At 41.5% G+C, this 140898-nt stretch overlaps 5 protein-coding genes across 6 annotated transcripts; 2 read left to right on the top strand and 3 right to left on the bottom strand.

Annotated features, from left to right (window-relative positions):
• The first annotated feature begins 43834 nt into the window (after positions 1-43834).
• marcksl1b (MARCKS-like 1b) lies at positions 43835-46520 on the top strand. Its single transcript, XM_083925106.1, has 2 exons — positions 43835-44107; positions 45084-46520. The coding sequence occupies exons 1-2, from the start codon at positions 44021-44023 to the stop codon at positions 45654-45656; spliced, it is 660 nt and encodes a 219-aa protein (XP_083781232.1). The 5' UTR covers positions 43835-44020; the 3' UTR covers positions 45657-46520.
• Positions 46521-50085: 3565 nt separating this feature from the next.
• LOC310956128 (putative histone deacetylase 1-B) lies at positions 50086-57373 on the top strand. Of its 2 annotated transcripts, XM_083926265.1 has the most exons (12): positions 50086-50213; positions 51012-51124; positions 52107-52224; positions 52314-52388; positions 52578-52716; positions 53635-53776; positions 53867-53959; positions 54118-54226; positions 54320-54700; positions 54845-55000; positions 55076-55121; positions 56652-57373. In XM_083926265.1, the coding sequence occupies exons 1-12, from the start codon at positions 50165-50167 to the stop codon at positions 56677-56679; spliced, it is 1449 nt and encodes a 482-aa protein (XP_083782391.1). In that variant the 5' UTR covers positions 50086-50164; the 3' UTR covers positions 56680-57373. The 2 variants fall into 2 exon arrangements, with proteins under 2 accessions (XP_083782391.1, XP_083782390.1); XM_083926264.1 differs by having other exon boundaries at positions 53635-53959.
• A 260-nt stretch (positions 57374-57633) lies between these two features.
• Positions 57634-64617, bottom strand: eif3i (eukaryotic translation initiation factor 3, subunit I). Its single transcript, XM_083926079.1, has 11 exons — positions 64503-64617; positions 64090-64182; positions 63915-64002; positions 63712-63777; positions 63398-63547; positions 62085-62212; positions 61709-61819; positions 59775-59864; positions 59570-59643; positions 58184-58276; positions 57634-58085 (listed from the first exon to the last, which is right to left on the bottom strand). Exons 1-11 carry the CDS (start codon positions 64503-64505, stop codon positions 58004-58006), a joined length of 978 nt encoding a protein of 325 aa, XP_083782205.1. The 5' UTR covers positions 64506-64617; the 3' UTR covers positions 57634-58003.
• An 887-nt stretch (positions 64618-65504) lies between these two features.
• On the bottom strand, positions 65505-77426 carry txlna (taxilin alpha). Its single transcript, XM_083925177.1, has 11 exons — positions 77376-77426; positions 76318-76588; positions 74263-74523; positions 73949-74040; positions 71810-71980; positions 71020-71214; positions 70771-70890; positions 70594-70668; positions 70402-70494; positions 70201-70296; positions 65505-68667 (listed from the first exon to the last, which is right to left on the bottom strand). The coding sequence occupies exons 2-11, from the start codon at positions 76577-76579 to the stop codon at positions 68338-68340; spliced, it is 1695 nt and encodes a 564-aa protein (XP_083781303.1). The 5' UTR covers positions 76580-76588; positions 77376-77426; the 3' UTR covers positions 65505-68337.
• A 1471-nt stretch (positions 77427-78897) lies between these two features.
• kpna6 (karyopherin alpha 6 (importin alpha 7)) lies at positions 78898-94927 on the bottom strand. Its single transcript, XM_083925628.1, has 14 exons — positions 94827-94927; positions 92325-92458; positions 90714-90806; positions 90444-90543; positions 90246-90340; positions 89810-89941; positions 89619-89707; positions 89400-89499; positions 87957-88120; positions 87790-87868; positions 87228-87353; positions 86346-86473; positions 85481-85665; positions 78898-84777 (listed from the first exon to the last, which is right to left on the bottom strand). The coding sequence occupies exons 1-14, from the start codon at positions 94828-94830 to the stop codon at positions 84590-84592; spliced, it is 1617 nt and encodes a 538-aa protein (XP_083781754.1). The 5' UTR covers positions 94831-94927; the 3' UTR covers positions 78898-84589.
• Positions 94928-140898: the final 45971 nt, after the last annotated feature.

Below are 140898 nucleotides of genomic sequence, written 5' to 3'. Positions count from 1 at the left end.
GGAAGTGCACATTTTTACATTAGTTATTACATTAATTAGCAAAATAGTCAACCAGTCAATCAATCAATCAATGTATTTGTCACGTACATTCATATAAACTATAATGTTAGTGAAATGTAATCATGTCAGTTCCTTCAATTTATGCAATCTATGTGTATTTTGCTGTTTTCCCCAATTTCCCTGAGTCAGAAACTAATAAATGTGTTTTTACAGTACGTATTTGATGTAGTGTGAAGTCATGTCAAACAAAAATACTCACCTTGGCTCAGTTGTTTAGTGTCTATGGGATCAAATAATATAATCCTGATCTCATCCAGGAATTAAGGGTGAGGGACGTCATTTTCCAAGCTTTATCAGAGAGGAGGTGCACAGTCTCAGACTTGGAAAAACCCTGAACTAGATGAATAAAGTTATAATCTACAAGATATAAATGCTATCAAACCCCATTCTAGATACTATTTATGTCCGCATTTGTATCGTGTAGTTGTGTCACTAGGAAATTACAGATAATGATGAAAAAGACAAAGGCCAGTGCACACATCACATAACACTGGTTACAATGTTTGATTATCAGTTTGGTTTTACCAATAGTTGGTTTACAGGATGTAGAGTGTGGGGATAAGACATGACGTGCTGACATGTCCGGCATCCTCCTGCCCTTCTGCTTTCTCCCATATGTGGAATCCGAGGCTTTAGCAACACCCAAGACAATTTTTTCATTGATTCATTCATCTTCAACCGCTTGTCCCTGTCGGGGTCGCGGGGGGCTGGAGCCGATCCCAGCTGACATCGGGCGTGAGGCGTTTAAAAATAATACAAATAAGCCAGAGAGTATTTCCCCCTTACACCATAAAATTAACCAGAGCCCACACATTTCTGTGAGATAGGTCAGGCAATAACCATGGTCGGGTACACGGACATGTTTCTTAAGGCATGTTTTCTGCCCCTGTGATTGATGCGCATCACTTTGAATAAATAGAATACATTTTTGGACATGTATTATTACAACCCTATCAACAGACAAGAAAGTAAAAATTGAACAATTCTGTAAAAGCCTTGATAACATTGAGTGGCCAGGTATTTTGGTTAATAGTTTTAAAAATGTGTGCTTTTTGTGCATGACTATGGTTAAAATCAGGGATTGAATTATGCCAAATATGCTATGGTTAAAGTATTGGTAAGTTTCCATTAGTTAATGTTAGAGAAAAGTAGTGGTTATAGCCAATTCAAAGTTGAAATTGTGGCACCAGTAACCACAGTGCGGTTCCCAAAGGCATCAAAATCTTAAGTATTATAACTCCTCAGCTTCTTGTCCTTTAATGCCCTGGCTAATTCTTTAAAGATGTCTGCTTTTTTTGTCACAAATTCAGTGTGACAATTCCCACAGAAGCCTGCAGTTGAGCAGTTTTGTATCCTTTTTTTATATCCCCGGCTCCCCGGGCCTTGAACCAAAGGACACAAACATGTTTGGCCCTGTGGTTTTTATCACTGTCACAAATAAACAGGCTGCTGACTTACTGCCACATGCTTGTCAGAGCTGGTTCATAAACACATAAACAGCATCGCTCACACCTCATGGCAACGCTTGACTCATCCAACATCTTAAGTCTTGATTAACATTTCCATCAGCCAGCCAGAGTCAGAGGGCCGACTCAATCAGGACAAAGCTCAGTGACACATTGTAAGGCATATTTCTAGAGAGCCTGTTTTTGTCGAGAACTTGATTGACATGGGATCAACTGAGAGTGATGAGTCATATCAAAGAGAGGTTTTTCTTCTCCAAAGGTTACCCATGAAAGGCATACATGCACAATAACTGCCAATTCCCCCTACCTGGTTAAAGGTTTCAAAGTTCCTTCTTCTCTTATTGAATATTAATATAATACCAAAACAAGCAAAAATACTGTAAAGCATGCCCCAATACTTTCCCCATGTATTCTCCTCACTTTATAAATATTCTACACTTAAAGCTATGGTCTAAGATTTGGAATATTGGTAATTATTATTATTACAGAGGTTAAACTGATTGTCAGAATGTAGACCATAGCTTTAAGGCCAAGAAATAGTCTGACTAGCTTTACCCTATTTGAATGCTAAGCTACTTGAACAGGTTGTAGCCTTTTTTTTAACCTGACATGAAAGAGATCTTTCTTGGCAAGTATATTTCCCAAAAGTGTGTAACCTATGTCTGTCTTCATAGCCCTTCTCTGGACATGAATGGTCTGATCAACAGGAGCATTTATTATCTGACAGTTGCATGTTTGGAAAGTGTATTCACATTGATTTATCAGATAAAATCAACTATTTAAATGACACAACCATTTCTTTTTCTTCCTCTTTTTGTATTTTCAGGAGAATTCTTGACATTTTTCCAATAGTTTGTTCACCAACAGTGGCCAGAGGTGGCTATAAAAAAATCTGTCCTGTCTCTCACTCCCTCTAACCTTCCATCAAACACACACACACACACACACACACACACACACACACACACACACCAGTGGCTGTCCTGCAGCAGTAGTGTGTTGTAGGTTTTGCAGCAGAAACCACTGGACAGACAGTGTTTTTGTTTGTTTTTGTGGAATCTCGCTGCATTTTTTTTGTGTGTCTCTTGGTAGGAAGTCGTGGGCTGAGGAAAAAAAACAACATAATTTACATTCTTTCTCTCTGAAAATTAAACTATCTTTGTAGTAAAGAAGACAGGCGTTTTTTTGTTTTTTTAACCACTGTGACCTGCAAAGAAATGAGATCACAGTCAGATACCAAAGGAGGACACTGAGCTGCAGCTCAGCTCTGCTCAGCTATGGTAAAAATGCTATTACTGGAGTAATTGCAGAGCGTTTTTAATAGTGCTGACATTTACACATAATCTGTCCTTAAATGCTACCCGTATCACTCTGTGTAGTTATATGACACCATTCCAGAGACGTCTTTATCCAATAAGCATGCAAATAGTTAATGTGAACATCTATCTTGTTAGTGCTTAACCTGTATTCGCATTTAAGGGTTGTCTCAGAAGGGTTCTTCCAAAGACAAAAGTTCAAAAATACACGGAAAAACAAAAAGACACACTCCTCAGGCATCTTTCCTCTCACAGATGGTACACAGGACCTCTGGCTATCTTTTGCCTAAGGTCTATTCCATCGTTCCTCTGCCCTTTCCTCCATTTTCCTCCACTCATTACTCAGAATAACACCACTGATCCCAATTAATTGATTAATGGCAGTGTATGATTCACATATGAACTGTATACAAGCCTGCTCTTACCTTTCGCCTGCTGCACAGCAGTTGTTCGCCCTTTAAAATCAAAGAGGCTGTAAATCGAAATGCCTTTGTCACCTGGCAAACACAGTTAATGTCAAACACTGTAAATGGCAATGATGGAAAGAGCGGAGGACGCTGCAAAGGTATACACAGGGCTACCTGATAAATAAAGAAAGCACAAACAAAAGTAGAGGTGTGCATGTGTGTACAGTAATACTTAGTTTGTTGCAGATGTGTGATACAACAGCTGTGGTTCACCATGTTTTTGGCTTTTGACCCCATAAAATAAAGCAGTTTCTACTTGCAACCCAACTTCTGAGTTGTGCTCAGTTTAACCAGGTTTTTTTTGCCCTAACCAACTAGTAGCAAATGATATATCCGTCCTGCTGGCATCCTTTTCTGGATGGCACAGAGTGACAGTATGGTTTAAATCAGCTATTTTTTTCACAAGGATCAGAGAAATACATCGATTTCTGAGTTGTAATTTCTGTAAAATAACTTACAACAACTTGTACAGCAGCATTAATCACATCTACAGCGCTCAGTGGAAAGAGGATTTCCACGTTTTTAATCCCAACTGTTTCTCTAACTAGTAGAAAAAGCCATCAGTGGGCACCTGGGGCCACATGCATAAAACACAACTAAAACTGTGTACACACAAAGAAGTATATATGCATTCTTTTGCTCCGATTTATAAATCCATACTCCCGATTCTGTGGTATACATATTTCTGCTCCACAATTTGCCATTAATAGATATTGAAACCTTTAACAACCGTTTGCATATTGATCATTCTCATCTCATTAGACCTGTCAGTAAGAAATATGGCAAAAAAGAAGTGCAGTTTCATCAACCGTGTCGCATTAGTGAGGTTCTCCAAGCTGTCATTACCACTATTTCATCATGTTCCTGCAAACATCCATCAGGGTAAAATCTCAATCATCGTTATTATGAAACGTCAGAAGGAGGATCAATGTTTCATTCATAGCGCTCATGTTGACACTGACTTTACAAAGGGCTTTACAAATCAGGATTTAAAAAAAAAAGGTCGTTAGCAGGGAGGCAAGGCTCAAATGTAAAGGAAAAAAATGATACAATTCATCACTCATATATCATCTGAGGTGTATAAATGCGCCTTTGACATGTCACAGAACGCTGTGTGGCCTGTGACAATAATAACACAATCAGTGAAATTGTTTTCCCGTCTCTCAACTTACTTTCGTCTTTATCCTATTACTCATCTTGTGACCCACTGGAGGGATCCCTGGCCTGTGGGTCACCGACCTGGAGAACAGCATCTGGAAAGAAGTAGAGACCACAGGTGAGAAGAGGACTACAGATCAAGTGAGGGATAAAGGGCAGAGATTAATAAGAATAGTCCAAATGACACAGCAAAACCCTGTGGAAAAGTGTCTGTTCAGATTTAATCAGATGATTAGTTGGCAAGTCCAGTGTTATAGCTTTTGCTCAGCGGGTTGATTTCTTTTTTCTTGCAGCACATAACCTAGAAAAATTAGCTGGGATGGCAACTTTCAAGTATCGCCTTGAAATCTGTTCATCCAGCCTTTGGCACTATTAGTGGTGCCAATCCTGTGCACTGATCCCAGATCCTTGATTTGACACTCACCAGGCTCTCTAAGAGCTCTAAAAACAACAATAGAAGCTTTTTGTGCACAGCAGCACAGGAAACAAACAAGTAAAGAGGATCACGAACAGCAAGATATGCCACTGACCTTTTGCATACACATCTACAGATGTCTATCGCTTACATTAGTGCAGGCTCTGTTTTGCACATACATGCATGTAAGAGCGTAACTTTGAGTTTAACATGGGGGATTTCCTGCCTACATATATACAACTATGGCATATTCTTGGTCTCCTTGTGTAAGAATAGTTTTTAGACCTCAGCCCCGTGAAGAAAAATCATTTTACATTTCTTTTTCAGAAAAAATATATATACATAATATTCATGCTGTGGCCGTGGTGGTATCATATGAATACAGAAAAAGTCATATGACCAGGTATGGAAAGGAAAATAAAAAACAGAACATTTATTTCATACATATTTATGGAAAGAAAGGCGGAAAATGCACTTGCCTGGTGTGTGGTTGTGTGTGTGTGTGTGTGTGCGGGGGGGGGGGGTAGAGCGGGAGGGGGTGCATACAGACGTCACTATTTTGAGTGAAATTACGCCTCTGCATGCATGTGAGTACATACGTGCAAGTCTGGGTCAAGCAAATTATTTACAAATGACTAAATGTGCTTGACCACATTCCACAATGAGACACATTCATAAAATAACTCCTTCAACATTATTGCATTTTTGTATTGATCATATTCTGGACCAATTTTCCCTTTGATCTGATAATCATATTAAATATGCACATAAGGGGAAAACGATATTTTAGATATAAGATACAATATTGTGGCTAAAATTTTGTGGTAGCAGTATATGTTTTTCTCTTTCCTCTTTTGACCTTACAATGCTCCAGTGCACAAAGCAAGACCCAATTTTGTGTGGAAGAACTTGAGCCCTGAACTCAACCACCATCTAACACCTTTGGGATCAACTGGAACACCAGAGTCTTATTGCTCAACACCCGTGCCAGACCTCGGTATTACTCCCTGCAGCCAGGCTCCAAAATCTTGTGGAAAGCCTGAAACCAGTGGTTTCAAGATTAAATGTTCATCATATTTGGGTGTAAAGTTTGGAAATTTTTGCCCATGTGTTATCTGTTAGCTGCCAGCCATTGGTCCACTTTTCCTCCAGAATGTGGCCTGAAGATTTGGGTGTTTGTTGGTAAATGTTTTTGTATAAAGGGACACATTTACACTAACCTACTGCACTGCAAAATATGAGCTTAAATGTCAAGCATAAGGGCACTGAGGGTGTGTGTGAGGGTGTGTGTGTGTGTGTGTGTGTGTGTGTGTGTGTGTGTGTGTGTGTGTGTGTGTGTGTGTGTGTGTGTGTGTGTGTGTGTGTGTGTGTGTGTGTGTGTGTGTGTGTGTGTCTGTGTGTCTGTGTGTGTCACTTTCTCTACTTTGTCCAAACTTCCTCAGCCTTGACTGACGCTTGCAGGGTATATTCCCTCCAGCTTTGAAAAACACATTCCATTTTAATGTAGCAGCCGCTCACAAGGTCATTTGTCACTTGATAATGACAAAGCAAACCCAAAGGCATTTCACTGTCAAGTATGTGTATGTGCGTGAAGGAAGTCTAGGAGGTGAGCTCGGTGGCGGCGTCCTTGTGAGCTCATAGACTTGTTTGAAGTTTGAAGACGTGATTAGATACTCCTGTCACTGAGCGTGGAAGGAGTGAAGGAGAGGAAGAAGTACTGGTATTTTACCACAAAGAAAATGCATACACATTCATTTTCCAAGCACATGCCTATTAGTCTCTACACATATAAATCCAGAGGTGCATCCGATATATGACTAGATATACGTGGACAGCCCTGTCTCGTAAAAATGATGTTGTCATACGACTTAACTGTAGTCTCAATTCCGTTTCGAGGGAAATTTATTTGTCACGGATTCCGTTTGTTTTTGAAACTTCACAAATACGTCTTTTTAATCAAATCACCCCGGAAACTGCTGTTTGTGTCCCTTGTTTCACTTAAATGATGTCACATATTATGTGATCTTTTCCCCAACCTAACCAAGTGACCTAAACATTACCATTCGCATGGCGTCAAATACTGCTCTTTTGTTACGGCCTTCTGCGTTACCAACGCAGATGAACTGGGTCTGCATGTACACGGTAGGCTTTCATCTGTAAATCCATACGTAGCAATATGCTCGGAGCATAATGTGAAAGTGACGCGTATGGAGCAGGACTTTGACCTAGAATGCCATGGTCTGTCTCGTGTGTCACTTTAGTTAGATTAAAATAATCCTTTTTTGAATCCAGCCCACGATCTGATCTTTTCCTAACCCTAACCCTAAGTACTTCTGTTAGAACTCACAACCACTTGTTTCCCTTGTTTGAAATTTAAGTCATATAACAACGCGAGCGCCGGCAATACAATCACAATGTTTTTCTAGTGGAATGTCCTAAATGGCCATGAGCGGCTTGTCATTTTGAGCTGAACGTTTTTTGTTCGCCCCTTATCTATTCATTCCCGTTGGGCGTTGAAAGTGCCACAATACATGAAGAACAGCTGATTGAAAAACTTGAGTTATCTTTACGAGACCTCCTCATTTTAGTAGACAAACATGTTGTTGGATCTATGCGTCTTGGAGGAAATGAGTGTCACTGCATGTGAGTATGATTGTTTGTTTGTGCGTATGTGTGTGTGGCAGGACAGAGCTCTGAGTAACGCAGCTGGCTCCTGCTCATGGAGGAATTGTTGGGTCTCTGTAAATCATAAATAAATCATAGAATGTGGCCTAGCACACTACAATATGGAAAGTGTCCTGAGAATACTTTTGTTATACTGTAATTTGATACTATAAATATAATAAAATTGAATTAAAACAGCAGCATTAGTGGGGCATCACAGTTTGACAAGCAAGGCTACACAGTGCGTTGACAAGCGATGCCAAGCATCCGTTAGATGCGAGTTGGGATGAGAACGGGTTGTTTTGTTTCAATTCACAATTCCACATTATTAACCACGTTTCCTCAGGTCAGAGTCAACGACATGCTCCCGTCACTGGAACAAGGAGAATATATGTTTCCCTCAAAATGTTATTGATAATGCAGTTGTATTGGAATGTGATCTGTTAGGAGACAGAATTGGTGTGGAGAGCATCTGACTTCTACCCATGAAGGTATTTTATCAACTCCTAATTTGTATGCGTTACGAAAATCATGGTGCTAACAAGTGTTGAATATGACATCCACCACCCCTAGGCTTACTGCTCATGAAACTGCCCTTCAAGACTGAAAAACTGAGAGCATATCCATCTCATCATTTCTTGACAACTTACATAACAATGCTAAGAGAGAGATGTGTCTATTTAAAGAGTGAGGCCTCCAACCTTCTAACTGTATCCTCTAATTCCTTGGGTAAAACAATGTGTGAATTTGTGTGGGAGGGTGTTTGTGTATGATCATGAGTGAGCATGTGAAAAACGGCATGCATAAAGTCTTGGTGTATTAGTGCAGATATTATTTGGTGTGTTTGTGTTAATCCTTGCCAGACCTATTTGCTGGCCTTGCTGGTAAGAGGGGCATGGGGATGGCGCGGCACACACAAAGCGCCCTGGTTGGCAGGACTGGCACACAGAAAGATTACAGTAAAGCAGCACAGTCATCAGACAGCCTGAGCTGCTCTGAATATGGCTGCTGTGTATGGAGACTCATGGAGTCTTTACTGGTCAGTAGTGATCTCAAGTCTGTGCTGCTCTTTACTGATCTGGTCTGGTTTGGTTTGGTTTGGTTTGATCTCTTTTATTCTGGGCAACTTTCCCCTGATTAGTCTGACTATTAGCTGCTCAGATTTGGTTTTAATCGGTTCGGCTGACGCAATTGTAACATCCGCCTCCATGGTCTGTGAGGTGTTTCTGATGGGCTTCTTTTACGATGCTTTAAAAAAAATGCATAATTGAAAGATTGAACACAAAAGGCTCTAGTATGCGTCCATCAAGGCTGAATCATACAAGAAATTGCATTGCCACATCAGAAGAGCATTGTTTTCAGCGCTTCTGAATGACTAAACAAGAGGCCGTCATTCAAAGATGAGGGCAAGACAACATTTTCTCATCAGCAGGAGGTTAAGATATCGTAAGAAAAGTCATTTGTATGATATCTTACAATATATGACCTATTTAATGCCAGAAACAGCGTCCCGAGGTTGATTGCAGCAATTATGTTTCATTAGGTTTAGGAAACAAAAGATGCCGATTAGGGTTATGCGTCAAAATGACTTGGTTAGAATTAGAAAATAGGTTGTGGCTTAGTACTACCAAGGAACACTGGTCCCCCCGGGTGAAAGTCCTGTGTTTTTGGGACCCATCCACCACCTCACTCTTCCTCCTTACACACTCCTTGCAGATCAGGGTCTTATACAACAGATACGCATTTTAAGAATTTGATCCGTAGAATAGACATGAATTGCAGCGCGTTCACTTCTGTTCATACAGTACATACATGGAATACACACAAATTAGTGTGCATTATTTTTTGTACAATATATGAACCAGAATAAAAGGTATCATAGGAATTACATTCATATTGGACAATTCTGCACAAATCTATGTATTTCAGTGTTTATGTGCAGCACCAATAGAGTGTTGAAGAGATGACAATCTCTTTTTGTCGGCCGACTTAGTTAGAAGTTAGCATCCCCCTGGTTCCTGCGACAAAAAGCCAATATTGGCAAATGTTTTGGTTCCTGGTTCGCGCCCCGACTGGGGCCTCTCTGTGTGGAGTTTGCATGTTCTCCCAGTGTCTGCGTGGGTTTTCTCTGGGTTCTCCGGTTTCCTCCCAAAGTCCAAAGACATGCACGTGTTAGGTTAATTGATGACTCTAAAATTGCCCGTAGGTGTGAATGGTTGTCTGTCTCTGTTTGTCTCTATGTGCCCTGTGATAGACTGGCGTCATGTCCAGGGTGTACCCCGCCTCACGCCCGATGTCAGCTGGGATCGGCTCCAGCCCCCCGCGACCCCGACAGGGACAAGCGGTTGAAGATGAAAGACCACAGTCACACCACCACAGCTAGCTTCCAACTGATTTGCTTTGATTTGGTAGTGATGACGTGGGGTGGAAAACGTGGCCGTTTGTTAGCAACCACCTTTTTCAAGACAAGTAAATTCATGAGTGGGGTATTTACTGATGTATTTTAGGCCAATCTCCTCGCCACCAGCTTAAACAGTCCTTAGTTTTTAGACCTTTTAGAGTAATACTCTGAAGCCTAGGGACCTAACCCTATTGAAACCGAGAGCTGGACCAGTACCTCCTTTACAGGGGTAACCAGGATCTAACAATGTCAAAGCATCTCTTAAGCCTCGGTTAACTACAGACCTTATTTCATGTACGAACCCTGTTTAAAAATCCCATTGACTTCCAGACAAGTTAACCAGAAGTTCAAAAATGTTAACATATTTCAGAGTTTCAGGAATCATTCCTGCAGCTCCTTATGCAGGAAGTAGTGTGCCCTTTACATAGTGAGGATAAAGGAAAGATGTGGAGGTCAGGGTGGTGGCTGTGTGTGTAGCAAGTCCGACTTTCATGCAGGAGAACGGAGTTGCATCTTCTCAGCAACATTGGCTCTATGTGGCTAATCTCAATAGCCAAACTTAACACTTTCTGCAGCTGTTTAACGTTGAAATCCTTGCAGCAGCACTGACTTGCAACATCGTATTATGTGCGAGCTTTTACCGTGAAGAAATGTTTGATGAAAACAGAAAATTACCAGATTGGAAAACAACACAGGTTCTCTCTGTAGAACATTTGTAACAACATGAAGGTAGAAGTATAAAAAAGATGTCAGAATACTGCTTTTACGATTAGAAGTTATGAACACCACTTTCTTTGAATCATAAAAAGCCTTAAGCACATCTTGAAATGGTAAATTAACACCCTACTGTGTTTCCCAGAGGAGCCATGGCACTTTTTTTACTTTAAGATACTGCTATTTGATTTTAGATAAGATCTAATTCAGTGTAATGTCTTTTTCATGAGGGTTGTATTTGTCACATTAATGTGCTAATTTGAGATGTAAATGAGTGTGAATAATTAGAGGTCCCATATTGTAAAAAGTGAGATTTCATGTCTTTTTTTTTTAATTATAAAGCAGGGCTAGGTGCTTTATACTGTGACAGTATCAAAACGCTCAATCCACGGAGAAAACGCACAAAGCCTGTATTCAGAAACTGTGTCTTTAAACGAGCAGTCAGGACTTCTGTACAGTTGTGATGTCACAACTATACTATATATAGGTAAAAACCAAGAGCGCAGATGCTGTATACTCAGAAACACTGACCAATCAGAGCAGACAGTATGAGAAATATCATGTGCTTGTTGAGCATTAAAGCCTGTAAATATGTTCTAGTAGAAAGACAGAATACAAGCATGAACCTGAAAATGAACAGAATATGGGACCTCAAAGTTGAGTTTAAAACTGGTGTGGTGGACCGCTGACACTGATTTTTGATCTTTCACGTCCATATGTGACAATATCGTATGACAATGTGACAAATACACATGAATGTGCTGGCACACACACACAAAAGCATACACATTTACACACAGTCTATGAAAAGAGGAAGAAAAATCTTAATCTATACCGAACCCCCTGAGAGTTTCATCCCCTAGATACATGAGCGCCATTTGAAGCGTTGCATCCACAAAGGCTTACATCCGCCTGGATACGTGAGTGCCATGTCGAATTCATGACGGTTGTCATGGCACCCACATAGCAACCGGCTATACATGTACCGGCTGCTGCCTCCGGTCGACTCTGCGATGGGGTGGAGAGAGGGAGGGGGTGATAAGAGGGGGGTGGGAGGTTGAGGGAAACAGAGAGCAGAGAGGGCTGGGAAATTGGGGGGTGTGCATGTCAATTTGTGTGTCTTTTTGTGTGTGTGTGTGTGTGTGTGTGTGTGTGTGTGTGTGTGTTTGTGTGTGAGTGAGTGTGTATTTGTGGGAGTAAGAAAGGAAGAGAGAGCGAGATCTAAAAGGCTGGCAGATGAAGAAAAGGGTATCAGCTGGTCTGTAAACCTTAGAAGATGGAGAGATGAGGCAAAGATGGAGGAGAAGAGAGTGAACTCACGGTTGACAGCTCTCTGAAAAGCCATGTGGGTCATGGAGAGACAGTAATAGACAAGTGCATTACTCACTGTAATGCTGTGTTTTATACAAACAACCGAGTAAAATGATTGAATACATGTGATTGTGTTCAGATGAAAAAAATGACTAAATGCATTATACATGTTTTCTTTGCAAAAATAATCATCATAGAAGACATTTAATCTAGTATACACTCTTAAAACGGCATTTTGGTTGAACGAAAAAGGAATGAACCAACAGATAATCACGTTTGAAATCATTCAACTGCTATTTTTAATGTGGGGCTAAAAAGCGGATTTTATAAGCTGAGTGCACTGCATATCATTATGGCGAATAAGAGAAACATGCTCTGCTAATTCCTCCTCCTCCTCCTCGGCAGGTCGTGTGAGCGCGTGCAGCGTAGTTCATGGGTAATTGATGTGCCGAGTCTTATTTTGGGAGCTAAATCAAACGACGGGGCTTTACGCATCACCTGGCAAAAAAACGCAGCAAACACACACACACACGCGCAAAAGTACATACATCAACATCTCTTCCCATGCAGCTGTCTACCTCGTACTACGGCCATGAATAGACACATACGTATGCAAAGACCAGGGAGGCGTACACGTGAAGTTGCTCTCACACAGGGACACAGGCACACATACATGAATATTTCAGTTTGCTTGAAAACGTGCAAACCAACCATCTCCCATCCCCCACCGCCGACCAACCAACCCTCAGCCAAAGCCTGGGTAGAAGCTCAGGAATAGGCCATAAATGATAGAGAAAGAGCAGGATGGAGGGAGGAGAAAGAGAAGGAGAGTGGAGATAGAGGGTCTGACAGACTGGAAATGTATCAGGCAGAATAAAGGGAGAGGGTGGGAGAAGACGTGGAGGAAAATATAGACATCAGGGTGGAGTGACAGCCCTGACAGCTCTCTGAGAGTAGTGTGTGTGTGTGTGAGTGTGTGTGTGTGTGGGGGGGGGTGACAGGCCCTGATTTACAATCTGCTGCCAACTAGTGAAGAAATACACCCATTTTGTCTTGTTGGTCAACTGAGCTTTTAAATGATGACGAGTCAAAACAGCTGATGTACAGAGGGTTTATTTCTGAACTGTTACAGGTGAGCGACCATGTGTTCGTCCACTGTACCGTGATTTAGCTGTTCCCATATGAACAAGCAACATTCACCTCCCGTGGAAACAGGAGCAAACCAGTCCCACAGTCCATTACTTGGGTCTGCCACCAGTGACATGCACCGCACAGACTGTACAGAAGGAGAATTCAACATTTCAACAGCAGGGGTCTAATTTTTTATAGCTTCAGCCCTTTATTTCTACAAGTTATGAGGACATCTATTCACCAAGGTAACAGCAAAGATCTGGGAACCTGCAAACAAAGTGCTTCACATTGAAAAGTAGTAATTTGATTGCTGTTATAATAATTATCTACAAAAACAGTTTAACATTCAGTGCGTTTACACGCACATCAGTAACCCAAAAATAGCCTTACCCGGGTTAAGGGAATAATCAGATTATTGAAGTTCCCCTCGTATACATGAAAGGGGGTTGAATGGGAAAATGAGGGAGTAACTAGAACTCCGGTACAATAGGTGGCTCTCCGCCAACATACAGCTGGACTTAATACGGCTTCTTTTCCTGTTCATCTTTGTCGTAATCAAAAAACGTCCGACTTCTGGACAGGAATATGACTGAAACTGGTCTTCTTGGTAGTGATGTTACTTTCCATGGCAAAGTCCTCCCTTGGTTTAAAGGTAACGCTCTATTGTTTTTTCACGTTGTTTTTGGCGCCATTGCTTCCTGGTTTAATTTATTTCCGGGTCAAAAGCCACTGCCTCAGGGTTGGGAGGGGGAGTTATAACCCACGGAGCATGCGCAGACGCGAAACCCGATAGTAATCAAGGAAGGGTGTTTACATGCATGAATAATCGGGGTATTGAAGGAGTTATCTCGGTCTGTTAACCCGGGTATGAGAACTCCGATTTTACCCGGGAAATGGTGTTTACATGGTGTTTGAGAAACCGGAATATTCCCTTAACCCCAATATAATTGTGTTTTTACACTGCAACATGGCCTAAATAATCACCAAATCAGTGCTTACTAGGCCAATCCAAGATCAGGTGCCCAACTCTGACCTGGACGCTGCCAACTGAAGCTGATCCTCAGTCCAAATTAGGCTTCAAGAGTTAATGGGCAAGTGGCTTAAAACATTTGTGGTGTGCTCTTGACTGAGCTGTAGTACAGTACGTCAGTGCCGTTGAAAAATGAGTTGATGTCCTCTTGCTTTGGGTCCTGTTCTGATGAATAAGCTGGTGGAAAAACTTCTGAGGGTTTTATATATCTCTTAAGGTGATTTTGTCAGCTAAGTCTTTAATGATGGAGATTGATGTTTTTTCTTTATTTTGTTTAATTTGTTTCGCCAATTATTTACCAGATTTATTGTTACGGTGAAGGTGAGTTTTCTTATTCATGATTTAATTTATTTGTAATTTGTATTTTCTTAATTCGTTCTGGGTTTCTGTTGTTGAGTTACTACCAATTCAGCATCACACTCTTTTTATTTATTTTTTTACAGGCAGAGAATTAAATAATTATACCTCTAAAGACTGCATCTTCTGTTCCCCGTAGAGGAGTAGGTGATGACTTTGGGGAATCATTTATTCCCAGTAAGGAGGCCCACTCTCTTTTAATGACTGTCAACATTTGTCGTTTCGTCAAACAGCTACGTTTCGACAAAAGCCAGATATTTTTATGCGTTTTTTTTTTTTGCCCAGTGGGATAGCTACACAACAACATGGGAAAATATGGTCCAGTTTTAAAAAATAATGAAGTCTCCCTTTGATCATCCAGTGCCAGAGCACAGCCATGTGTGACAACATTCAGCCACAATAGACCAAGTTCACAGCAGACAATTTGACGTGTCATAGCAGGAAAAGCACAGATGAGACAAATTGAATTAATAATGGCTCAGTTCCATCGGTAAGCTGTGCCAGTGAGCCAGTATGCACAAAACAAGGATCCTAGAACTGCTACAGTTAAATGCAACGCAGTCATTATAAATGTCCATAATACCCCCTGTGCTTTTCCTGTTATGACATGCCAATGTTCACAGGGTCTATTGGCCTGTTGCTTCAATTCCAGCATGAAAGTGTCCCATTAGGACACAAACATACAGTATTATTGAATAAAGGGTTGTTAAAATGGCCACGTTGACAGTCAGGGCAGATACATTTTACTAGATAGATAGATAGATAGATAGATGGATAGATAGATAGATAGATAGATAGATAGATAGATAGATAGATGGATGGATGGATGGATGGATGGATGGATGGATGGATGGATGGATGGATGGATGGATGGATGGATGGATGGATAGATAGATAGATAGATAGATAGATAGATAGATAGATAGATAGATAGATAGATAGATAGATAGATAGATAGATAGATAGATAGATAGATAACTTTATTTATCCCAGAGGGGAAATTAGGTCAAAAAATAAGATAAAATATAAAATACAAAATATGATCCACAGCGCAGGGTACAGATAATAAATAAAGAAATACGCTAAAAACTCAATAATAACTACAAAGTACCGGGAGCTGCTACGATAGGCTGCCACTAGCTTTGCGCCATCTTGGTTCCTAGGAATTCATGTGTGATTTAACAAGTAAGTGGACCCTTAAAAACCCTGTTGTGTTACTTTAAGACACTCACAGAGAGATATTTCATTTGGAGTGAGAGTGTAGGCCTACATGTGTGGGTGTTCATGATGCAAGCTTGTGAAAGCATGTGGCTGTAGGAGCTAAAGGATAAAAAGGGAGTGGGCGTCAGCATACACAGCTGTAGTGGCAATCAAATGACACGCTGTGGAGTCAAATGATTGTAAGTGAGCCGAATGACATGAATGGGACAACTTGTGATTCCCTCACCGCACGTGTTTTAACTCCCCTGAAATTCAGCTGGAGCCCACTGTCCAGAGAAAACAGAAAAATGTGTCCGGTTCATTTGGGAGGCAGGACACACCAATACACATCCACAGACGCTCATCCGCTCTCTGGGGAGGTCAGCGTGTCTTCCTGTGGGATGCTCAGCAGGCGGAAGAGGAGGTCAAAGTTCGAGGGAAAGCGGGGTTCTGTAAAAGACAGGACTCTCTCACACACACACACACACACACACACATACACACACACACACACACACACACACACACACACACACACACACACACACACACACACACACACACACACACACACACTCAAACACACACACACACACACACACACACATATACACACATACACACACCCATATATAATCCTTCTCATATCTCCTCTCCTTCTCCACAATCCTCCATACAGTAGATTCACGACCTCCTCCAACACATCTGACACTCACACATGTGCCAGTGAACCCACACCTCATTCCCTGTTGCGTCGGTGTTAATCTCTCGCTCCATTTGCACTCGTCAGGAGATAATGACATCATTAGCACACATTAACATGTCTTTGTTATCATTCCCCCAGTGTCCCCAAGTCCCTATGCGTACTGTACGTTTATGTGTGTGTGTGTGTGTGTGTGTGTGTGTGTGTGAGAAGGATCTGTGAACGGGGATGAAGCGTGAATATGGGTTTTTCCACGATTTGAGTTCTTCACAGCCTCTCACAGGGGTGCGTGTGTACATCAACACACACATTTACACGTCAGACAAGATATTCCACAGTAAAAAATCACTAATTACGGTCATTATCTATATGTTTGATGCAAGATGTTTGTTGTTGTATGGCAGCATTGGAGCTGGGAGAGATCACACCTTTAAGTAAAAACTAAAATGAACCACTAGTGGAGTGGAGTGATTTTTTTATTCACATTTCCCAACACCAAACAAAAGTCACACAGATTTGTTAATACTATGGACACTTTTCTACTAAACTAACAAGTGAAATGTAAAACTTCTTTAAAGTTAAAACAGTTGTAGAAGCAACTAGAATTACCAGGTTAGGGTTTATGCCTCACCCCACCACTCAAGTTGAAGTCTACACCCATGTATGTCCAGACTTACATGTTATAGCAATGTGTTCTCATGGACCATCAGGACCATACCAAATTCAATGAAAAGTTCTGCACAGAAATTCGTATGAAACAACATCAGGGAGCATGGCCAGAAATCATAAAGACGTAAAACCGAAAGTGCAACAACGCATAAAAAACAACGTTACGTGACTGACTTTAGCCAACCAAAGGTGGGAGTTAGGGTTAGGCATGAAAAACACTTGGTTAGGATTAGAAAAAAGGTCATGGATCAGTTTGAACCGCGCTCCCCTAGCTTAAAGTCCTGTGTTTAAAGACACGGCTACCACCTTATTAAAATCCAGGACCCTGGCAAAATAGCTCAAGTTGCAGGTTTCTTTTTATAAAATATTGAACATTTTGAATAAAAGACTTTAACTATTGTCAGAAAGAGAGATTTTGGACGAAAATATGTTTCCCAAACGTGTAGTTTTGTGTGTTATGTTAAGCTTCTTGTGTGATTTTTACAAATGAAAGTGGAACATTAGAAATCCCTTCAGTTAACCTTCACATTTTACTCTGTACCTTCTGCGCTTCAGAGCAGCGTGTTAACATTTCCAAAAATGGTTGGACCCACAGTGTTCTGCTGAAGGTCACCCGGAAAGACACACTGTCCATCATGTCATCCAGCAGAAGGACAATGTGCTCTCTCTCTGGACCATCCTGGTTCCAAAAAAAAAAAAAAGGTGATGAGGGTTAAATTCAGAATTATCCTCCTGCTGGAAGCTATTTTCACAGTCAGTCATATATTTTTACCACGCTTCATCCCCAGTGTCAGGATCCCTGTTCTCTCCTGGATGTTTAGGAATGCTCATAAATCAGATCCATCTGGGAGCTCTGAAGACGGGAATTGGATGCTGGCTATGTGTCTCTCCTGTATTATTCCCGGTGGACAGAAAGCCACCTATGTCAACAGCTGGTGTGCTGTACCTCAAACACACTCACATGCACCTGAAAGAGTCAATAAACACAGAGATGGAAGGGTTAAAATGTCATGGCTGTACTTCAAATGCATTGCAAATGGAAAACAGATGACCGTATCCTAGCGTCTAGAAATCTTTTACTTAAGCTTAGTTTATTTAATTCTCATTGCAGATTTTCTTTGTATAACTCAGTATAAGTAATAGTTTTTTTTTTTTATGTTTGTCTTAACATGATCACCTGCTTGGGGCAATGGATTATGCTGCTTCTTACTGAGTATTATGAGGTTTCCATCCACATATTTTTATAGACAATGTAATCCAACCACCAACCCTGGGTCCACCCTGGACAGATCACCAGTGTGACACATAAACAGACAACCATTTACAGCTATGTGCGGTTTAATGTTGCAAATATCGCAAATACTACATGTTTTCTTAAGACTGAGAGAGTGAGGTCTAACCCCAAACTGAGTCACCAGGAGGCAAATTCTGGATTCAAACCCACAATCATGTTGCATATTCATTTATAAATTATAACATGTCATAAAAGTAGATAGTTGGGGCACCTGCCACTCATAATTGTTCCTCCACTTCTACGGAAAGCAAATAAAAACAAATATAAAGAAATAAAAAGGTGGTATGCAAAACCAAAAATCCATCATTAATTCCAAAGAGGAATTACTTCAAAAAAAGGTTAGATAAGGAATTTCATTAAATAAACCAGAAGAGTGTTGCCTAAATCAGCATCCCTACTGGTTGAAGGAGATCAACACGTACTCGACCTCAAGCATAATGGTCGCAAACATGCGGTCAGCGCTTTGAACCAGTCACAATTTGGTTAGGTTAAGGCAAGACAACTACTTGGTTAGGTTTTGGAACAGATCATCGTTTGAGTCAAAATAAGTATGTTTGTTAAGTAACTTCAGTTAGATATGTTACTTAACTTGTAAGTTATTTAACATAAGTCTATAATCATCCACCATCGCCACCAAAAAAATGTAAATATGGGTCATAATAAGCTGCTTGTACGGAGGACCTGTAGGATCGTAGTTAGATGGATGGAAATCCCATCATGCGTTGGAGTTACTGGAGTTCAATGAAATGATGTCCTCTTGTCACACGCTGAGTTATTTGCATAAATTGAATTGATGAACCATGCACAAATTGGCATTTTATTGTGCAGAAATTTACTTCAAACTTTTGCAACATTAAACACAACTTTGGTATTTGCTACTTTACACTTCAGAAAGTACATGTCTGTTGACTGAAAGCGTAATTAAAAGGATTTCATGTTTCAGTTTGTGGACATTCTCTCTCTGAAGTACAGCAAGTTTGTTTTTTCTTCTAGTGGTGCACCAGTGGAGCATCGGTACACAGAGAGCCTGCAGAAACCAGGACTTCTGTGATGGCTGCATTTGTTCATCCCTCCTATCTCCTAATTCATCTCCCTCTCCATGACCCTTAAACGTTCCTCAAAAACCTCTAGCTGGACCTTTTGGTGCTCATCCCAAGCCCACAGGGGTGTATGTGTCCAAGCTAAAGCCGCCTCTCCCTGCTTGACCTCGCTCTGCCTGCCTTCCCCGGCCCTTAATCCTGATCAAGCATGTCTAGACCTCTCATTACCAGTACATAATCAGGGGGCAGGGGAAGGACGGGGAGATGGGGCCGCGGGGAGCATAGGATGGATGGTGGGAGGAGAGGATGCAGAGAAAGTGACCCTGACAGTGACCCACACATTCATTTCACTGTTTACTTTCTCGGTAAACAGACAGACTATAGAGGGAGTCAATACACAGGATGGAAGACGGATGGAGGGGCAGATATGAGGCGGGGAGCGAGAGAGACCAGATGTAAACAGAGGATTAGACAGAGAAAGGGTATCCTCAACAATATCTATCTTGAAAGTCTCAAAACTTAGAAAAAAAATGCTCCTAGGAATGGAGGAATGGGATCAGCTTTGATAACAACAACTTCTTTCATGATTTTCTTGATATTAAAGCAGGTTTGACATTTGCTTTCTTGCGATGAATTAAAAAGAAGACTAATACCACTCTCATTTCTGTCCTTTCAAGCTAGAAGCTAGAGACACTTAGCTTAGCATAGCAAAAAGGCTGAAAATGGGGACACAACTAGCCTTGCTCTGTTCAAAGGCAAGTGAGCTACGTTCACAATGCAGGTCTCAATGCATGATTCTGTTTTTTTTCAGATTCAATGCAGCTTGTGCTGTTGACAGTCAAAAGCAAAACAGATATGGGTCACATATGAGCGAAAAAATCAGATTCAGGTCATATGTGACGACCACAGCGTGAACGCAGCCACCCAAAAAAAAACACCAGCCCTCCTAAAGCCCTGTTATCGTCCGATTAATTTACACATTAATATACTTTTTCAAACTGTTGTTTTTGTCAAGAACACTTTCACACAGAATGGGAATATCATCTATCAATATAGTGACGTAATTGTTTTTTTGAAACAGGGTTGTTTTTTTTGAGACTTTGCACCACGAAATACAGGCATGAGGATTATAAAACAACAAACACAGAGACTCCATAGTCCCATTCAAGACCATGGCAAACTGTATTCCTTTCAACCTTGACAAAGGCAGCCTGTACCAAATCCACTCCTTCTGTTTTTACCTTTCACAATAAAAGTCCATAGACTATAACCGTTGAGCCGATCTGGCAGGCTGAGCACATCACCAGTATGAATATTTGCAGGTGAGCATTTCTATAGTTACATTTTATATCTTTATTTGTTTAGTCCATAAAGTGTTTTTTAAGAATGTAATAAAAAAACCTCACTATTTCTTAGCCAGGAGGAGTGACTTCCTGTTGTCTTGTCACAATGACATTGCCAGTAGAAGATACAGTATAATTATGTGTTTTTAGTGTGGTTTAAATGGTATTTTTTAATATTAAATAAACAAGATGTGACGTGTTAAAGTTAGCTTTAGAGGCTCTGGTAGAGGGATTTTTGTTACTGTTGGACAAGGCCAATCTAGCTTTATATTAGACAGATAAATCTAAGGTGGGTGTTGATCTTCTCACATAGCTTATAACCCTATTTCCCAGATGTCAAAAAGTGTAACTGACTCTGTAATTTCAATAGTAATAATGGAGCGATAAGTATTGATTTGAACTAAAACAGAAACAATTAATTAATCTAGCATCCAGTGGCTGATCATATCACATGGAAAATATTTTTCTTTTAAACCAAATAACATTTTTGCCAGTGAGAAAATAATGAAACCGAAAAGGTCGGCATTACTAGAAAATACCGTTGATGTGACCGGATTTACCATCATCTGCTCAATCCCATTACCACACATATACTCAGTCTCTGCTAAGCCACGGCTCCAGTCAAGCAGCTGAGTGTGACATGCTGAGATTACTGAACACGAGTGAATGTGATGAGGGGCTAAATGCATGAACTAATGACATGACAGGCGTCACTGGCCGACCACGGATAGAAACACCCTCACAAAACCATCAAATAATGTACTATGTGATTAAAGCAAATATAGTCTAAGACATGTGCAGTGTTCTCCAAGAATCAAGGGAAGGTGGATGATAGGTGTGTGTTTGTGTGTGTGTGTGTGTGTGTGTGTGCGTGTGTGTGTGTGTGTGTATCTCCAAGGTGTTAAGGGGTGTCGCATACATCGCGCTGTGCTGTTACGCGTCTTTCAAGTGATCAAGTGCGATACTGTGATCTCATAAGAAATTCACCACATGGCAAGGTTTTCATGAAGTCTCTGCAGCTGAACCATCCTCCCATACACACACACACACACACACACACACACACAAACAATCTTGTCTATATGATCAAAAGGAATGCCTTGAGTCTGCACCTGCATACAGTCCTCCACTCAAACATGCCCTATAAATACACAACGAGCTGTGTTAGTATGCAGAGTGACTGGAAGCCAGTTTCACTACGTCTTTGAAACATTCATGTAGGCCTGCATTTGGTCTCATCCCAGTGTCTCTCTCTCTTCATCTTCATCTTCTGCTCTGTTTCCACCCCCTCACCCTCTTGTCCTTTGCTTCGGTTCTTCTTTTTTAATCTCCAACCCCTCCCTTTATCACTCTGCTTTCTTCCCACTCTCACAATTTGGATTCCTCGCTTTTAAAACACACATATATTCCTCATCTAGTTCTGCTCTCCGCAGCTTCCTAATTACATCTGTGTTCACTTTTCAATTCTTCTGCCGGTACTTTTGCCATCTCCGAGAGCACTTGAGTGCATTTCTGCAAATTCCTATCCTCATTTACATACAGGGGGGGGCTTAACAGTGGTGCTGTAATTGGCTGTCTGGTCTGTATTCAGGGTGCTAATTGCTTGTCTGTGAAAGTGTCCACAGAAGGGTTGACTGACCCCCCATGGGAGGGGTTTATCGCCTTGGCTGTCAGTCACTGCAGCCCACCCAGAATGCCTCTGTAGAGGTCGCAGCACCTTTGTCAATAAAGATTCAAAACGAATAAACTGATTTGTAATCTGTTGACATTGTATTTCAAGCATGGGTGCAGGCATCTGTAAAAAGAAGTGGACGATTACCATCTGAACCAAAAGTGATTTAATATGTGACTCTCATCAGCAGACCGACAAGATTAAACATGACACGAGAAATTCATGATAAACTAATATTTCAAAACCAGTTAATCGCCTGAAGCATCGCTGATAATCAGGCTGTTTTAATGCATTTTGGACAAAAAGAAAGTAATGCACACGTATTGAAAGCAGGAGACGTAGTATAAGATGGCTAATCTCCACTTATCGAGGCAGGTTGGAGGGGTGGACAGGTCCCAAAACACAGGACTTTCATCCGGTTAGCAGGCTATGTTTCCCTTTGACGTTTACCAACCAAGTAGTTCTCAGCCCTAACCCTAACTGTCACCTTTTGTAGGATAAAACCAGTGAATTTTAATTTAGTGCCTTAACCTAACCAACACCAAAATCAACGATTCACGTCCACTTCCGGTATGTCGCCGTCTCGCGATCAACCAAAGTTCACTATTTCGTAAGATATCATAAGAATTTTTCATACAATACCCTACAAATCTGTTCATGAGAATACATTTTCATAATGCACACAGATTGCAAGCTCTCACCAGTAATTAGACCTAGCCCTAGGTTTGCACGTTTAGGCAGGTTTTTCAAAAACGGGAAAACCTGCGAAAAAGAGGCGATAGATAGGCATGCGCTCTCAAATGGCTGTTCACTCGTCCTTTTTCCATTACAAAAAAAGGCCCAAGAGGGATTTACGAGACTCCGGAGGTGACGTACCACTCTGAATGGGATTCCATCGCCGGCGATCAGCTGATCAGTGTTACAGCGCGCGCTGTGAACAATAAGGCAGAGACGCCACGATGGAAGGAGCAGAGCAAACCAACCTGGCCCGGACCTCTTCGTCGCTCCACCGATCGATAACTTTTGCTGTGTGAGTACTACCTCACACCCCGCTTTGCACGTCACATCCCGCTTAGCGTTATCCAATCAGCAATAGGGTATATCTCAGGGGACAGGGCCATTTTCTACTCGTCAAACAGCCTCCTGAACGATTCACATGCACGAGATAGACCCGCCTCATTCCGGGTAGTCGACCATAATGGAAACGCAGTTTCAGCTAGTCCTATAGAACGGCACGCCCTCTCAAATTGACATTCACTCGCCATGTTTCCATGACAAAAAAAGGCCCTAGAGGGATTTCCGAGACTCCGGGATGATGTTTCACTCTGAATGGTTTTAGATCGCCGGTGATCAGCTGATCAGTGATACAGCAGCGCACCACTCTACCTCTTAGTGAGAAATACAGAATAGTTGCAGTTTGATTTAAGGTGGCCCGTATGATTCACAATGTCAACTTATGTACAAGCAACTTGAAAGAAAAGACTCCACCTTAAATATTCGAAGTGCTGTAAGAGTGTCTGTCGACAGACAGGCCGTCAGTACTGTGTGTTTGTGTGTGTGCGTGTGTGTGTGTGTGTGTGTGTGTGTGTGCACGCGTGTGTGTGTAAATGGGAGAGAGAGAGAGAGAGAGAGAGAGAGAGAGAGGTATGGAACATGCAGCAACCACAGGTCAGAAATTCAATCCAGAATCTGTGCACAGAACCTTTCTGTGCTGCGTTCTTCTACACCACTGGATAAAAGTGTCTTCTCTACTTTGCCTTGTTGTGGTGGCGCCTGTGCTACCACACATCACATCCCACTGAGAGCTACATCCCATCAGCAATCGGGTATATCTCAGGGGACAAAAGAGGCCCTGCTCTCCGACAGGGCCCTTTTCTACCTGGTCAAACGGCCTCCTTAGCAACTCACATGCAAATTAGGGGCGTTTTTTGGCGAGTTAAAACCCGCCTCATTCAGGGTAGTCGACCATAGTGGAAACGCACCTAATGCCTTTCTGTTTTTTTTTCTGTGGTGTGTCACATCACAAGGGCTAGTAAACAGTAGAAAGCAGCTTACAGGCTAGTGTAGAAAGTGTGGAAGTTACGGTGGTAACTGACAGCGCTGCTTGGGTGGAGACAGCACGTGTCAGCACCTGGGTGCCATGTTTCCACCACTGCGGGTCGGAGCTTTATAGCTTATAGCTATACAGATTATACCTGTGACTGCTGCAGAGTCATTTGTTGCTGGAATGAATGCCGATTGAAACCTTCACTACTAAAGACAAAAGCCAGAAGTTTTCCAATGGGAAAGGGAAAAATATGGTGATGTTCAGTACCTTTGAAAAGAATGGATTTTAATGTAACAAACCCAAAATAAACTCCCTAATTATAAACATTTCAGGATTTGGACTGGCAGCTGATATGAAAAATTGATTGGAATAACATTTTTGAAGCTCTAAACCAGATGTTCCCTCTTAGATAATAATAGGTGACCTACTCCCAATAACTTATCACAATTACAAAATAATATCTTGCCATTCATGAGTCATCTTTCCACTTTGAGTTGAGTCTATTTCAGGTTTTGCAGATAAGGTTCTATTAAGGGACTAAACTGACTACAATAAAAGAAATATTTGATATATGAACTTTTACCTTTGTGCCCCTCCCTTATGTTAATCTAGAACCCCCTCCTCCGAGTGTTAACCGCGTTCTGTAAAAACTGCCAGTTGTTCCAGGAATGTTTATCACTGAATCCTGTAACAGTTACATTGTGTGCCGCGTGATAATGTGTCCAAATTAATGCTAGGAGGCATTCGAGCTGGTGTGCTTGTTTACCTTGCAGTCAAAAAAGCAAGTCATTAACATTCTCCTCATTGTTGTGCGCCGCTTGTCAGACGCTGAGCTGCATCTCAATGGGCTTTTCATTGAGACAGTCAGGGAGTCAATTAGCTTATCTGGCTATGAGCAATATCTGCCTTGATGAGGGACTGTCCACAAGAACTCACAACAGTGCCTTTACACGGAGTCACGTAAAGGCACGCCAGACACTGATAACACCAGGGGCCATCTTCAAAGAGACCTCACACACATATGCACACCCAAGTACGTGCATGCACACACACGCTGCCCTCCCTAGACGTTCCCCTGGGCTGTAATTGAGAGCAGGGAGGCCCCCAACAGATAAACAAGACCTATTGATTCAGTGTAATTTGACTCAGTGGGTGCCATAATGACATTATAGGATAGAGCCAGTGTTTGTGTGTGTGTGTGTTAGTGTTTGTGTGTTTGTGTGTGTGTGTGTGTGTGTGTGTGTGTGTTAGGTGTGTGTGTGTGTGTGTGTGTGTGTGTGTGTGTTTTTGTTTGCACAGTCGCTTGCTACAGTGAATGATGACACTTTTCAGCCGTGCCAGGGGAATTTAGCTGATTGGAAAGTGATATGGAAGAGGGCGATCGAGATAGAGAGACAGAAGGAGAGAGAGAGAGAGAGAGCGAGGGAGCAAAGTGCTAGCGTAGAGAGAGAGAGAGATAGAGAGTGTGTTATAGATGAGGAGGTACCAACGCGAAAGGAGAAGTAAATTATGCTGCTCTTGTGTGTGTTTTTCCACAGCCACACGGACATAAATACTGTCACTATCTGTGTAAAACTTGCAGGCGATCAATGAGCCATCAGAGGAAGAGGAAGAGAGAGACTGTTTAATGGTGTGTGCGAGCAGATACAGTCTCCAGCTGAATTCCAATCATTCCCTGTTTCATTCCAGAGTTTGACTACAGATTTGGAAATGCTTATCAGCCATCTGTTGATCGCCGGTAGCAGATCAAGGCCATTCCTTCACTTCTCCTGGATGCATTTCAAAAACAGTCACCCATTTAGAAAGCAAAAGCATTTGTTTGGTTTCACTTTATGACCCTTCGAACTACGGGCGCAGACACAAAATGCTGTGGTTTTACACTGATAACACCGATAATGATTCCAATAGTGTTGGATTAAAAGTGCCGATAGCAGATGTTTGGTGCCGATATACAGTATCATTTAACGCAACAAGTTTAATGACACACAATTACAGTTCATCAGGTTTTATTCATGGCACGATGAAAAGGCCTCTGCAGCATTATTAAGATAGTGTTGCTCTAAAGGCCAGCTTAACAACAGTAATAAAACATGCTTTTTGGAAGGTGGATATAAATCAACAGACCTAGATAACTCCTTTAGTAACCGAAGTAGAAACGCATGTATACACCTTTAGAGCAGGTTACGCTTCTTCACATGCTACGGTAAAACTCCCCCTCCCCACTCTGTTGCAGAGTTTTTTGGTCCAGAAAAAGAGTAGATCAGGAAGCATTGGTGCCAAAAACAACAGCAACAACACAAGCTTTAACTTTAACCAACTGAGGACTTTGCCATGGCAAGAAACGTTACTACCAAGAAAACCCCTTTCTGGATGCAAGAGGATGCTCTACGCTGAGGAGTTATTCATGCTCTTCCCGCTTTCAAATTTGTTGTGATTTTGACAAAGTTCAAACGGAAGAAAAAGCCTTATTCCGACCAGTTGTACGTTGGCAGAGCAAGACCTACTGTACCGGAGGTAGTTACTCCATTCATGCTTTCCATTATATATATATATATATATATATGTATACTAGACTTTTTGACAGAATTACGACATAAATGGGTCTTCTTCGTAGTAATGTTGCTTGCTATAGCTAAATGCGTTGCTTCCTGATCTATTTTATTTCTTGGTCAAAAACCACTGCCCGGGAGTGGGGAGGGGCAGGTATAACCTACGAAGACGCATAACCCGATGTTACTCCAGGTATGCTGTTTACATGCACAAATATTCTGGTTACTGAAGGAGTTATCCAGGTCTGTTAATCTGGGTATGAAAACTCCGGTGTTACCCAGGGTGTGATGTTAACATGGTGTTTGAGAGTACTGCCTCAAGCCAAATATAATCTGTTTTTTAAACTCCATGGAAACGGTACTGTCTTCTGTTATTCACTTAACCAGGGTAACACCATAACCTGGTTACTGCTGTGAGTGACACTGCATGAGACTGCTTCGACATCATCTTTAAAGTGACGCTGACTGAATCCTTTCATAGGCGACCAAACAGAGCTGCCATTTTTTTAAATCTGGGTCGAGGGGATAAAAAATTTGTGTATTGACTTCAGTTTGGTTATTAAAAAATGTTTTATTTTGCAGGATGTCCTGTGCGCTAGTAACAATTCTCTCTGACCAATTAGTGGTCTGCAGTGTTTTAACATCTAACTTCGGCTCAGTTCACCTCAAACCTCAAAAGAGGGAATACCAAAAAAGCACCAGGTACTATCTTCTACCTTTGCTAATGGAAAAGCAAAAAAATGCAGTGGCATTAGTTTAATGAGTAAGCATGCTAATATGTGCTAATTAGTGCTAAATTCACAGCTGAAGCTGAGGGGAATGACTTAAGTTTTGCTGGTATTCCATCAACTAGCTCAATGCAAGCTCTCTTTGAGCACTTCTGTCATCTTTCTTCCTGACAAAATGAAGCGTGCTAAGATTTACTTCTATTCTGAGACAAAGTAGCATCCACTACAGCAACTATTAGAAACTGAATCTTTTGTGATTTATCAGAGTTAAATGATCACCTTCTGAGCACACACTAAAACTAGATCCATATCCATAATTACAAACACTTTCTTCTAAAGTAATTGGCCTAATGATGGCAAAAGATGAGTCAGGGGATCAATTCAAAGTTTTTACAATTCATCCTGAGGGGAACATGGAGGTCTGTGCCAACATTATAGCAACCCCTTCAACAGTTTTTAGAGCAGTTTCCTTTAAAATCTCAAATGTCAACCTCAAGGCAAGGATTTATCTTCAGGGGACATTGAAATTCTATGACACCTAATAGATGTTGAGATATCTTAGTCTGGACCACAGTGGTGGACTGACAGACTTTGCCATCCCTATAGAGCCACACCGCCAGCTAAAAAGTCTATACAATTCTGCTGTACTGTATTGGTACACACACACACACACACACACACACACACACACACACACACACACACACACACACACTTCAGATTGGAGATGTGTATCCCTGCTACTGTGGGAGCCTCTAACCCCACAGTGGAGGGTAAGGAGACACTCAGCTGTCATCTTGACTTCCTCTGGCTTTGCTCTGCTCCAGCTGACAGGCTGAGACCGGGGTAATTGGTGCCATGTATGAGTCTGTCAGCTTCGAGGACAGGTAACAAGAGACACACAGAGAGAAGACAAAAGAGAGACAGATATTTATGGTGGATCCATTGTGGTTTGAAAAACCTCAATTCCCTCTTGTTTTGCTAGAATAAAAGTGGCCTCCACCACAGTATTGTGCGGAAAACCGTAAAAAGTCTGGATAAGTATCCACATTTTTGTACTTTCTGTTGCTCCCTGATTTATCCGCAGAACTGGACGAAACCCCTGCTACCCTTTGGTCGAGACTTCTCAAAATACCTTATATTCCTCAAATTCAAGAACCTAAACCCTAAATTCTGAATTTGTTGAAATAAATGGGTGAATTTGTGTTCAGCCTATTTTTCCCTATCAACATCTCTTCTCCCCCAACATCCTGATACACATTTAAAGCAGTATGGCCATTTTCTTTTTTTAAATACCATATCAGATAAACACATGCCATATATTACATATGTGTGCACAACCTCAACACATACACACACACAAGCTTGGCTCAACCCCAGTCTTCGGCATTACAATATAGGCTATAACACCAACAATTCTGTCTATCACACGAGCAGCCGTTTGCACAGAATTAGGTCAACACTTCTCCACACAGCACCCCTCCTTCTCTCTTTCTCTGTCTTTGCTCATTCCCAACTCATTTGCCTCGTCTAGCTTCCTGGTTATCAATTCTCTTTACTGTAATTTATATAATCATCAGTCTGTAGAGCTACACCCCTGCCCCCAATGAATGCTATGCAGTGCGCATATTGTGCCTGCGGTAACTCTTCAATTCTAGATGTCTTTTTTGAAGGTGCACAATGTGCCTTAAGACCTGAGAGCATTTCCAGTAAAAAACGATCCACCAGGAATCATTTTCAGGATTTTTCCCAATATGTGATGTGTTTCTCTTTGATAAGGAATTTTCAACGGTCAGTGATTGCTGATGGCGGAGATGCAGGTGTTCAGATCTCAGCAGAAGAATGATTCCGTGTGGTGCATTTAGTTGAACAGTCTGTATACAGTCTTTAATGTAACAGGAGAGTGAGAGAGAGGCGGGATGAGCAGCGCAGCCATCTTGCCATCCCCCGGCTCGCTCTCTCTTTTCAGTCTCATCCTTGGGCATGCAGCCTCCCTCCCCCCACCGCTCCATGTGCCAGCCTAGAGGGTGTGCTGGGAGGGCAAAGTCGATGTGTGTGTGTGTGTGTGTGTGTATGTGTGTGTGTGTGTGTGTGTGTGTGTGTGTGTGTGTGTGTGTGTGTTGATGCCATGGGCGGCCTTTGCTACTATAGCTTTTCAGGCTGCCAGTATGTCAGTGCCACTGCCCTTTTTCTTACAGGTCTACATTTCCCCTCCAACGCTGTCTTCCTCCATCACCCACACTTGACTTCATTACCTACAGTAGCTGTCACACAGACCACATGATAAACAAATTCACCGCGTACTGAGAATGATACAGATTCTCCACATTCTTTAGGAAACGATGTGACCTGCCGGCGGTCTCTCCAGCCCCGTGTTAGGTTAGACGGGGATGTGGTTTAATGTCTTGGGTTTACATAGTAAACCTTTATTCCCCCTGAGCAGCTGACTGCCTCATCTTATGTAAGCAGCACTGTAGGCTAAAGCCCCATATGGCCAGCAGAGAACCTGTCTCACCTCCCTCTTCTGTTTATTCACACCAAATGAAATGATGAAATGTTTTATCCCGCCGACAACAAGCAAAGAATCTACATTCACCGAGTCCTCACCACTGTCTGGCCTTTTTGTTTGGGAATGGACATGGCATCCCACTGGTGTGCGTTTTTTATGATGGAAGGTCTCTAATGGTGATATTAAAGAGGGCAGTGTCAAGCCACCCTGAAAGAGCACACATCCAGCCAGCCCTCTCGCACCGACCTGTCACTAGCTCTCAGTCACATCACATCCTAATACTGAGCACTCTGTGTGTTGATTCCTCTCCCTGGGGATATGTGTCATCATGTTTTTTCGGTGTGTGTGTTTGTGTCTAAAACATCGTTTCAGAGATGCATCCATCACTTGCTGCACTGATGGAAGGTGTTGAGCTTTTAATTAGATCTATAGCTCCTTCACATACAGTCTCTCAGACTGACTTCATTAGTTTACTATACAGTAATGACAAACTCACCAGTGTGAACAGCAGGATTTTGTTCCTTTATAGTAATAATTCCAATAAATGCAGATATTTTAGAGTTGGGCATAACATTGAAGTGTCCCCAGATGTTCTAAATTCAGAGGCTTTTCAAACCTAATAAGGAATATAGGCCTATTCAGCAGAAAATCGCTGGAGTCGGGGATTTTGATTGTAAAGACTATAGAACTATAGAATACTGGTATGTAAATCATTTTATTTTTTTTCATCCTCAAAGAGAGCTGTGGTCAGGGTATTCTGAAGAAGACAAGCAGACTTATATAGGCTGAGACATCTTTGGAGATGCTGTTTTCACCGTCAGAAGAGTGACTCCAGCTCTACTGTACACACTGCTGGAAGTTGCTTCTGATTGTCCACAGAGTGGAACCCAAGGTAGTTCCCACACTGGCCACATTGGAGAATGAGAAAAGTCCAAAGGATGAACCCAAAGACAGTCGTGCTGTTGTACTTGGACGTAAAAAGGAAGAGCAAACATCTGGAGCCTGAAACTGTTTCAATGGAACTGTAGGGGAAACACAAGAACAGTGAGTCTGAAAGTAAGAAAAGCAGCTTTAGCACTACCTCTTGTCTTTTTAGTGAAACGACTAAACATGCCATAAACACCGGCCTACATTTTGGCCCATTGCTAAAGGGTCCTTAAATGACTTGAAAATATGACATGATGATCATCCCCAGATGACTTGTTGCACACTTGAACTCAAACCACCTTCGCCCACACTGTCAAGACAAAAGGTAAAATACTCTGAAACATGTGAGGCGTTCCAACCCAAAAATACATTTGACAGATTTAGAAATCCAGTGGGGGCAAACGATGTGAAACGTGGTGTATGTTTCCTGTGCGGGCACTACTTCCTTCATTTCATGACCTTTAATAGCAGACAGTGAGAGATATTAGCAGAAGTGTGCCAATGTGGGGTTTCCATGCTTAATTCAGCAGTATGTACCCAAGTATGACAACAGGAAATGCACATGCTGCACAAGTGACCTTGGCTAAAAACCATTGTCCAAACAGGGGCTTGGTTATATGTAAAGGAGTTGTAAATTTAAAAAAAAAAAATTTTTTAAAGGGCATGTGCATGTCTCACTGTGTTTCACCAGGCCAGGCGAAGCCACTGGCAATGCATCTGCAACATTAGTGGGTCAGTGTGCCATCCACCCATTCATCAGCACTTCTCCCTCTCTTCTCTCTGCCTCCATGTCTCCTCTGACTCACCGCCCATCCATCCATCCCCCAATACTTACCTCTCACTCGCTCTCCTGCTCACTCAAGTTCGCGAAGAGTCCACATGCAGATTGTTTTCTGTTTCTGTATGAATTCCTTCAGCCTGATGATGCCAAATGAGGTGTGTAAATGAGGTCAGCTAACAAGGTGCATGCATGCAGTCAGCAGAAATGTTAACAGCTTTCCTGCCAGGATTCGGCAGATGGAAATATGCAGGTGGTGGCAAAGCTCAACATTTAAGGTTTTTTTTTGAATAACTAGTGTCAAAACAGCTTTGAAACCTTTTTACCTAAGATGTAATATTAAGATATAATGGGTCTGACTTTAAAGCTACGTCGTATCTACAAATAAGCTCCACCAATTTAGCATTGCAGCCTGGTAACATTGTCAAACTCACAATGGAAAGTTAATATAGTATTTCATATTGTATTATACTAACATATAAATATTTTCTTTATAATTCTACTCATTCTTTTTTGCCTACATTACCCACAATGCAACTTGACCATTTACAAAACATATATTTATCATAATAAACATACACTGTATGAATAACCTGTAAACCCAACTCTGTAAAGTCAGTGGACTTCCCCTTTAAGAGAAAGGTACTGGTGGCCAACACCAACCAACTACTTTCCTATCTACGACCTACTATCACTTCATTTAGATGAATTACATTATAGGGTTCCCACACATGGTCACCCACTCTGAACAACTGACCTTATTAAATCATCCAGATCCAAGCTTATATTGGGAAATGTTGAATACTGCATGTGAAACAGTGCTCTTTTAAGTGAATGATAGAAGGCTGACACCATCAGTTTTATTACAAATTCAGTGTGTGTGTGTGTGTGTGCGTGTGTGTGTGTGTGTGTGTGTGTGTGTGTGTGTGTGTGTGTGTGTGTGTGTGTGTGTGTGTGTGTGTGTGTGTGTGTGTGTGTGTGTGTGTGTGTGTGTGTGTGTGTGTGTTAGTTGGGGGGGTGAGGGTGGGGTGTGGTTACAAGAAGTATTTAGTCTGTTTGTTAAAGGGGGACTCCCGCAAACTAAAAACAAGAATGATGAAAATTTCAGCAGTTACGAAAAAAAGTATCTTTCATCTGAGTTGTGTCTTAAATCTTTGGAAACCTCCGTCCAGATCCACAAAAATCATTAACAATTGTTTTTACTCAGAATAGTGCTCCTTATTATGGGCAAACTGAAATTCATGTGTAAAATGGTTGGAGTTCCCCTTTAATATTAAATGAAGCTTCCATATTGAGTCCCCAGCTCTTCTTCTACTGTCTTTAAAGTTGTTATCTGTAATAATTGGGATGCGTTGTTTCTAGCGGTTTCTAATATGTAATTTTAGGCGAGCCTCCAGGACCTCGTCTCCCAGAGTTCCTGTTGAAACCAAACAGTGTCCACTGTATGGTGTCAGTAGATCGGCAGCTCTCACCTGCGTGATGGGACATGATGCCTTCACATGCTCCACACTGATAGGAGGTCCGAAGAGAGAAGGAGAACGACATAAAGAGCGCAGCAAACTGTGCAGTGCATTTGATTTTAGCGTGGGAATGTCACCACAGACACTCATATTGTATTTATGGCAAAACAGCAAATACAAGTGCTTTCATCAATGTGTCACATGCTCAATCACCATTATTCAAACTCGCTCTATGATAGATAGTAACTTAGTCTATAACCTAGATGAATATCTTAAGGACTGCAAATTTAAGTGCTGTATCTCCTTTATATTCCTACCTCACTCTCCCGTCCCTTGATGTTACCTTGCTACCATGCATTCACGAGATAAACACAAAAAAGAGGAACTGAGCCTCTCAAATTTTCTCTCTTTGCTTTTCTTTCCCATTCCCCTACTTTCCTCTGACATTGTCTCTCTCTCTCTCTCAGAATGGATGGAGGAAAGTGAAGGAGAGAGGAGGAGGCAGAAGAGGGAAAAGGAGGGGGTGGATGTGTTGTTCAGTTCTGCTGAATGTGCTCACATGTATGAAAGAAGAAGCATTTATTTTAGGACCCTCGCGTGGGTGTACACAGATTTGAAACACACACACACACACACACACACACACACACACACACACACACACACACACACACACACACACACACACACACACACACACACACACACAAACACACACACACACACACACACACTTACACACTGAAAGTGAGAGCTCACAAGCCCAGAGACAGGCCTGACCTACCTTTATATCAATCTTGTTTTGAGAGCTACTGGAAGGATGCTTTTCCTCTCTAGCTCAAAGACTTTCCCATATAGCTGAATCCTCCAAATGCACTGCACATTACCCAACACACACTCTCTCAATGAAACACAGAGAAATCAGGGGAAAAAAATACATCAAGCAAAAGAGGAGAGAGGGGGAGAGGAAAAAGACGAAAAGGAAAAAGAAAAAGCGAGCGGTTCGGCTCTCAGCAACACATCGCACAATAAGTGTCCACGTTGTTGTGTCAGATTGTGTCAGCATTGCCACAACGTTCTTATCCTGTAGAAACTGTTGTCATGGTAATAAGGTCACTGGCATGCTCATATGTCAAAAGGGATTTATACTGGGCTGACACCATTTCCAGTGCTGCATGTGCCAGGCGTGTGTGTGTGTGTGTGTTTGTGTATGCTCGTGTGTATACAGTATGTTAGACAAAGACACACTCGAAGGCTGAGTCGGGTAACTTCTTCACTGGTGAGCAACAGCAAGCTGAAATTCCACATTTAGGAGAAACTATGCTTCAGTTCCTGAAAATGTAGGCCTATTACAAATCAAGGCGTATAGTAGAAGTCTGTGTACATTTTAACATCGCTTTACAACATATTCTCTCTACTACAGTATTTACACTGTGACACATATGCATAAACACCTTCTCTTGGGAAATCCCCACAGGGATCTCCCCTCTCTGACCGTAAACTCAACAATCGATGGAGAAAGAAGAAGTGGGCTGAAAGTGAAAGTAAAATGTTGTGAGCACTCTTGGCAGGGTGATCCATTGGTCTAAATGGGTCAACAGTAGTATTTGATTTCTAAACGGAAAGTCCCTGACATCTGAAACTGTTTATTGGACTTTTTTATTGGACAGTTTCTCTGTCAAAATTTAAGCTTCTCAATCCCAGAAAATTGAGGAAAAGAAACCAGTGTAACAGTAAAGTCAAACTGCTTCTATGTTACTCCAGACAACATGTTAATGTGACCTACTTAGCTGGTATTTAATAAGACTGGTGTACACCTCCCCATTTCCTTGTACCATTGTTCTTTGCACCCTGACTCTGACCCCTGTGACCCCAGGCCACCCGGGCTCAAAGCTAGTGTCATGATTATTTTTTTCCTGTTCCTATTTGTCCAGCGTGGACATCTGTTGGCTCAAACGCTAAGCCATATGCTATTTATTGTCCCTTCACAAGGTCTGGGAATTACTGCTTATACGATTGAGCGAGCACTTGACTGAAACTATAGGCTGGTTTTGATTAAAATTGGGGATTTTAATCCAGGGCAGGGACTCTATGCTTTTAAGAAAATGACTTAATTGTCTACACATTAAATTGCTTGTTTGTTTATGATGTCATCGTCCAGAAATAGCATTAATTAGAAATAGCAACTTTCAGCACATTCTCTTCGGTGATCAGCTCAGTTTCTGCTGATTTAATACCCATAATCCTTTGTCCCCTTCGGCCTCTCAATCTCTTTCCTTTAGTGTCTTCACCCAGCCTTCTCTACCCCTCCAGCAGGACTTGTGATGCTCATCCATAGGGTGATGAAGCGCAGTACAATGGAGCCTTTGGGAGACATGGCTCACCCACAGCCCGACATCCAGGAATACATACACAAAGCTTCACTGACAGCAGCCAGACAGAAAGACAGTGAGGGGGTGGAGTTTGGGATCATACATAACTTAAAAGAAGAAGCTGACATGAAAATAATAACTGCCACGGGATCAAAGCTGCAGGGCTGGTAACATTGACCCAGAGATGAAGTAAGCATGTATGAAGAGCCCCAGGCAATGACCTCCAGCCATGTGATCAAAGAGGGGTGGAAGACTGGGTCAGAGGGCAGGGACAACACGGGGTATCCCATCAGGCTGAGCAGTATAGCAAGGTGTCACGTGACAGCACGCAATGGAGGAAGTTAAAGAGTATGGTTGGCTCAATTAGACTTCCGATGAGTTAACACGATCTTACTAGTCCTTTTCCGGCTGTTTGAGGTGGTTGGTGGTGAATGACTGGTTCAGGCCGAGAGACTAATTTGATATCTGCTTTTTAAAGCTTTAATGGAGTTCATGTCAAGTCATTATGAAGATTCATTTGAACCTTTGAATTTGAAGAGTACGATTTTCCCTTAATTTAAGCCTGGATGGTCCAATTGTAAATCATTCTTTGTTATGTGAAAGTCTTATTATGGAAAAGTATGTGGTTTTCTCATATGGATATGTATAATTTCAGAGGTTGCCCTTTCCTGCATGTAGCACACAACAGAAGATCCTCCGTGTCAGACTCATTCTCACTTACTGGAAAGACTCCCTTTGGTTTAGGCGAGGAGTGAGGCTGGGTAGATCGTGCAGGAGGCAGGACATGATGCGGGCTACACTGCGGTCAGTAGACCGTAGAGTCTCTTTCCGTTCCCTGAATTCATCTGACGATTTTGGCATCAGCAGTAACCAGAAGTTCCTGATTCTCGTCATCTCTCCAGATAGAGATTTTCTTCGGCCTCTGCATGTAAATTACCTTTCTTCTTCACACTAGGATGCTTGTTTTTTTGCGCAAGCTGCATGATAGAAACATCATCATGCACACTCACTCACTCACTGTGAATTCTTTAAACAATGACCTGCTCCATTAACACATGGGCTCAATCAGAGTTTGTTCTAGGGTGCTGGGTAACATCTGATTTCGGACAGTTGGGTTCTCACATACAGCTCATCTGTGTAATATCTAGATAATTTCAGGTTCACAGTGTGTGAAAGGGGCTTATATGATCTGTTTCATATTGTTGGGTGTTGACATATGACATCATACTTTCAGTTTCCTCACGTTCTTATTTACCATGACATCACTGTCTGATTGGAAAGCACCTTACGTCCCCCGGCACACCTTGACTGCACTGAAACACAGACGTGAGAGTTAGGTGATTTACTCAGGGGAAAGTTAAATATAACTTATTGTTTACCAAACAAGACAGCAGGCAACTGAGAAATGCATCCATGATTCATGCAATGATCTTCAAAAAACTATTCTCCTCATGCTTGATTGTTCCTTTCACTCACCTACTTTTACATCAACCTTGTATCCAGGGACAGAATATGTTGGCTTGCTGATATTATCTCCATGATCCATCTTATCCCAATCTAATATGATAAATAATCATGTCAGCATATATTTAGTTCAGAGTTTATGAACATTACATTGGTGTTTGTAGAAGCTGCCAACATGAATTGACCAGATTCCACACAGGTAGAAATTTAATACTAAATTTAAATGGACTGGACCACACACACTTGTTCTTACAAAGATATTAGTTGTAACTAAATATGTTTAATCAAGTAAGTACCCCACATTTTAAAATTCAATTAATGTTAGACTGAATGAGCAAATAGTGGCAGTTATGTATTAATTATGTTACCATATCAGTTATTTCCTGCTCATTCTTATTCTTAAGCACACGTATTTCTCTGTGTATGAATGTATGAATGAAAAAACATGTGTTTTAAACATAGACTGTATAAAAATGGACATTAGCTTCTCCATTGAGGCCCGTTCTCTAAACATGATCCGATCATACTCGCCTACGGGAGTCGCCATCTTGTCAGACTTTGACTCCACCTCATTTCCTCTTACCAATAAAAGGGCATGTATGTGACGTTGGGGGGAGGGAGACACTTCCATTTTGCTGACGTATACCCCCGAGGAGAAGTGAGGGTGAGCGGCTAGCTGTCACTCAAGAGCCTGTGCCCCTAATTATTCAGAAACTTTAACCTCCAATAAAATAAAAACTAGCCTGGTACAAATGAATCCTCCCAATGTTTGTACCAGGCCTTAAATAGGTTTAATGATGCTGTGAAATGCAAATCTTTTTTTATATAGCTCAACAACACATCCAAACATCTCTCAACATGAAAACAACCGAGTATAGAAAAGAAAGAAAACACAAGGAACCTAACTCCTAACACCATATAGGGAGACAACCCTGAAACCGACCCTAATACAACAGTAACATCCTGGTAATATCCGATATGCTGAATACTTGAATTTACACATTGATAAAGTCTTTACTTGCTAAGGAATAGAGTACTGCAGGACTCAGTCCTAAAACCCAGAAGTGAGTAGGCATTTTTGCACCTCCGGTCTCCTCAATAGACTTTTTGATTAGGTTTTTAGTTAGATGCCTTAAATAAGGTCTGTGGTTAATATAGGCTTTAAAGATTGAAACTTTCTGTTCTACAAGATAAATTACCTGTACACCAGTCAATATCCCACTTTTGAAGCTTGTATGTGTCATAAAAAAGGCGGTTGCTAAAAAGTGGCTAAATGAGACTAAACATAATCATGTTGTACAAGCAAAATCAGTTGAAGTTGGAAGTGGCTGGTGGTGTAGTTAGTTCATAGCCTAACGTTAGCGGTGTGCTTCTTGTGATTGCATTTTGCGCATTTGCACAACAATTCAAAACCAAATGTAAAAATCCTATTGTTTTTTTGTCCAGGGAACTCAGGGTTCAAACCAATTTATTAAACCACTGGTTTGAAACCAGCTAATAGCTGGAACTTAAGAAGAAACCCAGTCCTTCCATCCTTAAATATGACTCTTCCCAGTTTCTTTCATGCATCCTCGCTGGTCTCTTTGCTGGTCTCTGGTCATTTTTTTTACATTTTGCCTTCATCCTCCCACTCCCAGAATCTATCCCTCATGGATATTTGTATATGTGGTGGGGGGGGGGGGGGGGGGGTTATAACTGTCATTTGACGGTCTCTTATCTAATCCCCCGGCCACACCTGATGCTATCACTCAGCTATCAGCACCTCATTCTGTTGCCAGTCACATCCAAACAATGATGTGACTGCATCTGCAGTACCTCTGGCTGTCTTCTTTCTCCCTGATCCTCCCTTTCTTTTTCTTTCCATCTAAGGCCTCCGCTCTGTCATACAGATCACAGACCCTCCCTCCTCTCTGCATTCTAACCCCCAGCCCAGCTATATGAACTCTGTCACAGCTGATGCCCTCCTTGCTTTGTATGTGAGTGTGCGGGTGCATAATGTGTGCCTATGTGTGAAGGGTCGCTTCTCTGTGCCTTTCACCCCCTGACGCTCACTGGTCCCTTGACAATGCTTCCCTTATATGCACATAACACACTGTGTGTGTTTGCACATGTGCAAACAGACACACATTACACAGAGCAAAGTGTCAAGTGCGGTGATGAGGAGATGAAGATGATAAGCCCGCGCCACGTCACTGCCCTCAGCACCATCGTCATTATTGTCACACAGCGACTGGGTTTACATGGAAGAAGAAGAAAGGAGCACTTGATATAGTTCCATCTGCAAAAGTCCATGATGGCGTCTCTCTCGCTGCCTCTCCCCCCAGGGTTGAGTTACCTCAAGCAGACTGAAGAAGCCCATTCACAGGAGAAGATGGCTTGAGGAGACGGGAGGGCCTGCGTGCCAGGCATTCCACAGTACACAGTGGACACATTATTATGACATGTTCAAGGCCGGAGAGATAGATACAGCGTGATATGTGTGTGAGAAAAGGTTGTCCGCGAGCGCAGGAAGGAAAATAGAAAAGGCTTTATTGATGTTTAATCACATTCAGATGCATATAAAAATACAGCAATATAACCATTTACAAGTCCCCATAATTGTGTTTACCTAAGTGATGTGCTGCTACTTATTTAAATTGTGATAGAGGTTAAAGACCACAGTAATGTTAATAACACCAGAAGAATTTTACACTCTAACTCTGTTCAGCCTCCACACCAGACATAAGCACAATATCAACACAATGTGAATAAGGTACACACTCTGGCCAATATGTGGACACTCCTGTTTTTGTAGTTTTAGCTGTAGGCCCCTTAGTTCCAAATGAGGGAAATAATAATGCTATAGCATAAATTGCTGTTTTAGACAATGGTATGCTTTCAGCTTTTTGGCAACAGTTTGAGACAAGCCAGCTGTCTCCCCAGTCTTCCAGTATTTATGCTAAGCTAAGGTAACCCAACACATTCTCACTTCCATCTTGTCTCAAACAGCAGTTTAAATCATTTGAATCCTGTTCTGTGTCATGGCAGTGTGGGCAGTATGTGTTTGGCATCTCTTAGACGATCGTTCCACCAAGAGACAACCGAAATCCTTCCACACTGCCTTGACACAAACCTGTTGTAGGTATGCCTTTAAATATGTCACATATGTACCTAATTTGTACGGGACAGTAGTTAAAAAAGGTAAACGACTTTTCGTTACATACAGGAAACAGTGTTCTGGGTCAAAGTTCTATGTTTGTATGACCCATTCATCCACCCGGACCTCCTCTCTATGCAGACTTTGGCACTTTTTGTTACCATCCTCCCTACACAGACTTTGTCGCTCTCTATACGTCGTCTCACAGCACTGGGTCGAGCAGCTGAAAGCCCGGTGTTTCTGAAACAGACGCTAAAGGGTCATGGACAAGTTGGGAGTGAGAATGGGTTAATAAAAGAGATATTGATAAGAATAAGGTGATTTACTTTATATACTACTCATTTAATAATTTACCACACTGAGTAAATGTTTTTATGGACTGTTAAAAACTTATATACAAAACTCTGTTAACTGCTGAAATGTGGGTTATGTTTGCAATAAGTTACATGTGACACAGACAGCTGGTGGATTTAGCATGAAGACGGGCTGCTGACACGCATTCCAAGGTTCCCGAGTCTTGCGAAATCAATTAGGCTGATTGGTCGCAGCAAAGATCGTTTGTGACATTGGACACTGAAGTCCTTTCCTCCCATAACTGAGATTTGTAGCTTTAATAGCTGTTGCGAAGAATGCGTGCAGGAGAAAACGATCAGGTGGAATGTGCATGATCATGACATCGACATATTGTCGCTCCGGGTATGTTGTTGACAAGCGGAAGTGAACAACAACTCTAGTCATGGAGCCATGAGGAGACAGCGTGACATGCTGTTAGTCCCGACGCTGATGCTGTTCTCCAGTCAGATCGGCATATCGCCATAGCCACAACGAGAGCACATCGACCAATAGATTAAAACCTTATTCACCATTGTAGAACAAAGGCAGGTCCATTTTACAAATTAGCTGCTCCTACTGGGGGAGAAGGACAGAGAAGTATTGAGATCTTTTACTTAAGTAAAAGTTTTTACAAAACATTCTGTAATACCCTTATTCCTATAGGATGGTCTCCTTTTCCATCGCCAGTAGGAGAGTATACCTTTCTGCTTATGTAAGTTTTATGTTCACTTTCACAAACACGCCAGAAAACAGGGTTAGTAAACTGTAGAAAGCAGCACGGAGGCCAGTGGAAAATGTTACGTCTTTTTTCTATCTGTTACTTATAAGTCTCTTTTTCAAAGTCGGTGCTGATTAATTCGGAGAGATGTTTGAGCGATGTTTGGGCGGAGAGATGGATGGATGTGGCTGAGATGACAAAGAGTTGCAGAAGTTAAGCATCACAGCATGGCGCCGGAAAAGGAATGAAAATTAGCCCGTCCACCCGGGTGTCATGTTTCCATTACTGAAGATCAGGGCTGGAGCGGATAAATCACTGTGACCTGCAGAGTCATCTGTCCCGGGAACTAATGTTGATTGTAACCTCTCCCACTAAATACTAAATCCAGATTTTAGTGGTTGATAGTGGGCTTTTTGTCCAGTGGAAAAGGGCTCTACAAGTAAAAGCTGCTTTCAAAATCTTACTTAGGTAAAAGTATTTTGTTTTGGCATCAAAGTATACCAAAAGTGCTGAAAGCACATAAAAAGGCAGATTTCAAAAATAATATAGGTGCCTATTTTATAATGTATAAGGAGCTTATTTAAATGACTTTATGCACTTACTTCCAAGAGGCCGTAACCACAATCTCATGACCATCATGATTCACCTAATTTGAATCATCGCCGTCCTAAGTGGCGAGCTAAGGCTAATGAACATTGGTCACATGTTGAGTTGTATGTGTAGGTGTTCTGTTTCTGGAGAAATATTTGTATTGGTAGGCCATACAAGATCAACATTTGTGGATTTTCAACATTTCCTAAGGACAGATGAAACACATACATGTACTGGGTGCTTATGTCATTTACCACATGTCTTCTCATGTCACAACAGGACCCAGAATCAAAAATATGCTTGTGAAAACACCTGTTCCATAAGATTTGACTGAAACTCTGACAAAGTGCTGAATCAGATCGTAAGTTAAGATCTGTGAGCATCTTTAGTAATAAAGAGAACAAAAGATTCCCACTCAGAAATGTCCTTGCTTGCTTAAGAAATAAAAGAAATCAAAAGTGAAACTGTTGCTGAGTGCATTGCTTCATGCCATGAACTGAGAGGAAACTAGAACTGAAACCATACGCTAATTAAACAATTAGTCGATGAAAAGACAATTCGTCTGAAAAGATTTTCGATAACTCATTTATTATTGAGGTCTTTTCTAGACCCAGAAAAAAACAGTCGCAAGAAAGTTTTCTGACCTTCTAAGTCGTAGTGATAGTAATATGTTTATGTTGCATATTATATCATATTGTTAATGTTGAATATGTTTTGGTTTGGGACTGTTGGTTGGACAAACAAGCCATTGAGGTCTGAAAACATTTAACAGGACTTTTCCACTATGTTCTGACATTTTATGGACAAAATGAATTGGTTAACCGAGACAATAATCTACATATCATCACTTAATAAAAAAAGAACTGCTATAGTTGCAGCCCTAGTGGAAACTACTGCCATTGCTATTTATCACGAGGTATCAGACAAACTGGATGATGTGTAAGTGAATTGCTAGTGAATAGAGTTACCAGAGTCAATAGAGACTGTTTCAAAACTCATTCAGTCATTCCTATAAAAGGTTTCTTCTATTTACACCCACGTCTATACTGTAGTACTCAGACTGTAGTGGGGCAGCCAATGTCCTTGTCCTCACACGTACACACACACTTCATATGCTACAATAATTAGACATTAAGTAGTCCTCATTCTTGCATTATTACCAGCAAGACGCCCTCCGTTTGATATTTTCTATCTAGTATCTTTGAATACTAAACCATATAAGAATATAAGAAGAAGTATACAGACACAGACAGAGTAAGACACACTGATAAAAGGAGAGATAATAATTAAATGGGGAAAATATAATTTGTCTTGATAATAATAATAATAATAGTAATACACTTTATTTGCATAGTACCTTTCATACATGAAATACAACACAAAAACTTTACAATAAAAGACAGTCACTGAATGCCTAAACAGGGATGGAATCATCATTATTGGACAATAAAACACACTTTACAAATATTAAGATCAGTGCCCATTTTTGAAGTATGTATATACATCAATAAATACTGTAGCAGCATTTATCAGAAAATCTAAAATCAGTGTTATATTCAACTTTAAAGCCTTTTTAATACACTGTATTTAAATGAACTACATTCATTTCGATGCTGGGGGTCCTCCTGTGGGCGGGGACAGGGAGTCAGGGGTGATTGGCCAGAGCGGGCGAGACTTGCCCTGATACTGTAAGATGATTGGTCAGACCTCAGCAGGTCCCGCCCACGGGTGGTGCCTTGAACCTGCTGTATGTTGAAGCGTTGCGTTCAACCAGTGTTGGGTTTAGAGGGTCTCTCTCCAGCGGGGTGACAAGTCCGACCACAGGAGCAACCGAGAGGAAGTAGCTGCCGTTAGAAGAAAAAAAAAAATAACAGCACTTTTCATCGTTTCACCACTGGATACGTAACTCGCCTTGGGGTTGGATTAACTTAAAAACCACTCTTTTTTAGTTTTTCTTTTTAATTTGCTTCAGAAGACACAGACACTCACCGAAGACAATGGGATCCCAGGCATCCAAGGGAGATGTGGCCGCGGAGGCTAACGCTGCCGCCGCCGACGGTGCAGCTGTCAAAACCAACGGACAGGTAGTTACACTCGCCGTTACTCTGTGTTTTTTCAATGGCGGAGATTAGTGAACATTGATAAAAGTTGAATTCATCACACGGAAACATTAGTTTGACACATTTATTCGACGTTGAATTGATGAAACTTGAATGTGAGGACATTTTTGGGCAAGTCAGGTGGGGCTTTCAGCATCACCGTCTCCTCCTGCCCAAAAAAACAGAACAACAACAAAAAAAACTAGCTAGCGTGTTTTTATTTGTTCCCGGCTGACAAGTTAAGTTGAAGTGTATGGAGTGTGTGTTTATTGAGACGGAGGTCTTAACCCAAAATGCGCACAGCGTGTCTGATAGTGCCAGGCGTTAAAGGGGGAGGGGGGCAGCTCGAGCGCACGTAGGCACCACTCCTCCCTGTTTAAAACACGAGCTGTCGTCTGGACACACCATTTCTGCAAAGTGGATCTTTCCAAAATGTCATATCAGTGCGATGAGCCACATTTAGTCATATTTGTGATACTTTAGAACATTATTGGATCATGATTAATGTCAAATCAATGTTCATTTCACTTATCAAGTGACACAAAATAGACTTTTCTTTCATATTAATTCCACGAATTGCGCAATTTATATTACAGGATGGTTATTTTGGTTAAAACAAAATGAATGAAAAATCTGAAATTGTAAGTGATTTAATTCTTCCATCGATGAGCTCCAGTCTTTGTTGAGACGATGTCTGTCTGGTACCTTAGGCGGTCTGTGAGGCGCTACCGCCGCCTATCGCCTGATTAGGGTACTGCAAGGCGTCGCCTCTGAGCCGGGTACACGGTGGTTAATTGATGAGCACGACGATGCTCCGACAAGAAACGAGAAATGCACATCTAAATTCGCTCCCCTTTGTTTTTCTTGCATGTGCAGAGAGGCTGTTTTTACATAAACATGATTTTCTGTGTCAGTTTCAGAAACAGATTACTTATTTTGTGTCAACCTTTTTTTTCTCCAGGAGAATGGACATGTGAAAACCAACGGTGATGTCTCTACAAAGCCTGATGGGGATGCTGCTGCCACCAATGGCTCAGCTGAGGCAGCCAAGGAGCCTGAAGCCGGCGCAGGGGGAGACGCCATTGAGCCGGCGCCTGCTGCAGATGGAGACGCAGCCAAACCTGAAGGCGAGGCTGCAGCTAAGGAGACCCCCAAGAAGAAAAAGAAGAAGTTCTCCCTGAAGAAGTCCTTCAACTTCAAACTGAATCTGAAGAAGAGCAAGAAAAGCGAGGCTGTCAAAGAGGAAGCTGCCGACGCTGCCACCACGGATGCCGCCGCCGCCGCCGCCGCACCCTCTGAGGAGAAGCCTGCTGAGAATGGAGCTGCTGCTCCCGCAGAGGAGGAGAAGAAGGAGGAGGTGAAGGAGGAGGCTGCCGCTGAGGCTGTGGCCGAGGCCCCAAAGGCAGAGGAGGGGCCAGCTAAAGAGGAGACTCCCAAGGAAGAGGCCAAGGAGGCAGCTGCCCCGGCCCCTGAGGCCACAAAACCAACAGAGGAGAGCAGCTCGACCCCCGCTCCCTCTGAAAAGAAGGAGTGATTGTACCTTGAGCTCATAATGAACTGGGTGAACTGTTTTTAAAGAGAGAGAGAGAGAGAGAGAGAGAGAAAGAATTTAAGAGTATATATATATATTTATATATATATGTGTATATGTATACATATGTATATGGATATATGTATATGTAAATATATACACATGTATGTGAGAGACTCCTTCGACGTGCCACTTTTCGTCATGATAACAAGACGACAGACTAGATTCACTAGATCACTTCCCTGGTTTCTGCTCGACATCTGGACACGAACTGAGTTTTAGGCTGTGGGTTGGTCGCTACGTGGAAACTGGATTTTAATGGCTAGAATGCGAGCTAATGACACCATGAAGTATAGACGGATGAAGCATGGATGGAGAGAGCGTCTTTTCCCTAAAAATCGGCAGATTAAGATGCCTCCTTGCGGAAGGAATGAAGCTAGATACTAGGACACCACCACCACTTGAAATGACTGTTGATAAAAAAAAAAATGAAATCAGAAAATTAAGAGACTCGCCAACTTTTTACATTCCTATATTTTAATCCAAATTTGAAGTATTTTGTGGTGTATTATAGAGAACCATCTTAAAGATTCAGAGAAGCTATTACTTGTTTGTTTAAAGAAAAAAAAATAGACAACTTTGATTTTTACCTTACTATGAAAAAAAGAACACTTAAGCTTGCTATGTTCACTGTTGCGGTTTGATATGAAGCAGAGTTGTTTATCTGTCGTATGTGAGCCTGAATCTGCTTTGTCTCTGTAAATACATTGGATTGATTTCTGTTCTTTATTTTGCTAATGTTGACAGATGTTACTGGTTTTATTGTAAAGTTGATAATGGTAAATAAATGTTGGTTACCTGCCCGTTTATGTGTCTTTATGGTTATTTACATTATGCATTACATTTGTTATAAAGTACTTGAATGAGAGGGCTCAAAGCCTGTATTCATATTAAAAGGATTTTATAGAAATGCCAACAAACATCCATTTGCAGACACCTAGTCGCAGCAAGTAAGTATTAGGGATACACCATTTTTACACCAAATTAATTGAGACACCGTGTGAGGACTGATGCTTCACTGACTCTAACATTTACATTGCTTTGGTGTCTGATAAGACAAATGAAAGAATAAAAAAAAAAAAAATCAGAACAGCTACACAATGTCCTCTAATCCCAATTTAAAGCGAGACTATGGGACTTTTTGAAAAAGAAAATAACACATTCTTCCTTTTACAGATTAAAGGTTAAATTCATAAACAAATAAAATGCATAAAATCTCGGTTTTGCTTCTGCAGTCTGGTGTGACCAGTAGCTTTGTGGTGGCTAATATTAGCAAAATGAAGTTAGATTCGCCTGTGTAACTGCATTACTGAGACACTACACTACATTTTACAATTTAGCATTACCTTGTTACTGTCACCTGGGGCTACAGCAGCTGTCATTGAGCACCGTGTTCAAGCGTTCTGCTCTTTATATGCCAGTCATTTTCACGACATCAGTTTCTGGTAGATGTGAAATTAGCTCAATAATTCAACTCCAGGTGGTTAAAGCACATGATTAACCCGCATATGACAGTGGGGGGTAATAAGGTTTATAAGTGCTACCCATCAAATCTGAATAGGCCCAACTTAAAGTATAAAACTTTATGGACACCTAGTATTATTAATGTAATTATTAGACATTATTGCAGAGGTTTTTAAAGTAAGAAGCAGACCTCCCCGGGGAGACTCCAAACAGTTCCAGGGGACACTCAGTAAATGGAAAAGAAAAAAAATATTAGATTAGTTATCAAAAGAAGATGTCATAGAATAGCCTAACCGTGTGTGATTTGGTTAAAGAGATACAGGCGTTGGGGAATTTTACTATTTTTCCCACTTTCCCAGACGAAGAAACTAATGCATGCCTTTGTTTATGTATTTGTGCATTCTGAAGTTATGTCAAACAGCAATATTAGGTCATCTTGGCTCAATTGTTGAGAGCATATGGGTTCAAATAACATAATCATGATCTCATGGGCGTCCAGGAATTGAGCAAATCCAAGCATGTAAACTACAGTATGGTGAGGGGGTGCCTTCAGCCGAGTTTTATATGGGAGAAAACCCCGGCTTTATTGGAGTGTCACTCACTTGCTCAGCTTCAAATAAACATGCCAAGTCCAGTCCATTTTATTTATACAGCCCAATATCACACATCACAAAAGTGCCTCAAGGGTTTTTACGACCCTCTGTCCTTTCCATGAAGACACATAAATCGTTTAGCAGCAAACACAATGATCCTCCACTAATGACGGAAGCAAAAGCCCGGTATTTTAATGGATATGAAATTAGGTGTCACGTTATTCCATGTGGCGCTACCTCGACACTTAACACGGGTCGTTCTGCGATGCTCTGAAACGAGAAACACTCCCACGTTTGGAGCTGATTGGTTTGGATATAATTGAACACACCAACACTGCCATGTAAGCTCCAATGACCCCTGGCTCTCCATTAGTCTTATGGCCCTGAGATCAGCACCATTACCTCTGCTCACTCCCTCTCTCGCTCCTCCTTCTTCACATCTACAGTATTCCTTCCATTCGATGGAGATTGAACATAGCTTACTGAACACAGCAGTCATGCTCCGGGTGAACTGACCTAGTTCACATGGTGATATGATGAGTGGAGATCTGAGCTACATATAGACGCGGCCTTCAAAAAATGATGAATTATTGAAACAAAACTGTAGCTTTATATCGATACAGCCTCTTGAAGCAGACAATTTCTCAAAATCAAACAGGGGATTTATTTTAAAGTGTCTTTAAATGCCCAGCAACATCATCACAACTCATATCTAAATTGTGTAAATCTTCCACACACAGTGCACACTGGCAGCAGGTACATCAAGCTGTAAATTATTTACTCCACAAGGAGTTCATCGTGTCAGCGTTTTGTTTATCCTCTATGTCGCTGTTCTGTTTGCTTTGCGTACTATACATTAGATTCTATGAGTGATCAGCTCGGGGGTGCTGCTTTTTTCATTCAGTAATGTGACTGGGTCTGCAGAGCTCTGGGAGTTACAGTAAACATTGGTGAGCTTACACTGTCCCCTGGTGGCCTTTGTGTGGAAAGTCACAAAGCTGATGACCTATTGTCTGGTTTTTCAATCTGTTCCAGCACTAAGCCTGCATCAATATGCACAATCAGTCTCATTGTACATTACAAAACAAGACAGGACAGTGAGTACTTTTAGAAAAATATACATTTTGTGCATTTTTAATTTTATGTTCATTGCTGTGTTTTAAAATGTACTGACATTGGGGAGAACATGCATTTGTACATGTCCCTGTCTGACATTATCTGCATCAGGACCTTTTAGATACGTCTGCTTGCAAATGTCGTTTTATTCCACATAAGGGTGCCTTCTTCACATCGGGCCAGGGACAACCTGTTTTCTCAATCCCAGTTTTTTTTTTCTTGATCAATTAGAGCTGCCCCTGTCAAATAAACTCATGAAATGAAATAAACGTAGATAAATAAAACAAATAAAATGTGGGATTTTAAGATTTTAAAGGTGCACGTGGCTTGTTCTTGTTATACGTAAGTTCTGATGGAGGAAACGGGTATATTGGCAATTACAGACGGCAAGATCCAAGCTTAGATCATGTGTACTTACTGCAAATTGAACTAGATCACTAAACCATCAATAAATGGAGAAGAAACCCATCTCACCATATTAACCTTTTAACGCTGACATAAAGGTTTACGTTGTATTTAGCTAAGGCGTGGCAAGCAGTATCGAACTGAGGCTGACTACTAATTTTATGCAATTAATAATAGGCTAAATTCAAACTAAAAGTTACAAAATAATTGTAAAATGGAAAATCAATCCATGCTGTTACTGGCTGAAGGGTGGGATTTCGGGATGGATCTGCAGGAAGCACAATCTGCTGAAGTGGGGTCTTTTTATTTTGAATAACTTTGCATTTATACCCATGCCCTTGGACCAGGTGTCCTCAACTAATCCAGTAAAGGGCCGCTGTGGCTGCAGGTTTTCATTCCAACCAAGCAATGAAAACCTGCAGCCACAGCGGCCCTTTACTGGATCAGCTTGAGACACCTGCCTTAGACAGTCTATCCCTAGCCCTACTGGAGCACAATCAAAGGGGCATGGCAGTGAACTTCAGTGACCTCCCTGCAGAGGGGGAAAGGCAGAAGAAGCTGCTAGTGCATGTCAACACACTGTTAGTCCCATTAACTGACTATCAATGTGTGGCCATTACTAATGAACTCGCCTCTCCATCCCCGAATTAAAGACGAGACAATTGTGCTGTGTGTTCTGTGCCAGTCTAGACACTGTCTGGATGCAGCTACCTGTAACCTCGGCGCTCCTTGGTTTGTAATACCGGCGCCTCCCAGCCGGGCGGCGGAGCGTCGGTGATTGGTCGATAGAAGCTCAACGCTAGTTCCCTGGTGGCTGGTGCACGAGAGGAGCCGGTGGGCACGAAACAGAAACAGTGGGGTAATTGGTGTAAAATGGCGCTGTCTCAAGGAACAAAGAAAAAAGTTTGCTATTACTATGACGGTAAATATCCAACTCGTGTGCCTCAGTTTATCCGTTTTTCGCGTATTTTCACACAAGCGAGCAACACGACCATGCTAGCTAGCCGGTGCAGCGAGCCGACGTTAGCTAGCTCCATTTGCTAACCAGCCTGGTTGAGCTACATGCTATGCTCAGCTAGCTGCACCCGCACCCGGTGTTTTATCCGGTGTGCACCTCAGTTTCAAGTTATACAATAGTCAGAACGATGTCTTAAATGTGTCACACCGTTTACTGTAATGCGGTGTGTGCATGTGCGGTTACTTGGTCATTGTGGGGACAGAGGAGCCATGACTCTATCCGGGGCTAATCACATGAATGTCGCCCCAAATTGCCATCAACTTCCGAGAAGTGGGGACCGGTGCGCCGTTTGTCATCATTTCCCTTTTCTGTTTTGCATAAGCACTCTTCTGAAAATGCTACATACCATACTGTATGTAATAGTAGGGCGTTAAAGTGGAAGGGTTTATCTGCTAAATGTGTGTATTAAATGTGGTTATTGTCAGGCTTTCTTATGTCATTTTTCATTTGTGTCGTATGTACAATAAGTAAAAGTTCAAGACTGCTGGCAGACATGTAGGGAAAGAAGCAAATGAATAATTCAAAGTGCAGTCCAGCAAACTGACCGTATCTTACTTTAATTTTTCAGATTTTAATACCAGGCCATGTTAGTGTCCAGAGTCTAATGTGCAGTTGAAGTTGCGACAAAAACTGCTTGGTTAGTCGAGTCGAGAACTGGGTTGTAACTTAAACTAACATCTGTAAAATGTTGTTTTTTCCAAGGTGATGTGGGGAACTACTACTACGGCCAGGGCCATCCCATGAAACCCCACAGGATCCGCATGACACACAACCTCCTTCTCAACTATGGGCTGTACAGGAAAATGGAGATCTATGTGAGTTCATACAAACCCCCAACGCTTAAGAGAATACTACATCGTAATCTTTAACGTGAGAGTCTCATGGACAGGCGGGAGTGAGGGGAATTTTACTGCATTTAAAAATTGGGATTAGGGCTGTAATGGCACACGCACTCATCATGAACCATTCAGTACAGGCTGTCACGGTCTGTAAGTCACATATTTTAGTTTGATACGGCCCAGAGGTCTCAAAAGTGTGGCTGGACGATTATTCATTATAATCATTTGTCATTTTTCATGATTCTAAATTAAGATGTTTAAATTGACAATAACAAGCACATTAACTTAAACTTCTTAGATATAAGTTTATGTATGAAATATTTGAGGGAATATCATGTGAACATTGCAGTTTTGGCTTTATAACTTAAATTTTAAGGCAATAGACAAAGGAAGATGTATATCATTAAAACAGTATGAAAATGTCTAGTGTATATATATTTTATATATATTTTTGTATATCGTTTCTAACTCAATGTCGAAAAACCAGCTGCCGAGCTGCATTATGGCAATATTTTCGTCATTTGAATGACGTTATTTCATATAGACTATTTATAGAATTACAAGAAAACACACTATATTGTGATAAATACCTTTATAGAAATATGAAATTACAGGGACAAAATTTTTTGGCCATATCGACCGCCCTACTAACAAGTACAGTCTTGATAGTAATGCCTGTGTAAAACAAACAATTCAAAAGTGTGATTTCTACCGAAAAACATTGGCGGTGTGGTAGCTAACTGAGAAAATGTGTTTTAATGGGTAGTTTCAGACTGTGATGCATGTATCTTTCATGTTTGGATGGCTATCCTAGAGCATTAGTTTGCTTTTGAATGTTTGGATTTCCTTGAGCACAGGCAAGTGAACAGAGCCATGTCACAATCAGAAACTCTATGACTACTGACAAACGGCAAAGTGTCAGCCATCACCATTCCTCATCATCTTTGTCTGTTTCCAGAGACCACACAAAGCCAGCGGCGAAGAGATGACAAAATACCACAGCGATGACTACATTAAGTTCCTGAGGTCCATCCGACCGGACAACATGTCTGAATATAGCAAACAGATGCAGAGATGTGAGTGTCTGCTTTCCTTCAAATGGGCACTCACTTTTCCTAAAGGTTCACATATGTTAAATCTTTTCGTCTCGTTGTTTTTCTCACAGTCAATGTCGGAGAGGACTGTCCAGTGTTTGATGGTCTGTTTGAGTTTTGCCAGCTGTCAACGGGTGGATCCGTCGGTACGTTATTCCCACCACTCTTCCCATAATCCCCCTGGTGTAACACCCTCCATTGACAAAAGGGACATTTATGACTGTACAGGAATGAACATGAAGTTAAGCTCTCAATTAAGTTTAGTGACTCATGGCCTAAATTGTGGTTTTGAATTGCATCTTGAATTTGAAATATTTATTTTTTGGTTGTCCAAGCCGGGGCATTGAAGTTAAACAAGCAGCAGACAGATATCGCCATCAACTGGGCCGGCGGACTCCACCACGCCAAAAAGTCTGAGGCCTCGGGTTTCTGCTACGTCAACGACATCGTCCTGGCCATCCTCGAGCTGCTCAAGTAAGCTGCCGCCTTCAGCCATCCTGTCTTTCTATCCATCTGTCAGACTTTAGTTCTTTTGGGCCCCCAAAGAAAACTGGCAAGGACATTTCCGATTTTCGTTTAGCTGGATAATATCTACACCTGCCATGGAGCTTTATTTGTGATGCACTTAATCAAACAAGTCTTCTTTCTGTGTCAAACACTAGATATCTGCCTTTGTCATTTTCTTAGTGTTTGTTCCTTTTAGAGATGAGAATAGAGCTGTTTTCTCAGAATCAGGTCTGCACATGTCCAAAATTGCCCTTTCATACATGTAGCACACAACAGATGACTGAACGTGTCAGACTTGTTCTCACTTACTGGAAATACTGCGTTTGGTTTAGGCGAGCTGTGAATCTCGTTATCTCTCCAGTTAAGACATTTGTTTTGCCGTTTTCAAGTACATAAACCTTCTTCCTCACCCTCAGATGTTGTTTTCTTCCGGTTTCACAACGTCATCAACAACACCACTCGCTACTGTGAATACTCTACATAATGAGCAGCTCTATTCACACATGGGCTCACTCTTAGATTAAATGGTGTTTGTACTGAGGAGCTGGCAGGGTCAAATTAGTTTAATGATGGCTCCATCTGACATTTGTGTCTCACATACCTCGTTGTAATGTCTAGATAAGTTCAGGGTTGCAGTGCATGGGTGTTTGCTGCAATGTTGGTGAATGCACTTCGGACCATTTTTGGAGGTTCTTTGGATACCTAAACAAAATGAGATATTTCCCATGTCAAAGCGTGGTTGTCTTGTGGACGTGCTCACCAGGTCAAAATATCCAGCCATATCATCTTTTGGAGGCTGCACGTTTTCTATGCTCATGTATTTGGTGTCCGTGTCATCTGAGTTCCTCTTAGGATGTTCTTTACTGAATTCTTTCTCCTCTCTAGGTACCACCAGAGGGTTTTATACATAGACATTGACATCCACCATGGGGATGGAGTGGAGGAGGCCTTCTACACCACAGACAGGGTCATGACTGTCTCTTTCCACAAGTACGGGGAGTACTTCCCTGGCACTGGTGACCTGAGGGTTAGTCTGTTTGTTCTAATTTCCCTTCTAAGATCACCGGCTTATCTTGTGCATATCTGGGCAGTAATTCAATATCTCCTATGTGTGCAGGACATCGGTGCTGGAAAGGGCAAGTACTATGCAGTAAACTACCCGCTTAGAGACGGTATTGATGATGAGTCCTATGAAGCCATCTTCAAACCTGTAAGTCTGCTTTTATTTTGGCACTATGTACACAGTGAGATTGAAACCATACACTAAACTTGGGTAATTTAGGGGAAAGTATTAAAAATGTAAAAATGACTAAAATATTCTTCAACCACTTTAATGTATCTGTGTGTGCGTGTGTGTGTGTGTGTTAGATCATGGCTAAAGTCATGGAGATGTACCAGCCAAGTGCCGTTGTACTCCAGTGTGGAGCAGATTCTCTTTCTGGAGACAGACTGGGCTGCTTCAACCTCACCATCAAAGGTATAAACACAATCCACTCTCCCAAGACAATACTCTGAAGTGCTTTTGTGCCTTGGAGGATTTAAGTGTGTGTGTGTGTGTGTGTTCGTCCAGGCCATGCCAAATGTGTCGAGTACATCAAAAGTTTCAACCTGCCCCTGCTGATGCTGGGTGGGGGAGGCTACACCATTCGCAACGTGGCCCGTTGCTGGACGTACGAAACGGCCGTCGCCTTGGACTGCTCCATCCCCAACGAGCTGCCCTACAATGACTACTTTGAGTACTTTGGGCCCGACTTCAAGCTGCACATCAGCCCGTCCAATATGACCAACCAGAACACCAACGAATACCTGGAGAAGATCAAGCAGCGTCTGTTTGAAAACCTCCGTATGTTGCCTCATGCCCCTGGTGTCCAGATGCAGGCGATCCCAGAGGACGCTCCCCACCCAGACAGCGCCGACGAGGAGGAGGAGGACCCCGACAAACGTGTCTCCAGTAAGAGATTTCTACAGGCAAACACTTAGATGGGATCACAGGAAATGGTCATGTAATATTGAGTTGGACACTGTACATTGTGGTCAAGTTCTAGTCTGTGTATGAAAGCATGCCTTCGTCAACGGCGTGTGTTCTGTCTTTCAGTCCGGGCCCACGACAAGAGGATAGCCTGCGAGGAGGAGTTTTCTGACTCTGAGGATGAGGCGGAGGGCCAGGGAGGAGGCCGAAGGAACGCAGCCAACCACAAGAAGGTGAAACGAGTGAAGAAGGAGGAAGAGAAGGAAGGAGAGGAAAAGAAAGGTAAGACTTATTCACATCTTGTCTTTGTAAATGAGTAAATATTGTGATAATCACTCTTGTTTTTCCGCCTCTTAGAAGTGAAAGAGGAGGAGAAAGAGGAAGAAAAGATGGACACATCAGGGTGAGAGGGTTGCACGTTAATAATCTGATTCAGTAGTTTTAGAATAGAATAATGTTTCAAACCTGGTAGTCCAACTTTGCTATGCCTTTTTCCCTCAACATACTAAACCTTTTTTTACAACATACTGTACTGGCTTTTTTTCAACATACTTTGACTTCTTTTCTAAAAAAGGAACCTTCCTTTGTTTTTTGTGGGAATGTACATCTTTTGGATCGTTTTTACGGATACAAATTGTAGATACGGAATATAACATGGAAACTTAAAAAGAAACATATTTTCTTTTGGCAAACATTAAATATGCTTTGTGTATTTTGGGTGGGATCATGGTATCAGTGGCCTAAAAAAAAACCATATGTTGACTCCAGACCTCCTTTCCTGGCCTCTTTTCCTTAGTGTGGTGGGGGTAAAACTCCAATAATAGACCATATTATTATGATTAATAAATGAAGGAGAGCGGTAAGATGAGGTGCGTTTCCACTATGGTCCTATAACCGGAATGAGGCAGGTCTATCTCGCCGAAACGCCCCGTTTTATTTGTAATGGAAACACGGCGGGTGAACGGCCATTTGAGAGGGCTTGCCCTGAAACTTTCAAAGCGTCCACATTTTACCCTAATGGACACCTATGGTTACTACTGAAGGACATACAGCTATGTTCAAAATAATAGCAGTGTGATTTAAAAAAAAAAAGTGATTAAAGCTCAATATCCTTATAATAGCTTTTATTTCCATACATGCAAATGCATTGGGAACACTGCACATTCTATTCCAAATCAAATGTGAAGAAAAATGTGTCAAATTAGCTGTAAATTTACAGAAAGTGAAGAAAAGGGAAGATTAGGCTGTTAAAAATAAAAAAACTGCAGTGTCTACAAACACAAACATTTACTGTATAAACTTTAAAAATGCTTGCAGATTTAGCTTTCCTGTGAATAACTGAATTGAAATTGACTGACACAGATGCAGAGAGTATGCATCTTGGTTCCAGGCTGCCAAGATTAACGTTACGGAGTGGCCAGCCCAATCCCTGGAGGTTATTAATCCAATAGAAAAATTGTGGTGATTCAAAATGCTGTTTCTGAGGCAAAAACCAAGAAATGCAGAGGTATTGTAGTCCAATTGTCCTGGGCTGGAATACTTTTTTCAGGAAAGCGAAATCTTCAAGCATATTTCCGTTTATAAAGTTAATGTTTGAGATGGTAAATCAATTGCAAACAATGCTATTTTAAATTTTTTTTGAACAGCCTAATATTCCCTTTTCACATTTGATAAGTGTTTCTTCATGTTTTGATTTGGAATGTGCAGTGTTCCCAATGCATTTACATGTATGGAAATGAAAGCTATCACAGAGATTTTGAGTTTTGAGGCTATTATTTTGAACACAACTGTAAATGATATTTGTATAGAAGTCAAAACACACTTTGGGAAAATCCTGTAAAACCCTCATGGTCCCAAAGCTGTTGAGAAGACATCGAGGCTGACATTTGTCTGGTATTTTGTTGCTTAATGCAGTTCACCGTTTGTGTTTCAGACCAAAAGAAGAGGTGAAGACAACTTGAAGTCTTGCAGGGGGAGAAATGGTTGCTTGTACTGTTCACCACTGATTCCTGTATTCTCCTGCTGTGGCGATGGGACCCTTTTTCTATTCCTGTTTTTATTATGTGTTCTTAAGGGCAAACCTGGTTTACACTGCATTATTTACACTTGTTTCCAACCTCGGTGAAGCACCGGGCTTGAGCAACGTAGTATACATCTCTGACTGAAAATGGGCCCCTTTTTGTCCTGTGCTTTGTCTAAACCTCAACGGGAGCTCCGCATAGTCTAAAACAAATGCCACAAATCCTTTTCCAGCTGTTGTGTGAACCAGGTCGGCTTTAATGTGAAGAAAGGCAATTACTGTTCTTATCAGGGTGTTCCAGATTTGAACAATTGTGGGACTCGCATGAAAATACCTGCTGAGACGTAGAGGTTTTGAAGTGTAGTGCTCACATGCAAAAATGCATTTCTGTTAAGTTTTTAAACATGTATTTATGATACTGTTAGAATAACCAGCATTTGGCAAACTGTTGTTTGGCTTGCTGTATTCATTTCTCAGTGAATGCATGTTTAGCATGTACATATCGCTCCATTTGCCCACACAGGCCCTAATCTCTGCTCATTAACTTATTTGACATCATGAAGTCATCTTCCTATGCATAGCTGCTCATTGTTTGTACGTTGAAAGTATGAATGGAAGTGAGTGATTTGTTTTAGATATTTTGTACCATTATACATAAAGGTGGAGTGAGCTGTTTAAATGGCCCCTCTACATGTGGTTGTCTGGAGTGTTCCTTGTGAAATGTGCATTATCATAACTTTGTAATAAAAATAAGAAAACCGATCCATGTTTTCCCCCTGAGTTAATGTATACACCTTGAGCAGGAAAGCTTGTTTAGCATTATTATATTTTTTATTTCTGATAGTGGTATTTGATGAAATTCCAATTGTTGAGTTATTTAGATCACACAGACAACCTGAATTGAGTAATTTATTGTGACTTGTGGAATGGCTTACAACAGAAAAGGTATCAACAAAGGTATCTTGTAGAGTCAGATTAAATAGAGTATGGGTTTTGTAGTCCAGTCAATAGCTACACAGATCCAAGTTACAAAAAGTGATGTTAGAAAAAGGACTTAGAAACACCAGAAACCCTCATCACTGAGATGCTGCCACTTTACCTTGATTTGAAGTAACCTGTGAGAATTAGACTAGTACAGATTAGTTCAGATGAAGGGATTGAGGCATGGTAGTCAGACATGTACATGTGCTCCACTCCTTTATTCCTTGTTCCTGACTGGACTGAGTGTGGTGTTAGCTGAAGCTGCGTGGTCATGATCTGACTGTTTATGCCTCCAGTTCAAAGTCAAAGTACTGTGGGTCAAAGTAATGAATCCTTGTGTATCCGTCTTCTCCTCCACTGCTGTAACTGTAAACAATAACCACAGTAGAAGGAAAATGTTAGCAGTGATACACAGCTTTTGACCAGGTTACATTACATTTTTAGGGTTTATGTCCATGTCTTACCTCTTGCCATCAGGGTGGAATGCCACACAGTTAATGGGGCCGAAATGACCTTTGACCCTGCCGAACTCCTCTTCATAGGCAGCATGGAAGAATCTGAGGGTGGAGAAGAAAGGCAGGTTAGTGCCTCAACCTGAACCATCTCTAGTGTAGTGGAAATGGCATCAAGCACTGCAAAACTGGATTTTACCATCAGGTCTAACCTAAAGTTATAATCTAAGATTTGCCTCCAGTTGATTGTCTCTAAGTTACTTTTTATGAAAGAGTGAGTTAAAGCAATGGTGACTGATCATATGACCCACTAATGAAAGCGCTTGTATTTGCTGCTTTGCCCAGAAAAACACTCGTTGGCGACATTCACGGGAAAAATTCAAATGCATCTATTAGTGACGCTTTTTTTCCCCAGTCAGCAGCAGTTGGTCTGCCCAGGAGGAGCTAGTCACTTAAGCGTAGGCTGCGTTTCATTGTAATTAGAAGTTGGGGACCTCCAACTTCAGAGTCAGGCTCACTCTTGTGTGTCTGACCGGTGCAGCTCCGTTCCATTACAGAGAAAGTAAACAGACATGAAAGGTCAACGAAAAAGAAAAAACTAATCCAAGTGAAAACAATCAAGAAGCATAGTGACTGCGAACGTGACAAGATGGAGGGTTCTTAACAACAGAGGCTGAGGAAAGGAACTCCAGGAGATGAGGTCCCAGTCTGCAGTTACATCTTACGGCCAAAGAGGCCGCTAGAAACAACGCGTCTCAAATCTCAGATTACTACTTTGATGCGGAGGAGGTTCTTCCCTGACCTCTGTCGTGAATCTCAGGGCGCACTCACACTGTCCTTCTGTACCAGGCCAAAAACAGTTTTTCAGCTAAAGCCTAGTACCTTTAAGCAGTGTGAGTGCACCCATTCCGCGCATAACTGAGGTGGGCTTTTGTAGAGCCGTTTGCACGTGTACGAGCACGAGCCCTACAGCGGCAGCGGTATGTGTGCCTGTTCGGACATGTAAATAGAACGACAGACCATGCGCGGACATTGAACAACAACAACAACAACAACAACAATGGCGGTGAAAGGTTCAAGTTGATGTGATGCGGAGGTGGAGTGTTTACTGCAGATTTGGTCGATGAAAATATTCAAAAACAGTCGACAAGACGCACAAAAACTCCGAGGTCTGTGGAAAGATTTGTAAACAAAGCCACACACACGCGATCAATGCGTGTGACGTGTTACGGCATGATGACGTATGGACAGCAAGAAGCATTTGCGCGAGGCCCTGGCAGTGTGAGTACAAACAGGCCTGGGGCGCGGGGGGAGAGGGAGGGGGGACAAGTACCCTAAAGTCCGGGGCGCGGTGCGGAAGGACAGTGTGAGTGCGCCCTCAGGCACACTTTAACTCACCTGGCCTCAAACTTGCCGATCCTGGTGGAGGTAGTGGTGACCTCCATGGCCTCCTGTCCACCGCCCATCACCACCTGAATCACACATGGGACAGTTAGTGATGGTATATAATTTGCCTTTGACGAAGAGCTAAGTGGTGAAACCCGTGTACATGGCCGTAGCGTTCACAGCCTTTCCTCGTTTTACTGCGCGGGTCTTCACTTACATGATCCATAATGGGGGAGATGGCAGCGGAGTTCACAGGTCTCTCTGTCTTGAAGGTCTTGATGTGATCCATAGAAGCAGAGTCAAACAGCTGAGAGGAAACAAGACACCCGACGCTCATTAACAAACATAAAATGTGATAACCAACACACGGACTCAGGGTTTGAGAGTATAGTTTTTGCTCACCAGCTGCAGTGGCTAGTGGTTTTCCAAAGTGACTACCCACTCTCTCCAATTAGTTTGCTACAACTTAAAGAACTACATTTACAACTCTTTTAAATGTAATGTAAATGACCACTGTAAACACCCAGATTAAGACAACAAAAAATGTGTCACACTACAGTCATCAAATATTCAGCTGTGATAAGGTTCAAGGATTAAAGTTCCCAGTCGCTATGACAGGTTTCCGTCTACTGGACTTAATACAAAAGTTTCAGTGCGGGGTCATTTTTAGATTTCTATGAAAAATATTCTTGCATTTTTTTGCCTGCCACGAAGCACGAGTAACACTGGATGTATAACAATATACTGGGACTTTTTTTCAACATACAGGGTTCCCACACATTTTCCATTTCAAACTCCAAAAACTGCCAAAAAAAATTCTTTCAAAAATAAAAAAGAATCCTGTGCTATTAATAACTGTTAACCTGCAACCCCTTCAGACAGTAACAGTAGGATTTACCAGGGACGTACAGAAGAAAAAAGTATTCGCTTCATTGGCTTTAGATGGACTAAAAGTACTTGTAAATAAATAAAATAATGCTAAATAAAAATATAAGTAAATAAATGAAATGTAGAATGTGGAAAAATCCAATAGATGAGAATCGTAGTCGCACGGCAAACGGTAACCAGGGTAACAGCCGGGTTACAGCCAGCTTGCCACCTTGCGTAACCTTGTTTTGATTTTTATATACTAATATATTTAATTTCAGAAGGTGTGATAATAGTCTGGAGACAATACAAACATTTTTCCGTACTCTTTCCCCTTTTTCCATACTTATCCAGACCTGGAAATTCCTCGATTTAAATTCCATACTGAGCAGGAACCCTGTATACTATGACTTGAGGGGATATTTTACAGAAAATGTTACAAATCAAGAGCAGCAGAGCGTGCGCCGCAGCGTGCTGGTCTGGGCTGGGTTCACAAAACATTTTACCTTGGCACGAAGAGTACTCCTAAAGAACACTAAAAGGTCTTAGTCAAGTGTGATTTATCAAAGCTATTCCCAAAGCCTGAGACCAACTTTTACCAAGGACTGAACTCCTAAACTAAGACTAGAGAGCGGGGTTGACTTCGTTGCTATGGAGGACATCATGTTCATACCTTCTATGCCCACAGTGATTGGCTGAGAGGGAATGAGTCCCTAAGAGTGAATTTATGATACAAACACTTCGATGGGGAAAGTGAATGAACTGCCGCATTAGTTGGGGTCTGGGTCGGGCGTTTATCTGTGCAAAACCCCCCGACCGACAGCTGAGAGATTCCAAGATCCTTTACATTGCACAGCTGCATTTTTCCCGTGGCCAAATAGTGGAGAGTTGTAACAACTTTAATCTCTGGTGAAATTGGGTGGTTTTTATTTGTTGGTGATGTGATGGCGTCACTGACCAACTCTACCACGTTCATAATGCCATCTCTATTAAGACAATACCTTTTTAAAAGCTCACTATCATTTAATCTCTCCAAAATGTTGACTGCAGCAGCCATGTTAGCTCATTTCTGATTTACTCTTAGTGACTTAGGGAGTCCCTGAGAGCACTCCTACGTTTTTATAAATTTAGAAGCTACTTTAGCGCTAAAACAAGTCCTAAAATTAGGAGTGAAACACCCCTTATTTTTAAGAGTTACTCCTAAATCAGCAAGTTAGGACCTAGTCTTAGCCCTGCGTGGACGTGTATACACACACCAACTGGTGTAAAAGGCAGAGGTCTTACCTTGGCAGTGTTGTCCTTGGAGGCACTGATGAACATAGTGAGATCCACTGATGTCTGGAGGTCATTGATCTGCTTGCTGTGCTCCTTGACCTTCTTCAGGATCTCGCCATCCTACCCAGAAATAACACACACAACAGTCAACTTTAAAGATTTTGAATAAAAAATATGTTCTCTTTAAGTCCAACTTTGTTCGAAATCTCACATTTATGTACGTCATATTCTTAATCACTGCAATTTATTTAGACATATTTGTTGCCAAAATAAGAGGTATTTCCATTATACTCCGTAACCAATATCAAACGCGTTTACTATTATTAAGCCCAGCAGCTGTGCCACACGAACACAATTTATTACAGACAGATAGTGTGTGTCCAACCTTGGCACTGAACTGGTTGAACTCTCCATTCTCGTGGCCAGCGATGACAAACTCTCCCAGCGGTCCCCACACAGCACTGGTAATCTTGTGGTCATTGCAAGGTATGGACAGGTAGGGCTGGTTGTCTTCTGCAGAGATGGAGGGAGAAACTCATTCTTTATACCACTGAGGGAAAGGGATTTCAGGAGGCTGGGCCTTATCAAAAATCCTTGCATATGATTGGATAAACCACTTGTCCGTCATCTTTATTGACATGCTACTTCAACCAATCACATTGAAACCAACCCCTGACGCAGGGAAAAGTCAAACCCGTTCAGGAGAAAAACATTGTTTCCACCAACAAAAGCCTTCAGAGCTGTTCTCTGGTGTTCTTTTAAAAGAAGAAATATTCTCTAGATTGGACAACACAGATGAAATAGCAGCATCCATGTTGACGCATGCTTCCTCAATGCGAGCCGCCATTGTTGTCTGAATCACAAGTCACTTCTCAGCTACCTCACATCTATATAAACCCTGCTTGGTGGTCCTGATTCGCTTGACCACCTATGGAGCGATCCCAGATGGTTGGGTGGAGCTACGCGGAGTCAAGACAGAACGAAGTGATGTTAGCAGCCACCTTTTCAACCACCTCAAGAGACAGCATCCTAAACAGTCTGCCGAGAGTGAGTGTTAAATGCCCATTGTACCTGGCACAATTTGGCAAAATTGCTCAAAGTAATTAAAATCTGGTCACAAAGGTTCTTTGGCCTAAATGCTGTTATATACGTTTTCTTTTAGAGTTATATTTCACACCGAGAAACACTTTGGTTGCACTGTTCAGTAACTTTCACAATAATTAAAAATCAATGCAAAAAAAGAGTAATCATGATTTTACTGTAAAAAAAATTGTGATATTTTTGCCATAACGCCCATCTCTACATTGCTCCTAATACACAAGTTTTATTTTGAAATGTTTTATGTATTTTGAATTATCAATTTCATAGCATGAAAAATGCTTTTCAGGTTTATAGCCTATTGTTATGCCTTTTGGTAAAAAGGGTTTGAAATATTACTTATTACTTATTAAGTGAAAATAGTTTAACAAAGTAACCAGTAGACAAAAGGTTACATTAGTCCCCAGCAAGAGAATTTTGTCTTTCTTGGAGACTTGTACAGCTGTCTGTTCCACAGAAACTAAGAAGAAACATATCCCTATCCTTATTTTCGGCTGTACTGAACTCACACTGAACCGTGACTCCTAAACCGGGGTATGGACCTAACTGTGACGTGTATGTGTGCGGTTAAACCCTTAGTGTGCATTTGGTGCTGTGTACCGATCTGCTGTGGATCCCTCAGGTCAAACATGTTCAGGAAGCACTGGTAACCCATCTGCTTGTCTGTGGAGAACATGATGATGTTGCCGCTGAAGTCGAAGCCGCACGTTCTGACAGCAGAGTTGGTGTTGAGCAGGGCCAGCTGTTTACCTGCGTGGCACAGAGACACACAGGTTAGCGGGTGTAGGATTGACAATGTCCAAACAACTGGAGAATTTGAAATCTTTGCACGCAAGAGTCCGATAAACAACTGACTGGGGAAACTGGGAAACGCGTAACACGTTTTTTTTGTACTGCATCTTGTTTTTACATACCGGTCTCACAGTCCCACAGTCGACAGCTGTTGTCTGCAGATCCCGTCAATACGTTTTTAGTGTCCCCTTAGAGAAGACGTGTTAAGGAGCCCAACATGTATGACAACAACTAGCACAGCATCACACGAACACAAGATCCAACGTGATATTTGTTTGCTATAAAAAAAACAACATAAACACGTGTGTATCATGAAAAGGGATACAGTCACAGTCGACACACCACACTGCTCCTGTGTGACCATTGTAGGTGCCGAGCCTCTCGCCATTGACAGAGTACCATACGTTGGCTACCTAGAGTGGGAGACATGACAATGGATATACCAAATAATAATAATAATATGATGACACCTGAGCATGTTTTACTCACTATCATCTTACCGTGTCTTTGGCTACAGAGAAGAGCAGGTCTCCTTCTCTGTTGTACTTTATTTGAGTGATGGACCTCTCATGGCCCTGCAGCAGGATGGGTTTCTGTGTAGAGGAGTGGACCGATTAAGAACGGGTACTGTGGTCTGGGACTATAAACCAGCTATACGTTTAATTGTTAGGTTGACTAATTTATCTTAACATATTGTACACCAGTCCAGTTGAAGCAGCAGTGGGGAGCCAGTGAATCACCTCGCGCATCACACACATCATGCAGCTAACAGTAACACAGGCTAATCTGAAAGCTAACGTTAGCCACGGTCGATATGCTAGCTAAACCGGAGCTAACAGCCTCAGTAAGTGAATGTGCATTATTCTGGGAAAGATATAACTCGCAGGAGACCACCAACAAGAAATATACTAACCATTTTTGTCAGGGAAGTGTCGCCAATCGGTCCAGTAGATTTACTGCGCCTCCTTTAAAGAGAGAAAAGATGAACACTCGTGTTTGAGGCGCCGGAGCCGCGGCGGAAGAGGAAGGTGACGCACTTCCGGCGCAGAACGGTAAGCTACCGTTAGTGCGCCCTCCGACTGCAGTACTCCGCTCTAGCATGGAGTACACAAATAGCTGAACAAAAATTAAGATTTGAATTCATATTTGACCACTGTAGAAAAACTTAAAACTCGAAAATATTAAAATGGCACAAAACTATTCGACTGCTTGGGTTATCAAGTTTACTCCCTTAGTTTAGCAGGCCCCATACGCTTTTGTTTTTGTTATTCTTCATTCCCTTTTTTATGTTTTACTGTCTTTGTGCATTTTAATTTGTTATTGTTTCTACATTTAGATATACATTTTTGGCATAGTGTATAACTCTGGAACATGTAAGAAAATTGTTTATATCGAATCTCTATTTTAAGGACACAAATAATCATTAAAGACTGAGATGGTATGTAGATGTCCACCGCCATCAGTGTGAATATCTGTGTGAATGTGACAAACACTGTGAAAGCACCTTGGGTAGTCAGAAGACTAGAAAGGCGCTTTATAAGTACAAGTCCATTTACCAAATACAAACTTAAAGGTGTTTTTTTTATATACCCTTTAACACCTTTTAAACCCCAGACAACAGATGTAGCCACACATGTGTCCTTCCACTAACTTCACCACATCTGTCAACATCAATTCAATCTGATCTCTGATAAACACTAAGTAAATGAGGCAACAATATTCTGTATTCTTGAGAAAAGTAGTTCATTATTTCACTATCTTGGAAAAAAAATCTTGTTCGCTCCGGATAAAGAAATAATTCAATTGTGATCTCAAGATAACAGCATTAAAAAATGTATTTTGCAACAATGGCCGTCCTCGGATCCCTTACAAATGAAGACAGATCGAACAAACAACTCATATATATACACTGTTACATCTTTTATTTTAACAAGAAACTAAATATACAGGGTCAGATAAAAGTACTGCAAAAGACAAAAAAAGGAAACATCTTTGGTTCCTTCTCATGGTCAGTGAAACTCCACATCCACCACGGGACACAAGGTACAATGAATCTGTCGTGTGGGACTATGGGAGGAATGAGGTTTGCCACTTCTATTTAAGTTGAAAAGGACTGATTCTAGAAGATGACACCTTGTTACCAATGCTACATATTAAGTAGTATGTAAGAATGTATGAACATCAAACTACAACTCAGAAGTCCAATTACATTTTCTCTCGTTTTCCCTCCTTATTCCCACTCAGCTCAGTCACTGCACCTTGTAAAAGCATCAGGGAGATGCACAATATTACGTCCGATGTCAGACAAAAATCGAGAGGCAATTAACGAGGTTCAAACCGAAGCAAAAATAAAGTTCTGCTGTGAGATATTTTGTCCGTTTATACAATACATCCATGCAGGACAGTGGAGATAATGAATATACATTCTCAGCTAAGTGCTTGTCAGTTGAGACTGCCACAGAATAAAACCAAAAGGCAAGCGTTGCATAGAGGTTCTTGAACATTCTCTAGTTAAAACCTGATTACAATCTACTGCAATTACCAGGGCTGGGAGGAGACAATCATAGCCACGTAAACCACACACACACACTCACACACACACACACCATACATACCAACGCGTAAGAAAAAGGAAATTCAAGTGGTTGTCATTACAAGGTTAGAACTGAAGACTGAAATGTTAAAATAATGCAGCTAACAAATACAACTGAACTCATAAAAGGTTAGGAATGAAAAGTTGGTCATAAACGTAACACCGTTATACATTTTCTAAATTATAACAAAATAAACATTTATTTTTTTATAGTGGTGCTCTGTGAGATACTTACACTTCAACATCAGAGGTTATGCTTTAAACAATAAATACAGACCACAAAATCAAACTAACTGTGCGAAGGAAGCAGTGTGATGAAAGGAAAACAAAGAAACAGTCCCCCAAAATGATCAAGCTGAACCGGAAACTCTGAAACGGAAAATGTCAGAATGAGAAATTTCCTTCACTAATAATGTAGAATTCTATATTATTTCTGTCATTAAGGATTGGACTGGATGAAAAAAAATTATTTGCTTCACATACTTGTCAAGACTTCATCTCAAAGAACACATTACCTTAAGTGACTTTAGGAACACAGACTCACACACACACACGCTTGGCTTGTGTCATCCCAAGCACCACTGCTCCTTTTCTTGCCAAGCAGTTCTGTACGATGCAAGTCAAAAACGGAATGTGTAGTAAAGCAGCACAACACAGAGGCAGTCTGTCCATTTACATGCACACTAATAATTAGATTAGTACAGATTCTTGCCGCGTTTGTCTCGTACAACCGCGGCCGTCTTAATCACGTTAAGGTTTAAGTTGAGAAAGGGCAACAGAGCTGGATAACTTAGCCCCTTTCACACATGCACTGTCACATTTCTATCATGGGGCTCACATTTCTGGAAGAAAACAAACCAGTGAGACTGAAGATGGAAGGGGATTTGCAAAAAGATGGTGACGAAAATGTCTAAATGGAGGCCAAATTACAAACGGGTTCCTTCGTTACGGTATAATGCGCGTCATGTCCTACCTCCTGCACGTTCTATCCAGGAGCTACCCCTTCCCTAAATCAAACTAAGTATTTCCAGTAAGTGAGAACACGTCTGACCCGGTCAATCTCCTGTTGTGTGCTGCATGTGTGAAAGGGAAACTTTGAAAACAGTATGCACCCAACACAGTCCGGAGTTCACATGTGAAAACAGCTCGTCACCCCTTTTTTAATGAATGTGTTTAAGTTTAGTGAAGGGCTTTCTTTCAATGTTTGGATTCAGTGCAGGCTGTTGACTGAAAGACATGTTTCTATACAAATAGATAGGCTCGTGTGACCCTCCTGATCTCGCCAATGTATTTTACTCGTAGATCAGTCTGGCAACGTGCGGCGGAGAACATTTGGAGAAGTTTGACCGGCGACCGAACCAGTCAGCGTTGGTTTTGAGGCGTATTCAAGCGTGATGAAATGTTCAGTGTAAACAACATGCCGGCTTCCGCAGATGGAATTAGCGCAGCTATCGAGCAATCCGCTAGATAACAGTTTTGTCTCTTGGATCCTTCTGTTGGAATATGGACCGGGCACCTGTAGTTGTGTCTTTTATCCGTAAATTTGCGTTACACAAGCGGCAACTATCCTTTGAAGACACGTTTACTTTCTGAGCTTTGCCCCGATGCCTTCATTGATCTGATTGGTTGATTTGACCTGTATTGGTGATAGACTGATGGTTTATCCAATCAGCAACCAGTATTTTTGCCCCTTCCCAAAAGATCTCCAAACGCGAGTTCCCAGATGGATCTGCTGAGACAATGCGAATCAATCCATCTGGCAGAGTCAGGTTAACAAATAGCAGCATGTGTAACAGTTTTACAAGTAATAATGAATTCATGTATCAACAAGCAGCACTTTGTGGTGCTAATAACATGTTTCCTGTAACCTGCCCTAAACATTTATTATCGGGGGAATTAGGTTACTGTGAACCCCAAATGCTTCAATCAATTACCCTAATTAGGTTATGGTGTGCATATAAATGTACTGACAGATGAGCCACAATTTTCTCATCACCTTTTTGTAAAGCCTGCAGTGCATGCTGGGAGGCCACAAGTTAACCTTGCTACCTGGTGTGTTTCATCCAGCAGAGGAGTAGTGGCTTGCAGGCTGGGGGGTTTACTGTTAGGTGGCTTGATTCTGGAGGGGGAAACGGAGATTGTGAGCAGCATTGCTTCATTCCTGTGCAGTGACAGGCAGAGCATTTGCCTCTTCTAGCAGGGTGCCTGTGTCCGGTTCTGGGTCACAGTGGCAGGACTGGGAGCAGGGGGTGGTGTCTGGCACCGGGTGGCTGCTGGGCTCCAGCAAAGAGTCTGAAGGTGGTGGGGAGGGGGAGTCGGTCCCTGGGTCGGAGGTAGGGGCTCCTGCCATGCCACTGTCCTGACCACTGAGGTTCTGAACTTTCTTGTTGAGCTCGTTGCGTTCGACTTTCAGTGCCCGCCGCAGCTTCTCGAGCCGCTGGACTTTCCCCTGAAGTGCCTCAAAGTCACGGTCCCGCACTGATTTCTATAGAACACAAACACACAAAATGATGCAAATGTTATGATTCTACACAATTTTGGAGACTGACTGACTATAAACTTGTTATATTTCCAATTACACATCCATCCTTTTTGTGAGGACAATTACATCAAAATAACTTGCCATTTCAGTTTATTACACAACATACAGTATGAATCCATATTGTACAGATAACTGTGAAGTTAAGTATAGGTCAAGTGTGTGTGCTGAAAATTCAGTGTAATTATACCCAAGTATATGAAGTATATGAAGCTAACAGACTGTTAAGTAAATTTCCTTTATGTGTCTTTATGTCAAACATCTGACAGGAGATGTGGATGATCAGATCATCCACAGGAGATGTGGATGATCTGACTTACAGAGGAGAGGCTACATACATCTTTCATCACCTCATACAGTTTATCTTTAAAATTGAAGGTTAAATGGGGACTTCTACTTAAAGCTGCAGCCAAATTCAGGCTACAGGAGTCTTTACAAAACTGCAACTGAACTGGTTTTATCCTTTGAGTGTTCTACAGTCAACACTGATACTTTAATGAGATTAGGGACGTTGGTATAAACAGAGTTTGCCACAACCGTGATTTCATAATTTCACGGTTTGATAACCATAAGTATTGTAGAAGCTATGATAGCTATGGTGTCCGATTCCTGTATTGTTGACCTGGGAAAACAAATCTAGTGAGTCACGTGTGTGTGTGTTTGTGTGGTATGATCTCCTCTCGCTAGTCAAGGAACAAGTCTGGTTTGTTTTGTGGTTGAGTGAATCGTTGTGCCACCAACCTGAAGTGATGAGAAGAGCTGTAAAAATGACAGAGCTGACAAACCAGCATTTTATATATATATATATATATATTTTTTTTTTTATATGGCAATGTGGGAGCATTTTGGATATCTACAAAATGAGCAGGGAGTTGTTGTAGTAAGTAGATGAATACCCCTATCACAAAGTTTGCTGTGGAAAAGTGACTGCAAAGGTTCCAACACTTCAAATATGCTCAAACATCTGCCACATAGTCATTCACCTCTTTGTGCCCAAGTCAAGGGAAAATACAAAAACAGAACTAACCAATGTAACGTTACTATGCTGGACTAAAACAGATTGAACTTGACTGGATTAGTTCACAGCATGTTACTGGTGACTTCCTGAATATTGCCGGATAAAGGTAGTTACCTGGATGTAACTCTAGTTCTGAGAATGTGCCGAACCCCCTCTATTTTCAATATAACGCAAGCTAGTAGGCTAAGTGTCTTTTTCCTTCCATAGTGTCTCATGATAAATTCCCTGATAAATAATTGTGAAAACTGTGAAACCGTGATATTTCTTCCACATTCATGTGCCAGGTCCAATTAACAACTTGACTGGAACCGTCTCTATAAAGAGACGTCTGTATATTAATGCACTAATGTGTTTCACCTCTGCTGGTGGACCAGAATTAATCCAAATATACTAAACTGGTCAGTTATGTTCAGGGTAAAGCATTTTTGGTCAATGCATGACAATAAAAACAGCTGCTTTACCTCTTCTGCCATCTCCACAAGAGCCTTGTTGCTGCTCTCCCACCTGGACCGATACATGGCCGTCTCCTTCTCCAGCTTCTTGATCTTTTTAGTCATCTGTAACAAAAGAAACACGAATGTCACATCCAGCAGAGGAAAAGGTAAACCCGACCCCTCCTTCTCTCCATCAGACACCCTCACAGTAACACAGGAACACCTCACCTTCTCCATCTCCTGTTTGAATGTGGTGAAGACCTCATTGCTCTTGGACAAAGTGGTCTGAAACTCTTCAAACTTCTCTGTGTACAGTGACAGCTGGACAACAACACAACATGTTACATCATTTGAGGATGTGCGTAAGAGTTGTTTACAGTTGAGCTATAAAAAGGTAGAGAGTAAAGTCTAATGGGAAACCTGCTGTTTGAGGTGAACCTCCTGCTGCTTCATCAGCTCACACATCCTTTGGGACTCCACCGCTTCTTTCAGCAGCTGAGGAGACGAGCCAATGGACAAAGAATTGGAACATTTATGTTTGAAAACACAACACTTGGCTTGTGTTAATGTGCAAGTGCCCGTTGCGTGGATAATTACAAAGTGTTTCTCTCTGTCGTGGCGTTCCTCCGACTCCCTCAGCAGCTCCTGAGCCTGTTGCAGCTTGGCGTCCACCAGCTGTTGCTGCAGGTCTTTGTGCTTTACCACTTTGTCTATGTGCTGGTGTCACAGAAAGACATGGTTGGGAGTTCTAAGAAATTCCACTAGCAGTTTGAAATGAAAGAACTCACATACTGCACTTCACGCAGTCTGTTAAGTGCAGTAACACACACACACACACACACACACCTCTTCTCGTAGCTTGTACTGTTCAAAGAGCTTCTTCAGTTTCTCAGCCAGCTCTGTGTTCTCTTGTCGAAGACTGGCGTTCCTCTCGTTGTGCTGCTCCATCTGAGCCTGGATGTCGTTCAGGGTCACCTGGAAATGGGAGGTCACTTCCTTCCTCTTCTCCTCCTCTAGACGCGTTCTTTGCATCCCCTCGTCCTGCGGATGGACACAAATGGAAGATGTTTAATGTGTTGGGTTGCCTGCTTCCACCTTGGAAAGCTGATTCGCCTCAGAACTACCACTTGTAATCGACCTCCACAAACTAATCTAAACAAAACCAATTCATTTTAAAACCGGGGAGCAAATGCATCACATGAAGGCAGCTAATCTGAGGAGCCTGAGATCCAAGACTACATTTGAAGGGATACTTTCTCAATTGTAAAACAGCTCTGTATGATAGTGTGTGCAGATGAAGAGTGTTCTGCTTCCCTCCGTGGTCACAGCACACGGATATCGAAGCATCGGATGTCTGCAGGAACGTGCAATCTCGGCAGATGGTTCGCTCTTCGTTTTATGTCATCCAGCAGATCTCGGCAGACCTCCGACGCTTCAAACTTTGTGCGCTGCGGCCATGGAGGGAAGCCAAACAATGTTCATCTGCACAAACTGCCCACATTGCCATGCCAGAGCTGGATTTAAATCAGCAAACTATCTCTTTAAATAAACTGATAAATATAGAGAAGCTGGACCTATGGTTGCAGTAAGCAGCAGTTAGGATTCTATGTTCAAAACGGTGGCGGTGTTTTTGTACCTTGAGTGTGCGGTTGTGTCTCTGGAGCTCCCTGCAGAGACTCTCCAGCTTGCTGCGAGCTAGGATGGCCTTGCTGTGTTCGTTCCTCAGGTTGTCCTTCTCCTGGACCAGCTGGTTCTGTTTCTTCTGCAGCACTCGCATCTGCTTTTGGGTGTTACGGTGCTCTTCCAACTGTAACACACACACACATACAGCCTTTTGAGATGTTCCATGGTCAAAGAAGATTAGACTTATATCAGCAGCTTATTTTCTGTAGGAATCCACACTACATTACAATTCAGGGCTATAATACGTTTATAAAACGACTATCCATGCATTTTGATTCATCAAAAGATTTTATTGCTGTACATGTTATTTTCTCACTTTGTATGTACTTTCTGTGCCTTCTGAACGGGCACTGTACTCACGCATTTCAGGGTTACACCTTTTACGTTCCGTGAACAATACTCAGATAATCAATTTTTGACATTCAGAATCTTCCACGTTCGAATTGCGATGCATTTGAGAAACAAATTCCCCTGTCAGTAAACTACTTTATTTTCCGATAAGTTATTCAAAACTATAGTGTAATGTGACAAATTAGCCTTCTATTGCACCCTTTGTAATGTGCTCACAGCCCATGCTTACTAAGGATGCCACGGTTCTCCATATAATATTGAACCGTGCTATTCTCTCTGAATAGGCTCTGTTGGAGCTTTAGAGGAGCACTTGAATGCAGCATGTGAGTAAATATCCAAACATTACGAGCAAGTTGGAGTAACTACAACGCTGGAGTCGGCTTCTCATAAATGTGGAATGGGGACATTTTATTTTGCCGTTGAATACAGTGATGAGAGAACGAAAAAAATTAACAGACCAATTACGGTCCGCAAGCATTGCTTCACATGTGTCGCCAAACACACCCAACCCATATAAGCGCACATTTACAGCGCCACCACTGAGCAACGCAATCTGTAAGCAGAACGGCTGAGAAGGTAACACTGTCAGTTAAGAATTAGCTGCCTCTTGCTGATTCTCCAACAAGCTTATTCTACTGGTTCAGAAAAAACACAAGAAAATAACAAGTGCAGTTTATTGCAAACGATTTGTAGACCTTTGTCGTAGTAAAATATGCTGATGGAATAAATAACTAGCATTTTATTCTCGTTACCCATAAATATGTTTACCAAACAGTGCCAAAATCGTAACCCAAGAACTGAGGTACGTACCTAACTGTGGGCTAACTGTTTTGATGCACTGCTAATGCATACAGAATGCTGAAACAACAAATCAGTCAGCTGCCATCTGAATAATATTTTGGAGGCTTCTCATCTACCTTCAGCCAATAACAACACTGCAGACCAAGCATCAGCTATCTGCTCTGACACACTGCCAAATTACACACATCAGCTTTCTCAAGCTCACACGCAGCTGAAAAAATAAACACACACACACACAGTTGATATAAAACTTCTACGGCATACGCAGCCGCATTTGAGGCCATCATTAGTGCTGCAAAAAGCTACACAACACCCTAGGGGGTTGGATGGAGCTCTGCATTGCACCACTCTGTCAGTTTGTCAAAGTCACTCCTTTTTGGCATAGAAGGCCCTGACCTACTCATGTCCTAACTCAAAACTCAGTACACGCCTACGACAGTGTCTGGTCCTTGCTATATAGGTTATTGAACCACACAGTAATATGTATGTGAGCCAAATAATAAGTGTTTGTCATGTTCCCTAGGCTGTTTTCCTATTTACACTCTAACTGTATTGTCCTTTCACAGAAACCACCAGACAGTCCAGGAACTGCTCAATACAGTTACCGTCTGGATTACATCTTCTGAACTTACTGACAAAACACCACATTGCACTTGCAACATCTCAAGTATTCTATTCCATCACAATGCACTCATTCTTGAGAGGATTACGGATTGTCAGACTGCCAAGCTGACTGAATAAAATAGGAACACAGCAGTATAAATAAGGTCTGCTATTTTGGAAAGAATAATCCACAAATAATACTTTTGCTTGACTACACTCAGAGATCATTTATATCCACACTGGAAAGGTTTTATAATCAATATAAAAGAAGATCCAGCATAGTGCCATGGGCGAGACTTCAGAATAAAAAGGAATGTTATTTGCAGGAAACACTCACCAGTTCAGCATACTTCTTACAGAGGCCTCCGAGCTTTTCCTCTGGGGTGCTCAGAGTGTTTAGAGTCTGCATGAGAAGAGTGATCTCTTTGCCTGCATAAACAAGGAAAACATCACAGGGCAAACACAGGACAGAACCAGAGAGCCTGTTAGAAAACAGAATAGAACTACTTATTAGTTTAGAAAACTAGCCTCTAAACATAACTGTGTAAAAGATGGCATACTTTTTAAGTTAGTTTTGTATAAAGCAACATCTACTACACAGTCTGATAATTCACCAATCCATAAAAATAAAAAGAGTATGTTACTCCTTACCGAGACCCTTCACTTTCTTCTTATCCTGAGTCTTTTTGGGCTCCTTCTCCCCTCCGTTGCCAGCTCCATTGACTTTGCCCTCTGGCTTGCCATCCCCACTCTCATTGGTCAGGCCGTTGAGCTCTGGGCTGTGCGACTGGCCATTGGGCACGGTGCCGGCATCGTCTGAAATGGTTGCCCGACAGTAGGTGCTGAGGATGTCCTCCAGCTGCCGGCTCAGCTCCTCAGCCATGTCACATTGAGAAAGGGCTGCCTCTGCAACTACACACAGGGAAGGGAGGGAACAAAGGACTTAGACTTGGCATAAAGTTGCACCTGCAGTACAGCTAGGAAGACATTAAGTCTCTTTTATAGCACAGCAACCTCTTGAAAACACCCATGATTGTCAATATGCATTTTTCTGATTCAAGAAATCATTTCTGTGATCTTCAAAAATGACATGAGGATGAGGTGAAATTAACAAATTTAGGGTACATCCAAATGATCCCCCCCCCCGTCGTTCTTAAAGTCTTCCCTCCACACTGCGCTGTCTCAAGAATCTGCGTCAACGTGAAACCAATGGAACCGGCTAAAGACGCTGTAGTACACATGCCAGGCCTATGTGTGGTGCTGCAACTCTGCCACATAAATAGCTCGAAAACAAGAAGAAGAGGCGGAGCATGCGGATAAAGCTCCCAAAGAGGTTGCAGGGTTAGAGGTCAGGTCGAGAGGTTGGAGATGATATCACCACTTCACAAAATAGGCGGATTCGCTGTCCACACGACAACGCAGAGGCTGCATTTTTTAAAAATCCATTTTGGGACCTTGTTTCAGAAAATAGCAGTTTCTGGCTCCCATAACACCGTCTCTGAGTGGATGATCGGCCAAAACAATAAAAAACTTTTGTAACTTTTGCGGTTACAGCAAAACTTGCCTTCATGTCGACGGCACCGTAATGTCCCCCTCCACTCAAAAATGTGTTTTTCTTATGTCTATATCCTCTAAAATGTCTGACACTGACTATAGTGACTTGTATCTGTGCAAAGTTTGTCACTAGAGATGTGTTTTCACATTCCTCTACTGAAGGGGGAAATGTCTGCACACTTCCGGAAAATCAAAGATTCAAACTTATGCTTGGTACGTCACAGATTAAACAATCAATCAAAAGCAGTAAAATGAACTTGAAGCACAAAGAGTGAAAACACGGCAATATCCTAGCAGATATTATTGTATTTCACTGTCAGCCACTGCCATTTACAAACTCAAAGATGCTACACTCCCCATTCCGATATGTCTACCAGTTGCCAATTTTGGTGAACAGACTCCTCTCGTCTGAGCCTGGAGGCTCTAACGTGAAGGCTACGGCTGAATCTCTCCAACGTTTCCTCTTATGGAGAAAATAGACCAGACAGGGAACTACTGTGGCAGTCTGCAGATCATAAGCTGGCTCGCACTGCTCTTTCACCAATGTGCTTCCAGCCCACTTTCCTTTTTTTTTTTACTTTTTATGTGGGGAAACTAAATATTAATCATAGAAGAGTAGTTTTACATACAATACATTAAAACATGTCTGGAGGGGGGCTTTAAAGACCTGACTTGGATTTTCTTTAGGAAGCATTAGCACAAACATGATATAACAGTGTCTTTGCTGAACTATATGCATGCTTAATGAGAAGGCTAAACCAATCATTATTAACATCATGACCTGCTTTGCAGATGTGCCATCTTTACCATTTACCTTTAACAATGTTTTACAAAGGTAAATATTAATAAGAATCACATTAAAGTGGCAGGTTTTTTAGTAGGATTTGTTGTACAGTTTTTAATACACAATAGCGCAAGACACTTAGGCAGTGATCAGTCATTGTTGTTATTAGAAGGTGATTTATTACAAACTATCCATTGTAGAATTACAAATCAATGTAACCTTTCAGGATCTGCCAATCACAGTGACATGCAGACAACAAAGTCTGCTCCCTACTGTGGTACTGCGCTACCAAACTGTGGTTCTCATGTAACAGAGAGGAAGTCCTTTCAACAACATACAGTCTACCTAGTGAACAATTCAAACTTTACCTTCACTTCCTGCCTCATCTCCTTGAGGAGGCGTGTCTGTCTGTGGTGGCGTGTCTGTCAGGGGCGTCTGTGGTGTTGTGTCTGTCAGGGGCGTCTGTGGTGGCGTGGCCGTCTGTGGCGGCATGTCCATCTGTGGCTCAGACTCTTTGGGGCTGTCCAAGCTGTCTATTGCAGCTGCAGGTGACTCCTCCGTCGCTCCTGCTGCAGGTGGAGCATCCCCTCCGCCCTGGGTAGCAGAGTCTTCTGTGTCTTGTTTTTTCATCTCTTGTATCTGTCACAAGTACAAAAACCTGTGATACTTGGCTCTCTAATGACACGACGGATACAATTTTATAAAAGACACTTAGCGCAGTTACCTCACTACTTTTACTCATGACAATGAATGAAATATGTATGCCCATAAACAGGTTTTTTTTATTTCCTAGGCCCAATCCTGGCTCAGCTGAAAGGAGACAGCTATACTATTTATCGCCTAAAATAGCACTGAATAACCAAATAGCTGTTTAATATGTACGGCAATTCAGGTTTCCAATGGTCTTCCTCGGCGTCATAGGGACGTTTAACATGACGTACTAAAATGTAGAAGCTAAAGACAACCACTGCTTTAAAAGCTGGACGGAAGCCTGGAAGTTAATAAGTCGCTTTTTAGCTTGATTCTGGTAATAACCTTTGTGTAGTAGACCATCTGAGACGTTTAACCGCCACAATTGCAGCTAACATATACCTGCTTTTTTCATTATATTACTTTGTTAACATTCTCGTCACAAAGGTACTACGCGTACAAACGTTAATGATACTACTTTAAGCTTGGCATGTGTACTAACAAATGTCATGGTACATGTAATCTACATGTCGTATCAAGTGTCCTCACTACGTTCTGCTAGCACCTGCTAACGCTCGCTAGCAGCCAGATGCGGCTAAATTAGCTCACACGACTAACAGTTATTCAGCGCAACCCCATGGTTACAGCACACAAACCTCTAAAAACAACGGAACACTACCAACGCACTTGTCTCTAAATGATATCCCGCCATCTCTGATATTAGGGAATGGTTTACCTTCAGGCTCCAGGAGGAAATAGCTAATGTGTATGTGAACCAACTGAAGGTTTCCTCAACAACAGCGTGAGCAAGAAAAAAAAAAAACACTTCCGGTCATAACTTTGGGCTCTTCTTCTTCTGCTGCTGCTTTTAATTGGCGGTCGGTAACCATATTACCGGGCCTTACCGCCACCTACCGGACTGGGTTGCGGAACAGTAGATTTGCAGGGAAAAACAAAAAAAACAACACCAAGAACAAAAAAAACAAAACACTTTGGATTCGTCTTGCTGGTAGACTTTTCACAGCCTGAGAAAATCTTTGGAAATCCAAGCGAGTGGCTCAGTATTCTCCGATTCCTTCTGAACATATATGGACTGGGGAGGCAGTAGGACCATGAATGGAGTGTGGACTAGTGGCTGGAGAGGTGCAAGTTCATCTCCTGGGCACTGCAGAGGTGCTGTTAAGCAAGGCACCAAACCCCAAACTGCTTGGGCGCCGATCCATTGGCAGCCCCCTCGCTCTGACATCTGTCCATTAAGGTCCCGTTTGTGCATGTGTGTGTATTTCGGGCCTGTGTGTGTAACATGTAAAATAACAGAGTGAAAAAATTGAATTTCCCCTTGCGGGATTAATAAAGTAATTATTCTTCTAACATGTTAAGCCATGTACCAAATCCAATGTGCAGCATATGTAATCTTCAAAAATGTGGAACTTCGCTCCCATGAACTGAGAGAAAACTTGCAGTCTAAATGGTCTTTCTGAATATTTGGTTGCTAGTCTCATCTCATCTCATCTCCATCCGCTTATCTGGGGTCGGGTCGCGGGGGCAGCAGCTTTAGCAGGGGACCCCAAACTTCCCTTTCCCGGGCCACATTAACCAGCTCTAACTGGGGGATCCAGAGGCGTTCCCAGGCCAGTGTGGAGATATAATCTCTCCACCTAGTCCTGGGTCTTCCCCGAGGCCTCCTCCCAGCTGGACGTGCCTGGAACACCTCCCTAGGGAGGCGCCCAGGGGGCATCCTTACTAGATGCCCGAACCACCTCAACTGGCTCCTTTCAACGCTAAGGAGCAGCGGCTCTACTCCGAGTTCCTCACGGATGGCTGAACTTCTCCCCCTATCTGTAAGGGAGACTCCAGCCACCCTCCTGAGAAAACCCATTTCGGCCGCTTGTACCCGCGACCTCGTTCTTTCGGTCATGACCCAACTTTCATGACCATAGGTGAGGGTAGGAAAGAAGATTGACCGGAAGATCGAGAGCTTTGCCTTCCGGCTCAGCTCTCTTTTCGTCACAACGGTGCGGTAGAGCGACTGCTAGTTTAAATCATAATTCCTAAAATGTAATATGGGTAGAATCATTTCATATTAGGCTTCATTTGTATATTGAAAACTTTTTAATCCCGCCAAGAAGGCTCCCACCTTGAAATAGACATGGTGTTGCCCGTCAGTGCAGTGCTGTATACATCGTAACACGGCATCATTCCTTCACATTGTACGCCAGCGAGGAAAGAAGAAACATTTGCATTAAAGGGTTGCAACATAACTTTATTTGTTTTGTACAGTATTTCCACTGAACAATTTGTTATTCAATATATTTTCCTTTACAGATTTCTTCTTTTTTTTTTAATATTGTTGCCGTTTCCTGTATGTACTTTTTTTCATGTTCATGTTTGTGTGTCATGTTTCAGTTGAAGTGTAGAAGTTTCTCGTCACTCATTCATACCGTCGGTAAAGTCAAGTCGAGTCACAGTTTAAGATGGGTAATTTTGAGCGAATGGAAAAATTATAAACAAGAATAGAGAAAATAAATACATGTAAAAGAAATGAGAGGACCAGAGCAGAGTATATATCAGGACTGGTCAGTGATGCCATATGAAAAGTATTTTACAAACATGTAGCATTGTAAACATTTGTAGCATAGACAACATAACTTGACCAAGCCAAGCATGGCTTTAGATTTTTGATATAGACATGAACAGCTTCTAGGACGGAAGACAAGTCAGATTTGAGATATTTAGTGATGTCTGTTCATTCCCCTATAGATGACAAGGTTCCTGATCATGCGGCCTGACTAGGACAAACTTTTACTAAACACAATTATCCAAAAATATAGCCAAGATTATCCTGATCAGGAAAAAGATCAAGAAAAGCAGAAAAGGCTTGTATCCTCACCTATTTTATTTGTATTCTTTTCTTTCCGTGACATGTTCTAATGAGGCTTTTTCTCCACTTCTCAGAAGTGATTAGAATTGCATCTGAATCCCTGTCGATGTATCAGAACATACATATAGTTTAACTTATAATACTTTTTAATGTAAATCACTGCACAATTTCTGAATCCCAGATGTTAACTTAGAAAAATGTCAAGTAGTTGCCTCTGTTAGGTGTCACCTTTCAGAGCAGTTTGTCGGTGGATCTTTGCCTCTGGGGTGCCTGATTTTGGACAATATTAATTCCAGTCTTCAGCAGATTTTCAAACTCCCTAAACAGTACTTGAACTCGAGGAAAAAAAAAACTGAGAAGAGAGGGACTGAGCTATTGCAGCTTCTAATGAAAAGAAGCAAGTTTTCAATGGCCTTAAGCAATCTCTCAGTCGTACTGACTGGGTCAACACAAGCCAATTACATCAATTGAATGTTAAAACCAAGACAGAGTTAATCCTTTCAACCGGCCTTCAGGATGACAAAACTTTGGTAAACTACGACAATAAGGTGAGTACCTGCAATTGTCTGCTATGATAGTCGCTTTAGTTTCCACAATTTGCTCCATGTGCCGCATCTACAATATTTCTATTTGCACAAAAGAAGGGCTGGCTACAGGCCCCTGATCTCAAGAAAAAGCTATAGAAATATTATATTGTTTTCCACCACATGAAATCAATTCCTTGATTCCAAGACATCTGCATGCCTAGCTTTGCACAGTGAAAACCAGTAGAAGACTGTAATAGTGGGGGTCATCACACCGATGGAAAACAAGCAGCTGCAAAGACCAGTTTTATGCAGTTACTCAAGTAATTTCCCTCCCAGAAAATGACACTGCCTTAATTCAATTCCTTATGTAGGCGCCCACAGTAAAGTATGCCACTTTTCCAAAGAAACAATGGCAAATAATGTAACTTTAAAGATAAGGATAATAGAGCAGCAATGTTCCGCACAAAATGTGTGCACATTCAAGTAAATAAAAGATATAAAGAAAAAAAAAGAGTCAAAGACAGTTACATAGGAACCTCCAGTCTTTGTTGGTCGGATTGGCACTTTTGTGAATAGGAGTGCATTTTCACTTTTCAGAAATATAAATATTTTTCCTGGTTAATGCACTGTTTTCTTTCTTCTTCTTTTTTTAACATCGCAATTCTGGCATCATTTGCAGGCCGAGCACAGAACTGGCCATGCAACCATAAAGACTTCAGTTAGAAATGCTGCTCTACACATATGTCTTGTAGAGGCAAGTTATTGATGCTCAATTATTCATGATTTGAACTCTTATGTCTACTGGGAGCGCACGTGTTCTGTGGACAACATTTCAAACTCACCACAACCTCACGGACATGTAAACTCCAACATGTAATAGCCGCTAACTACACTATAATATTCCGGACTGTCAAAGGAAGTTAAAGGTGTGTGTAAAAGTGTAATACTGAAACAAACCAAATAAAAAAAATCAAAGTCTGTCTATCCAAAAAGACGTCCTATCATTATTGTGCTAGTTATTGAAAAATATTAGTTTGTTAGTTACTTTTTAACGCATTTAACAAAGTAATTAAATTATGTCCACCAAAAAATGGCAATGCGTTTATTGGTTATGTGCTGACAGCTATCATTTCGGCGGGCTACCGTTATCTACGCCGGGATCAATGCATTCAGTCGTGCGTATCTGTCTGTCCACAGCTAATCTCCCATACTGAACCCAATATATATATATTTTTTTTCCCTAGGATGGTGAAGACATAACGCACCCTTCTTCTGATTAGCTGACCCTAATATTCTTAACCTAACCAGTCTCACTCCTCATGCTTAAACCTAACCAAAGCAACCAACGCAGGATACAAGTACTAGCCATTTAGAGGCAGAGTTTGGTGGATCATGACTTTACTATCCTAGGAAGAAAAAAAAAAAAAAAGCCCTACCGGACCCATCGGCCTAATATCTTTATGCATATGTATGACTGACTGGCTGTTGTTTCAAGCGTTCAATAATGTCAGCCAGCTGCTGAAAGGCCTTTGGCGGTTAACTCATCACTCAAGGTGGGGAAACAAGTTTTCGGTCGTCGACACGACAGAGCATTGTGCTTGCCAACAGGAATTTTGGTACGCTGAATACCTTTGTAGATGTTGCAGTCAATGACAGCAGTCACCAAACTAGTTTAAAAAATGAAACAATTCTGAATCACCGCAACTGCCAAGGCTGATGGGTGCAGTAGTTTGAGATTAGGTGCGGTAGTGATGCACAGAGCCATGGTCAGGCACGTTTGAGTAAGCTTAGGTTACTAGAAAATCAAAGAGAGAGACTGTGTTCAGAGTAAGTTATTAATAACTTACAGAAGCATTGTGTGCAATAGTCCATCTTCTCTTCCCCTCTCTCACTCCCTCAAAACATACACCTTGGAGAGTCCCGTCTAGTCCTCGCAGACAGATACACACGCGCAAACACAAGACCGAACACACGCTTCCCTCCGGCCTGGCGAATGGCGGAGATAAAGGAAGTAAGAAGCCTTTCAGTTACAGAAATTGACTTACTTAATTTAGTTACTGTGAAAGTAACACGTTAGATCCCAACACTGCATATAATATAAATGGAAACGGTTTTGAGAAAAAACAACTATACTTTGAATGAAAGTGTATACACTACATTCAACAGTCTAATGCGTCCTATTTTTGATCAGAGAAGCATAATTGTGTTCACAGTTCCATGATTAAAGGTTAGGGCTGGTTCAGTAATCCACAGAACAGGGGCTCCCAGGATCAGCTAGGGACATAGTCATAGAGTCAATCCATCTCTTCCTCACACAGTGCCTGTCAGTCAAACATCACACGACCACAGTTCGGCTCCATCCACAAAGCCTAAAACCCTGATCCAGGATCGGCGTCTGTCACAGGCGGAGCTGATCCCGGGTCAGGGTTTACACGGCTAATTTTAAACCATCGTAAGTCATGTGGCTAGAAACAACGAAAAAAAGTTTCCATGAGACCTGTGTGTGCGCCCAATCACTTTTGAATCGGAGCAAAATCTCCTTTCATCGTCTCAATTAAAACGAGGGAGAAAAAAAAAATCTTGATTAAAACCAACCAAGGGCAACATTTCTTTTTTATAAATAAAGAAAATGTACAAAGTGCTCTGAAACCAAAAAAACGGCAATTTGCACACTGGAGAAAAAGCAAAAAATAAAAATTAAACATTAACTTTTTCTTTCCCCGCTTTGAAGACTATGGAAACTATTTTACTTGCTACTAGCCACTCATCTGTGAGAGGTGTGTGTACAGTGTCTGCTGGTGTTGTATGCAAGTGTGCATGAAGTGTGCGCAAATATATATATATTTATATAATGCAAATACATCAAAATTCAAATATATATTTATACTTGAATTTTTGGTTGCGGTTAGGCTCGTCACTTGTCTGAGATGTATCCCTCGCCAAACCCTGCTTGTTATTATTATTTGTCCCGAAAGGGGACAAAGAAGCGGCGCACTTTGATTGCCAGGCAGAGGATCGGCTATTTACATCATTATCACAATGGACCCATGCAGAATCATTAACAGTTGTCATTCCCATTCCTCAAAGATATAGACTGCCATAGGTTATATATCAACTCTACCACTATACAAAACACCACCACCGTCACTACACTATCACTGTTAACACCATCAAACTAATTAGTCGTGGCCCAGTTTGTGCTTTTTCAACTCCGAACGATGTAACGTGGAACGCTGAGCAGTGAACAGCAAAGTCTCACAGTATTTCATCTCCGTCTCTCTGTGCCAACTGTCTGTGTTTGGCCAGGGATACTCAGTGACTGTACGCAAGGTAATAGAACACCATGCAAAAACCCTACCACATACAGCCAGGGAGGGAGAGGGGGGGGGGGGGGGGGGGCACAGGGGCCTCCCTAACCAGCAGCAACCCGTTTACACTGGACAAAACTATATATGTTGTGTCTGCACCACAAGTGGTATTTCACCCCCTTTTTAACATCTGCAATCTCTGATTCATTTAACATATAAAAATAAGTTTGGTTTGCTGCTCCCCCTAAATCCCCAGCTGTTCCTTGTTTAATAGTTAGATCAACTCATAATTCAAATGTATTGTTACTAATAACACAGCACGCGACGAAAATTGGATCTCTAGCTATACCACCCTCCAAAACAGGATTTCTTTTTCCTAGATCTTAAAACAAATCCTCTAAAAAACCCAATCCCTTTTCCAATATCCCATCCAGAGCCTTTCCTTTAAGTTCAGATAGATTGCTATTTTTTTTTTTTACATTTCTTCCCACCTCAACCCTCCCCCTGAAATTTGTCCCATTAAAAAAAAAAGATTAAAATGATAGAAGGGGGGAAAGAAGAAAAATTTACAAGAACTAAAAAAGGTGCAGATAAATAAGTATTGGGGGGGGGGGGGGGGGGGGAACTAATCATAAACAAAAAAGGGATTGTATTACTTAGTTTTTTTTCTTTGAATTGCACAAAATCATACTGACATCAAGAGATATTTCACCTCATGCACCCCAGTGTGTGGACTTTGCATGGGGATGCAGGGGTAATCCTGAAAATAGGAATGTCCCATTGGAAAAGAAATTAAAGTGTATATAAAGATATTAACCAACAAACCATCGTCACTGCCAATGAGGGCAGGAAGATGTCTGTGTGTGTGTGTGCATTTGAAGCCAGGGTAGACTCACACTTTAGGCTGTGACATGATCACTTCCTCTTCTAAATGAGTGTAATGGAGTTTGTGTGGTGCCCTCCCCCTCGGCCAGATAACACACAGGCCTGCCCTGCAAGAAGTCAGTCCACTGGTTTAGGAGAGTGAAGGAAAAAAAAGGGGGGCATTTTATTTAGACTGGAGAGCGGGACAGTTTTAGCTTTCCTTCAAAGAGTGGGTGTGTTTGTGCTGATGGTAGAGGCGGGGAGTAGTGGCAGATCAGGGAACAGGGCGCGGAGGTCTGACTCTGGCATCTAGGGCTGCTCCGTGAGATAAGGGGGTATATGGTGTGTTTTAGAGGAGAGGGGTGCGGACTTATAGCTGGAAGCCCTCCATGGGGGCCTCTTGCTGGGGGAAAAGGTACTGCTGGTTGGCCTGGTCCACCTGAGGGGCTAGACTGTTGTCCTCGTCCTCCACCCCGAAGTAGTGCTCGATTAGATCAAAGGCCTTCTGGTAGATCTCCTGGTTGTCGTGGCTCTGGAGGAACTCTATCTTGTCAAGACCTGGAAAAGCAAGTATCGTTAGACCATTGTATTTTAGCTAAATTATCAGCCAGAAAGCTGAACTTTTATTCTAAAAAAAGAAAAAATATATATAATTAGATAGAGCCAACGACTGCTGTCTAGAGGTGGATATCAAACCTCAGTGTGTGTTTGTAGTATTTAAAATGTCATGTATCAAGTTGTGGCTTTTGTTTTGTTGGGTTTTAGAGAAACATGACATGGGAACTTTACTTGGGTCTTGAGGGGCTGCGACATTTATGGACAAACTGAAACCTAAACTTCAACTTTACTACCACTTATGTGCATCCAAAAAATTCTTAAGTCTAAAACAATGACCTGGCCCCATTTGTTTCGGACAGAGGCCACCTCTTTCCGTCTGACCCAGGTTCAGGTGAAAGGTCCGGACTGTATTCTGGGGGAGATTTCTGTCATTTTGGTTTGGATGAAACCAAAAAGTCTGGACAGAAACGAGGTAGGTTTGAAAGCACAATTATTCTCATTTACTTATTATTTGTTCAGATAATTCCTGATCTAAACCAGAGATAAAAAGACATAAAACCTGTTTGCTTTGCCCACCAAAACTCAGTTCAAAAACAATTGCCCAGCCCAACTGGTGTCTCTGCCAAATATGATGCAATATTATACATGACATTTCTTATACAAAATCAACACTGCTAAATGTTTGTCACTGGTAATGTGTTACCATAAGCTTCTTCGATGAGGCTGCAGTATGGATTGACTCCACTGCCATTGTTCTCCTGCTTGGCCTCCTGCTCGCCCAGCCTCAGGATGTTCTCAAGCCCGTTGAGAGCGACCTGAACGATCTTTGAGTCCATCACCGTCAGCAGATCACACAGGGGCTTAATGCAGCCCAGGTTCACCAGATATCTATATGCAAACACACATACAACATATTTATGACCCTTAATGTTTAACTGACAGTACTAAGGCTCAAAAAGACCAATCGACATGGTTCAAAAATTAAGAGACAGTAGGAAGGGCTTTTCAGACATTGTCTTTTTATGATACTACACAGCTTTAGTTAAGTACCACTTTGATTTCTTTACTTAATCTCAATTAAATCTATTGCTATTTATTTAAGCTTACACTTCTTCATGCACCATTACACCATCTTGTGGGTAATATTGCCAGATTATTTTACTTTGCATTATCCATTTTCTCCGTGGGGTTCTTGGTTTCCAGTAAATCTGAATCCAATTGTATGATTTCTACATATTTTTACTCATTACCCCCCCCCCCCCAGTCCGATACTTTCAGTGAAAGCTTTTTGGTCATCCATGAACCATTCATGTAAAAAAATGCATGTTTTCCATTGACAACTCCTTGACAATATGTTATTCATGTTTCCACAGTCATCACTTAACACTTGACCATCAAAAAAACGTTTGACTGACTAGTCCATTTAGATGACCCAGCTGATCTGGTACTGACAAGATTAACTTACTGAAATAGACACTAAGTTTATAAACATAATAAATCAGATGAAATCTCACCCAAAGCTTGTAATGAGCTAAAGGGATATCGTAGTTTATTTTTTCAAGTCTGACCTGATCTGTTCTGGTGTTCCTCCAGAGGTGGCGTTAGTGATGGCCCAGGCCGCCTCTTTCCTGGTCCTGAACTCTGCTTTCTGTAGAATGTCGATCAGCACTGGGAAGATGTTGGCATCAATTACCGTCTGTGGGGCAGAAGATATACAATTAGGGGTATGTCTCAAAAAGCAGCTTCAGTGTAGTTATCAGGGAGAGGAATTGATCAGGTTAGATTGATACTAAGGTCTGTATAGATTCTGTTCATCAGTCCGATTCTCTTATTGATTACATTTTCTTTGTGGAAAGAAAAAAGTCGGCCTACACAGGGTTAGGGTTCAGGTTTCCAGCATCAACACGACTGTTTTATTATCCGAGTCTGAACACAGTCTAGATGAAATGAGAGAAAATGTTTTTTCCCTTTTATTTTGGTTTTCAGGCTTTTCAAAGAAAAAAAAATCGGCTAAGCCTGCCTGCGTGGTGCTAATGTTATTATAACGTCACGCTCTGGCCTGTTTCTTCGTCTCTGCCATGACTCCTTCTTGTTGCAGGTTTCCAGCAGAGTAGATGAAGAGTCTGACATCAGAAAAACATGCCACCATCATTCAAAAAAAGAAATTGATAAGCTCAGAAGCATACGAGTTACCGGTTCTAAACTGGAACTGGTTCTCGAATCCCATCCCTCATAGTTATTGCATCTATACCTTTGCAATTTCCAGAAAACCTAACCTGGTAATGAGGGAACGCTCTTCTTATTTTAGCTACTGTATCATGGGCCTGTAAGGACTGTGGTGGATCGACCAGTCTATGAATCTATTTCAGAAAGCTATCTCTCAAATCCTATCATAATTTGTGCTGCCATGATGAGGATGACTGGAGGTAAATGTCAGATGCATGTCTCACCTGTATTTGTGCTCTGTTTCCTGCTGTGATGTTTGAGATGGTCCAGCATGCCTCTTTGCGAATGGACTCTTTAGCACTACTGAGAAGGTGCAGCAGACAGGGCAGGGCTGAACAGTTCAACACCACCTATACACAGCAACAGAGTGGGTAAAAACCTTGCAAGTTCTTGTTCAAAAAAAGAACAAAGCTTAACCATCCCTAGAGGATGTAGTTTGTGGTGCTGTTGAAGTGCATTGCCTTATACAAAAAGGTATTTCTGTTATTGAGCCTACTCTTGCTGATATAAAGTAAGTAGACAAAATAGTAGAAACACCTGCCAGTATAACAGAATACAATCCAACAGCAACACAAACTTCTTCCAAAGTGATCCTTAAGTTGAATCCAGACCTCTCTAAGGGTTGCATTAGACTGCATTAGTTTTAGCTAGTGTACTTAAAAAAAGGGAACTGAGTTTATCCCACTTAATGCACTTGTGTGGCTCTGCCATGTGTTTTTGTCTTCTCTCTGTTCTCTCCAACAGACAAAGGCAGCACTATGTGCGTTAAGTTGAACATACACTCACCTGTGTTTGGATGTCATCTCCAGTGACGATGTTTCCGACAGCTCTCAAGGCAGGGGAGGCAACCTTATAGTCTGTGTGCCTGCAGAAAAGGGAAAGAAAGAGAATTTTAAGTATTTACAGGTCAAATTTACTGTGACAAAGACAACAGAGAGTATGGCTGGACGTACATGAGTAGCTCTACAAGGCGCCTGCAGACGCCGGAGTCGATGACAGCTTGGATCTTGTCATTGGGGCCGTCTGAGAGGTAGGACAGGGCCCAGCAGGCATCTGCCAGCAAGTCGGGGTCACTGCTAAATAAAAGCCTCGACAGCACTGGCAGACAGGGTGACACCTAGACAACACAGACGTTGTGCATATTTATGAGAAACAACATGAATTTAATGCACATGTACTGCATACACAAACATCAATTTCAGCAGATAAGCAGTTGAAGCAAAAAGCAGCTTGGCATTAGTGGATTTTTTTCAAGGTTACCAAAATATAAAAAGGTAGCAACAATAGGGCTGGGCCGAATATTTGACTATTCACTCATTGGGTAGTTATTAGGGACAGAAAAAATCAAAGGTGTATGTGTCTCAGGTCAAGCGCAGAAGCAAGAGTCGCTGCGCACAAAAAAAGACTTTAGTGCCGTTGTTTATCAATCCAGTTAATTTGAGACGAGAACTACTCGAGTACTCGACCACTCACGCCCATCCCAAGTAGGTATTTGGTTTTCAATTCTGGTATTCAGATAGTTGTTATTTTTTAACACAGTACTTAAAAAAGCCTTTAATTAAACCGAAAGACATATGCTGCAACACAGTGTTTGCATTTTAGCCCAGTGAAAGAGTCTTTACTTCGTTTTGCTGTTATTTACTGTGGCTTTTCTCTCCTCACGCTGGTTAAGGTGCAAGGAGCTGCACAAGTTACTACTTAGACAGCAGCAAAGTTGTTGCTCGGACCAAGTTCAAGATCCCTTCCCTTCTTCCTCATCAGAACTCAACACTAACTTTTAAAAGTGGATGCCAGGCTGGCAAACAGGCATCAGCTCTTAGTTGCCAACTCTGAAAATATGGTTGCCATTTTCAGTCACCGTGTGGTTATTTGCACTTATAAATCAACCTAATAATGAAATTGTGACATAAAAAGCCACAGATTTCCCTTTTGTGTTTGGGTCAGGCTCATCTGGTGCTACTGTCGAGCCCTGCTCATTAAAAATGTACAGAAGGTATGAATATGCAAAAAAATGTTCATTTCTAAAGTTTTCCTGCTACACACAATGTCTCCTGCTGCACTGTAAGCCCATGCTCAGTTCTCACATATATAAGTTGAATACTGAACCAGGATTGACTTCAGAACAAGTCAAGTTTCAAACAAAATACTTACCTGGATTTATAGGTGATCTGAGTGAGGGGCTAAATACAAATAAACATTTCCCAGGACCATTTGGGGCTATTTGCAGGATATTTTATCATTTTAATTGATTTCCAAGTATTTCCATGACTGGAAAACTATTCTATAAATTTCCAGGTTTTCCAGGATATGTAGGAACCCTAAAAACAGTAAGTAGCAGCCCTGACCTGAAATGATCACTATGTTTTTGGTGTTGAATTCATGAGACTCAGTAGTACCTTTTCAAAAGCAGGTGGAGGGTTTTTTCCTCTACAGAGATTAGACAGAGCCCAAACCGCATTCCGAGTCATGGTCAATCTAGTGGATTTGGTCAGAAGCCTGAAATGAATAAAAAAGCAACACTTAGTGCATGGGATGATATCAGAAATATGTTGTTATGGGTAACAAAAAAAAAGCTAGACGTCTGAACAAGTATTCCACAAAGAGGATGGGCTTACATTAATAGTGGTGGAAGGATGTTGCAGTTCAGCACATAGTCCCTGCAAACCGCACTATCCCCAGCAATATTACCCAAGGCCCACACAGCCTGCAGAAAAAAAACACACAAAAATGTACAGGGTATGGAAGAAGTAAAGAATGAAACAGACAGACAAACAAAAAATATCACACCAATCCCACAGTGTGGTACCTGTTCTTGGACGTCCTCAAAGTCTGAGTTAAGTAGTTCAATGAAGATTGGCACTGCTCCAGCCTCAATCACCGTCTTTGTCTGCATGGATGTGCCTGATGCTATATTGGTCAGGGCCCAGGCCGCCTCAAACTGCAGAGGGAAAAAAGTAGCTTTTTAAAAATCTTTCACCCTTGAGCCAAAACACATTTTTATTAAATGAGAAAAGGTATTCTTATTACTGGACCATTGTGTCACCTCAACAAATGTTCATTCCCCTTTCGATAACGCTAAATAATAATTTGGGCATCGGAGATGTGAATTTACACCTCAATGCTAAAATTTTATGGGGCTTCTGTTACTTGATTCTGTTACAGATATGAAATGTAGACCATATGCACGTATTCCATGCACAGAGGGTGTTCTGAACTGTGCATGTGAGTGTGTTTAAACTGACCTGTAGTGTGCAGTTGACACTCTTCTTCAAGAACTCCACAAACCGCTCTACTACTCCAGACGTGTTTATAACTTCATCAATTGGTGGGTTGGGCTCTGAAATGAACAGGAGATGAAAACAGGATGTAAATACTTTTGTTTGGTCCATGGTGACTGGTACAACAGTAGTGTAGAGTCACTGTAAGCACACAATATATACCTTTGGAAAGTAGTTTTCTGAACTTTTGTGTTGTGGTGAGCTGAAGCTCTGGGTCCTCTGAGAAAAGCATCTCAACCATGTCTCTGGTAATGACTCCTTCCTGCAACAGCACATAAACACACATTCTCAACACTTGAGCCACTCAGCACGGTCACCGTTATTCTCAACAGGCTCTAAAAGAGGCTAGGCCACAATAATAATAACAATGATCCTGCGTGAGCCTCGCTGTGTCAATGTTGTGTGAGTGGTATTAGGAAAATAGAAACTCACTGTTGCTGGAGAGCTGTTGTAGGAGTCCACCAGTGGACTCTCGAACATGGCTTCCTCTTCATTGAGAACATCCACGTTCCTCCTCTTGAAAAGCTGTGATGAAAAGATTGTCAAAGCCCACAAAGACAGTCAAGCCAGACTATGCTCAGCCTATAGGGACTACATGCTGACTAGGGATGTCACAAGAAACGATAATTTGGTGATAGCCGCTCATCTCTGTGCACTCTGACTGCTTGACTACAGTACTCCTCTGGCTTTACTGTAAATCTATAGCAGCAGCTCACAAGTTCATCTGGAACTCTCAAACCGCAAGGAAGTTATGTTTTCCAGATAGACATGCGTTCCGCATTGAATTCAAAATCCTCCTCTTAGCATTTAAATCCTTAAGTCCATCAACAGCACCCCCCCCGCCTGGCCTCTTCCACGTTGCCTCACACTCCCGCACTCTAAGATCCTCCTCCATCCACCTGACTGTCCCACCTGCCCGTGTCACCACCACGGGGAGCAGAGCATTCAGCCGCTCTGCTCCCCGTCTGTGGAACTGCCTACCTCCAGAACTCAGGAACGCTACCTCACTCCCTCACTTCAAATCCAAACTGAAAACCCACCTGTTCAAAACTGCCTTTTCCCTTTGATCTCATTTGCACTGTGTTGTTGTTATTTTAACCTGATTTGATCATTTTGTTTACTCCACATTTTTATTATTGTTTGTGTTGCACTGTTTTAAACAAATATACGGTGTCCTTGATTGCTTAGAAAGGCGCCTGTAAATAAAATCTATTATTTTTATTATTATAACATTAGCTACGAGAGCTGACATCAGCGCTTGGGCCACTGCCAGACTAGCCTATTGCCAGTTAACTTTAACTGGCCCGGTTATATGTGAAAAAAACAACAGCAGAGAGAAACAGACCCAACATAATTGCTGTTTGGGAGTTGCAGGTGAACTCATGAGAGAAATTAGCATACTCTAGCTGTGTGGTGATGGCAGGTTTTGGAGCAGCAGGCTGTATATCCAGAAGACTAACATTCCCTCCAGATTACATGTAAACCACAAACTCCTTGCACAATACACAATGCCCCTCCAGTCACCACAAATATATACAGTTTATTCCAAGATGGAGGGATCACATCAATTCCTCAAGGGCCAACCGAGTACTCATTATTCCAAATCTAGTTTAAGAATGCGACGCATCTTCTTGCAGGAATAATGATGCACAGCATTACAGCCTACACAACACTAATGCTTATTCTCAATCAGACAGTACCGGTTATCCTTTAATGATTCAGTAAAAATTAAAAAAAAAAAACTCCAGCATCGTCGTACCAACGTTGAAACAAGGACTACTCAAGGAATCGTTCATTCAAGCCAATCCCTAATATATATATATATATATAAAAATCTTATTTTGTAGGAAACACTGAACATTATATCCAGTGTTACCCTTATCCTAAAATGTATGTTATAAAAAGGAGTGTATGTTGAAGTGCATGGGATTTTTAGTTTTATTGACTACTAGACGATCTGATGTCCTGACATCCTTAATGCTGACATCTTAAACAGAGAGATCAAGGATCTGATGACTGGGACTGACACGTTGGGTGCAATACCTGTTGTTCTCGTTTCTGTTTCCTGAGTTGGATGCCCTCCTCTTCTCTCCTGCGCCTCATCTCCTCTGGGTTCAGTGCTTTGTTCTTGTAGCGGTTCATCCTGTAGTTATCTTTGGCCGGACTGGCTGACGGCTCTGATGGGTCGCATACACACAGAGACCAGTATACACAATGAGAACAAGTAGGACACAATGTTTTTTTGTTTTTTTTTCAACGAGTAAAGAAGCGTATGTGAACACGTGACAGACAAAGTGTACGTTTGTTTCCCCTTGACATCTCTATTAATAGGTCATGATGATGACACAGCATGCACACAAGTCTATATATAATAAGGCCTTGTATAAACAAGCTCATAGAAACTGGACAACACAGCCTAAAAATACACACACACAAACACACACACACACACACACACAAACACGGCTTAGCTATTCATCAACCAGTCAGCTGGCAGGCAGAACAAATGTATTTATTCAGTGGAGTTAAATCGCAGAGTTAGCATAAATTGGTGCCCACACAGGACAAACTGCCCATTCTCAGCATTTGTGCAGTCATGCCACCAGGGTAGATCCCTGAGTCAACCAGGGCTACAGGGGGGAGAAAGAGAGGTAGAGACAACATTGAAACCTGCCACCAATGCAAGGCGGTGCCAACATTCTGTGCCAAAAGCCCCCCATTGCAACAGCGGGGGTTTCTGAGGTTAAATATCGGAACAAGTGGCACAAATTGAGGTCATGTTATGGTTTGAGGGCATTAGCACAGCCAGCCTCATAAAAAGCTTATTTATGTGTGTAATGGGTCCAGATGGTGAAGCCACGGGCGTGGACGCAACACGAGCACAGGTTGCAGCTGGATGCGCTCATTTCTTTACTGTGTTGGTTTGATTAGCTGCTGTATGTGAACTGCACTGACTGTTTGCTGTTTGGGCTGGAGGGAACAGAAATAGCCCTGCAGAGGACATGTCTGTATTGGCATTTCCAAGGAGACCCTACCCACAGCAAGGGGGCTCCAGACGAGAAAAGCCGAACGGTGAGAGGTCTTTAAATGTCCCCCGACTCAAATCAAATCTTCAAATACATTTGTAATTATTTCATTTGCTTCAAATAAATTTAAAATTATCTGCATGGCATCATTTCTTTTGTGTATGACTTTGATGAACCTCTAATTTATTTATTAAGTTAAACACAACAGCATGCTTTGGTGACAAATCAAGCAGAGGGATTCAAGTCAAGGGCACTTCCGATATAAAAAAAAGAACTCCTGTTAAATAATAATAATAATAATAAATAATAATATAAATAACTAAAATATGATGAACACATTTGTGTTTGTAGTCCAGCTTCTTTTCTATGTTTAATTTTCCAGTTGACAGGTACAATAAAGCAAGATGATTTTGAACAGTGTGTATGTTGATGGCCCTTTCCCTCTTTCAGTTAGCAGTAAACTACAGATGTTAAGGGGGGGCGCGGCACAAACAAAACCCAGTTATAATCCTGTGCGGGAATAGTCTGGAAAACATGCGGCCGTGTCACATGTAACATTACACGCTAGTTTGCAGTTTGCTGATGTCAAAACTATTGCTCCCTGATACAAGCAATCTGTCAAAAACCCGTCACGTGGACATTTACTAGCTAACTGATTTTCGCTTCATTGTCAAACTACTTAAACTTTGAATAACACTGAATTGAATAGTATTCTGTTAACACCGTTAGTGTAACTTGGGTTTTGAAGAACAAGGCTGACTGTCAGCTAACACAGCTAAGCTAACGCTGGCGCTAGCCGCTGCGCACACAAATCTGTGCCTAATAAATGTGATAATTCAAATGTGCCATCGTGTGGATAATGATTCACAACATTGTCTGAGTCGTTGGAAGTATATTGTTAAGTTACAATCGGTCTACCATCCAATTAGCACCGAAGGCACAGCTAAAGCCATACAACGTTTTGACATTACCTCTAGCACTAACTTAGGGTTTAGCTAACTTACATGACAAAAGCTGCGAATGTCACCGCTCACAACACCTGTAACGTTTATGTCAAGAGAGACTGGCAGAAGCAAGTCAATATCTAGACATAATTGATGATAACGTCAGATCTATGTTAAATGATGACGTTAACGTGAGTCAGAATAGACTGAAAAGCGCGGTGCTAACGGAGCTAACGCTAGTTAGCTGTTAGCCAACTTCGCCTAAGTTGGCTAATAAATAGCACTGGTTGTTTCCTACGGTTGGAATTACAGTAGTACACCTTGTGTGATATCTGATAGATGATGGAACACTGCCCTAAGACAGTTTGGTAACTGGTTAATAAAAGTTAACTCGTCTTGCGCTAATGTTACTACGTAGCATCGTTAAAGTTAGCTCCCTAGCTAATGAGTGAGCTAAGTAGTTAGCTGAACCGCAGTGACAGTATGAGGATTTATAATCATTACTCCCGGTCGCGCAGCTCAATCATTTATCACCTGAACTCATATCTATACTCTGGATTTGCCGAACAACTTACCCATTATGTCCTGTATGTGGTCTGAGGGTATCGAGCCGTGAAGATGTATATCAATTTTAAATCCTTTTCTCTCTTCTAGCTTTCCAGAATTTGCTCCTGTAAGCAATATGTCTGCCGGAGACGGAAACGTCAAAATATAACGACAACTTCCTGCCACCAGAGGACGCTCCAGCCTCACAAAACACTCATATAGTCACCTTGAGTAAAAGATATCCTACAATAGAGCCCCCATACATTACCAAACATACAGGCATGTATTCATAGTCTCCTTAGGACTGGATGGAGGCCTATTTAATTCGTAAATGGATACATTTGCCAAAATTGCCAAGCTTCATGTATTCTTAAAGTAACCTACCAGTTCTTAAGGGTGGGAAATGGAACATGATTTTACAAAGTCACTGATCCTCACCAATCTCTCCATTTAACATACCCTCTGGCATGTTTTGTGTGTAAACAGCCATGGTTCCCCAGTGTTTTTCTCAAAGTGAATGTGACAGAGTAATAGTGCATCTGTGGTCAATTTGCTGGGAGCAGGATGTGGTAAATTACTGCACTATATTGTGATACAGCATTGTCCTCTGACATGGGCCCCCTGAGGGGGCCTGGGGAGATACACCAGAACAAGCTTTAGGGGGCAATGTTGTACAAATAAAATGGAAGTAATGTGGCATTCACTGCTGTCAGGCTGGCTCTTTCCCCTATTAGAAAGGGTGTGGGAGGTCAAGTCAACTGTAGCACAACTGATATACTTTCCCAAGATTTTAATTTCTTAGCAGACAAGAACAAATATTGTTCATAGATCTACACTCTCACAGAGTACCCACAGGCTCTGGATTGAGCTTCACTCAGCCGAGCCACGAGGGCTTAGAATTCACAGCCTTCAGCAGGTGTGCTGGCACAGAGATGAATCAAAAGACACTGCTTGCTGGATAGAAGCTCTCCACTGTATCAAAAAACACACAGGACCAGATCCAGTCTGCAGGGCTGTAGCTGGGGCTTGTCGAATCTGATTTCACAAGGCCTCCTTTGTGAGTTCTTTACCTTTCTCATTTCTAGGCCTGCTGAAGCACATCATACAGCAGCCTCCATTTTGCAGGGAAGCAAAGGCTATCCATTAGTCAATGCCACAGAGTAAAGAATGCCTCTGTAATGGAATCATAAGAGCCTAGCAAGGCATCTAACTGAAGGGTTTTAAACTGGTAAAGTAGACCGGGCATGGTTACTTCGCCCACCAGCCTCCCACCATCATCCCCTAATGTAGATATGATAGACACTAGAAGAAATGTCATCTTTTTTTTCATCCATATTCAAAATTATGCAAATTAAAAAGAAAAAAGATCTGAATTAACAAACAGGGAGACCTCGCTCGTCGACCTCATTAGTGGCCATTGCCCATCCAGGCTGAGTCAGCAATGTTGAAAAACTGCACTGCATTTACAACAAGCAAATTAACAATGCTGCTACAGCACAATGAGATGAACAACTAGATGTTGATCAAGTGCACTTTCATCAAAATGAGTTTTTAGTTGTTTCTGAAAAGACAATACAGCGTTTATTAATCATATTTCTTCAGCAGAAGCATTTCTTGGCCACCTTTTTGAAGGATTTAAAAGAGCTTTATCGGCAGTTCTACACATCTCTCTATGCTGATGTTTTTTTTAACTGTAGACATAAATCTTTTGTCATTTGGAGGGAGACTCCTTCATCCAGCAGAGAGAGTTCATAAGCAAACGTCTGCCCTGTTTTGCATCATGCTCCTGGCAGAATATATCCAGGATAAAACAGCAAGCAGACTTCAGATCTCTGCAGGTGGATACCTTTACAAGAAAAATACATCTTCTGCACATTTACTCTTCCCAGGTAAAAATAAAATGTACAACCTAAAGAGGCTAACAACATCATGGAGCACGTATGCAGAATAAAAACGTAATTTTGAAGCGTCAAAGGCAATTTGGTTTTGATTGTGCTTATTTGATTGAGCAAATACCCAGTTTAAACTGCTCCTTAATTCAATTACACCCAATATGATAATAAGGCTAGTTTGCTGAAATGTGAGAATGTGGTTGGGCTGCCCGTGGGAGAGAGAACATCTGCAAAACTCGATGTGGAACACTTTGTGAGAGTAATAAAGGGTGAGAGAGATAACGCCGTGGGGAGGATAGTGTGTGGAGAGAGCAGTGTGGCAGTGCATGAGGGCCGTGAATGGAAAAGAGGAGATATGTCTTCATAACACAGTGTTGAAAATCCATTCAGCGCTGTCCATTCCTTACTTTTTTATCTGACGACTGGGCCCCTTCTCTCTCCGTCTCTCTGTCTACCTCTCGCTTCCTGACATCTACCAGGTGGCGGGGAAGATAAGTTAGATGCTGAGTAGGTGATTTTAGAATATTCTTGTGGATCATTCGATCATTCCTCGCGTGTGAGAGGGAGATTTGAGGGGAACCGTTTGAATGCTAATGTCTAATTTTCACCTCACAGGATAAAAGAAACCTGTAGTCGTGGAACGAAAGCAGAGACTAAAAATGACATCGTCACTGAGTAAATATGGCAACCATTTTTCATTCGAGAAGACTAGAGCTGCATGGAATTTCGCTTTACATTTCACCCCTTAACTAGCATGTCCTGGTGTGATAATCTGTCTTAACAATCCAATCAGACACGGAGGGATTGGCCAGGTGTGTGGACTAGACAATAAAGACAATTCTGAGCTCTTTCTTCCAGTGAAGACATCTCCCACGCACCCTGCGCTGGCGACTGGCGGCGGCTCGAATCTGATTCAAGACACTGGTACTTGCCTACAGTGCTGTGGGTGGCTCAGTCCCATCCTACATCCAGGACATGGTCAGACCGTACACCCCAGCTAGTCCACTACGCTCTGCTACTGCAAATTGGCTTGCCACTCCCTCATTACCAAAGGGACCCATGCTACCGCTCAACAAAATCAAAGTTTGCTGTCCTGGCTTCACACCGGTGGAACAAGCTCCCCACTGACATTCAAACAACAGGAACACATCTTCCACCGCAGACTAGAAACTCATCTCTTAAGACATCAGAGACAATTCTTTATCTCTTATTGTTTCTAAATGTAGCACTTGAGGCAGTTCAGCATTGTTGCTGTACTGTAGCTGATGTGCTTGAATGATTGAATTACATTTTTGGGATGTACTATGCTCTTATTTTAAGTCGACCTAGAAAAATGTTTCAGGTAAATAGTTTAATGTATCAAGGTTTGATCTTTTCTCTTAAGATCTTCATCTTCTTTTTTTTTCTTTTTTTTTTTTAAAACAATTTCTATGTCCAAAAGTGTGGGCCTATATCCCCATTTCTACAATTCACCATGTGACGAAGGCAGACCTTTTGCCCTGCCTTAGAGTGTGGCCCTTTGGAAAAGGCTATAAACATGTTTGCCTGGTCCTTTTGATTGGACCACACTCTGTAAAAACTTTCTTTTCAAGCATACTAAAAGATCTGGAGAGAGATCTTCTACTTATTTTGGTCACCAGCATCTACAACCTCTTATACACGAAAGCTTCAGTAGTGACAATCCAGTCATATAATGCATAGTAATATAACACTGACTGGTACAGTAGATATTTTATAGTTTTATGTAGATTCTTATGATAATATTTCTGTAATTTTGCTTGAGTCAATTTAGAAAATAATAGGAATGCAGGACTTTTACTTGGAGTATTTTCAGAGTGTGGTGTTGCTACTTTTTCTGAAGTATGAAATCTGAATATTTCCTCCACTGTCTTTATGTGAACGTCTCCTGCGCAGCGCTGTCCTGGGGAAATTTTGAGATTAATCTAAGCACCCCAAGCAGATACACACACTGGAACTGCGCCAAGCCAACATTTTCTCTTCCAATACAAATCACAATACCTCAGCTCAGGCTACAAATACGAAGTACCCATCCAATACCACTGCTCTCTGGTTTTCCTGAATTTAAGTAACATGAGGATAGGGATTGCCATGAATTCTGTAATGACATTGACAATTATGACAGGTGAAAATGAACAAATCATTCTTTTTGAACAACTCTTTTTGATGTCCAGTTTGTATCAGGTCAACCTGTCGAATGAATGAATCAAGTTGAGAGAGCCTGGCAGATACTCACTGAACAAAACCGAATGAACCGCTCTCTCGAACTGGGACGTCTGCTACTTGCCCCTCAATAAGAACGACAGATTGTTGGTCAGTGACATATCTGGAACATCGTACTCATCTTACACACAAGTGGGATGCTTAAAATCAATATTTTATCTTTAAGAATACAACGGTAATAAGCTGAAGAAAAGTTTTGTGTCGAACTGTCGCACGTGAAACTGAAGCCGTATTTTGCAAAAAGTATCAAAGCTAGAAAGGTTTGGAAAGAACGATACATTTACATGAATCAACTCGAAGGAACCGTTTTTTTGAAAGTAACCGGTCTGCCCATCACTAATTGACAAAAAAATCTTTATTTAATGTCGCTGTTACCCAGTCCAAGTCAGTATTGCTGCCAGTACTTACTTAGAAAATCACATTGGTGTGTCCCAAGTAAAATTATTTAACAACACTTAGGGATGCCAGCAGAGTAGATGAAGCAAAGAGATCAATATGGCACAATCGCTGTACACACTGTAATTGATGAACATGTGCCTTGGAAGGACTTCCTCTCTAAACCTTACAAGCTAATTTCAGCCCAATCGAAGCAGCTCAATAAGGTCTTTTAACACAAAGTGCTCTTCTAAACCTGCGGAAGGCCTCGCCATTGGTATTGGAGGACATTTGTATCTCTATTTTTAGACTTTCTATAAGTAACACACAGCCGCAGAATGCTTTAAAGTCCTTGACTATTAAGAGAGATTCCACCGTGTCTATTCCTTTTCTATTACAATACAGCACATTCATCTCTGCCGCTGCGTAAAGTCCCTGAAATACCAGCTCTCTCAACTCAACTCCCTGTCATGCTTCCTCTGCAGAAAATGTAACACAGAAATAAAAACAGTCTTCAAATTATTCAGCTTTGACTCCAGCTTGGATGCTTTAATTAAAGCTGTTTGATGTTTGCTCTCGAGCATTTTGAGACCCGCTGCGTCTGACTGTGATGTAAGAATAGGACAGGAGTGACCATAAAGGTGATGTGTATGGCTGTGGATGTTCTGGAGCACGTAACTACCTCACTACGGGGCTTTCACAGCTTCCCTGCGGCGGCCATAAATCCACCCTGTGATTGGAGAGAGGAGGTAATGAGGGGCCTGGTGCACTACGCGGCTACACACACACACACACACACACACACACACTCACGGACAAGCGAACGCACACGCATTTCTCCGTAAATAACACCACCACTGACCCTGACAGCGGTCTGATCCTCTCGGTCTGCCACAATCACCTTCCTCCAGTAAATCTATCTAATTAACTCCACAGCTGAAACCGAAGAGTCTCTCCTCCAGTCAATCAGGTTTCTGCAGTGTAATAGTTTGTGACAAGATACAAAATTAACTGAATAAAATTAAGTCTTTCCACTTTGTCTTCTTGCTTTTCTCTACAGTATTAATTGTTGTTTTCAAAAATGTTGGACGTGTAGAATTGATGGCCACGGGAAACAATTTAGTTCAAGGCAGAAAAATGGCTTTTAACTTAACTTCAAAACACAAGGCCTGGATTTTCTCTGACAGCGTGTCATTTAACTGGATGTATTCCTGTACTGTGCATAACTCCGTGCTGCATTTGCTTGTTTTTCAAGCACTTTATTATTGATGGAACAGACAGATTGAGTGGAAAATGGGAAAAACATCAACGGCGACAACCACGGCGTGATGATAAGTGGATTAGCAAATTGCCTCTGTGCCCTTTCACAGCACTGAAACGTGTCTTTCTTGTTCTTTACTTCTGACTATTACCAAACCAAACCTGACCTTTAGCATGTTGCATCTTAGTAATTGAATGAGAACCTGGATAAAGTTAATTGGCTGTTTCTGTATACTCTGTAAGCTGCTGATAATTAATCAGAGAGAACAAAAGCCACTACATCACCACCTAATTATGGGTGAGGACTTGGCAGCCTCGACACACAGGATCCTCGTCCGTGTGTTTATTCTTTTATTTGCCGCATGTTTGTGTGTGTGTGTGTGTGTGTGTCTGTCTGTTTGTGTGTGTGTCATGCCAACATTTGTAACCTGCAGTTCTGCCTCATTACATTCTTAATAATGGGTTTTGATTACAGCAAAGCAAAATACTGTTGTAACATATTCCAGATGTTTGGAATCATTCCTCAAAATCTAATTACCTAATAATTACGTAGTGCCAACGAAAAAGTATGAGAAGGCTTTTCGTAGATTAACTATTCAGTCTCTGACATTTGTCATCGGGAAATGCAGATTAGTTGAAAGGCAATATTTATCTCTTCACACATACAGGAGCCTTTTATCTCAGAGTTGGGTTTTTTTAACACAGTGCAAATTCATAAAGTATTTGATCCTTAATTACTTTAATAACCTTATATCCTTAACTTTTTTCAATTATTATAAGGTGATGGATGTATGAATGTAAGAAGCTCAGCCATTCATCTTGAAAGGCACAAACAGACAAAGCAAGACACGGTGCATGAGCATAGATATTTAGCAATTATGTTCACTGTCTTAGGCAAAGGCACATTCATTTATATAGCATACATAGTTGCATAGTTCATACAATTAAAGCAAATGTAAAGTGATTACATGCATTTAAAAGAAAAAAAATAACACTTAAAGAAGTGAATCCCAAAGCAAATGTGCAAAACTAAGTGTTAGCATGCTAACATGCTAATAAGCACTAGTGGGGGTTGTCTGGGGAGCCTCCTCCAGAAAGTTTTGAGCTTCAACATTTTTAACATTGAATTTCCTGCAGCTAGGTGGATTCAAAGTATAAAAATATAATAATATGACTTGATGCAATTTATTCTATTATGACTTTAACCCTTAAATCTCAGATTATTATATATTTTTTTAACAGTGGCCCTAATGCGCTGCCTTTTAGTTACCACCTCACTCTAATTTGAGGGTGGATTACAGCAGATTTTGCCATGTTTATTTCATCGAAATGTAGCCTCAATATCACATATTTTCTCACTGTTTTATGGCAGATTTAAACTGCTACTTTTGAGGTTGCTTACTGCCCCCGACTTGGACAAATTCATAATTTGACCTGCTGAAAAGTTATGGGACCACCAACATTTTCATACATAAACAACAGACTAGGGACATTCTATTTAATGTTGTGAGTTCTTTAAACAAGTGTAGGCAACCAAACTACTTGGTTGGGGTTAGAAAAATATCAGGGTCTGGGTTAAAATAAGTATGTTTGTTATGGATGTAAGTCCATGATGTAGTTATCTTAACTTAAAAGAAGTCAACATGGACTTTCGGTTTCACACAGGCCACGAACAGCGGTGTCCTGGGTGAAAGTCCAGTCCAGTCCATCCACACACTCATAACAACAAATAGTAAATATGGGGTGTAATAAGCTGCTTGCACAGTTGACCTACACAGTCATTTTAGTGTGTGAGTATGATCTGATCCTGAGTGGAACATGAATGCCTGTACCAATAGTTGTCGAGACATTCAAAACCGAAAATGTCAACCTCGTGGTGGCGGCATAGGAAAAGTCAGGCAATCACAGAAGTCAATAGGACACATCCTCCGGGCACCATGAATAGCGGTACCATATTCCATGCCAATCCTTAAAATAGTTGTTGTGATAAATAATACTTTGATTCCTGATTCCAACTGCCGTTGTATTTTAAATGTTGCCATGTTATAAACCAGAAGTACCCTTCTTGAGACTTTTATTTACAAGGCCATAATTAATCCAGACAGACACTTAAACCAAGGATTTATAAAGAGATCAAATACCAGCTGAAGATAGTTGCTTCATGAATGCAGGTATCAAATAACAGGTGCTCTTTGGATCCAAGGACATATCAAAGAAGAGAGAGGTTAGAGTTGTACTTAGTTTTGTGATCAATAACCCATAGCCAAAAAATACCAAGGCACACTGCTCTGCAAAAATTAAAAGCCCTTTAATAAATGACTCCATTTATTATAAATAAATGAAGTCATTTATTAAAGGCAAGAAATCGCCCATTTACAGCAAATGGATGTGACATAAGAGTTAGCGGAAAAGGTTGTTTGAGGGAAATCTCAATGAATCCAAGCAGTGACAAAGTATTGTTCTAAGATTTCTCTTTATGATACCTTTGCTATCGTTCATCTTCTTACATTGTGAAACAATTGGTTGCATTGCTTCCCCAACACTATTTGATTATAAGTAGGATGTTTGTTCTAAAGATAATTATAACCACACCACGCATACCGATGTAAGATGATCAAACATGCATTGATCATTTCCTTCTAGCTGTTTGAGGAAATACAGCCTAACTAAGGTTCATACATTAAATATATCTTTCCTGAAACTTAACAGCTAAACTGTCTCTCTACAAAAATACCTGCAAATAGTTTTTGTGTTAAAAGAAAAACACAGATTAAAAAAAAAAAGATCAAACATCTGTGACACCAGCTATTTGCACACTCAAATGACTCTTCCCCGAAAAACATTTTGATGCAGATATTCCTGTACCCTGGTTTGGAATAATGGCTCTATCAATCAAAAAAGCTATCACTTTGTACAAAGTTTGCAGTAAGTTGGGGCCAACACTGTTTCATTTACAAGATTATTGAATTCATTATCTCAACATGTCAGCGCCTGTTATGATTGAAAATCATCTTTTACGTGGCCCTTGGTGGGATAAATAACAGCAGTCCTTTTTATTAGAAACTCTATGTCTTATCATCCGACCGGTTTGTTCCATAATCAATTAATTAATCATTTTACCATCACAGGCTTCAGTTCAATGTCTGATGTTGTCGTCAGCTTTTATTCCATTATTTCATTAGGCAGCAGGTCTTTTCTATCTTCTAGATGACGGCCGACAAAGTCATCTTAAAAGTGAAGCATATTTTCCTGTCTTCCTGTCTGTACCTGTGGCATCAGCCTTTTATTAAGGGATGTAATATCCACCACACCATAGGGCCAATATTCTTTAGGGCTTCTCTGTGCCCTCCCCCTGATTCGCTTTTTTTTTGTACTCACACACGTACCCACACACCCACAGCATGGCAGGAGCTCCATCTTAAAGAAATGAGGGGAGCTGGGGAGCAATTAGATTCAGCTGGAGACTTTTTAATGTGAATTCCTCTCCAATGCAGCGCCGCTTTCCTCTGGAGAAATCTCAAAGTCAAATACAGGATCTTTGATCATTTACAGCCATATGGCATTGTGAGGCATGGACCAACATGGTGTGTTTATACGCATGAGCCCTGGCAATGTCTGCAAGGTCAAATAATGCAAAACTCATTTAAATGGCATTTCTTTCCTTCCCTGGGTAGAGGTTCAACCAAAAAAAAGTCAGCAAAGAGGTGTTACGCCAAGGTTGTTTCCTCAAATATGAGCAAAATGAATGAGTGGAGTCATTACATTGAGTCAATGCTGATGTGACCTTTGAGTCCGCACCTGAAGTGCAATTCCGGTGTAAAACCATCCCAGGCTCTTTTTAGGCAAATACACTCATCAAATAAGCCTTCGAGACAATTTCTTTCATGTATGAACTACAATCGGAGAAACCCGGGACAGACGCTAACCGCCAAATGAAGCTAACACGGAATAGCTTGGGGCAGAAAATTGAACGCATTATAACGTCTTTTTAAACCACCAATGCTGCTCTGCTGGCGGTTCTCCCATCCACCGAGCCCTTTCATCCTGTTCCTGAAGCTCTTCCTCTGTGTACTCTGCCTCACATACTGTAGGTATGGGCGCAGTGTTGGTAACGTTACTTTAAAAGTAATTAGTTATAATTACTCACTACTTGTTCCAAAAAGTAACTGAGTTAGTAACTGGATTACTCTATAATTAAAGTAACTAGTTACCAGGGAAAGTAACTATTTGTTTTACTGTTAAAGTTGCTATATGTCAAAGAATTTGGATTTTTCTGAGCAGTTTCCACAAGACAGTTGAAATCAGTAGAACAGGCAGGTACTTTTACATAACCTTCAATATTTATTGCACATCAACAGACCGTAAGAAGTTTATCCTGCACTTCAAGTATTATCTTTGTAACAAAAGTAAACAGTATAAGTAAACAATGTAAAGTGTGTTTAACTCAAATTAAATCAAAGTCTCACAACCTGAGACAACGGGTCAAGTAAACAACCTGTAGTATTTTGTTCACAACAAGAGTCAACATTTAAACCAAAAAAGTGCATTTAACTCTGTAGTCTTCATTAAATAAATCAAACTGTTTGTGTGTGTGTGTGTGTGTGTGTGTGGGGGGGGGGGGGGGGCATGCATGTCGTGGCTTGTGTGTAAAAACACTGGCTCTGATTGGCTATCATGAAACATGACCTGCCTTAGCCAATCACTTACCCACCCAGTTTCCTCGCCAGCAGTTTGTGTGTGGAGCTTGGAGCCGGGATTGCATTCGGATTACGTACTTGATTCAATCAATTCATAGGAACGCACTGCATTTAACGTTCAGTAACTGTAACGGCGGAAATTGTAATTAGTTAGATTACCCCGTCACTGAAAAAATAAAGCTGTTCGTAACACCGTTTTACTTTAACGCCATTACTCCCAACTCTGTATGGGCACCCATCGAAATTGTAGTCGTCACCTGTCTGATTGAAATCTGTTGACTCAGCCATTTGCGGTTCCTATGTGTGAGTGTTTAATCATGCCATCTAGTAATGCTTGGACACTAATGTGACCCACTGTGAGCTAAAGCTACCTGTAGCCTGTAGCCCTTCCAGCAACACACGCCCCCACCCACTGGGATCTCGCATAATGTTGTAATTGCTGCAGGGAAAGCTGTGTGGGACTTTTCCACACCTTTTACCATCTATTATTCACTTATATTTCACCAAACTGCCACAAACCACAACGTTGTTGGTTCTCCGGTTAATGTGTAAGGACTCTTACCATGCTACTGCAGAGGTTTGGTGTTATCATGAGCAGTATTAGTGGTTAAAAAAGCTGTTTGAATGTGTTCAACTTGCCGCCCTGAGCTAATCCATGATAGCCGCATTTGGCTGTTAGCGACTGTTAGTGCCTTTCCCAGATTTCTCGGATAGTAGTTCAGACACGAAAAAAATTGTCTCGAAGGCTTATTTGATGAGTGTATTCGCCTACAAAGAGCCTGGGATGGTTTTACAACGGAATTGCACTTTAAGTTGGTCTGGACTCTATCTTCCTTTTAAGAATAAGGTCTGTAATAGACTGGGACTGAAGAAATCAGGCTACATCTACGCCAACATGCCTTATGTCTACATAGCTCCGGTGTTTCTGAGCCCTTAAAACGGAGACGCATGGAAAACGCTCGTTTTAGTTTGTAAACTCCAGGTTTACGCTTTAGTCTTTGTTCTATCCTAACAAAGTCTGATATGTTGTAGTTTGTTTCTTATTTTCATATTTCACCTCCAGCTAGTGTGGCAAAATATGAAGATAATTTGAGGGTTTTTACCCCATACTAGATTCCCATTTAAAATGTTTTCATTAAATGATATCCTTAATGCCATCTACGATAGAAAAAAAGAGATTCTTCTGAATTGATTATATATATTGTGACCACCACTTTTATTAATTTCAGCAATAGTTCTGTGAAATTATGTTTTGTCCATCATTTTTGGCATGTCAGACAGCTCATAATTACTTCAGTAGCGAGGAGCCTCCGACACCGTTGCCATGGAGAAGAAGCCAGTGAGAGTTGCAAATCAGAGCCGAAGCAAATTGTTGCAGTTGAAAACAAAACTGCAAGGTTGGTGGATTCATCCGACATTTACACAGTATTTCAAGTGGAGTCTATGGCTCTTGTGTTGTGTAGCAGGCTGCTGTGTAGTCTGACTCCCTGGATGTAGACTGAGCGTATAAGCCTAATTCTATTGGCCGCCTCTTTCAGATGGAATTCTCCTCTCCTTCTACTTTCTGTGTATTACTTTTTTACAAAACCCCCATTGCTACGTGAAACAACAACCTAAGCCTAAGAACTAGCAACCTACACACTAAAAAAAAAAGATTTTGATCATGCATGGTTGCAAAGATATGCAAAGAATTTGTATATAAAATACATTATCTGGGGATTTGGCCGTTTAAAAGATATAATCCGTAAGATTTTCATTCATTTAATTGTCTGTTAAGTTACTATCTATGAAATACTGAGATAAAACAATGGTGATTGATCATATGATGCGCTAATGAAAGCCCTTCTACTTGCCTTTTTGCATTATTCCAACATTAGTGCCCTGTTAGTGACGCTGCTGACAGCGGTTGGTCTGCTGGTGGAGCCCCTCACTGCCGGTGATGCTGGGTTTCATTGTAATTGGAAATCGTGAACTACCAACTTCTGAGCCAGGCTTGTAGTAAGGGCAGAAGTGTAATACGAACATGTGTGTGTGTATGGATTTAAGAGGGGAACATATAGGGGATGGACCGGAAGTAGAGAATAAAGTTTGCAAAAGAGCAAAATAAAAAGTCAACAGGCGACAGTGAAGGTGACAAGATGCAGGGCTCTGAAAGAACAGGCTCACCTGCAATTATATCTTACTGCCAAAGAGGCCACAGGAAAAACAACGTATCTCAAATCTTACGGATTATAACTTTAATGCCAGGGGTTGCTTCCCCATTTGGTTCCGGCCCAACACCATTTTAGCTTCACCCAAGATGTTTGTGATCGGTTTCAAGAAATATAAACAAACCAGAGCATTTTTCTCCTTAGTGTAGAACTATGATTACCTTACACAGCGATGTGATAACACAGGATCACGAAAAAATCCAAGGTTCAGATGTCACTACAAATTGCATCTTGTCAGGCTCCGAGTACTGTGTTTGTGTTGTGAAGAGTCACTGGCAGTTGAGGGGGGAGCTCGTTCAAAACAACAACGACAGCTCCTAAGGAGGTTAGCTTAAATGCTGAGCTAGCAACAGTTTGATCAGAACTGGAGAGTTTTTTTTTCATTGAGAGAAGAGAATGGCACTGACGGCTTTTCTCGATGGAAAAGATGTTTTCTCTCTTTTCACTAAGTCAGAGTCACTCAGTGTGATCGTCTATGATAGAAAGCTGACATCACCGCTTTATACAAGATTTGATTGGCTCTAGAGAAATGTTGATGAATTATGTAAACAAATATCTGCTATGTAAATGGGGCGCCAGTAGCTCAGTCCATAGGTGACTGGCTGGGAACTGTAGGGTCACTGGTTTGAGTCCCTGTGTGGAGCGTGGACTGGTGGCTGGAAAGGTGCCAGTTTATCTCCTGGGCCCTGCCGAGGTGCTGTTGAGCAAGGCACCGAACCCCCAACTGCTCGGGGCGCTGAGCCATTGGCAGCCCCCTCGCTCTGACATTCATTCATTCATTCATTCATCTTCAACCGCTTATCCCGGGGTCGGGGTCGCGGGGGTGCTGGAGCCGATCCCAGCTGACATCGGGCGTGAGGCGGGGTACACCCTGGACAGGACGCCAGTCTATCACAGGGCACATAGAGACGTACAGAGACAGACAACCATTCACACCTACGGGCAATTTAGAATCATCAATTAACCTAACACGTGCATGTCTTTGGATTGTGGGAGGAAACCGGAGAACCCGGAGGAAACCCACGCAGACAGGGGGAGAACATGCAAACTCCGCACAGAAAGGCCCAGGATGCGAACCTGTAACCTTCTTGCTGTGAGGCGACAGTGCTAACCACTACACCACCGTGTAGCCCCTCGCTCTGACATCTCTCCATTAATTGCATGTGTATAGGTCCTGTTTGCGCATGTGTGTGTATGTCGGGCTTGTGTGTGTGTAACTTGAATAATAACAGAGTTAAAAAATTGAATTTCCCCTTGCGGGATTAATAAAGTACTAATTCTAATTCTTTTCTAAAGATACAGTGGAGTAGTGGCATCCTGAGCAGAAAAGGAAGTCACACTACCTCTGAGTGTTAGAATCCAAGCTTCTCCTCTTTGTTTTTTGCTCCGTTGAAATACTAGAAAGGTATTCAGTCGAAATAATGCAAAACTACAGGGGGGTGTGAGACTTTTTCTCAAAGGAGAACACAGGCCATGTGATTTACAGAGCAGACAAAAAGAGCTATTTCATTGGACATTGAGGTTAGGAAGTGATTGTGGTTACAGTTGATTAAAAACATGAACATTAGTTGAAGGTGTATAATGGGATTCAAATTCCACACCCTTACTTTCTGAATTGATGCAAATCGTGAGGTGCAGTGTTTTCTCATCACTCTGCTCTTCTCATTGCTGCTTTCTACCTCTGGCACCTACCTCATGTCATTGCTTTAAAAAAAAAAGTTTCCTTTCACTACAATTTCCTTCGCAGCAAGAGTCAATTGTGGCTGTGGTCTAAAGAACAAGGACAAAAACACACTTAATCAATCCAGAGTCAACAGTATACTAGTCAAATCTCCACAAGCTGCTTTTGTTGATGAACACAAAGATGCATCTGTTAAACTGACCCTGAAGGAACACTGGTCAGAAGAACTGAAAAAAACATGATACGCAGTCTCAACAATGGTATTTATAATTATACTTCGCTGTTATATACGTATTGCTACCGCCGTCAGTGTGATAGGAAGCACACTGTGTTACAGCATGCACCCAGTGCAGCAACATGTTCTCAGGACAAAGCAAGAGAAACAGCAACAAAGATCAATTGTCCTTCTCTTCCAGGGCCTGAAGGGGCAGAAATGAAACAAGCTTAGTATCTGTCTCAGAAAAAGCAGATCAGTTCTATGTTAACACCAAAATATCAGTAATTTGTAGAAAAGGTAAAGAGCATGAGAGATGATTTCACACACAAAGTTATTACCAATGCACTGAAAATAATTGGAATTATGTCTGCCATGCTTTGTACGCCAGATGTATCCCCGTTTAAAAAGAATAATGACTTGTCAAGATAAAATTGCAGCATAAATAACACATAAATGGAAGTAATTCTTCACGGTAAAAATAAAGACGCAACGTTTATGACAAAAATACAAAGATCTATTTAAAACATGAATCCTTAAGAAATCACTTTCAAACATTTCTTTGAAAAGGACTCCCCCGTTTTTACCTGTCACTGTCAAAACACATCAACTTCATATTGTGTATCTTTCATGAAGTGTTGGTTCTTGTTTGAAGTGTTCATCTCTGGGAAACACGCGTACGTGTTTCAGTATCAGCAAAGATGAGAGTAACAAATAGCAATTAGTCTTCTGTATTTTTAAACTAAACTAAAAATCTTGTTAAAGGCATACTCCAGCAATTTTATTTTGCACTGCCATAAGGTTGAGGAACTTGCAATAGACATCTTTTTAAAAGAATGGACAAAATTGAAGCAGCAGAGGCCGAGATATCCTGACTTTTGGTTGGCAGTGTGGGTTTCAAAAACACTAGATCCTACATTTCCAATAATGCAAAAATATCTTATTTTCATTATGCTACATTCATGTGGTGTGGGAATAATTAGAAACATGAGTTCCAGACTGGTAAAACACCAGTGAATGTCCCTGAAAGTCGGAAACAACTCAAATATATTGGTACATGACTGAATGCAAGAAACATGGCAGACAAAAGTATGGTAAGAACCTTTATTATATACTGTGTATATTCTTTTCTCTCATGTTTTTTGTAACATGGTTTTAGATTGTAACCATTATTTGCTCTCCACGCAGAGTGACCTAGATGAGTTCGAAAATTATTTATCAGCATTAACCCCAAGTCGGGTAAAGCAATATTTTACAGGTTTTACAAAATTTGGTGCAGAGACAAAATTCTGGGAAATCTCTTATATAAATGGCCACACTGGGAATGAATACTGGAAACAGCTCTGAGACAGAAGTCGAAAGAATAACTTCCCAAGTTAAAAGACCATCCCAGCAGGGTGAATTCCCACATTTTTCAAAATCCATGCCCTTAATTGGTAACACAGTCATTTTGTCTTAAATTTGTAGTTTCCCTCAGACTTTATTTAACCACAGAAGACATTATTTAACTGTTTTCACAGGCTCAGTAGTACAGTTTTTTTTAAAGATTATTTTTTGGCAGTTTTTAAAGCCTTTTATTAGAGAGAGTGAGGGAGAGAGAGAGAGAGAGAGAGAGAGAGAGAGAGAGAGAGAGAGAGAGAGAGAGAGAGAGAGAGAGAGAGAGAGAGAGAGAGAGGGGTGGACATGCAGCAAAGGGCAGCAGGTCGAAGTCGAACCTGCGTCCAGCTTCATATTTAACCCACAGATAGGAGAGTGGTATCAATCTTCTCATCTAAGTCTTGGCAAGGAAATAGGTGCATTTCCTAATTATTCTGTTACTGATCACGATGTGCAAAATTGTATTAACCTAAGAAATGTTGTACCATTACAAGCTTGAATTGAGCTATGGATCTATGAGCACTACAAGAGAAAATGGACAATGGTAAATAACATGTTGTTCAAACCTAAAATCACCTTACTTTAGTGTACTATAAATATGAAGAAATTAATTTAAAAAATGCTGTATATGCTTATGTGGATGGTTATTATCTCCGCAATCAATAGTTCAATGTGTGGGTGCATGCGTGATCTCTCTGTCGGCAGCTAATCTTGCATTGTACTTGACCCATCAGCCTATTTATTGGCCACGTGTTGTCATGGCTCAGAAACTGACATCTAAAGAAAAGCTTGGTCTCAATTTGAACCGGAGCATCGGCAGATTAATCACACACCCAATATGTTAAAGTTAGGCACGATACAAGATGACCAAATCCCAACTTTGTCATCTTTGTCGCCATCTCAACTGTAGGGGAGCCGGGAGGAACACCTTCTTTGATTGGGAGGTGAGAGGAAGACAGACATTGTAGAGATCTACATTACTGAATGCACTTTTCTAGTTCCCTCTTTTCTCAGTCAAGTTGACTGGCATTGATGCATTGAATATAAAAAGAAACATGAATGTGGAGGTGTGATTGAGTAAAAGATTCAAATGACAAAGGCACAAGCTGTCCCAATAAGTCTGAATTGCACTGGAAAGATCATATGGCACAATGTGCTCTCTTTAAACCAATTGAACTGAAATGTTCTTAAGTGTCCCCCTTCAATTTTTTCTCCCTTCAACGATTTTCTGTCTGCTGTCTGATGTGCCTTTGCTTTGAAGTCATGTATGCTTTAAAAGTGATACAGCTTTTCCTTTGTAAAGATATTTTCACTGAATCTGGCCAGCAGTCTACATTTCTGGAAACATTTTGAATATCATTATTATTCAAAATACATTTCTGTGAGCTTAGACCAAGCTCGGCCGCATATAATATGCATGTGTAATGCTTTGCTCACAAAAGGTTCTCTGGGACTCGGGTTAGGAACTGTATCTGTTGCTTGAGGCATATTTTAAATCAGCTTTCTCCATGCATATGTTGTAAATTGAAGTAAGTTAAAGCAATACAGAGGGGGATGTTGCATTACTCTTTCTTGCAGGGAAATCTATTACTTTATTTCTGTACGGGTGTTGCCTCAAGGTCTGTGTTTATCCTTCAACACTGAAGTGCTCACATTCCAAGAAACTGTCATCAGGGCTTGCCTAGTGCATTTATAAAATTGCTGACTTGCTGTGTTTTCGAGCACAGAGAGAAGTAGTAGCAAGGTATTAGAAAAATACTCTGTCTCTTCACTCCGCGGAGACTTAAACTAAATTTACTATCTGCCGTGCCTGCCTCAGAGCTACCACTCCCTCCTCTGAGAGCCAAGAAGAAGGGAAAGAAAGAGAAAAGGATGAGAGACAGAACCATCCTTATCCTTAACAAGAGAAGTTGAGATAAACTTTTTACCATGTTTTTTTTTCTTAATGTCTGTGCGTGCGCATGTAGGTGTGTCTGTTCCTCCTCCCTGACAGGTTCCCCAGAAGTGCTGTGGCAGTATTAGTGAGAGCGTCAGACCAAGACTGCAGAGCTGTGACCTGGATAAACCAGCGCAGGAAGAAGCCTCACCTCTAGTTAGTCGCAGCAGGACGGAGTCTAGCAGTTAGGTGACGGAAACAACTGCTGCTTCTGCTTTCCAGTCAGTGTGAGGATACAATCGCTCAGCGTGTCAAAGATTCTGATCCATGCGCAGTCGGAGTGGTGTGCTGACTCATGCGTGCTCGCACACACACACACACACACACACACACTAACACACACACACACACACGCACACACACACACACACACACACACACACACCACACACACACACACACACACACACACACACACACACACATTACACACAGCATGTGTCATTTCCAAGAGTAAAGTAACTCATACAGATATGATCACATATACTTTTGTAGACAACGGTGGGCAGTAACACATTACTTGGAGTAATAATTGTTAGAAATTTTAAATTCAGTTATTACATTACAGTTACTTGGTAAGTCTTCAGTTCTCTTAGCTTAGCGCAGGGGCTAGAGCATGGATGTATTTGGAGTCATGGATAGCATTTGAGGCAGAGTCCTGTTCATCCCTATGTAAGCTCCTCATTGGTTACCTTGCACGGCAACCAAATTGTCGTAACAACACGAAATCATGCGATAAACAGGTTCACGTCACGTGAAAATCCATCTTGTCAAGCTCCAAGTAACGCGTTTGTGTTTCAGCTAGATGTCATCTGCGGCCAATCGCTGTCCTGTGAGAAGCTAGCATTTTAGAGTGGAGAAAGGGGCGACGGCGTAAAGAAGTTAGCGTCGATTGCTGCAACGATCGCCATACTTCCATACGGATGATCCCATAGTGCAGCTGCACTAGAGCCTTTCACCAGCTTCCGGTTTAACATTCCGGCTAACATGAATAAAAAATGATTTAATATATATATTATATATATATTTAATATATATTAATGTAAAATATTGGAAAGGAACCAATACAAAATCAATTAAAAACGTTTCTTTTTGCTCTGTGACTTCAATGCAATGGTAAGACTTGGCAGGCGCAAAGTGAGGCTAACGTTACGCTACCGGTTTATGGTAAACTAACCATGCACTGACTGTTTGTAGAACAACAATGTCTCGTTTTCCATTCTACACATTGTATATCAAATATTTAATATAATGCCCAACACTGCCTGCAGACACTTACACACCCAATCTCTCTCTCTCTTAAACACACACACACACACACACACACACACACACACACACACACACACACACACACACACACACACACACACACACACACACACACACACACACACACACACACACACACACACACTGTAGCAGAGTATCTCTGAACAGCAGGGAAAACTAGACCACTGGGAGACACACAAAGAAGTCAAAACATGGGGCAGTTCGCCTCCAGAAACCCTGCCTGCTGGAGAGCAGTGAGACAAAAGCAAAAAAAATAACCCAGAGCCATTTCCCCGGAACCACCACTGTTATTATCCCAGCGTCTTCACGGAAATAAACGTCAATTTCTGCGGGGGAAGGACCACACAGGAGGGATGGAGGAGCCCCCCCCCAAGCCTAAAAGGCCCGCTACAGTAAATCAGACGATTGCAGAGGCCACACACACTCCTATATCACACGCACCAACTTTCACAGAAATAGACTGCCGGCAAATCTGTCCATGCATGCAAGCACGCACAGTTCCTTTCTCAACTCTTACAGTAACAGAGTGCCGGATATCTCCCAGAGGGATATAATCAGCTCTGCAGCTTTTATCACCCAAACAGAGCTCATCCTTTTTACAGATAGACTTGATGGCTTAGATACACCCTAAGATAAAGGCTCGTCTATTGGCATGATATGAATTTATTGACTTTGTCGGCCAATTATTGTGGATGTGGATTAGAACGCATTACCTTGCCTCCCTGGCTTTTCACCCTTTGCCATTTCTGCACCCTTCTCCTGGTATCATCATATCAACCCCTCTCACCTAAGCAGCCCCCTCATCCCCATCCGTCTTCTCTGCCTGGAAACCGCCTCGCCCCTTCGTGTCTCCTTCCCTCACTATGTAATCCCACTGTCTAACCCTACACCTCTTCCTCCATCTTCTTCCATCTCTCCCTCCGTTCCGCGTGACCCTTGATGGCCCCCCCTGTATCGTTTCCCTCTCTGCCGCAATCCTCATCTCATTTCCCTAAATCTCTTCCCATCCCTCCACGTCTGCCTGTGTCCCCGCTGTGATCTGGATGACATTTCAACAGTCACGCCTGTCACGTTACACAGAGGGGGGCATTGCCCTCCACGCACAACACAGAGAACAGAGGTGTCATTAATATGTGCGTGGAATGCTCATATAAATGTATGTGTGTGTGTGTGTGTGTGTGTGTGTGTGTGTGTGTGTGGGGGGGGGGGTCTCATTAATGTATAGCCTTTTATTTGAAAAAACAGCTTTGTATGGCGAGTGTGTGTTTCATTGGGTATGCATGGACTGAAAAAGAGACAGGGGGAAGCAGGAATGAAAGAGCATCTAATTACATGACAGACTTAGCCTCTGGAGCTCTGTGATTGAATAGGGCACCCTTTCCTGATATTACTCCACAAAGCCTTTGTAATATCCTCCCTCTATCTCTCATGCCTTCATATTCTCCTCCCCTGCTTGTCAATCCTTTGCAGTAGTGTGTGTGAGTGTGTGTATTCAGCCACTCTAGGCCCCACCAGGACTGCCAATTCTGGGACATGCTTCTCACTCCGGTCCCCAGCCTTCACTGGGCTGTCTGCACGGGATATATTAGCTCCCGATATATCGACCCAGCAAATGAGCTGAGGCTTGGGTAGTGTTTTCTGTACGAGTCGTCGCGGGGATAACTAGATGTTACTTGTCTGCTGCCGTTGCTGTGCAGGGGATCTCACTTTTTCGGCCACTGGATAACAAGGTTGACTCTCTGCTGGAGGATCTCTCAGCTCTCTGCTCTGTCTGGCTAAACAGACAGCACCTCAGCTATAGCAGACTTTGTGGGCGTTCAGCTGCACTCTGCTGCTTCCCTCCAGAGAGATTCTTCAGCGGTCGATGGATGGTCTGGTGGGTGTGCGTACCGAGATGGCCTCCACATACATATGCATGTGGCCCCTGAGGAGGTCTACATTGCAATTATTACAGAATTATAGCCTGAGGGAAACAGGTGCTTTGAAATGTTAAATATTTTCTTACATAAGTACATTATATATTCCAGAAGCAAACTTTTTTTCCTTGACAGATGGATTATTTCCTTGTAAAAGGGACTTATGTGCAAATAATTGACATCCTCCCAGTTTGATCTTGTTCCTACCTATTCCCTGGTGCCAAGCATCCAAACATCTGGTGCATTCTGAAATTGGGACGCCAAGTGTTGTAACTATACTCTAGCACCTAACTGGGTCAATTCAGAGCACTTGCAGGAATTCTGATTTATATATTAGTTGCATTAACTTCTTGTGAAATTCAGTGTGAGCAGGCAGTCTCCGTCCTACAGCAAGAAGCCAGCTGCCACTACAAATAGTACAAGTGAATCCAAAGCCTTTGCACACACATTGCACGACATTTGACAGATGAGATTTTAACACTGTTTCATCTTCTATTCCCTAAATATGCTACCAGATCACATCTCTTCCTGACATATTTTGCTGTTTTTTTATGGAACTGGGGCACATTATTTTATAAACAGACTAGCAGATTGGATCTAAACCCAACAGGACCTTGTTGGAAAATGCAGCAGGGTGCGTTCATTGTGAAATGATATCAAGGCGACTGATCTTTCTCATGAACGCAGGTCATTTCTGCTGGAAATCTGTTGTTCAGAATTAATTTCAGTGCCTGAACTTCTCGTCATTCATGGCTTGTCAGCCTTCTGTGTTTTTTTTTTTTATCCGTCTTTAGTACCTCTTTTCACAGCAAGACATGACATTTTCCAAAAAGGTTTTAATAAAACATTTTGTATCTGCCACAGGAAGGGGGCCACTAAGCCTGGAAAACAGCTAACCTTGTTTTGGTGACAGGCGAGCAAAGCTTTGCAGAATATGACAGGGACGATTGCATGAAGAGCCTCAGAGGAAAGCTCTTTATATTTACTCCTCCGCACAGTTTTTGCTCTTCACAGATTTTCCTGTCTGCATTTCTTAGCCTCTGCAACCTCTGTAGGCTTTTCTCTCTTTTAGCTCCATCACATTTTCTCATTCCTTCTCTCCGTCTTCGAAGAGCCCTCTGGTATGCTGTCAAAGTCACCCTGGTCTGACATGAACACTGTACTCATGCTACAACAACAAACAAACTGCTTTTACCCAGCAAAGAGACATCAATTTAGCCTGATCTTGATTTGGCAGTAATCGTCCAGAGTGATGGCCAGTCAAAAGCACATCACACACTCGGAGCGAAAAATAAATTAAAATCCGTTCGTCCGTGCATTCCTTTTCAAAGCCAATACCTTTCCGGTGAATGTGTCACGCTTCTGTTTACAAAAAAAACGGCTCTGAAGAGTGCTGGTGTCACAATAGATTTTCCTCTACGAGGACAATAGACAAACAATATTCAAAAATAGATTCTTATCACTGAAAGGGCACACTGTGATGGCTTTCTTAGACTTTTTCTCCCCTTGTCGCAGACCTCTAAAAGAGATTTAGAATGAATGTATCAGGTCTTGCCACATTTTCTGGGCTTAGGTTGGTGTATGTGAGTCATAGGGGGCATTCTTTTATTGGCCTTGGCATCCACAGCAGAATGGTGTATATCACTGCCATTGTAACAACATGTTTTTGTCATTCCACAGGACAAAATTCCAATTATAGCCATTTTAAAAATCATGTTTACAGTAATTATAGGGCATGATTTGTCCAGCTTTACTTCTTGTAAGACATGTTTATGGATGATCATCAACCCTGTGGCACACATTTTATATACCTCTCTAAAGCATTCATATTTGATTGGAAAGCATCATTAACTTTAGATGAATAGCCCATTAAATTGTTTTATTGATACCACTCTGCCAGAACTCAAGCAGTAGTTCCTAGTGGTTCAGAATCAGGTTCTGTTAAGGTTAGTAACGCAACACCAAAGCGATCTATCCTTGATCCTCTTCTGTTCACTATGAGTAATATCATCTCAGCCACACCAATTTTATGCAGATGATGCCATTTATATGCCACCAGCTCTTCTCTTAATCTGACCATTGAAAATGTATAATCTGCTTGACACATTTCTGATCTCTCATCCAACATAGGCTTGTTTAAATGCTGACAAAACCAAATGTATGCTATTCACAAGCTAATCCTGCATATTGACCGTACCTAAACTCTCCAGGGCACTCACAAATTGAAATGGTTCATTGTTACAAATACTGTATTTTGGGAGCTGGCTGGGCAAGAGACTCAAAATTGTATTTCTGTATAGAAAAAGAAAATCAGGTTTTTATTCTGTTAATCAGAAAACCATTGTTCAATCTACCATTTTGTCTGAGCTTAAAGGTCTCCCAAGCTTGGCAAATATAATGTGCTCCAAAAAAGGTTCCCTTTCCAAATCACTTCTTGAGTTTTTCATAGTCATCCAGCAAAAAGAAATCAACATAAATTCAGGTAATTTTACTGGAAAGTACATCCCTTATGTCCTCGTAAACAGGACAGTAAACAAACAAAAAAAATGAACATCATTCTTAGCTCACACAACAAACAACGCCTTTCCGTCTCTGGAGTGGCACTACTACTACTATGGCTAGTATATAAAGGCCCAGTTCAGACTTAAGATTTGCAACGAGACAAGTTAAAACTTGCAACTTCTTGCAATGTGTAGGTCTGCAACGTTTTGAAACCTGCCACTTCACACCAATGAGACAAGACAAGACTTATATCATCTCCATAGTAACAACTCTCAGGATCCTAATTCTACTCTAACTTCCAACTTTTCAGGATTAATGGGTAGCTGGATATAATTTGTAACATTATAAAATACAATGATGGCAGAGATAGTGAGATACTTGCTACAGCTGCATTTCTAGTAGTGATGAAATGGCAAAATTACCGTTTTATTTCCTTGATTCACTGCTTTGTTCTTGCGTCACAAATCTTTGGTCTGAACTGGGCTTCATGTTCCTGAGCATAACTTTGCAAATAGGGATTTTTGTATTTTGATTAAATGATACTTCACATAACGTTCTACACTGTAGCTATTCTTTTGTGTATACATGAGAAAAAAATGCCCTTAATCTCCTGAATATCACAAAGTAACCTGGTCTGTGAAATGAATGACAAATCATTCTCATTTCTATTAACTCAATAGCCCATACATAACCATTTTCATGTCTGATGGTCTGTCTATAAGGCTCTACTGGAAAAACTGCCTAACTATCTCTGATCTCTGTCCTATTATCAGTGGCCTCAATTATCATGGCCCCCCCTGCAGAGTTTAACCATGAGGCCCCTCGCAAAGACCACCATAGGCCTACCACTGCCAGAAGGTCTATTATAGATAAGAAATTGCCACTGTTTACATCACCTAGTTTTTCACGGTGACCCTGGAAAGATGAGGTGCAAGAGGCTAGTGTTAGTGTCACATCTATTATTCTAGTTAAAATTTCAGTCCAAACCTCACTTGTTTTTTCAACTCGGCTGAGATCTGGCCATCGATAGTAAGGTTGTTTTACAACACGCGCATGTAGATGTGACCGGGAGGTTTCGTGTTCTTTTATTTTTTTTGAGAGGCCCTACCAGTCATTTATTCCCACTGTCCACGCTTGGTGGTGATGCGCAGATTTGCTGTCAGCAAACACCCAGCACTTCTCACAATACACCCTGCCCATGGACAGTGAGTAACACAACCACATACGTGAAATTTCCGTTCCCCTTTTGGACTCTCGTGTGAAAATGTGTTTAAAACACCTATCCTTCTCACCCCTTTTGAATGGCCCCTCTGGTCTGCATGGCCCTTTATCTAGAATGGACCTTTTAATATAATCATCAATGTCCACTGGGAATTTCCCTCTATCAGTAGGGTACTGTTCATCAGTTACAGTCTCTCTTGTGTTAGTCTCCTCAGTTGCCTCAACCTGGCTTGTTCTGGTAGTGTGGGGAGTGGGACTCACTTGCTGACCTGAAAAATACAGTATGTCTACCATAAATAGCCTATATTGATGAATGGGCTGCTTGTAAATAAAATAACATTATAAGTAGACTAATAGTTCACTATAACAAGTAGTATAATCTAGCTTTAGCCTACCAATCTCGATGCGTGAGGCTTCACCTGTTGTTGCTGTCTCTGGGATGGCGGACTCGGGCCCAGGGCTGTGATTCTCACTGGCAGGCTGTCCTGTCTCCCTGGGCGGGGGCTGACTTGGGGTGGAATGTTAGCTGTGCTATGATCTCTTCCTTCCACAGTTGATGTGGGTCTACTATCATTCAAACTTGGTTGGCTGGATGTCGATGGCCTGGGTCTGGGAATCAATCACATTTCAGGGCTGGAGTGGGATTACACCAAATTCATTTATTAGGGAAAAACTTTTGCAGATATAGGTCTGAAATGTACTCTTCTTGTCATCAGAGCTCACTGAGTTCTAAGTTAGAGTTAGATAGCTGCCTAATGTTGATGGTTCTGTAACATTACTACTAATTTATCTTTCTTACTAGCAACCATTAGCCTTACATTAATGTTACTTTCATTGCCAGCTGAAACATGGAGGTGATTTTGGGTAGATTAGCCCTCTCTCAGCTTAAGCCTTTTTTCTTCTCCTTCTTTAATTTTTCATTTTTCTTTTTTGCTGTGTCTGTTTTTTTTTTTTATAATTCTACAAACTAACGTTAACGTGTAATCACATGTACGGGCGTGTGCATGTGTACGAGCGTGAGCATTGGCTGTGGTCCTGATGTCTATTTATCTATGACTGTTCCCCGCGCGGACATTTAAAAGATGCTGCCGAAACGTTTGCAGTGGTCTGATGCGGAAGTGGAGTGTTTACTGCAGTCTGACAAAACTATGTCTCCGAGGGGTGATGGCGTGTAAGCAAGAAGCAGGCTCGGATCACTTCAAAGCTGGGCTGGGCCCTGGCCCGTGGGACGGAGAGGGGAGACAGTCACCCGTCCCTAACATGGCACAGATCGTCTGCCTTAAACGGCAAGTGGGCACTGGTGGGAGCCCCACACTGCCCCACAAAACCCCTGTAACCCCAGCGGGGCTTTCCCGACGTCCCAACCTATTATGATTAAGGCACACCTGTCATCAAAACATTTGTCATTTAATAGAGTTTGTTGCCTGAAGTCTGTGTGCTCCTGTATATTTTTGACCAAATCTGTGAATGTCTGCATCGAGAGCATCCTGGCAGGAACATCACTGGTGTGGAAGCAGCACCGGACAGAACCACAAGGCCCTGCAAAGAGGGGTTTGTTTGGCGGAACATACAATAGGCAGAGCTCTACCCTGCCTAAAGGATATTCACACCAGGCGCAGCAAGAATAAGGCAAAGAGAATAATTAACAATCCAAACCACCCGGGAAACAACCTTTTCTCCCAGTTGAGGTAGGTTGTGAAGAAGGTATGCCGCCCCTCCCCCGCCAGTCATACACATGTATATTTATAAGTATTACTAATTTAATGTTTAAATTGAAGGAACTGAAAGGATTACGCTTCATTGAAATTGTATTGTATGTATCTATGTCCCTCCCAATACAGTGATTATAATGTCAAATCACAGGACATTTTGACTCAAGATGTGCTTGGAAAACGGGTTTTAAATGTCATGCTCCTTACAATTGCAATCCGTGTTTTGAAGGTTTTAAAAATAATTTGGAATACCATTTGTAATTGTTTTTTATTCTTATTATTTGTTTTTTTGTGTGTTGATGCCTATGTCAATACTGTATGGCTGTTTTTTTGTGTGTGCACAGGTTGCACTTGACACATGACCAGGAGCTAAATTAACGCCACAACTGGTGGCAGGAGATCAACATGTTCTCGTACCTAAATGTAACTGTTGAAGTTTAAAACATGCGTTGTGACATTGTGTGAAACGTCACTATTTAGTTAGTTTAGTCGAAAAAACTACATGGTTAGGTTTAGGAAAAGATCACAGTAGCTACCTGATGTAGATGTAAGATGTTAGTGTTTGTTTGACCCCCTCATCCACCCCGACCTCCTCCCTACAAGGACCTGAATTACTCCTTTGTTTCTGTTAAAATTATTTCAGTCACTGCCACTATGGACACAGTATTGGTCGTAATAAACTGCTTGTATAAACGACTTATGGGGTTTGGGGAAATACAGTCTCATGAATGTCTCTCATTTGTCAGCTTGATTTACATGCCTGGTCTATGACATTTTGGTGATTAAAATGCGGGCACGTAACATTGTGGCTGATCTTATTCTTATTCTTACACTTATTGATTGGGACAGGCATGGTAGAACACAGTAAAGCGTAGACTGATGGTTATCAAGTGATTCGCAAGGTCTTTGTATATAAAAACAGAGTGCATCTATTTGTGTTTTCTTTCACGTGCCTAAGATGTGAAAGGGAGATTTTATTTCTACAAATGACCAACCTGACTAGGACATTACAGCCGTGGCTCTGACAGACTGGCTGGATCAGATACGGTCACACTCGGAACGAATGAGAGAAATGTCAAGTCTGGATCCAGAATAGCAATGAGACTCCAAGTGTAGGCTAGCTTATCCCAGGTGAACCCAAAAGGACACAGACAAAGATCATGTAGGATAACTTGGTATTTCGGAAAACCTTTTTCTATCTTAAACCCTTGGCTACTTTACATCCTCTCGGCTCAAAGCAGGAAACACCTTGTTTAATGGATAACAACACACAAAACAAGTTAGGGGATTTAATTTCCCCAGGAGAGATCATTTACTGACTGAAAGATACAGCTGAGTGTTTTCCTCACCTCCTGTTCCACCCACATGCACTTTCACAGGAAACATGTTGACATGTCACTTAAGTTGAAAAGCGAATTTAGGGAAACAACAATAGGCTTGTACAGTGTGCATTAGTTGGCTAAACTTCTCATTCACAAGTGTACCTGAGTGGTTTGAGTAATGCGGTCCTTAAGCTTCTGAGTGGTGACTAGGCAGAGGAGGAAAGGTGAGACTCTTCAGCTCAAAGGAGGAGTTGAAGTGTGCGGTGAGCGATGAAATACACCACTCCTGCAGACAGCCTGACGCAGATCAAAGCGGGGCGGCTGCTGGGAGGTTTCAAAGAGCAGCCGTCATCTCATTACATCCACAGCTTTCATGTGAAATGTTGATGAAACAGGCTGTCCTACCCTGTCTCTCCATCATTCACTGGATGCACGACAATCACATTAATTTAGCCTGTGAACTAATTTCAGGTATTCAAGAAACGTACTTGGCGTCACAAGTGGCACTACTCCAGCCAATCACTGGTTTCAACAACACTCTGGTGTAGCTTCTGATTCAATAATTTGACAACCTCCCGTGATAATCCTCTTCACATGCTCAAACCATTTTTTTGTAATTGCCTAGAGAGGAAATGCAACAGAAGATATTTGACGCTAAGAAATGACAACACTCTTTCCTCAGATCAACTGGAATATCAACAAAAGCATATACAAATTTTGTATATGTAAAGTATATTTGAGTATTTCAAAAAGCGCTGAAAACCAATACAATGTAGTGCAGGTTTTAATGTATTCAGCTCTTTCACTAAACCTTTGTACTATCAAATAGCAAAACATTAATGGCACTAAATAACATAAAAAGTATACATCATTACACAACAGTGAAATTATTAGTAATTAACTTATATTAAACCAGTATAACACTAGTATTCTATAGCAACTCATACCCACTAAACCTTGGACTTTGAGGTGTAGATCAGGTCTATACTGGGTCTGTCGGTCCATGACCAATTCTGGACATCTATTCGACGTCCAAACTAGGTCCACTATTTGCATGTCCTGAAACTGAAACTGGACTCGCTGGTGACGGTGGCAGAGAGGAGGACACTGGACAAACTGCTGGACATTCTGGACATGCCAGCCACCCCCTGCACACCGTCATCAGCACCCGTTGCTGAGCCATGTCTCAGGTGTTAGAGCGTGTTGGCTAATGTTCGGGGGTTTGCAGTTTGCAGTAAATGTCGAAAAAAGACGTCACTTGGTGTTACAAAACAACCCCTTCAGTATTTAATAATAGTCTAATAGTAAATTTTATTTTTTATTAATTACTACAGGCAGATTTTATACCCAAAATGTAATGAAATTGATAAGCTAAGTACGACCTCACACAACAACATCGTCAGGATTACTCAGAGAAAAGAGTTAATAATAATAAAAGACAAAAAAAAAAAAAAACATAATAAAATGCTAAAATAAAATTGATAGGGTCCCTTCAATAATTCAAGTAATTATGGTTGACAGTACCGGTACATTTTGAAACTTCAGTATGTGTAAATGTACCCATGACAATTCACATAATAAAATCAACATTTTTGCTGGGTCATCTTTACATAAAACATTTAGTTTTGTCAGTATTTGAGTAATAATACAAAGATGATCATTTTCCTCTGCTGATGGCCTTTGCTTTCAAACAGATTTAACCTCCTATGTCCACTTTCTGGCTCTCATATAGTAATGTCACAGATGCATTGCCATTACAAACATACCCAAAGACAGTATGAGAGCAAACAGTACATCTGGCAACTTGTATAACATGGCCTGGAGTCTACACAGACACTATACTTGCCTGTAACAAATGTCACTTTAAGCAAATGAAATGGAAACAAGATGCAGTCGACTGCTGTTCAATAAATGTCACCAAGATGTAAAAGTGCTTACATAATTAATATGTACATGAATATTGCTGATGGTTTTGAAGACATTCTATGATAAGTGGAAGGTTACTCGGTGAGTGCAGACTTCTGCCAAGGATTTCCAGTCGGGAACTCATTTTTTGGATTATTTCAACACCCATGAAGGCAAATGCCCTCTCTCGCAATGTTTACAAAAGTGAAAACTATTTTGTGCATCCACCCCTGTGATCCAGAGCTGTTCTTCCTTTCATGGAAACGGGGCCAGTAGTTTTACCACAATCCTGCTGACTGACAAACAAACAAACCCAGTTGAAAACATGACCTCCTTGGTGGAGGTAATTATAAAGGTCATGTTGACATTCAAAGCAAATGATTCACTATTGTCAAGGTTTTTCACTCTCAAAACAGATGTTTTGTTGTTGCGTTTACTGAAGAACACACCATGGACAAAAAACAAGTGGAAACAGAATGATAGGGGAATATCAGAGGTTTGGCCTCTTATTTACAAGTGCAGGGAATCCATTCTTGCATATCTGCAAAGGTGAGAAAAAGCCTTTTGTGGGCCAGTTTTGATGGAGAGAAAATGTGTGAAAGGCGAAGACAACTGCGGAAAAACTACTTAGCTAAAAGCCCCTGCATGTTAGACCATGCAAGCCATTCTCAGATGAATTTTCCTGACGTTGTTGGCTGCAGAGAAAGCAAACCATCTCCAGGAAGTGTGCATGGCTGGCTGGCAGCACAAAGGTAAAGTCACAACCAAAACAGGTTCAGGTGTTATTTCTAAATGTGTTTGTCTTTCCCAGACAGTAGCAAAATGATAGCTACTATATTATTGAAATAATCAGATCATACACTAAATGGCCAAGTACAGATCCAGCCTGAAATAGGCTCATGTTGATGTATGGGATATTTGTCTGTTAGCCACAATGTTTAGTCAGCATCAGCAAAACTGATGTAATGTATTAAGTAATAGCCACAGGGATGTACTGGGAAAGAAAAAAGCCCTCGACTAATCCACTGGGACCAGCCAACATTCAGTCACTGTGGTTGGGGGTGGATGTTTTTAAAGTAAATAACACTACACAATACACAACAGCAGTGACAGAATAGGCTATGGTTGAGCCAATGACGTTAGCATGTTTAACTTGCTTGGTTGGAATTGTCCAGAAATAATCCCGCACATAACCCCATAAAAAACACAAATAGTTTTTTGTATTATATTTGTATTTTTTTTATTATTAAACAAATATAATATAAAATGCTAATTAGTGAGCTTCTAGAGCTACTAGAGATGCTGGTAAGCAGATATCACTGCTTTTAGAAAGATCCAGGCTATTCCCTGTTTCCCTGTTTCTAGTCTATGGGCTAGGCTAACCAGCTGCGGCCAGTATCAAATTTATCACCTAACCATTTGTTTTACGGCTTAGTCATTTTACTTACACTTCATTGAAAAGTATTAACTACTTACTTACTTTACTTTGAAATTATATTTCTGTGGTATTGAACAATGTGTTCCAGCATATCAGTGTTTTTTTCTTCCCTCTGTGGCCATATACTCTGTGAACATTGATCCACTTGCTTGTGTCTATGTTCTTGCTGTTTTTTCACCTGGCACAGTTAACGACCAAACCCTTTACCCGAGGCTGAATTGCTAACACAGCCAATTTCTGGCAAGGTGTCGGCCCAGGAGAGGGTGGGATCAATTGGGGCCAGGTAACTCAGGCCACCTCTGTGGGGCCCCCGGCTAATTTGGCCCCACCACTAACACCCAAAAGCCCCCGCTCTTCACCCTTGACCTCTCCCTGACCCTGTTACTGTGGTGACAGTTAGCAGTAATTTCTTTCACTTTACCAACCTAGACTGCCTTTTCTTTTCTTCTGTTTTTTTGGTTCAGACGGTTGACAGTTGGATTGTGACCTGACACCATTCTGAATATAGTTGAAGAGGAAAACTGTGATTTCTGTTTTCCGTGCCATGCACACAGAACTCCCAAGTATCAATACAGTTGCAGTGTTCAAACATTTCATTACATTAAAGTTCCTTACAAAGTTAGAGGTTATTTTACAGCTTGGTCTTAAACAAAATATTCTGCCTTCTCCCCTAAATTGGCAAATAAATTCTGCTACAAAAGACAGGTTCCCTTCCTGAAGCACAAGTTTTTCAGTCATTCGCTAGTCATCCATAAAAGAAATTAATATAAACAGAGGTCATTTTACCAAAAAAGTAATTCCCTTATGTCCTTGTAAACAAGACAGTTAAACAAAACAAATCGAACCTTGATTTTTACTCACAACAAACAACAAACAAAGTGTGTGCTCCTCTGAAGTGGCATTAAACCCGAAACTCTCTATGGCTAATGGTAATGTTCCTGGGTGTTACTGTGCAAATAGGGAAAGTTGTCTTTTGTTTAAATTATATCTCACACAAAGTTCCACATTGTAGCTTTTATAAGTTTGTAATTTTGGTTTACGCCATATATCAACTGGCTATTTTTCTCTATACATGAGACATTTTTGCTCCCAATATCCTGAGTATCACAAAGTAACCTGTTATTGAAAAACAAGGATCAATTGTTTGAATAAAATAAGTATTTCAACTCATTAGCTGAGGAAATACCATGCAAAATGTCCCTATTAAATCTATTTTTAGTGAGTCTCTGATGAGAAATCTTCATGTCTATTCAAAAAAGATTGAATAGCTCTACGATACACAGTGGTACAACTTTTCTGTTCACAGAAACCCCAAACACCAGAAGCATATCAGACACAGGACACATGCATGAATTATAGAGCTGCTTGTAAGTATGGAATCCCAAATTATGACATTGAGTGCATTTACATGGACATGAATATCCGGTTAATGATCAGGTTATTAGAGTCTGAGTTTAATCATGTAAACTTAATAGCATAATAAAACTTCCCATTAACTCTAGAATTTAACAACATGTATTGAAGAATATCCCAATTAATCCGCCAACGCCTTCTTAAAATCAATAAAACAAACAAATGTAGACCTGGTCTCATTAATTTTTGCACGGGTAATGGAAGTGATCGCATATATATGATCAATACATGCTCTGGCTTTTCTAAATCCATTTTGCTCATCTGCGAGACAACCTGTCCTCTCAAGGTGGTTTACCATTTAAAACTGAGGAAAGCTTTAAAGAATAATGCCCCTATAACCGAGTGGCGCTCTCTCAGTAATAGCTTGGGATCTTTTTTTGAAGATTTAACTTGTGCCACTTTGTAGGAATACGACTTTTTTTGTAGCACAGATGTGAAAGTCCATGACGTGTTCCAAAGACCTCCTACTAGGTTTGAACATGATCTCAAAATTGGATTCATTCATGGTTTGTGTGAATTGTCTGCTTCACACTACACTGGTGCAATATCATTGCCTGATTTCCTTACCGCTTCAGAAAATGTAGACATTTTTCCTGACTTTCTCCAGTTTGAACAATGTCTTCACAGACAAAACCTTTCACATGCCCACTTTTGAAATTCTTTCGCTTGTAATGTCCAGTATATCACTCACCCAGCAGCCTGCTGTGCCTAACTGGACTCCTCGCCAGGCTTACGCATTAGGGACTTAAAAAAAAAAAGGAAAAGTATTTTAAAATTCCTTTGACTAAAATATGTTGATTAAGTGGAAAACTCCTTTAGGGAAAAAGTTTATTATTGGTGAATAAATGCTTCAACTTCTCAAGACTAGGGCTGTCCTGCATTCCATTTTTTGAGCTTTGGATCTTTGGTACTACTACACTAGAAAAGGGCTGCAAAGTCTTTTCTAGCTTGCTGGTTGGACAGCTGACCAACACAGTTTGGCAGACATTCTCCAGAAAGGCAGGAAGTGAGGAGGAGGGACCGTTAGACCGAGCTTGCCGTTCGAATCAATTTCTGTAACCAATGCATGAAAACACAAGCTCTGCCGCCACACAACACCACACCGGTCACAAAAAATGAGCTACAGAAAGTTGTCAAGCAACTAGTGACAGTAAGGTGACCAGATTTCTGAGATAAAATCCAGGGACATTTTCAGTTCAGAGGTGTAAAACCTCCCAAACATGTAGTGTTTTTGTCTTTGAAAAACTAAAACGAGGACACTGCCTTTACCATTCATAAAGCAGTCTCTCTCACCATATTTCTCCTAAATTGCAAAGGGATTGATTAAAAATGAATTATTTTCCTCTGATCAAGGTAGCTGAGATCAAGAAGATCCATAAAATCAGCTGTGATAAACAGCTGACCAAACTAAGGCCTCCTCCTTAAACCATCTGACTTTCACAAGATTTGGGGAAGAGTTTGAAATGGAAAACGAGGACGGAAACCAGGGACGTCTGGTCACCCTAGGTGATAGTGATGTGCTTTACTACGTAGTGAAAAGGAGTGTGTGGATGAAGAGTTAAGTTGTTAAATGTGACTTATTAAGTGGCTGGCTCTCCAAACATCATCCTAACATGCAAAACCTCACCACTAACAGGAAGGCGATAATATTGAAGTTTATACCTATTGGTCCGTTGCTTAGCAAAATTACACAAAAAATGGGCTCCACTGTGACCATCATGTTGACTTGATTCGAATGTCAATGTCCTTTCTATCAAATTTAATTTCTGTGGTGTTTGTTCATTAACAAACTAGTGGTGGGACACGATTAAAAAAAATTATCTAATTAATTAGAGACTTTGTAATTAATTAATCGTGATTAATCGCATATCAATATTTGACACAATAAGCAACATTTTTCAATTTAAATGGATTTTGGTATATGACCTAATTAATGAATAGACACAACAATAAGTTTAAACAACAAAATGTGCTTATTTTTTATCAGTGGCACTAACTTTTTGTAAGTACATCTAAAACACATTTGTTTTGGTTTATAAAAAATAAAACAGTGCTTAGTACGGTATATTCAAGAAAATTGGAAACCTAACATTGCAAAAATATTTAGAATAATATCCTTGGCATAAAACAGTTAAACAGTTAAACACAGGGTGCTTTTTCTCCCATGTTTTCAAAAACACGTAAAGACAAATGATCCGTCGACTAATGACAGTCCCTCCTAGGAGCGTTGTCTGTGCTAACGTTAGCTGCAACATGTTCGGAGGCTGAAGAGCTCCGGTGGGAACCAAATTCTTTCTTGCACAATTTGCACACAACCGTGCTCTCGTCCACGTTTTCAATTGGTTGTTTCTTAGAACTCAAATGTCCACCCACTGAACGCAGCTTCTTATCAGTTTAATTTCTCTCGTGCATCATTATTACGGGCCGGGCAGGAACTCGTGCAATGAGCAACGTTCCACAATAATAAATTGAGATTAATTGCGTTATTTTTTTTGTCACGTTATTTTTTCTGTTATTAACTCATCGTAATTAACATGTTAAAGTCCCAACCCTAAAACAAACTAAAGCTTTCTAGCAATTAACATATTGTACCAGCTTCACAGAACTGTAACTAGTTCGCAAAATACAGTACAAAGGCTGGATGTAGCAACAGCCCTATTGTACCAACTTTACAGAGCTGCAGCGGGTTAGCAACACATCTATTTTACCAGATGTGGAAAGACTAGATAGAGCAACAGTCTTTAGCAATTCTGAAGATACAGAGGCTTAGCTGTTACAAGCTTCCAACCAACATATTGTAGCCATTGTACAGAGACTTGCAATACGTCTCCCATGAACAAATCTTTGCTGCTATTAGTTTGCACCATCAAATTCCGGTCTGTTCACATGCACTTCACTCTTTACTTTGTATGACATTAAGCTAGCTCTGAAACTTTCTTTAAATTTCTTTCCTTTAGCTTAAAATGCTATCTGCCCCTCAAATAAGCAGTAGCCTACAAAGTAAAACTGCAAAACACCAAATTCTGCGTATGAATGAAATATCTAGTCCTTTTTGTCTGGTATGAATAAAAGCCATTTTCCCAGGAATTTTGCAGCAAGCCACATTTCTTCCTCTGTCTCATACCCAGTCAACTATGTGCATGACCTCTAGTCAGGCCTGACCTTGTGAAATAAATTACAAAAAGGCACCATTGAGTGTTGATGAAAAGAGAGCATATATTAGAAGACTGTATTAATGATGTGACAGGCATAATTCAAACTGAAATTCTCACAAATATGAGCACATGCCGACACTGTCACACGCATACACACAGTGAGACTCCTGGGAACGATGGATCTTGATTAAGTGTGTGGAAGGAGGAAGCGGGAGAAGTGGAAGACATCAAGTCAGAGTCGTTTAACGTAAAGTTATGACACTTTTATGAGGCCTGCTTTGAGAATTGGGAAATACAGTACACAAAACACAAACGCATACACACAAACAGAGTCAGGTATATCTGGCACAACAACAAATTCCTTTACACACAGAGGCTACAAATCAAGCATACTGATAGGCACTAAGCCATCTTTTTCTGTACAGTTGTGTCAGCTGGAACGGATCTCTCTCCTGTCTAACAGTCAATTTCGGAGCCTCTCTTGATGGAATGACCTTGGACCGAGGACTCCTATTTTTTAAGCTTCATTTTGGCAACTGTCAGCAAGTGTGTGTAGGTGTCTGTGTGAGCAAAGAAACACCCACGTGCGCTATAGCCTGTTGTGATTCCTGGGAAGAAAAAAAAAATCCTTTGTGCTTTGCTTTTTGTGCACATAGTTGGAAGCTCCCACACTTTTGTCCTGCGACGCATTCGGAGTCTGTCAATCAATAGCCTCCAATTACGAATATAATACACTCAATTGACTCGATGGGCAGGCGGCTAGATTGCAGCGTGGAAACCTATTAAAGGGGAGCGCCCTGGCGTGCAGAAAGGCGAGCCCTGAGAGTTGTGTGTGCGTGTGGGGAGGGGTGAGGGGGGCAGACGGGGCTGAATGGAGGACGCTGTCAGGAACTAATAGCTTTGGGATGTAGTGCGGGGCTGTGTGTGTACAGCAATCTCACTCTGTCTTAAGGAGGATGCATTGTGGGGAGGGGGGGATGCTTCTGATGAGACGGAGAGGGTTGTCGCACGTAGTATGGCTTGGGGGATTGGGGGAGGATGAAGATCGTGAGGTGCCATCTGCATGTATTTGTAGTTGAGTGTATGCATTCGACAATGTAACAGCAATCCCGTGCCACGTCAGCCACGTCAGCCAGCCAAACCAGGTCCACCATCCGCAGCGGACTGCTACATGATAAAGTGACTTCTCTGAGATTGAGAGCCACCTCTGCTGTGATACACCTCTGTCAAGAGAAGACAGGCATAAAAAAGAGCGACTGAGGCAAGATAGCGATAGACAGAGAACGGCAAGGGGGGTGGGGGATAAAGAGGACTCCGGAGATAACTAAAGCGTTTGAGAGACAGGTGCAATATAGAAGAAGAAGAAGAGACCACAGGGTAGGAGGAAGCAACGCAGGGGGTGGGGGGATGTTAGAAATGAAGGAGGAAATGACAGAGATAGGGTATTGGGCAGCTATTTATTCTCATAAATATGACTGCAATCTTCTGGCAAGGCTTCAGAATTCTCTAAAAAAAAATCAGGGAGACAAGCAGCAATAAAGAAGGAAAAAAAGAGACATGGAGACGGGGACAGACAAACAGAGAAATAAGGCTGAGATGATGAGCACTGAACGGAAACGGAGCTGTGAAATCACTGCATTCAGCTCATGTTTATTTTCTGTTGATATCACAGGTATACGATGACATGGAACCCCGTGGTTAGAGAAGTGTTTGTAATTGACAGATTTCTTCTGACTGAAGCATACATCGTGGTCCCATTGCTGTAGTCAAAGGAATACAAGTTCAAGCCCAGCTATCAAGGTGATTCACACTATTCAGAAGATGTAAATGCTTTTGGCAGAAATGCTATGCCAACTGGATCAAGTCCTCCGCGTAATCACCAGGCCAGACTGCACACGTCAGCAGGGTGTGTTTGTCGTTGAACCTGTTGCTTTCTATTTCAGCGCCCATGTTTACAGGTCAGAGCAGCCAGACTGTACGCCGTAGCAGCGTGGCTCGGTCGCGTGTCAGCTACAGAATAGGTCCTCGCCTATTTTTACCGCGACACACGAGGCGCTCGCAGCAAAAAGAGACAGAGAATGGCTTTTACGTGCAACAACTCTGTCGAGCCATCAAAATAGCCCACGGAGTTTGGCCTTCACACATAAACTTTAGTATAAACCTACTTGCGGACAGTCACGGACTCACTGAGATGAGGTTTTGTGACAAACAAGCAGTGGAGTAGTATGTTGTCTTTCTGCTTGAGAGGAATTGTTGGATTTTAAAGTGTAATTCCGATACAAAGTCATCCCATGTTTTTTTTCGGCACTTGCATACATTAAATAAGCCATTGTGACAGTTATTTTCGTGTATGAACTATTAATCCAGTAGAGTTGCTAACAGCCAGACGTGGCTAACACTGATTAGCTTGGGGCATTAAGGTGATGGTATTAAAACAGCTTTTTTAACCACTTATACTGCTCAAGATAACACCAATCCTCTGCAGTAGCAGTAGCCAATCAGTGTTCGCCACGTCCGGCTGTTAGCGACTCTCTAGGATTTCTGCGTTAATAGTTGTTACATGAAAAAACTTGATGGCTTTTTTGATGAGTGTCGAAAAAGACCACGAGATAATTTTGCGGACTTTAATTGCTTCATATCAGTCATCAAGTTAATTTAATGAGTGTGACACACTTCGATTGTATTATCACCATTATACCTAACAACAATGGCCATTTTCTTTTGAACTGGTCAAATGACAACAACAAACAGTTCAATGTTGGTTTTACTTCCATTCTATTTCAGTAGTCCAGGATATCTAAAATTAGAGCCTTGCCAATACCAAATGTTCAAACAGAACAGATCCGCAAAACATTCATTGTTGATGTTTTCCACTTGTTTTCTTCACAATGGCCCTCATTTATCACACGAACGTATGGCAGAAAAACGTGCGTACGACCATTATCAAGCAAACTTTGGCATTTATCAATTTGGACGTGACGCTACGATCAAATCTCATGTCTGGTCTGAGATTGTGTACGCAAATTTGTGCCTGTGGATTTGCGGTGCAGCACAGCAAAATCTGGGTGAAAATAATTAACAAACCTCAGCTGTCATTAAGCATAAGCAGTCACATATTAAGAACAGATCAAAACGAATTCTTAAAACGAATAAAAAAATTGAAAATTGTGGTTGGAGCAATTGATTGTACTCATGTGCGTCTGAAGGCACCATCCATGAATGATTACGCATTCATCAATCGCCAAAACTACCACTCGATAAATGAACAGATGATTTGTGATGCCAAGCTATGGCTTTCATTTGTGGTGGCCAGGTGGCCAGGACACACACACGATTCTTTTATATTTCAAAACAGCTCGGCTCCAGCCCCTCGCGACCCCAACAAGGACAAGCAGTTGAAGATGAATGAATGAATGAATGTGTTGGCGCGCGGCTGCAGAAAGGCGCACTGCAGAGCCAAAGTCATCTCCTCGGTAAGTGGCTACCCTCGATAAATTGCATTAAATCAAACAAGGTATCAGATGATTAACATTTTGGTATGGTTCTTCTAGGTGACAAAGGTATTCTCTTACGGAATACCTAATAACCTCCGCTGGCAAACCCTGCTACAGAGCAGGAGGTCACAGTGGAGAGCTGCTTCGGGTTGACTGCCTCCATTATTCTTTTCCATACACCATTTTTATGGGCCCCTTTTATTCCACTCTTAAGACTGCCAAAAAGCAAATCTGTCTTTTGCTTCATCTCGGATGTCAGGATGCCGATCTCTGTGTCGGAAAAGTTTCTTTTCTTACCAGTGTTTCTTCTCTGCATGTTTGACCTCAGTGGGCGAGGCCTCCGAACCAGGAATATTTAAGGGCGTAACATGTTAATGACGATCGAATTCAGCCACCGCATTTATCAAGGCCTGCTCATTGGTACGCTGAGATTAGTCCGATACGAATGTTTCATAAATCACACGTGGGTCCTCTCCTACGACCAATTCTGCGCTCAGATCTGCGCCCGTTTTCACGCAAGATTGATAAATGAGGGCCACGATCTGTTTTGTTCAACATTTAACCGAAACCACAAAATTGACATAACATTAACCGATATTTGAGTAGTCGAAACCTAACTTCGAACCCTAGTCTCCAGTATCAATTCCAGTGTGTAGAGTTGCCAGAAGTGACTTACACCAAATAACCCTCAGAGCCTTGAAACCACTAAATTTTCATGTTATAAACATCCAAAAATCATCCAAAATCAGCTAATTTGGCAACACTGTTTGTGTGTGTTACAGCCACTCATTCACGCAGACTTTCTATCCATGACATCACTGTAAGAATGTCCTACTTGAAACTGATTTGAATTAAAAAAAAAAAAAAGTGAGTGCCAGTGAACTGGCACCACTTACATTTTTCCAAAACATACTTGGCAAAGGAAATTATTGATACATAAATGTGTTTTCCTAGCAGACAGGACTCGAGTAACAGTAGTGTATTCTGTAGCCTGTCGAGTTTTTATAGTGTCACTAAGTTTCATTGAGAGATAAATGTAGTGGCTTCACTGTGGGGAGCAGACTGGGACTACTGAAAACAGCTCTGAGGTGAAATGTCACTAAATTTCTGTGAAATTGCACAAAAAGCAGGTTAAAGCTGTGTGTCGGTACCCTGATGCATGAGCCAGTACACAGCACCTCATCTGATGGGAAAAAATTATAATTTTTCTTCTCTAGAATCTATGTGGATACAACCAGAGAAAATTCAGTCAGTGAAATTCTCCCTTAAACCTTAAGCAATTTAAACCAAAATAATGTATCCTAATACTCTTCCTTCTGGGCTGTTTGCTCATTAAATCTCCTTCCGAATTATGCGCCTCACAATTTGGACCCAGTGCATTTCTGGGCTCTCCCCCAGAGGCCTTAATTCGCCAAGCACTTGTCTGGAATGTAGCTACACAACAGAATATTTCAATGCCGGAAAAAAAGGGGGGAAAATAGCAGGCCTGGAGAAAATCCAAGCGTTACAGTCTCCAGGTCAGCAATATTAACCTTAAGCACGCATCCTCCATTTCTGAGTTGTCTCTTCTTCCTCCTCTGCAAGAGCAAGATGAGCGACTTTCTTTCTCCAGTTTCTTTTCAGTAATGTAATCATCAAGCTCACACGAAATACATGGCAACAGAGAGAACAAGACTTACAAAAAGACCATCCGTAGACTTGAGTGCGTGTACACGTTTGAGGTCAGTCACATTTTGTAGAGCAGTCAGAACAGCAGGGTGTAAACTCAGACTGCAAATCCATCCACGTGTGTTCTCATTCTTTCACTATAGACCTTCTTTTCCACTTCATCATCAGCAGCACGACCAAGCAGGTTTCAAACAGCCCTTCCCACCACTCAAAGCTTACTTGTTTGCTGCTTTAGGCAAATACCGACCCAAAGCACAAATCATACATGTGTAATTCGCTGCTGATCTGAGACAGCTCAGTCAATGTTTGAGAAGAACTTTCTCAAATAGATGGAAACCAGAAACCCAAGGCTGCAGCCTAAATTTTATTTTCAATATTCAACTTTTATTAGATTTTTATTACTAATATTTTACTATGCGGCTCCTCTATCAGCATGACATTGTTATACGTACTGTCCACAAGAGGGAATTCACCCCATACATTTGAAATGACCAACAGGTGAAAGCAATTTTGGGTGGCACAGTGGGTGTGGTGGTTAGCACTGTCGCCTCACAGCGAGAGGGTTGCTGGTTCGAAACCTTTCGAATTCTGTGTGGAGTTTGTATGGTGTCTGTGTGTGTTCTCTCCGGGTTCTCCAGCTTCCTCCCACAGTCTAAAGACATGCAGGTGTTAGGTTAATTGATGACTCTAAATTGCCCATAGGTGTGAATGTGAGTGTGAATGGCTGTTTGTCTCTATGTGCCCTGTGATAGACTGGCCGCCTGTCCAGGGTGTACCCAGCCTCACGCCCCATGTCAGCTGGGATCGGCTCCAGCCCCCCCGCGACCCCGCTAGGGACAAAAGGTTGAAGATGGATGGATGAAAGTGAGCTTGCCAAGTCATAATTTAGCTTGAAAAACATTTTCATATTTTCATTCTTGCATGCTTTCTCGAACTCTAAATCACCTAACGTTAGCTTGCCAGGATGATAGCAGGTGCTTCACAGTACACGGGTTACGTTGGGTAACTACCATCTATCATCCACCGATCTCCGGTTGGTGCATCGCTTTCTGTCATTTCTGACAATGAGATTGTGACTCAGAAAGCTGCTATTATTCATCAGATGTTTCTACATGTGGGCAATGTGGTGAGAATGGTGCGATTCGCTAACATTAGCCAGCGCATAAAAAAAAGAAATACATTTGAATATTAATTTCAGCGTTCGATTAGTTGAAATATTTTTACTATTCCATTCATATTCGACTCCTGAAATTCATTCCGACAACCCTAAAAGTAGGTCACAGGACATTTTATTTGGGTCACCAAATTAATTTGTAGAATTTAAATAGTGTTTTATTTCAGATGTTATTGTTGATGATAAATACACAGCGATGTTAATGAAACAAACACTTTCACTTTCACAACGTATAGGCTGTGGCCAAATTAATATTACGGTTAGAGGAACAAACTGCAGTCAATTCACCAGAGAAGTGACTTTCAGGATATTAAGGATTGACAAAATGTGTCAATATGATTACTGTCCCATCCCTGATGGTATATTATTTCACTGATGAGAGGGGGAGAGAATGCATTTATTCTATCTCATTTGTGTGTTATGTGTGATCTATAGAAGGCTGACGTGGGTCATGATGGTTTGTCATTTTAAAAAAAGTGGGTCAGCTGAAGAAAAGTTTGGTAAACACTGACCTAGAATGAAGCCTTTCTGTGCAGAATACAATCCAGCCTTTTACCTGTAATCCAGCGTTATATGTAATGGTTTTCGGATAAAATGTACTCACTGTGTGTGTGTGTGTGTGTGTATGTGTATGTGTGTGTGTGTATGTGAGTGAGTGGAAGTGCTCTTAGATTTATTTCTCCAAGACAGGCCTTTCAGTGTCTTGCTTTTCTTGTTCCTGCCTTTGATGGCTTGTTTACGCCCATAAACCATAGACCGCACTATCCAAAATCATAAGAGTAACATGTAGGAGATGTGCTTCAGGGGTAGATTTTCCTTTTAATGTGTCACATTAGGAGCATCAGCTCCTCCGTAAGACCAACTGCTGCTGGGTGAAAAAAGCACATTCCGCTCTCCACCAGAAAGAAATAATATTTGCAGCTAGTATTCACCCCTCGAAAATACTTAACATAGTTTGTGATCAATAAAACATCAGGCACCCATCAGTGCGTCTTTGATCTGAGGCATTTCATCTGTGTTCTGAATATGCTGCACGCTTCAATATTCGTCTAAGAAGAGAATTGTGGTTTTGTGTGTGCGAGTCTGTATTTGTGCTCTCATGGACTAATGGGGTCGTGCTAGGTTGTGTGTATTTGCACCAGTGTAGATGAATGCATGTTGAGCTGTAGGGGAAGAGTGAACTCGCCCTGGTCAGTGGGAGTGTTGACAGAAGACTGTGTGCAACCCATGTAAAATTCATGTACTGTGCTGCTTTAACAAAGGAGCCCTGGAAAGGTTTCTGGGGGAAGATTATGCTGGAGAAAACAAGGTGGATAAGAGAACGATACGAAAGACGAAAGGTAAATCTGCCTTTGAGGAGAGAGAGAGAAATGTGAGAATCGTCCCTGTGGTCCACCGAAGGCTTGAACAAAGCCTGTTTGCAAGAACATAATCACCTGGAGAGACAGGAAGACCTTGAGCCACATTACAAGCTGAAATTTCCGACTTTCCAAATGATTGAATTTAGCAAATAGAGCCAAAGCACGAAGAGATAAACTTTTCCTCTTTCTCATGTTAAACAGGCAGATTAAGCCACACTTAAAGAAGCATGGGAACTGCATGTACTATGATCACATATCAGAAAGAGATGAGGAACACTGAGACAGAGCGTCTAAAGCCCCTTTCATGCATGCACTGCAGCCCTGAACTTATCCAGACTTTACCTGGAGGAGCTGTATTTGAGAACGCAAATGTCGCAGTCAGTTCGAGCGGACATTAAACGGACCTTACACTCAAACTTAGAAAGTCTGTGTAATGTCCAAAGACGACAATGAACATATTTAATGGAGAGACGATGAGATTCAGGAACTTCTGTTGGTTAGGGCTGATGTCCAAATTGTCAGACAAATCCAAGGGACTTGGTTGTTTATGACTAAATTAGTGTAATTAGTGCACTGTGTCCTGTGTTGTGTCCTGTGTGATGTCCTGCCTCCTGCACACCCTCCTAAACCAAATTAAGTATTTACAGTTAGTGAAAATGCATCTGACATGGACAAGCACCTGTTTTGGCGACTAAGGACCATATTCAGACTTGATTTATCTGAAATTCCTAAAAAAAAATGAATAAAGCGGGAGTGGAAATATAGTGGCCGCGGACTAATTGTATTCTCAGAGTGTTCTGTGGCTCTCTCCATACCTTTCGCTCTTTCCCTTTCTCTTGTAATAATGGATAAAATGGTGCTTGACTTTATAAAGAACGGTATAGTCTTGTTGCGTAAGTACAGTAACACTCAGCATGACGATTGAGTACATATCATGTCATGTGACACACATATTTTTTTCTTTTGTCTCACGTTGTGGGGAGCCAAAAAATAAGAGCATACAAACACTGTGAAGTGTGAAGGCTTTCTTTATGGGTGGTCTTATTTGAAAATCAACCCCCCCCCCCCCCTTACTCCTGTTCTCCTTATTTGCTCTTGCATGCTGCTTTAAGCTTATTCAACAACTCTAAGCTTGTTATATTGAACGCATATACAGGATGCTCCATATGGGGTACAGCTTCCTCTCTCGTCACTACTTTACCTTCTTCATGCTGTCTTTACAAACTTCAACATGTGGCTGTAAACATCCAGACCTAGTTGTCTTTTTCTTCTCTTTTCTTTTTTCATCTATCTTTGGCTATTTTTTTCCATAATTGCATTGTGGGAGACCTCTTGTTAGCTGATGAGGGGAGTTGTTCTGCTGGGTAAGCCTGCTTTCTCCCCCCAGCTGTTTTAATCCGCCTGCTTTATCCAGAGGCGGTCGGCTGAGGCAGAGGCGCAATGTACACTCTGCTGATGCCTCTGATTTCCCCAGATGTGCAGAGGCACAATGAAACTTTAAATGTGCCTTTACCATTTCATAGATTTCCATTCCCAAGCAAAGGATGGCCCCACTTGTGGCAAAAGCTCATTCCAGTACTTTGTTCTGTTTAAATTCATTGGAAATCATTCATCCAGTGGGACTACGAGAATAAAGACAATTGTATGTCTATCTGCCAGACACCCTTTACCCCTCTGCAGCACGGCATTTACAGCACTTGAGGAAATACATTTTTTTTTTATCTCCATTTAAAAGAAAGTTAAATGAAATGTTACATTAGCAGCAACTTTTCACACCATACCTTAACGATTTTCTCTCATCTCCAAATTGATATTCAGATAAAGTTACTCCATCTGTTTTATCTTTGCTGACCTACCACTACCTCTTGGTATTATTATTGTATTTCAAAAATTAAACTTCTTAAGTGCTCCATGAAATTGTTAATTGAACCTCTGTTGCCGCACTTGTCTCTTTAAAGCCCCCCTTCCAAAAAGCCCAGTCTGCTCTGATTGGTCAGGCACTTCCTGGTCTCCTCCCAGCTGTTCCTTATTACTGCTGTTAGCATATAGCTACATGTAGTAAACAGTGGACTGTGGGGCAATAGAGAAACATATTCTACCTTCAGAATTACACTTTATAAACCAAAAACAACACAACCGGACATTTATATTGTATTAGGGGTGTGTGCTCTCAAATTAGGGAGAATGAGCAACGCAAGCAACAAATACTTCAGCTTTCTCTGCCGCTAGAATGTAGCCACATGTAGTAAACAGCAGTACGTTCTACCAGAGCTGTTTGAGCTGTGCTTTGTTGGTTATCAAATCCGTTTGTGACCCTTCTGTCTCTTAAACTGGGCTAATTCAACACTTGTTGGGCTGGCCCACTCTAAAATACAGACTTGAAAAAAGCCGAAAAAAAGAAACAGAACTGCTCCATTCAGTGAAAAAAAAAGTGCTATTGTGAATGTGTCAATTTTGTTAGAACCTTTTTGAGCGGAGGGGGACTTTAATGTTGAATCCCACTTGAACATTTCTCTCTGTGTGGCTTTCTTTAAGTTTCATTTCACTTAAAACATATTGTTACACAGTTAAAGTAATATTAAGGGAGTGAAATATCCACAGATAGAGAGAAAGAGTTTAAAGTTGTATTTTCAAAAAGACTGCA

The sequence above is a fragment of the Echiichthys vipera genome, assembly GCF_963691815.1.
Source record: "Echiichthys vipera genome assembly, chromosome: 13".
NCBI classification, from domain to species: domain Eukaryota; kingdom Metazoa; phylum Chordata; class Actinopteri; order Perciformes; family Trachinidae; genus Echiichthys; species Echiichthys vipera.
The sequence above is the reverse complement of the archived record's forward strand: the minus strand, read 5'-3'. Positions and strand labels throughout refer to the sequence as shown.

Coding starts and splice junctions, on each gene's coding strand:
- kpna6 (XM_083925628.1), bottom strand. Junction 90,544..90,713: donor ACAACAGCTCTCCAGCAACA/GTGAGTTTCTAT, acceptor GTGCTGTTGCAG/GAAGGAGTCATTACCAGAGA. Junction 87,869..87,956: donor CGCCTTGTAGAGCTACTCAT/GTACGTCCAGCC, acceptor CCTTTTCTGCAG/GCACACAGACTATAAGGTTG.
- txlna (XM_083925177.1), bottom strand. CDS start 76,579: ATGAAAAAACAAGACACAGAAGACTCTGCTACCCAGGGCGGAGGGGAT. Junction 70,495..70,593: donor AGGTTCACCTCAAACAGCAG/GTTTCCCATTAG, acceptor GTTGTTGTCCAG/CTGTCACTGTACACAGAGAA. Junction 70,297..70,401: donor TCAAACAGGAGATGGAGAAG/GTGAGGTGTTCC, acceptor CTTTTGTTACAG/ATGACTAAAAAGATCAAGAA.
- marcksl1b (XM_083925106.1), top strand. CDS start 44,021: ATGGGATCCCAGGCATCCAAGGGAGATGTGGCCGCGGAGGCTAACGCT. Junction 44,108..45,083: donor CTGTCAAAACCAACGGACAG/GTAGTTACACTC, acceptor TTTTTTCTCCAG/GAGAATGGACATGTGAAAAC.
- LOC310956128 (XM_083926264.1), top strand. CDS start 50,165: ATGGCGCTGTCTCAAGGAACAAAGAAAAAAGTTTGCTATTACTATGAC. Junction 52,389..52,577: donor GTCAACGGGTGGATCCGTCG/GTACGTTATTCC, acceptor TGGTTGTCCAAG/CCGGGGCATTGAAGTTAAAC. Junction 54,227..54,319: donor CTTCAACCTCACCATCAAAG/GTATAAACACAA, acceptor GTGTTCGTCCAG/GCCATGCCAAATGTGTCGAG.
- eif3i (XM_083926079.1), bottom strand. Junction 63,778..63,914: donor GTGGTGTGTCGACTGTGACT/GTATCCCTTTTC, acceptor GTCTTCTCTAAG/GGGACACTAAAAACGTATTG. Junction 58,277..59,569: donor ATCGGCAAGTTTGAGGCCAG/GTGAGTTAAAGT, acceptor CTCCACCCTCAG/ATTCTTCCATGCTGCCTATG.